At 32.5% G+C, this 130,705-nt stretch overlaps 8 protein-coding genes across 12 annotated transcripts; 3 read left to right on the top strand and 5 right to left on the bottom strand.

The window, feature by feature from the left end:
• Nucleotides 1-12,253: 12,253 nt before the first annotated feature.
• Nucleotides 12,254-17,558, bottom strand: LOC126769283 (uncharacterized). The gene is made up of 9 exons (XM_050487966.1): nt 17,441-17,558; nt 16,922-17,109; nt 15,955-16,118; nt 15,603-15,856; nt 15,312-15,408; nt 14,298-14,397; nt 13,620-13,727; nt 13,169-13,333; nt 12,254-12,304 (listed from the first exon to the last, which is right to left on the bottom strand). Exons 1-9 carry the CDS (start codon nt 17,556-17,558, stop codon nt 12,254-12,256), a joined length of 1,245 nt encoding a protein of 414 aa, XP_050343923.1.
• Nucleotides 17,559-19,291: 1,733 nt separating this feature from the next.
• Nucleotides 19,292-26,111, bottom strand: LOC126769285 (uncharacterized). The gene is made up of 9 exons (XM_050487968.1): nt 25,994-26,111; nt 25,591-25,778; nt 25,107-25,270; nt 24,416-24,669; nt 22,855-22,951; nt 21,961-22,060; nt 21,500-21,607; nt 20,604-20,768; nt 19,292-19,348 (listed from the first exon to the last, which is right to left on the bottom strand). The coding sequence occupies exons 1-9, from the start codon at nt 26,109-26,111 to the stop codon at nt 19,292-19,294; spliced, it is 1,251 nt and encodes a 416-aa protein (XP_050343925.1).
• An 11,231-nt stretch (nt 26,112-37,342) lies between these two features.
• On the bottom strand, nt 37,343-50,705 carry LOC126769270 (proton-associated sugar transporter A). Its single transcript, XM_050487943.1, has 10 exons — nt 50,686-50,705; nt 48,463-49,170; nt 47,459-47,721; nt 46,726-46,965; nt 44,107-44,208; nt 43,360-43,622; nt 42,673-42,882; nt 41,947-42,077; nt 39,479-39,653; nt 37,343-38,365 (listed from the first exon to the last, which is right to left on the bottom strand). The coding sequence occupies exons 2-10, from the start codon at nt 48,666-48,668 to the stop codon at nt 38,147-38,149; spliced, it is 1,809 nt and encodes a 602-aa protein (XP_050343900.1). The 5' UTR covers nt 48,669-49,170; nt 50,686-50,705; the 3' UTR covers nt 37,343-38,146.
• A 14,959-nt stretch (nt 50,706-65,664) lies between these two features.
• LOC126769273 (synaptic vesicle glycoprotein 2C-like) lies at nt 65,665-79,595 on the top strand. The gene is made up of 11 exons (XM_050487949.1): nt 65,665-65,852; nt 72,132-72,185; nt 72,904-73,065; nt 74,075-74,237; nt 74,903-75,024; nt 75,216-75,457; nt 75,573-75,778; nt 76,016-76,278; nt 76,946-77,105; nt 78,080-78,207; nt 79,219-79,595. The coding sequence occupies exons 1-11, from the start codon at nt 65,849-65,851 to the stop codon at nt 79,272-79,274; spliced, it is 1,560 nt and encodes a 519-aa protein (XP_050343906.1). The 5' UTR covers nt 65,665-65,848; the 3' UTR covers nt 79,275-79,595.
• A 118-nt stretch (nt 79,596-79,713) lies between these two features.
• Nucleotides 79,714-84,462, bottom strand: LOC126769295 (charged multivesicular body protein 5). The gene is made up of 5 exons (XM_050487986.1): nt 84,296-84,462; nt 84,064-84,215; nt 82,991-83,156; nt 82,506-82,629; nt 79,714-82,035 (listed from the first exon to the last, which is right to left on the bottom strand). Exons 1-5 carry the CDS (start codon nt 84,362-84,364, stop codon nt 81,866-81,868), a joined length of 681 nt encoding a protein of 226 aa, XP_050343943.1. The 5' UTR covers nt 84,365-84,462; the 3' UTR covers nt 79,714-81,865.
• Nucleotides 84,463-85,390: 928 nt separating this feature from the next.
• LOC126769289 (thiamin pyrophosphokinase 1) lies at nt 85,391-93,845 on the top strand. 2 transcript variants are annotated; one of them, XM_050487976.1, is made up of 7 exons: nt 85,391-85,545; nt 85,654-85,834; nt 86,349-86,515; nt 89,374-89,460; nt 89,947-90,226; nt 90,970-91,092; nt 91,961-93,845. In XM_050487976.1, exons 1-7 carry the CDS (start codon nt 85,519-85,521, stop codon nt 91,981-91,983), a joined length of 888 nt encoding a protein of 295 aa, XP_050343933.1. In that variant the 5' UTR covers nt 85,391-85,518; the 3' UTR covers nt 91,984-93,845. The 2 variants fall into 2 exon arrangements, with proteins under 2 accessions (XP_050343933.1, XP_050343934.1); XM_050487977.1 differs by having other exon boundaries at nt 85,393-85,545; nt 85,690-85,834.
• Nucleotides 93,846-96,526: 2,681 nt separating this feature from the next.
• LOC126769264 (V-type proton ATPase 116 kDa subunit a 1) lies at nt 96,527-116,734 on the top strand. Of its 2 annotated transcripts, none has more exons than XM_050487936.1 (15): nt 96,527-96,545; nt 107,664-107,809; nt 111,067-111,243; nt 111,408-111,568; nt 111,792-111,972; nt 112,121-112,297; nt 112,378-112,590; nt 112,699-112,849; nt 112,941-113,314; nt 113,411-113,520; nt 113,596-113,723; nt 113,805-114,028; nt 114,489-114,720; nt 115,144-115,315; nt 116,515-116,734. In XM_050487936.1, exons 2-15 carry the CDS (start codon nt 107,693-107,695, stop codon nt 116,609-116,611), a joined length of 2,514 nt encoding a protein of 837 aa, XP_050343893.1. In that variant the 5' UTR covers nt 96,527-96,545; nt 107,664-107,692; the 3' UTR covers nt 116,612-116,734. The 2 variants fall into 2 exon arrangements, with proteins under 2 accessions (XP_050343893.1, XP_050343892.1); XM_050487935.1 differs by lacking the exon at nt 96,527-96,545 and adding an exon at nt 96,679-96,821.
• A 350-nt stretch (nt 116,735-117,084) lies between these two features.
• LOC126769255 (tetratricopeptide repeat protein 21B-like) lies at nt 117,085-129,606 on the bottom strand. 3 transcript variants are annotated; one of them, XM_050487904.1, is made up of 13 exons: nt 129,401-129,606; nt 129,221-129,327; nt 126,780-128,832; nt 126,020-126,305; nt 125,668-125,861; nt 124,866-125,258; nt 124,149-124,253; nt 123,695-123,866; nt 120,420-120,588; nt 119,881-120,084; nt 119,300-119,398; nt 118,880-118,998; nt 117,085-117,643 (listed from the first exon to the last, which is right to left on the bottom strand). In XM_050487904.1, exons 3-13 carry the CDS (start codon nt 128,700-128,702, stop codon nt 117,405-117,407), a joined length of 3,903 nt encoding a protein of 1,300 aa, XP_050343861.1. In that variant the 5' UTR covers nt 128,703-128,832; nt 129,221-129,327; nt 129,401-129,606; the 3' UTR covers nt 117,085-117,404. The 3 variants fall into 3 exon arrangements, with proteins under 3 accessions (XP_050343861.1, XP_050343863.1, XP_050343864.1); XM_050487906.1 differs by having other exon boundaries at nt 129,221-129,324; XM_050487907.1 differs by having other exon boundaries at nt 129,450-129,606.
• Between the last annotated feature and the right edge of the window lie 1,099 nt (nt 129,607-130,705).

Raw genomic sequence — 130,705 nt, 5'->3', positions numbered from 1 at the left:
GAAAGTGGTATAGATGGTTAACCTTGTTAATTGTACCTGCTTCCAGTAAGCCCCTACACCACGACAAGGTGATACCACGGGGGTGATTATTATTATTATTATTATTGCCGCCACGCAATTTTATAAATACTCTATATAATATATTATGTGGTGGGTAGTTGCGCAAGCCCGTGCACGTTTTAATGTAATTATTATATATTTATTAATTGCATACCTTTGTCTATGGATAGCCCGCTGTAAGTCTAATCTTAGAAACATGTCGCTATGAAGTTATCGTAACTATGTATTCTCAATATCTTAGAAATGTAAAAAAGAAAAACAAATTTGCGGAATTCCTAATTTAATTTTTCTGAAATTAATTAAATCTGAAAAATAACATGTACTTAATCGATATCGAATTAATTACTAACATAAACATCTAATGAAATAATATAAATTAAGGTTAGGTTAGTAAACCTTAGGTTAGTAAACTTACCAAAATATCAAGTAAAAGACGTTAACTGCGAGATATTACTAGCAAATCTTTGCTTATGATATTGAAGTTTTTTTTTTTTTTCAGCCTTTTTCCGTCCACTGCTGGACGAAAGCCTCCCCCATAGAACGCCAACCATCCCGATCTTGGGCAGTCCGCATCCATCCCGAACCTGCCACCTTTTTTAAATCGTCGGCCCATCTTGTCACAGGGCATCCTACACTACGTTTGCCTAAGCGTGGTCTCTACTCCAACACGTGTCGGCTCCATCGGCCATCAATGCACCTGGAGACATGACCAGCCCACTTCCACTTCAGCGAGCTAATTCTAAGCGCGATGTCGGTGACTTTAGTTCTCTGGCGAATGTCCTCATTTCGGATTCTATCTGCCAGACAAACCCCAAGCATCGCGCGTTCCATTGCTCGCTGACCGACCCTAAATTGGTGGACCAGTCCTACGGTAAGTGTCCACGTTTCGGCACCGTAAGTCATTACAGGTAGGACGCACTGATTGAAGACCCTGGTCTTAAGCGACTGTGGGATCGACGATTCAAAAATATGACGTAACCTCCCGAATGCCGCCCAGCCCAAACGTATTCTTCTTTTAGCCTCCTTCTTAAAGTTGTGCCGACCGAGTTGTATAGTTTGGCCCAGGTAGATATATTCCTGCACAACTTCAAGTGGAGAGCCATTTACGACCACTGGTCTCGGGGATACATGACGGTTTGCCATAATTTTGGTCTTTTCAATGTTCATCCTGAGACCTACTTGTCTTGAAGAATCGCTCAGGCTGTTTAGCATCTCTTCCAAATCCTGCAGAGTCTCCGCCATGATGACAATGTCGTCGGCAAATCGCAGATGTGTAATGTGTTGGCCATTTATATTAATGCCGCGTCCGTTCCAATCGAGTGTCTTGAAGACGTCCTCCAATGCATTGGTAAAGAGTTTCGGTGATATTACATCTCCCTGTCTTACCCCGCGATGCAATTGGATTGGTCTTGTGCTCTGATCTTGTACTTGGACGGTCATGGTTGCGGCTTCGTACAAACACTTCACCACCTGGACATACCGACAGTCAATTAGGCATCTCTGCATGGATTCCAGAACAGCCCAGGTCTCGATGGTATCGAAGGCTTTTTCGTAGTCCACAAACGCTAGGCATAGAGGCTGATTATATTCCTTGGTCTTCTGTATTATTTGCCTTAGTGTGTGTATGTGGTCTACGGTACTGAAGCCTTTTCGAAACCCAGCCTGTTCTACGGGTTGGAAGTCATCGAATTTTCGGGCAAGACGATTCGTGATTACCCTCGAAAACAACTTGTAAACATAGCTTAAAAGTGAAATGGGGCGGTAGTTTTTCAGAAGAGCTTTATCGCCCTTCTTGAAAAACAGCACCACCACACTTCTGCTCCATGTCTTCGGTGTTATACCATTGTGGAGGACGGAATTAAAGATGTTAGCCAGCTCTCTCAGAACTGGTGTGTCTCCTGCTTTGAGAAGCTCTGAGGTAATTCCGTCATCTCCTGGAGCCTTGTTGTTTCCAAGTTGCCCGAGAGCAATCCTAATCTCGCCCAAATCGATGTCGCGAAGATCGTCTGATAGATGGCGTGTTAGTCTAGCTTGTGGGTCATCCGCACTGTGGGACTCAGGTGGAGGTACTCGTGATGAGTATAAATCGCCATAGTACTTTTCGACTTCAGCTAGAATCTCTGGTTTTGAGGTGACGGTTGTGCCTTGTATGGTTCTGAGTTTTGTCAGGTGACAACAGGAGGTATGTGACTTTGCAAGAACCTTTGAGCCCCTATTGAGTGCTATAGCATCTTCAATATTCCGGGTATTCGCTCGTCTTGTGTCACGCCTTATTAGTTTTTTAACCTTCCTGTTAAGTGCCTGACACTCAGATGGCTTCATGTTCTGCTGTTCTCGTCTCCTCGTCATCTCGTTCAGAGTTTCGCCTGAGAGCTTCGACTTACGTCCATTGCTCTTTTGTCGAAAGTAATTTTGGCCTACCTCGCGGATGACACGCACCAGACCATTGGTGGCGTCGTCAATGCCCTGCCTGGTTTCCAAAATGGCAAATCGGTTCTGTAGTTCCAGCTGGAAGCTTTCGCAACCAGCTTCGACCTGAGGCAGAGTTGGTCTAAGAGTCGACTTCATTAACCACGATCGTTCTATTTTAGTGTCAATATTCAAGGTGCCTCTTACCAGGCGGTGATCACTTCCAGTGTTTACCCTGTTGATCACGGAGACATCCCTAAATATTTGGCGCTTATTGGATAAAATGAAGTCGATCTCATTAATCGCCATGTTATCGGGGCTTCGCCAGGTCCACTTCCTTTGGGGCTTTTTCTGGAAAAATGAATTCATCAGAAATAATCGCTGAGCCTCGAGGAAGTTTACCAGCATTTGTCCCCGATGATTTCTGCGCCCATAGCCGAATTTTCCGACCCTCGATTCACCATCTTCTTGTACTCCCACTTTGGCATTGAAGTCACCCATAACAATTGTGTAGAAGGTATTGGTACGAGACATATCTTTCACTATGTCTTCGTACATGGCTTCGACCTCTTCGTCAGTGTATGTAGACGTTGGGGCATACACTTGTATAACCTTCAAGGCATACCTCTCGGTTATCTTTAAGACAAGGTATGCCACCCTCGCCGACACACTGCCAACCTCCACGACATTGCATCTGAGTGACTTGTGGATCAAAAAGCCGACGCCACCTTGGGATGGTTGGTGTCCTTCTCGGAAGTAGAGTAAGTGACCGGCATCTAGTGTCATCGTGTCCTCGCCCTATCGTCAGACTTCTGATAGACCTACTATATCCCAGTTAATACGACTTAACTCTACTTCCAATTCTATCAGATGTTCGTCCAGCCGCAGAGAGCGTCCATTATACGTGGCCAGAAACAGTCGCCGTTTGTGGTACCCTGCCGTAGCCCGGGGATTCTAAGCACCCCCCATCGCACCGTTACCATGGCCGGTACCGTGGCCAGGAATAGTGTGATTACCGGGAATTGGGGGCCGTGAATTTTTGTTGTCGCTCATAGAGGGGTTACTATAGCATAATGAAGTTACTATAGCATAATGCTTAGCATCCATTGCTATATATGTAAATACATAATAATTATTTAAAAATAAATAATTTATAATAAGAATTTATTTATAGACATTATATCGATTGCAGCATAGTAGATATGGACATCTGCATTTTTGTGAAAATGCTTTTTTTACGAAAATAAGTTTGTATTATTTTTAACCTATTAACCTTATCTACAAGTCTTTATTAAAGTTTTTTAATTTTTAAGTAATTAAAATTATCTGGACCGTAAATGAATACATCTACACTCGAATTTTAAAAAACGCTGCAGTAGAATCGGGCATTCGAATTTGTCCGCCTTTACTTCGGAGTATCCACAGATGATTAAAACGCAAACAATGACATCAGTCACTCTACTCTTGCGCATACGCGGTTAATTTATCGCACTTTTTTTTTTAAATTATTTTGTTTATAGTACTCTACATTTATGTATCTTTAAAATATTAGTTTCTATCAATATACCTACCATGATTTTTGCAAAAATATAAAACAGTAGCGTAGGAGAATCAACAGCAGTTGAAGACGCAGAATTTAAATAATAACTTAGTTTATTCGCACCTCATCGTTAACGTTTTGATCTTTTTTTTCCAATAGAAGTAGTTTGAAAGTGATAATAATTTTTGAGTTATAAGTTTTTTTTTTTAATTTTATACTTGGTAACTAATTAATTACTAATATTACAAAGCCAAAGAGTTTATTTGGTTGAACGCGCTAATCTCAAGAATTACGGGTTAAAATTAAAAATTATGCTAGTGTTGAATAGCCCATTTATCAAAGGTCAAAGGCCATATTTAACTTAAAGCTACAACGAAAGGAGCTAAGCATCAATAAAAAATATTGTAGAAACGGGAAAAATGTATTCTTTTTGAGAGCTTCCGTTGCGTGCGCTGCCTAAATAATTAAAGTTAAGCAACAATCACGTATGCCAGAATTATTTTTCTTAAAAGAAAAAAAAAGCGTCCACGATATCATGTGTATCATTTAAGGATGAGTTACTATAACCTTTTTTTATGGTTATCAGTTCTAAAATAATCCATTACATGTGTAGATTTACTTCTCATTGTTTTGTTAAATTTATAATGACTCGTTTTTTTAATAGTTAGTTAATTATAAGTACTTTTTTTTTAAATACAGATTTACTTTTCAGTTTCAAAATTATACAACATCTTATGAAGGTATCGTTTGCAGTCATAATAAATAAAGCACAGAGACAGACATTAAAATATGTCGGAATAGATTTAAGGGAATTCTGTTTTTCTCATGACCAATTGTATGTTTCCCTATCTAGATCTGGATGTGGCGAAAACCAATAAATACTAATATCCCACGAAAATGAAACTAAGAATGTTGTTATTACTGAAATACATAAGTCTGCTTTTAGTGATTTCTTTAAGTTATACATGGGTGGAACCGCGGGCACAGCTCGTTATCAAAAAAAAATACTCAACAGAGTGGTTAAAAATAGCCTGATATTCTGAAAATTTAAAGGCTGATTATACTTTTAAGAAACAGTGATATTCATATTTTTATCTGTATGTTAGCATTATACTTTAAAATATATTTAAAAAAAAAAAATTTTCTTTGATAGTTGATCTAAAGTATAATTTACTTAAAATAGTTTTGATTTTTTGTCCATATACAAAATTATATAATTACAACGAATAAATGGATATCATACAGATGTTTTCTTTTACGTTGAGGCTTAGACAAAGTAATAAAATACAACTACATTATTTCAGAAAAACAACGACATAGCGATAAAACCCGTTATACAATAAATTAAAAATGTTATTTTAAATCATCATGGAAAATTTCAAATTAATTGATACATAAATGTAGAAATGAATACTTTTTTTACTTAATGTGATCTCCTGAAAAATTGCTATTGTATAGATCTATTTTGCTGCCGTCGATATTATAGAAAAGAAACTAATTTATTCATATAATTATGTATAATTTAAGATTATTATAATTGTCTATGTTTGTATTTGTATAATATTCTCTTTTAAATTTCCATCCCTGTAATTAATTTAGGTAAGCATACGATCAAACCTGGTAACTTAGTTAACAACTTCGTCTTACGAGCGTGATAATAACATATATAATCATAATATTAGGTCCTTACATATGAAATTAGCGTTTTGTCGTACTGACAACTTTGATCTGAAATATCTCCTCTTTGGTTAAGAATTCCAAATTCATCTTCATTCATTATTACTTTCAAGTCTTATCAATATTAGTTTTAAATAGTTAAATCGTCAAATACAATAAATAATGTCAAACAGATGTTTCAGATGAGCCCTGTTTAGAGTACGTATGTCCCTTTGTCTATAATTTAATCTGCGTCAACCGGCCATACTGATAATATTAGGTCCTTACATATGAAATTAGCGTTTTATCGTACTGACCACTTTGATCTAAAATATCTCCTCTATTCCAAATTCAAATGTATAAATTAATTTGAGTTTTGGGAACAGTCATTCATTTGTATTTTCCTCATTATTTTTTTCTTTGGCATCGCTTATTAACGCACAATGGAAAACATGAAATATCGGTATATTTATTATCAGATTAGCATTTTTTCCGGAATTTGGACAACTTCTTACAAGGAAAAAAATTCAACTCCGATGCGGCAGTCCAAACCGCCTTCAAAGATTTTATTGATTCTTGCCCCCATGGTTTTTTTAGTAAAGGGATCAATGAACTACCTATGAGATGGCAAAAGTGCATATATAACAATGGTGTTACAAATAGATACAAAGTGTTTTTTGTTGGTAAAATAACTTTTGTGTGGGTTCCTACCCAAACAGACATTTTTATTTTGTTAACATTAACCACTGTAAAGTGGATAGGCTAATAGGGCAAAGTGAATAGACAGTTAAATAAGGAACAATTACTGAAGCATATAAGAAAAACATAGGTAAATAAAGGAGAGAATAATAAAAAATATAACTAATAAGTTATCAGTGCAGTTGTCACACAGAAATATGCCATTTCCCTCATAAGCCGTGCATTTCTCGTGAGTCTATTGCTTGCAGGAATTGCATTGGATACGATCATCAACCGGATATTTGTTAATTTCCATATAATCCTCTCCACAATAATAGCACGTAAACTTTTCATCAATTTCTTAGTCCTTATATCCTTTAGCTTGAATAATTTTAGTAATTTTAACATTTTTGTTCGTTTTAGCAATTTTGAGTCTTTTGGTCGTTTTAATCGTTTTGGTACTGTCAACATTTCGTAAATATTTTTCAATATTTTGGTACTTTTAACGAATTCAGCTTTTTGTTTTTCTTTTACAGGAGTGTAAATTCTACCTTTGAGTGTTAAATCACCAGCTTTTCCATTTTTATCGAAACTGTGGATATGAGAGATCATTCGAAAATCTTCTGGGGTTAATCATTGAAAATTTTACGAAAACGTCCGAGCTGAGCAGTTGAACACTCTTTTTTCCAATGCATTTACTGGTGGTAGAGCTTTGTTTACTGGTGGTAGGGCTTTGTCTACTGGTGGTAGGGCTTTGTGCAAGCTCGTCCGGGTAGGTACCACCCACTCATCAGATATTCTACCGCAAAACAGCAATACTTGATATTGTTGTATTCCGGTTTGAAGGGTGAGTGAGCCAGTGTAATTACAGGCACAAGGGACATAAAATCTTAGTTCCCAAGGTTGGTGACGCATTGGCTATAAGCGATGGTTGACATTTCTTACAATGCTAATGTCTAAGGGCGTTTGGTGACCACTTACCATCAGGTGGCCCATATGCTCGTCCACCTTCCTATTCTATAAAAAAAAAATATAGAGAGTAGAATAAAATATGCCATTTTTTCAGCAGTTTTTACAGGAATACCAGTTTTACGGCCCGCTATCGCAAGCATCATATTATCTTCACTCCTTAATCTGTCTTTTTCTTATATTTGTAAGCCATCTATAAGAATAAAAACTATTAATTAACAAGATAATTTCCTTTTTTTTAAATAGTATGCATGCAAAATTTCTGATCGATCGAAAACCGACAAATGGGTTGAATGTAACTAGCAAGATTTCAATACAGACCGACAGACAAAAAAATAAAAACTCACCGAAAATCACCTGTTGGGAAAGTGAATACGGTGTCCACTTTGCCCGTGCTCACTATGCCCAGCGGGTACTTGTTGAATTAAATTTTAGCCTAGGATTATAAATACGACTCCGGATTAATAACACTTTTTTCCGTTATAGTATATACGCTATTTATATATATTTCTATCTATTTAATAGATATCATTTATAAAAAATGGTATATCACATTTTGAAGCATGTTTTCTTTGCAAAAATTGTATTAGTATGTTTTAGAATTTTGGTATATTCATTTTGGTATATAATACAAGGAATGTTTCAGTGCTCCAAGTAAAATAATACATATCAACCTAAAAATAGGTGATATGTTCTCATTTTAGAGTTTACTTTGAAATACCGTTTCCGAGCACATGAATTTTCTTTAAGGTGTATTTCAATTAGATTGGAAAGAATAAAATATATTATGTACCTTGAGAATATATAAACGGTAAGTTTTTCGGTTAACTTGTTAACTAGTGAGAACGCTTTTTTTACAAACCTTTATTCAACTCTACCTGGTATATGAGAGTTAAATTTTGTCACTGAATTTTTTAACAAGTTTCGACCGACCAACTGAGTTGAAAGTTGGATCCAGTTTAGTCTGGTAACGATAATCTAAATATTGTATCTTTTTCTAAATTACAAATGTTATATGTATAACAATTTTCTTATAAAAGCTTTTATTAAACTTCGTTACCTTGATACATCAAACAGAAAGCTTTATATCGTAGATATAAATATTTTATCGCTTAAGTAAGTATGTAGATTATCTTAAGCTTATTTATTTTATTTTTGCAATTATAATATAATAATAAATATAAAAGTTAATCTTTAAAAGTTTAATCAGACTAATTGAGTTATTATATGTTTAAAACCATTTAAATTGTACCTTATTTAACTGGTAAGTTATGTTGGCCTTAAAAACAGACATATGTTAAGCAAGCAGTGAGATCACATATAAATAATTTACCACAGCTATAATCAAATTCGCATTAATTCACTTAAGAAGTCACATGGCCGTGAGGATCATCGTGTGATAATTTATTATCACATTAATCTCTTTCAATTACCTTGAACGCTCATGAAACGAAAGATTAACGTAATTTTTTTTTTTCTGGAATTTGTTACTTTTTTTTTAATTTTAAATAAGAAGGCAGATAGATGGTCAAATGGGTCACGTAGACATTCGCACTGTGAGCATTATTAACCATTCCTTACATCATCGATGTATCACTAACACATGGGAACTAAGATGATATGACCCTTGTACTTGTAATTACAATGACCCACTTGACATTCTATTTGGAGTACCGCAACACAAAGTAGAAGTAAAATATATATTGATTGTGTTTACTTAGTATTACTAGGTATACATATATGTTTTATAAAAAATATCCTTTAACAAACCATTCTTATTTCAAAAGGATACAAGTATATTTTCGAACGATGCGTCATTAAAATATTTTTGTCGTGATTATAAAATCTAATCAAGTATATCCTATTTCGAATACGTTTCTACATTCGTTCGGCCAGATTTCACATACTTGAACTATATTACTTTACTTTTGTTTCCCACTAATCCGAACTTATTATATTAATATATATATTAATATAATTTTGCTTTGTATCACCAGCGGAGTACCACAGAGGGAGGTAATTTTTATGGTTTAAATATCGTATATGTTTTTGGTAATGTTAACCTTAATATTAGTTCCCGAAAAAAACAATAATGTTTATATCGATCTTTTTATTTAAATTATTTCGACTTAAGAAACAAATATATAGGTACATACAAAATTGCGTCATATAAATAAATATAATATATTGTAAAATCTTAAAATAAACTATTTGTTTTTAATAATAACAAGTCAAACCCTCACGGAAGTTAAGATTTATTTTAAGAGCTTGGATATCCAATGAGTGTGTGACACATTCTCTTTCGAAATTATGGACATATGGTATCGATAATTTGTGCAAAACGAAGAATTGTTTATATTAAAAATATGCGATGCAAATTATATAATATATATAAGGAATTGTTATTGAGAACATAAAAATAAATATTTTTTATACTGGAAGACGATAAGAATTCGATTATTCAACCTATATTTATGGGGACTGAATTTATTTACCTAATATATATATATATATATATATATATATATATATATATATATATATATATATATAATATTGTAGACATTTATAGCATTAACAGTCCCTGAATGTCCCACTGCTGATACAAGCTCACTGTCACTGTCAAGCGTGAGATGAATTATAAACACAAATTGAGCACATGAAAATAAGTGGTGCCTGCCCGGGTTCGATCTCACGATGATCGGTTATGATTCCCGCGTTCTAACAACTGGGCCATCTCGACTTCTAAAGACCCTGACCCTGAAAAGATCCTATGAATTATTAATTTAAATATCTCTAACCAATAGTAAGCAAAGTAACTGACCTCTATTAACTTTTAGAGGAATCTAAAAGCACTTAGAATAATTAAATTGCTTGCAATTAATTTAATAACAAATTCAGTATGTACCGTTTGTAGCATAAGTGTGGTGTGAATGTGTTGTATATTTATTTCTGTCGAATATTTATAAAGATAATAAGCAGATGTGCAATGTAGCGGCATTTAAATGAAGATAGGATTATGTGCAGTCTTAAGCTTAGAAGATTTCGGAACTTAATGAGATTAAGACTAACTTGCTTAAATATCTATTTCGTGCTTAACACGAAAAGTTAAATGAAATAAAACGAAGCAATCAATAGTGGTAGTAGGTAAATGCTATAAGTAAAACAAAAAAAAACACAAAAAACGATAGCAGGATGATTTTGATTGGCATTAGTACAATGAATTTGGACTAGGGTACAATTGTATTTTGTAATTGAGAGGAGCAAACTCAAGTAGCGTGCTCCTCTCATTTACAAACGACAAAAGATTTGACCGAAGTACTCGTTATAAGCTGATTAAAATACTGGAGAATGCTAGCAAAATTTCATCTCTAAATCGCTATTCCGATTATTTAGTCTGTTGAAATAATTACTTGTTCAATTTATTAAGAACTGTTTTTTTCTTTGTTCATTTTGAGATAATAGTAATTCATAAACAATATTTGAGTACAATTAATAAATGTATAAGCAATAGCAATTTATTAATTATAATAACTTTCTTCTAAATATTAGAATTCAAAATGCATAATATATATGTACCTACTACGACTAATATATTTTATTGTTTAAGGAAGGCTTTTCATACTACAGGCAAGCTATTGTGCAAGCCCGTCTGGGTGGACTCATCTCTTATTTTACCACGAAACAGTAATAGTTAGTGTAATGTTAACCCTTTAATCGTGCCTTAACTCAAGTCGTAAGATCGGTATTACAAATTAAATAAAACATATTATATTTTTATATTCCAATATAATATTTTATTTTCCCGCGCTCCGCGATGTATGTCATCCGAAATGACAGATGCACAGATAATATAAGTATATTCATAGTATTAAATACTACAGTAACAGCCTGTTAATGTCCCACTGCTGGGCTAAGGCCTCCTCTCCCTTTTTGAGGAGAAGGTTTAGAGCTTATTCCACCACGCTGCTCCAATGCGGGTTGGTAGAATACACATGTGACATAATTTCAATGAAATTAGACACATGCAGGTTTCCTCACCATGTTTTCCTTCACCGTCAAGCACGAGATGAATTATAATCACAAATTAAGCACATGAAAAAAAATTAAAAGCCGAGATGGCCTAGTGGATAGAACGCGTGAATCTTAACCGATGATCGTGGGCTCAAACCCGGGTAAGCACCACTGAATTAAATACTAATTAATACATTACTGTAGATGTATGTACACTACAATTAGTATTATTACTTTTCAGTTTGATGGGTGTGTGAGCCAGTGTAACACAAGGGACATAACATCTTAGTTCCCAACGTAAGTAGCGCATTGGCGATGTAAGGGATGGTTAATATTTCATACGCCGCCAATGTAATTATAATTTCCTTTTTTATATTTTACCTTATTTTTATTGTTTAATAAGATGTCATAATGTTATTTTTAAAGCAAGAAACCCTGTAAATATAGGAATCGTAGAGAAGAGCGGATATCTGGAATATGAACAAAGGAGACTTACTTGAATATGAAATTGCTTATTTGTTATTTGTGTGTGTGTGTGTGTATATGTATAAATATTTTTATAATTGTATCTAATTCTATTTAGAGTAAAAAAAATAAAAATAATGACTACGTTATTTGTTTTTTTTTTCTTTAGGAACGACTTTTATTATTATGTTTTAAACATTTTATTATAATATGCTAAGTTGGTAAGGAGCGTTAATTAATTGAGCGTTAGTTAATTATTGATGTCAAACTATGAAATAAAATCATTTTTAATATTTTTATAATACATTTATAATTAACTTAATGCAAGGCAAGCATTATATTTAACAGCGAAGAAAATATGAATAAAAGCTTCATCATCATCAGCCTAAATCCAATGCTGGACGTAGATCTCTTCCAAGGTGCATTGAAGCAAGTAAAGCTAGAGTTTTTCAAAAATCATGTTTAACGAAGACGGAGAAGAATTGTCAGGGCGCTGTATGAAGTTTTCACCATCTAAAAAATAAAGAATAATCATTTTGTCGATGACTTTTTTAATTTTTTCTCAAAGCTTATAAATATACAAACCTTACCTCATATAATTAATAATATTGACTGGACAACTTATTTCAAAGAAAGGTCGATGAAGATGCGATTTGTGAGGGATTTGGACTTGACTTGATTTATTGATGACGTATGATTTTGTCTTTGTAAATTGTAATCTCATCCTCATCGCCCCTGATAGATATAAGTACGAGACAATTGAGCAAAACAAAAACCTCTTTATTCTTCTGCAGGGAGAGGTGGGGTCGCAGAAACATTTATTAATATTAAATATAAATAAAAACTTATTTATTTATTTTTTACAATATTGTCAGTATGACATGAAGAATTTCTAAAATTTTTATATTCAATAAAACATTATCTTGTATTGAGTTGCATAGTATAAATAATAGCGACGCTAAACGCTTTCTTGAGACAATTTATAGACAGTAGTAAAAGTTGCTAGCTCCCTTAACACTTTTTGAGATATTTAATGAAATAACTGTTACATAACTTTTTTTTATATAGTATAGGTAGGCGAACGTTCGTACGGGACAACTGATGGTAAGTAGTCACCTATGCTTATAGACATTGGCATTGTAAGAAATGTTAACTATCACGTACATCGTCAATGCGCCACTAAACGCCTGTGCTAAGATGTTATGTCCCTTGTGCCTGTAATTACACTGGCTTATTAACCCTTCAAACCGGAACCTAACAATATCAAGTACTGCTGTTTTGCGGTAGGATATCTGATGAGTGGGTGGTGCCTACCCAGACGAGCTTGCACAAAGCCGTACTACCAGAAAAGTGTGTCTAGTATACTGTTGTTCTTACATTGGTATACGCTTCCAAAGACAGTTCGTACATGCCTCCAGCGGACAATCCAGTGGGTTTTTGAGCACGAGCCATTATCAGTAAAATGGAGGTTCTCACTCCCGGCACCATCACAATACCATGCTCCCATCGCGAACAATATACTGCTTCACTTATACTTTCGCTCTAGATTATAAAACACGAAAAAATATGTTTAAAAACTTTCTTAAGTAATTTTAAAATTTTTCACAAAACAATAGTAATAAAGTTCGAAACTTTCAATATTTAAGTTTTAAGTACACAATGATTTATGATTTTAACAAAACCAGACTAGACCTCGCATTTCAAAATACATAATAAAATATTCCATAGTAATCAAATGTTTTATCCATATTGTATTCGTATCATGGATTCAATCTGATATTATATATTATCATAAATATATAAAATAATAATTAAAATATGATCGTACCTGAATTTTTATCTCTTCGCACCATCTACAAATTGTGTAAAGGACGAACATATTGTATCCGAGATAAAACAGACTCATAAGTCCTTTTGTCATATTCACGTTCACTGACTGAACAAAAATACAAAATATCATTTAAATTCCACACAATCAAATTTCAGCCGCAACGAAAATTAAAAATAAGCTGCGCTGAAGATGTTATATTGTATAAATATGTGTTCTAATACAAATTCATACTCTATTCTCTTAATCTCGTAATCAATGTGATGACATTTTGACACGGACTAAAGTTGCGTCATTATGCGCAGGACTAATAACTGCACGTGCTATTCGAGGCACGGGAAGGGACACTACCAACTTCAAACTTAACAACTAACTAACTTTTTTTGGATCGAACCCAAACAGAATACGAATACACAATAATACACAATACGAAGAACTTCTAAATTAAAATATTATTAACAAAACAAATGGGTTCCAATTATAAAAAAAAAAAAAACAAAAGTAACAAAAAGTAAAAACAAAAGCGGAAAAAAGTGCAATAACATATATTTACCTACTTAATATGTATGTATAATATGATAGTCATATAAGTTCTTTAAATAAACGTTCGGTCTATGTCACCATATTATTGTTATATTTTGTAAATAATAGGTCAATTAATAACCTCAGGAACCTTACCGTTGTAAGTTGAAAGCTTATGGAACACATAAGCGTTGTACTGGTCGCCAGCTGAATTAACATGGATAAACTCATTATATCGCGAAGTTTCAATGTATTCCTAAAATATGTAACAAAAATTAGTTGTTCATTACAAGTAGCAGCAGCTTGAACAAGTCTTTAACAAAATCCGAGTGCCATATGAAGCCGAAAGATATATTAATTTGTGTGACATTTAGTGAATTGGTCGTTAGTTGTAGAGGATAACGTTTAATGAATGTACATTAATTCATAAGTATGGAAGTCACAATTACACTCGTATACAACACTATTGGAAAGATTGTCAAGAGAGTGTTGGTTGTGAATAAGAAATATCGAGACAGATAGATATTGTATAGAAGCATTTGACAATAAATTGTTCCTTAAACAACCCAGATTTAAATCTAAATTGAATGTATTAGAATCAAAGTAGATATTACGTGTAGCATTCCAAATTATTCCAAGATTTAATTACAACTTTCTTTCTAGTATTAAAATAATGTTTTACTTTATATGATATATTATCACGCAATAAATACTCAATATATGATAACTACATATATACATGAAGGTCGAAAATTGACGTATTTATTTTAAAGTACATTTTCATTATGAAAGTATATCTATACAATGATAATGATACGTTCATAATGAAAATGTACTTTGTGCGATATGTATGTGCAAACAAAATATTATAATTATAGTATAAAAAAATGTATACATCGATGATTTTTTACTTTATATTCGTTATTATAAAAAGTCGGTCGTTAAAGTGAAGATGTATTGATAATGTCTAAGAAAAACATAGACCGTATAACGATGACAAATTAAAAGTTTTAGAAGTAGATACCACACAACCATTGATCATAAAATTGTACAGTTTTTTTTATTACGTACACTCTTTAGTACATGGTTTCCATGTAGTAGCAAGAATTAAGGATGGTGTTATTTTTCTTAAACTCAGACGCATATATAGCGTAAAAAATAAAAACTTACCGTAATATGAGTTTATGTTGATCTGCCAAATTACCTAATCTTCTCTTATACACTTGAGTAAATTCTTTATATAAATGTAAATTTTCCGTATCAATATCTAAAAAACGGTATATTTAAAATATTTTCATAAACTAAAAATAATATTCTTCTATTTATACTATAATATTAATTACGATAGCTAAATAACTTTGCGGTTATTAATTTTACTCAAATTAAAATAGTATATATATACATTTTAAATATTGCAACACTATTAAATTGATCGTTGAGTTAATTCATCAGTTAGCCTACCTTTAAAACATGATTGGCAATCAGTTAATATATTCTTGAAACAGTCGTTAAGTATTGAAAATTGACAAAGTATATACATTAAGTGAACTTGTACAGTGAGATCATTCGTCATAACAAAATAACTTATTAGGGAAAAAGCTATCATGGTAATGACATAAGTGATCGTGTATCGAACTGGTGTTTTAAAATCAAAAGGTAATCTAATGGACACCATCAAATTGTACTCCAGCTCGTCCATAAGAGGATAGATGTGCCTAGAAAATAATAATAACAAAATTATTTTGTTTTATATTTAAATATACAAATTTATTGGATACAAATTAATAATATTTAATAATTATAATTAACTTACCACACAACAACAGTGCAAGTCCCTATTCCCAACAGTAATTTAAGCCAGGCCTCGTTCCTCGCCTGCCAGGTTTCCAATATATTTTTCCTCCTTTCAGTCGACAAATCAAAATTCCCTGACTGCATAGAAGAAGCAAGACTTTTGAATACGTGTTTATTTGAAATCTAAAATTTAATCTCACTTGAAAATAATTAGTTATAAGACGTAAAAATACTCTTTTATGTGTACTTTACAAAGATGAAGTGCTGATACTGGCAAGAAATATATATAAAAAAACCCACAATATTTAATCAGTATAAATTAAATACTGCTAATTAATTACTACACAAGATCGAGCTGCTACTTAATAATAAAATAATTAATTTTATTGAAAAAGCCCGTATTTGGCTCACAAGCAGTATTAAACTTACGAAGAGGAAAGCTTGATATATTTTTCACTTTTTATATGATAATCAATAGCGACTGACACATTAAAAAATATCGTGTAGACTATTAAAATAAATTATCCTGTGACAATAATACCCATTTTCTTAAAGTTATCTCTTATAGTATTTCTTTTTGTCAGCAGCTTTACAGAACATGGGGTGTAAATACAAAAAAAAAAAAATTCTACATTGATATCAGTCGATTGACTAATATCAAATTATACCCTTCATTTGTCAACTGATGTTTTTAATTCAAGATTATTCCCAAGAAGAACAAGCGTCGCACGATGAGTACAGCACAGGAAGTATCCCGAATGCTATATAAACGAACTCGAAGCCTGAACTTATTGATGGTCAGATGTGTACTCAAAGTGCCAATTTGATACTGAGTTCGAATGCGTTATATCAACACAATCCCGCAGCCTCTCTGATCCATGCCAAAGACGGCCATCGTAGTGGTTTTAGTGGGTGCCAAACCTAGCAGTCTGTGAGTAAATGATCTTTTAGGAATATAATTAAAACCGTCTTTAAAGAATATTTACCAGCACTCTGTATTTGTAAAAAGCGCCCAATTGTATTAAGATAATGTTAATTCCATCTATAACTTCTTCAATATTCCAAGTAATACTGAAGAAGTTCCAGAATTCACAGCACACGAGCAACACCAACAGTGTCTTTACTGCAGTACTGTAGATCCAATATGCCACGCTGTAGTCAGAAGTCGAGAGGCCTAGAAAATATTTTTTTTTATATTATAGGCGAAAGGGCTAATGTGCCATATGATGGTAAGCGGTCAACGCTAATAGACAGTGGCGTTAATCTTATATCGCTTGTACTCCATCAACTTTGGGAACTAATGACATCTTCTAGAACAATACTAAGTATTGTTGTTTGGCGATAGATTTTGTAATGAGTTATTGTTCCACCCAGACGGGCTTGTACAAAGCCCTACCACAAAATGAATATTTTTTAATATTTAAATTAGGTAGATTTTAAATGATATCTACTCATGTATAAATTTTAAATAAAATGAACTGATCAATTAAAATGTATCTATCTACCGAAAATATATGTGACGCGATAAATTAATTCGTAAAATTTTAATTCGAGATTTCCACTTGCTGATTCTAAAGCATCAGTGTCTGTGATTTTTTTCCAAATTAAATTAAAAATCTTCATTTTTAGGTATTTCGCTTTATCTGTACTTTATCACACTGAAGTGACTGTATCACTTGTGCAATGTAATATATCCTACGAAAATTGATTTTAAATAGTCCATTGTTCGTTTCCATGTGTATCAAATTTCTCGTTACAAAATCTAATGAAATCATTTATTATATATTTGACTGAGGTCGTTTGGTACATTTTATTGTTATCATATATAATACAAGTTATCTATGATGTAGTTATGTATGATGTAGCCGAGAAGGCCCAGTGGTAAAAACGCGTGAATCTTCATGTGCTCAATTTGTGATTATAATTCATCTCGTACTATACAATGAAGGAAAACATCATGAGGGAACCTGCATGCTTCTAATTTCACCGCACCGCATTAAAGCAGCGTGGTAAATAAGCTCTATACTTTCTTCTCAAAATGGGAGAGGAGGCTTTAGTCCAGCAATGGGACATTTACAGGTTGTTACTGTTATTGTATATATGAAATGACAAATACTTTTCAAATTAAAGTATCATTACCTTTTTTTTCGGAAATTCTAACTATTTAAAACCCCACGCTATAAGAAATAGCACTCAATCCTTTCCACGCTAATCCTTGACATTCGAATTTCACCGGTTATGTTTAAATAAAAAAAAGTTAAATTGAAACAAAAAAATGTAATATTTCGTCATCGAAAATTTCAATCCATACTAATATTATAAAGAGGTAAAGCTTAAAGGTTGTAGGAGGTAATCTCTGGATCTACTTAACCGATTTTGAAAATTATTTTACCAATAGAAAGCCACATCTTTTGTGAGTGTCATAGGCTACATGTTAACCCGAAAAATGAAAAGACTTTTTCGTATCAGTGGGATTTGCAAAGTAAGTCGAAAAAAGGTCGAACGAATACATTTCTTACGAACGCTGCCTTAACGAGGAGAGATATATGATTGAGCTCTAGAGTCTAGTTTTAGAGCGCGATAATGCCTACAAAAAAGTTAACGACAGCATATGTCGAACTTGTATATGTTGTGAACAGTTTGTATTTTGGTTGCATAGTTTAAGAGAAAATTTAAAATATCAAAAACGTGAGACAATTTAATTAATGTTCTGGTAAAAATATTTACAGCCCAACGAAGTGGGCTCGGGTCAGCTACTATTTAATAATTTCGGTTTAAGAGTTTTTTTAAAAAGTGACATGCAATTTTTCGATGCCAATGGAAACAAATAATGAAACCACTGAAACCGTTATTAAATTTCAATCGTATTAATCATTCAAGGCGGTTTAACTCGTTTGGACAGTGCATGGTCATCATCATTATTCATTAAAGACCAGTGATTATTTTGCTATTCATCCGTGAGAACTGTTGCAGGCTTTCCAGTTTCAGAATCAAAATTCCATTGTATTTTAGTAAAACTTGAACCAAAATACTAGAAGTTTCCTTCTTCACTGGCCGTAAATAAATATTAGAATTTGTGTTTGTATTTTTATGAATATATTTTTTATTATTTAACATTCAAAAGATTCTATTTTGACTTGTATTTTTGCAAGCGGTATTGCATCGGATAAAACGTTTTAATTTACTAATTTAACAGGAGGGAATATCGGGTCGGGAATATTTTCTTAAAAAAACATTTGATTCTGTATACGAACATCATTAAACAATCTATCTGAAAATGAATATTAAAATATTGATATAATGGCTAATATTTTATTCATTACACATCCAAATTACAAATCGGTTTTCGATTAAAACTAATTCTGTTGAAATCTGCGCAAAACTGTAACAGCTGAATACGACGTCTTCACCAACTGTAAATAAAATATGTTTGTAGATGCGTTTTAACAAACTTATTATATATAACATATATATTTATTTATTTAGTAGAACTATCTTCATTTATTGTTGTCTCTAATCAAACTAAGAAAAGGTCAATACAAAACTACTGCATGTCTAAAAAGAATTCTTTCGTTAACGTGCTCAAGTAGCGAACAGAAAGAAAGTACGTACTTCAAGCTTCTAGAAGGTTCTATTTCATTTAGAAAAAATAAAATTGATTTTACTATTTCAGCTGGAAATATGTAACATAGAATTCTTATCTGATTTGTAATCTTATTTTGTAAGTATCTTATTTTGTAAATGTTTATTTAATATATCGAACAAATTATTGAAATTTATTATATCTTGTAAATATATTATTTATATTTATTCAAAATGCGTAATTTCATCACGTTTTCCTTATATAAGCGCGTTGAGTCTACATTCATCATTCGCACTGCAAAACTATGGAATGCTTTGCCTGAGTCCGTATTTCCTGATAGGTACAATGTTGGTGTCTTCAAATTCAGAGTAAACAGGCTTCTTATATGCAAGCGTGCTACATCTTAGACCGTGTCGATGCTTAACATCAGGCAAGTCAACGGTCAAACGCTGGCCTAATAATTGTAAAAAAAATAAAAAAAATATACCAATTGAAACCAATATGACTTTCGCCTTTATGAAATTCCTATTTATATAAGTTCTTATATTATGTATTCACTTTGTTCCTTAATTCGTTTTGAACAAGCTAATCGTCAAAAGGTAAAATAACTGATACGAAAAGTATATTTAGTTGACGCACACAAAATATATTACGACTCATAACCGGTTTCACTATAAAATTGCGGTTTCAAAAATTTTGACGTCATATATATTTTTAGCTTAATATTTATTCAGCATCTAAATACAATTTATCCGCTTGTTAAAGAGACAAGTAATTACGATAACTTTGTTCCCTGATAACTAGAATTATTTTAACTTTAATCAGATATTATAATAATACCGATTTTTAGTCAATAGATTATTTTGTCTTCGGCCACCAAGCTAAACCTCCTATCAGTCAGAAGGAAAAACAAACGGACTATTTATTAAGTAATTATATTATTTTTTCACTATCGAGAATTCCAAATTTTTTTATCAATAAATTATCCTGTCCGATAATAACCCAAGGAGGCAAGATAAAACATGCGTTTAAACGAACGACTCAATTAAATAAATTTTAGTTATATTATATGTGAGGATAAATACAGTGGTATATGAGGCGAGTGACAAATCGAACAAGCCTCCAGCGGTGAGGACGAGCGGCTTGCGAGCGCGAGTCGCGATGAGCAGCAAGCGCGCGCCCACCCCTCGCGTCGCCGTTAAGCCTCTCTCCCAACGCGAACAATAAACCGAATTAGCGATATTTTCACTCTGAAATAATATAATAATTGTATTATTTTTATAAAATAAAAATAAATATATCGTATTATTTAATAAATTCAACTCAACATTACCAAAGCATATTAAATATTTAAATATTCTGTATGTTTTCATATAATATGAGTATTTACATTTGCGTATTAAATAATTGCTAATATTTGGTATATATTTGAAGTTGTCCTGGCCCAATTTCGCTCCGTTCGGTCAGTCTCAAAGACATGCCAAGTACGCGGAAGATGTAATGATTTCCTCTTGCCGACATGACTGACCACGGTGACCATTCTCAACGGAGACTAGCAACTAGCCAACTGTGCATACGAGTATTATAGTGCATAAGTGCACTATCTAATCATTCACTACTATCCCATTGGACGGTAACAATACCACCGGATAGAATTCAGACGCTAGACAAAGGGCTTTACGTGCTCTACAAGTGTAAACACTGCCAACTGTCAGCCTCTAAGCTGCTATTGAGAATTTCTCGACATTAAGACCGAATAACGTATTGACTAGACATGAGACTTGAACCCAGGACATCGGATCCTGCTGCTATTTTCAAGAGCAACGAGGCAATTATTATGTAGACGTGTATGGTAGGCGTATGTTCACAATCCTACGGACCGACGGTTTCGATTCCGAGAACAAGTGCGGGACCAACAGCTAATATATAGACTTTAATATTTGTAAATTATTTTACTAATTTATGTATAACAAATCAATACCTGTAATTTGATTTCATCACACCACTTGCAGAAAATAGACAACTCGAAAAGGTTGTACATCAAATATAGGAGACTCATGAAAAACTTAACATTGCTCGCTCCGGCCGTCTGTAAATGACAACGATGGTTGTAATCGCTTTAGAAACAGGCGAAGAGTAAAATTAAAGTTCGAATAAAACCATTTCAATGGAATTCTATTTAAAGCGTACTCCTTTGATGAATAAATGGCTTTTTACAATATACTTGCGCAAAGTTGCGCAAACTTTTATATCTAGGCATTATTATTAGGTGGTTTTCATTTGATATTAAAATTAATATAATTATACTGAATTATCTCTGAATATATTAAATTGGTGCGAAAGGTGGATGGCAATTGCTTGATTGTAGCCTGTCGTGCTAAATAAAAAGATGAACATAGTGAAGGATATTCTGTAAAGAGGAATGTCAAGAAGTTTACTTACTCTTGTAGCTTGATAACTAACAAAGCATATAAGCATTGCACTCGCAACCAACTGTCCCAACATTGGCATACTTAACGAATGCTTCAGTTCCATCGTGTTCCTAAATACAAAAAATACTAAGGTAAGATCATAAGAGGAATTCTAAATAGTGTATTTTAGTGGATTTTCAACAAATCATTTATGAAATATTTCTATATTATTCATTTTCAATCTTCAACGATATTCAATTAGATTTAGCGGTCAAAATTAAATAAAGGATTAGCAATTTTGCTTAATGGGTGTAATGCAAAATTGATAATCTTTTCCTTTCTCAATAATTAATAGCTTAGTTTAAATATAATTTAACTTGCAGCGTGATAATTGATACTCAAAATTAGTCAACGGTGTGATGTTTTACCTTTCAACGCGCTCAACATAAATTAACTAGACTAGAATGTATTGTTCTAGTACTCTAAAAGGCTATCTTTGGTGAATAAATGGTTTTCGATCGCATTTGTTTTCATTCATCAAATAATCCTAACTAACATTATAAATGCAAAAATTACTTAATTTACTAGAGTAGAAAGTGTATTTGACCTCAAGCGATCATCGTGAAATTTTGCACACACGTTGTTAGGGGTACAAATAAAGAGATAGAGTACCTACCACATGACTAACAATATCTATGGGCTGTCACGAATGAATTTATCCATTAGAATACCCATTTGTATGTTTGCTTGAATATCGCTACTAAAAGTAATTGTCTTTACATAGAGGTTCGAAGCCTGATGACGAATGACGATGATACTGATGACGATATTTTCTTAATATTTATATTTAAAAATATTTTATTTTGCTACAAACTTTAAACTTCTACTTACTTTTATGTGATGATTTAAAAACAAAAATAATTACTTTAAAATAAGTTTGTGTTGCTCGACCAAATCGTTCAGTCTCTTTAAGAATTTCTTTCTAAATTGTTTTGTCCTAATTATATGTCTTTCATCAGTTTCTAAAAAAGAAATACTTATATATATATTGTAGATAGATATACAGAAAAATAAAAAATAAAAACAAATATCTTAATAAATATTCAAAAAGCAATAATCAATTGATATAAGGTGACAGACCCCAAATTTTAAAACTGCCCTATAATCAAGTCAATAAAATAAAACTAAAGTTAAATGCTACTAAACAACCTTTATTAGTATTAACTAAAAATATTTTTTTTACTTGAAATAAAAAAATAACTAACTTAAAAAGCAATAAAACGTGGCCGCCACGGGACAGTGATTCAGTGGATGTGAAATATCGAAATGATGGTTATTGACTAAATTTATAATCCCAATTAATAAATGTACAGAGTAGAGAGTGACGGCGGGATTGTATGTTGAAATAAAAGAGCATCATGTTGTTCGCCATCACGGCATACAAGTCGGTCGTACCCCCAAAGCGTACCAATTCCTCACCAAAACAAAAGTTTTTAGTTATACTTTTTTTATAGAATAGGAAGGCGGACGAGCATATGGGCCACATACCATAAGGGTCCGTTCACACAGACCGGCTCGGAGAGCATCGGCCTGCTTTTTTCTTTTCACACAGACCGGGTCGTATACGCTTGGAATTGGCCGGAGCGGAGCCGCCAACTATTTCACATCGACCGGCTGGAAGAGATCTGAAAGCGGGTGCGAGCGAGAAAGAGCACGCAAGCGGAGCCGGTCGGCTCCTTTTATTACTTCACACGAAGCGCGTTCAGGCATTTTTAATGACAAAAAAGGTGCAAATGCAAAAATAAACTTTACTACAATCACTCAAAACACTGTTTCCAACGTGATAAAAATCTGCTCTCCTCTCCGAGCCGGTCTGTGTGAACGGACCCTATGTGGTCACCAACGCCCATAGACATTGGCATTATAAGAAATGTTAACCATCGCTTACATCAATAATGAGCCACTAACCTTGGGAACTAATATGCTATGTCCCTTGTGCCTGTAATTACACTGGCTGGCACACACTCACCCTTCAAACCGGAACACAACAATACCAAGTACTCCTGTTTTGCGGTAGTATATCTGATGAGTGGGTGGTACCTACCCAGACAAGCTTGCACAAAGCTCTATCACCATATCATACGAAACGTTTTTATTTAAGTTTTATCTGTTTTGTTATTCGTAAAACCACTGTAACTTTTATAGGTTTTCCAAGTACAATTATTTTTTAATTAAAAAATAATCTCCATTAAAAAAACATTTGTCTGCTGGCAAATCACATTTTAGTGCTGAAAATTGGCAATAAGTGAACCAAGCAATAAAGTTATATATTATATTTTATTATTATACAACATATATATATATATATATATTGTTCAAACAGTTTATTAAGATTAACCCATATATATTAATATATTTCAAGAAAAAGTGAATAAAACTAAAGAATAAAATTGCAGTCGTAGCTAGGATAAAATAAAATTTCTTACTATTTTGGTCTCCAATGCAATCGTTGATAATGCCTTCAAAGCAATCTCCTAACACGGTATACTGACACAGCAGGTGCATCAAATGCGCCTGCTGTATAAGATCGTTGACCATAACGAACAGAGAGGTATAATTAAAAACTACGAACACTATAACATATACGATCGGGTAAAGAATCGGCGTTTGGTAATCAAAAGGAAAACGGGCTGACACCATTAGGTTGTAATCTATGTCGTCCACTAGAGGGTAAATGTGCCTGGAAATATAAAATAAATATTGTGTGAGTGCCAAGGTACCCACGAGAATTTGATATGTAAGCATGTGACCACGTGTACCGAATTCACACACACATTAACGCACTTACAATAACAAATTTTAAGCTTACTCATCTGACGCTCGAAGTCACAATTAGCTCCTAAAGCGTACCGAGCGCTAAGACTAAATTACATAGTACATGCAATAATAAAATGTTATTCTTAAAAATGTTTTTATTGCCTACTTAAATTCTCTAATTGTTTCAAATTACATCCAAGCAAGTAAACACGACAAACTGAGTTCGGAACACATAAATCTAAACCAAGGATGTTCAACTTTCCTTCAGGTGAGCAGGAGGACCTTGAGGAGTGCGGACCAACAACATAACACAAAGCATGCACTTTTTGTAAAAATATGAGTAAATATTGTAATACGTACCAAGCAGCCAAGGTACAAGAACCCAATAGAAGTAATAATTTTAAAAATCTCTCGTTTCTTTGAGACCAAAACCTAACCATTTCCTTTCGTCTCGGTGTTGAAGTATCAAAGTAAGGTGACTCCATAGCCGACGCGAGGTTTTTGTAAATTGTTTTATTTGTTCTCTGTAGGATATTTAATTATTTAAGAATGTTTAGAAGCAAAACCTTTATGAAAACAAAGGTGAGACAATAACTAGAACTAAAATAATTTCAGTTTTTTAGAAGAATTTATTCAGGTGATTTGGAAACGACAAAACCGAATAAGTTGCTATTGTACAATGTACATTCGGTGTACTATACTATTATTATTTTATTGATATTTATATTCTTCTGTATTCATTTAAAAGAATATTCTTCAATTTATATTTATTTATACTCCTGTATTTAATTTAAACAATTAATTATTTATACAATACTGTTTATTAATAAAAATGAACACTTGCCATATTTTGATATCTATAGAGAGCAATAAAATGCATGAGAGTGGCATTGACATTGTCAATGAAGCCATCTAAGCTAGTCGATTTGGTAACAAGATGCCAAACCTCACAACTTATCAGAAAGCCGATAGCTAACTTCAGGGCCCCACTATATATGCGATACATTAAGGTATTGTCCAAAAGAGCCATACCTGGTAAAACCAAACATATCTTGTATATACTAAAACTCTAATTTGTAACAAAAGATTGTCAAATGATTTTGATTACCATATCAATCATAATATTTTTATTGTAAAAGTCGAAAACTAATATGATTTTAGAAGATTTATTTACCGTTTACATACATCGTAAACATAACTTAAGACTCATATTTCATTAACGCTAAAATCGAATACCAAAATATTACCTGCAAAATACGTAACACGATAGACTGATTCGAAAAACATAGTCTCTAATTTCCCGCTCGACTTTTCCAATGCTTTACATTGAGTTGACTTTGTCCACAAACGATGAAAAAAATCCATCTTTTCAGCAAATGTAGGGAAAAGGTTGTTTAAAGTAAGCTTTGCAAATAAAGCGCTTCTATTTATCCTTTGAAAACTTACCGATTGTATGTTACTTTGTTTCCATTGCACGTTTTAAATATTTTATTGCATATGTCAATTATTAATGTTTCACATAAAATGGTACGTTTTTGGATAAATTTAACTTAAGATAATTCACTAAGCAGCAACGTAGATATTATATCGTGTTATTAATTCATACTTATTATCACACAATACTATTACTATTCTAAACGAGCGCATTGACCCAAAAAAAGTTAATTCAAATCGTGTTGTTCCTAAACATAGTGCGTTGAACTAGCATGGACCTTAGCATTAAAATATATAAAAAAAAACAATATTTAACAATGGAAACAGAATAATAGAAATATTTAGTACCGCACGTTCCGTACACGTAATTATAAGGCGGTTGATTAAATACAAATCTGTTTGATGTGTCCACATTAAACTCCTATAGCCGGCTCCCGATCGGTAAGTAAACAGAATGATTGATTACTTAATAGTTTAAATGCTTTGAGCTTACTAGAATAGTAATAATCTCTTCATGTTATATTCTCAAACTACAATATTAGCAAATTCTATTTAAACGATAATAATAATATATTATAATGTAATTACATCACGATTCCCGTATCTCATATGTTATTATTTTATGTCAAAATTTTGTTGTTTTTTTTTTATTATTTACATTAAATATATATACATTAAACTGCAACTCCTTTGAATCGCAATTCAGATTATCTGGACAAAAAATGAAACCCACATGTCGCCAGTAGTAGTAATGAGACGAGGTTTTATATTCTGTGTTCAAGTTTCATTATAGACTATTTTTTTTGCATTATCTACTACTAATTATAAGATAGTACGATTATATACTTCTTCGTCGCCTTCTTCCGGTGGCAGCGGTGGTTCCGTTACTGGACGTTTACCCACTAATCAATCACTAATCGACTTATACTCCGTCTAGAGTTAGAGATGAAAAAATTTAGAAATTTACCAAAACGATTCGAAAGTACGGCTTATTCAATCGATCCAAAAAAAGTATGATTAAATCCTCGTGACCAACTACTGCCCCGATAATAATTCTCAATACAGACCAATCATATACACAGGATCCGAACCGATGGGACGACACGACTTCTCGTGAGAGAGTTTCTTACTTTTAGTTCTATCTACAGCCTTGTAAGCCTTAGATGAATGATTCAGTTTCAAAATTTTACTTGTTCATTATCACATGATGATAATGATCCACTTCAAGTCAAAGCGCTTTAAATAAGAAGGCAATACAATAGGACCGTTAAATATATCTGAGAAGATAAAAACCACATATAAGAGGTAATTAAATAATCACAAAAGTATTTATTTATTTATCTAATATTTAGAATTAAATAAAAAAATATGTATTAAGTAAGATAGGCTGATTTAATATGAAGTGGTGCTTATCATAATTAGGTGCACTATTGCATTATTATATTTAGGTGTACTATGAATATTTGTGATAGAATAATGTTTTAATTGTGCGTTTCTGTACCCCAGCGGTCTACAGGTTGCGGTGTGCAAAGTGTACATCTCTGAAGGTTAGTTGGTTAGTTAGCAGCCGACCGGCAGATTATCCCCTAGCTGCGACACTGGCCACAGCCAGTAAACTTATAATAAAAAAAATCTCTAGATATCTCAGTACCTTTCCTATTTCGTATTAACTAATACAGATCTTATTTTGCGCTCGTTTAAAAACAAATCATAACTTCTGCTATCAAAGTAAATAATGTTTAAAAAGAAACACAAAGAACAACAACCATACAGATATTTATAATTACATATAAATAGACAAATATTATACGGACGGCCTGACAAATATTATACGGATATTATATGAAAGATATACATTATTGTTGCATTGTTGCTGTTATTGGGCTACTAACTTCATAAAATGAAGCAAAGTAGGTCTTGGTTCATATCACCTTAACACTTTTGACATACCTATTAACTTTACACCATCCATGGTACAAAAATTTCTCTTAAGGTATTGAACATCTTAGTAAAAATAAATCTTGTTATATTTATTGTATGGGTTTTGAGATTTAATTTACTAGTAATTATGTTGTATTCAGTAAAAAAGCATTTGTCATATTAAAACTGTACATATCGGTGTTTGGTAACATTTTTAATTAAAATTATTTGAATATTAATATTTCCAAACCAACCACACAGATCCTTAATAAGTATCTATAAAAACGATCCACCCTAGTAATATCGATATCATATTAGTGAACATCACTATTTTGCATAAAGTCAATATCGAACTAAGTGTGGAATAAAACCGGATCTGCTTACTACATACGTATGTATTTCATTTTTATTGAATCTGTTTGATGCTTAGCCACATATTCCGTTGGAAATTTTATCTTATATTCTTCGATATAAAATTTAACGTTTAGAAATGTTTTTAATATTTTACAAAGTTTTATGACTATATCGAGTTAAATATAATTCTTAAATAGAACAAAAATATATAACTAAGAGTAAGTAAGCATTTCAATATGACACACAACAAGCAAACAGTCGATTAAATATGACTAAAAATATTTTAAATAATTTTGAAAGAATCATCTGAAAAGAAATTGTCAGATAGATTGAAATTGAATTGAAAACGTCAATGTCACTCTCATGCATTTCATTATTCTATATAGTTTTAAAACTTATAAATGTCCATTTTTATTAATGAACGTTAATTAGTATATTTTGTTTTTTCTTCTCTCTAGTTTATTTAGAATAGTACGTTAGATACCAGAAAAAATAAGGAAATTTATTCAATTTAAATTCAAAGCAAATCGGTACCACATGTCGAAATTTCAATAACGAAAGACGACAAGTTGAACAGTTCGTGATGTTTGAACGCTCCCGAAATAAACATGGGACGGTTTCGATTCTCGTAGTTATAAGCCGATGAGGAAACGATGGAATGTAAACATTTCAGGCAAATATTGCGCATTTAATGCTCTTATAAACGCCTACTAGTTTTGACGCTCTAGACTACAGTTAAAATACAGTTATATATTATAACACTCGAGACAGTGTGGTATATAATAATTAATATAAACATTGTTTGGGTGTGAATGATTAGGTGTGAAAATGTGAAACGGGTGTTTATTTGAATTGTAATTTATCTCTTTCTTTAAGTATGAATTTACAAAAGAAAAATAGTATATGTAGTATATCAGTTGTCTGGTTTCCATCGTACAAGCTCTGCTTAGTTTTGGATCAGATGGCCGTGTGTGAAAAATGTCCCAGGATATTATTATTATTATAATTGATGAGCTCAGCAAAACAGGTGTAGGCTGTTCGATAGATAGTACAATTATAAACAACCTCAGTTACGCGGATGACATGGTTTTGCTGAGTCCCTCAATTAGCGGACTTAGAAAATTGCTTACTGTATGTGAGTCCTATGCTGTGTCACATGGGCTTGTATACAATGAAAAGAAAAGTGAGCTTTTGATTTTTAAGGGTCGATATAGCATATCAGATAATATCCCTGCTGTGACTCTAAACGTAACACAACTCCAAAGAGTTAAGAGCTTTAAATACGTGGGTCACATAGTCACCGAGGATTTATCTGACGATGCTGACATGGAGAGAGAGCGTAGGGCCTTGGCGGTACGATGCGGTATGTTTTTTTTTTTTTTTTATATTCGCCGGGAGGGCAAATGACTCTACTCCACCTGATGGTAAGTGGTAGTAGAGTCCAAATGCGACGACGGCCAGTACAGACGGGAAAAACGTTCTGCACTAGCCGCCTTCACCTTGCCGGCCCGCAAGATGCCTCTTCACGCCTCGTTTGAAGGAACCCGGGTTGTAAGAGGAGGGGAACACGTGAGCTGGTAAGGAATTCCATTTTTTGGAAAAACTACAACAAAGAAAGGAGTTGCCAAATTTCTTTGTTCGCGATGGAATTGATGTCACAGTTAGGCGGTGACATCGAGAACCAGCTCGCGTGGACTTAAGAAGGAAGGGGGAAGCTTGAATTAGAGAGAATAATTCCTCAGAGCACTCGCCGTGATACAGTCGATAGAAAGCGCTCAGTACTGCTATCTCACGACGCAATTGTAAAGGTTCAAGGACGTTTGTGACCTTTACGTCGCCAATAATGCGTACGGCACGTCGCTGCAACCGGTCCAAGGCCTCAAGTAGGTACTTAGCGGAGCCATCCCAAAGGTGCGAGCAATATTCCACGCAAGACCGTACCTGTGTTTTGTACAGCAGGCACAGTTGTTGTGGCGTGAAAAAGCGCCGCACCTTGTTCAGAACTCCGAGTTTCCGTGAAGCTGTTTTTATAACAGCCTCGATGTAATCCCTTGGACTAAGGTCGCAGCGAACGTCAATCCCCAGCATGGCGATTTTGCTTTGCATCACTAGCGGAGTACCACAGAGGGAGGGAAGAGGGGAAAATGTTAACTTTTTCGCCGTGAGAGCGCATACCTGTGTTTTTTTGGCATTAAACTCAACAAGATTATCAGAGCCCCATTTGGCGATGAGCTCTAACGTCCTATCGAGTTCAATGACAAGATCCTTCCGTCTCTCCTCAATTTCCGCTCGCCCAGCCACTGCGCGTCCGTGGTATCCACCATGCACTGTACTATCGTCTGCATAGCAATGTATGTTCCCAAGAGAGAGCATATCATTGATATGCAAAAGAAAGAGCGTGGGAGATAGCACAGATCCCTGGAGGACCCCAGCATTCACTACATAAAATTGTGAAGCGCAACCATCAACTAAAACACGAAGGCTACGCTTGTGTAGAAAGCTGGCAATCCAGGTGCATAGCTGAGCAGGCAGACCATATGCCGGCAGCTTGGAGAGAAGACTTCTGTGCCAGACCCTGTCTGACGATCATTAATTAGACAGTGATCTTCTAGGTAATGGATCAGTTGGTTGTTTAAAATCCGTTCCATCACCTTACAAAGTACTGAGGTGATAGCTATTGGCCGATAATTTGCCGGGTCAGACCGATCCCCTTTTTTGGGAACCGCTTGCACATTAGCTCTTCTCCAAGCCTCCGGCACACTTCCCGAAGAGAGAGAAAGTTGGAACAGGCGCGTTAACACAGGAGACAGATCCGCTGCGCACTTCTTCAGCACTATGGCTGGTATTCCATCGGGACCGCTAGCTTTCCGTACATCAAGTGATTGCAGCTCCGCACGCACATCACGTTGCCTGATTTTAATGTCAGGCATCGTATGGCCACATGCAGGTATTGTAGGTGGCAGTGCACTACAATCATCGATGACGGAATTGTCGGCAAAGAGTTTAGCCAGGAGATCAGCTTGCTCTTGCGGACTGTGAGCTAGCGATCCGTCCGGATTTCTGAGCGGTGGCAGCGAAGGTTGGCAGAAATTGTTTTGCACAGACTTTATCAGACGCCAGAAGCTACGGGAGCCCCTAGGATGCGAAACAAGGTCATGACCAATCTGTACAATGCGCTGTGCATCCGCTCTCGTGTATGCCTTTCTACAGGACTTGGAATTTTTATTATAGTTTGCTTTCAGTGAGTCAATGTTAGATGCCCCGCTAATGCAGCCGTTGATCCACTTGCGATATGCCGCCTGCTTAGCTGATACAGCATCGGCACATTCACGAGTGAACCAACGGTTACGCGTACTCCTACTGACGAGATCTGAGCTAGGAATGTAGTATTCCATTCCCAGCATGATCTCGCCAGCAACAGCAGCGGCACTAGCTGTCGGGTCATTCCCACTGAAGCAACGTTCCTTCCAAGGGACCGACGCATAGTAATCGCGCATACCGTCCCAATCCGCCGACTTATAGTGCCAAACGCGACGTTTGCATACCGCTAGTGGCGGCAGCTTGGCCTGTGGCACTCTGGTAGAAATAAGGCTGTGATCCGAAGAGCCAAGAGGAGCCTGAACCACAACCTGATATTCCACCGGGTGAGAAGTCAGCAGAAGGTCCAGTAGAGAAGGTGCTTGCCCATCAATGTCTAGGATCCTGGTGGGCTGATCAACCAGTTAGCTCGCAGGTTTGCACGTTGTACGAATGACGTAAAAATTACTCTTTTTAAAGCGTACTGTCAAAACCTATACACGTGCAGCTTGTGGCTAAAGTATACGCAGAGGGCCTTCAACGCGCTGCGCGTACAGTATAACGATGCATTCAGGATACTGTTGGGATTGCCGCGCTTTTGTAGTGCATCGCTGATGTTTGCTGAAGCCCGTGTGGATGACTTCTATGCCATCATTAGAAAGAGAGCAGCGTCTATAATGGCTAGGAGGCGCGGAGTTTCTAACGGTATCCTGAATACATTGATGCTGAAAATGGATAATCCTTTTGTTAAACATTGGGGGAAACTTCATGTATCAACTCGTTGTTTTAGACCCCTTATGTATGCTAAATAATAGTTAATATATCTACTAACATAGTTTTCAAGCTTGTAACTAACACTATGGATATTTATCTGTAAATAACATTTATTATTATTATTGTTATTATTATATTTTATCATCGATGCTTAGTCTCCATGCGGGGTTTCAAAATGTGCGGGGTTGCTTTTTCCGATGTAATTTCCTATTCGGTGAGTCAATAAAATGTAAGAAAACTGCATTTCCGCAGGATGAAACTTGTAAACTAGATTTACTGCTCTCCCAAATGTAATAAAAATGGTTTTAAGACTTTTAAAAGTTGAAAGTTGAGCTATACGTTCAATTTCTAAAGACTGCGTTACTTTAAAACTTGAATAGTAGTTAAAGTTTAATTAAAAAGCAAATCAAAAGATATGATATTATATCACAAGATGATAAAACTCAGAGAATACAGGAATTGCCTTCAGAGTATGTATTTATTATGAAATATTTCATTAGTTATCAACAAAAACGAAAAACACTCCTCTGGAATTCTTACACTGTACACACATAATATAATTCCTTATTATATTTTTAATGTAATTATGTAATATAATGGATAGGCAAGAGCCAAATACCAATAGTTTTTATTTTATCGTAATCTAATATTAGTCATAGACTTGTAAGTAAATTATTTTATATAAAACACATAAAATGCTTATTTAACTTACCTGAGTTGGTTTTTCTATAACAGAGTACGCTAGGAGATCATTTCACACGACGTTCAAATGATAAATCGTTACAGTAAAAAACACGTTGCAACTGTCAGAGCATTGCCCATTTATTATCTTCTTTACAGAGATCTGGAGCAGGATAATAATTTGCTCTGTAAAAAGAGTAAGGTAACAAAGATATAAATACTTAACATTGGATGTGCATGAACCTGTCTGTTTGTCCTGAGTCTGGGTGTAATTATCTATATAAGTATGTATTTACAAAAGAAAAATAGTATATGTAGTATATCAGTTGTCTGGTGTCCAGGCAGTCGCTGAAACCGACAATGGTTGTCGGTGACTTTAACGCAAAATCATGTGCCTGGGGAAACCCTGCCACGAATCCACGAGGGAGAGCCGTCCAGGTTTGGGCCTTACTCTTCAGCCTGCCTCTACTTAACAGGGGGCAGGTGAACACCTGTGTGTGGCAGCAGGGAGGGTCCGTGGTGGACCTATCGTTCGCCACCCCTATCGCAGCACGCAGAGTAAGGAACTGGAGGGTAGAGGTGGAGGTGGAAAATCTGTCGGACCATAGATACATCCACAGGGATCGGTTCTCGGCCCAATCCTGTGGAACGTGGGCTTGGGCTCCCAATGGGCTCCAATGGGCTTTGACTGGCTCCTGCGGGCACACATCCTTCCCAGAATGGGGGTGCTGTGCTACGCGGACGACATTCTCATCACGGCTACGAGACGTACCTTTCAGGAGGCGGCCCGCCTGGCTGAGGTCGGAGCGTCGCTCACGGTGGATCGGATCAAAATGCTGGGCTTGAGGGTCTCTTTAACAAAAATGGAGGCCCTCCTATTCCACGGTCCACGTCGGGGTCCCCTTCGAGGGGCGTCCTCTGGACGGTTATTAAGGTGCAGGCCCAGACGAGGTATCTGGGCCTGATTCTGGATAAAAGATGGAGCTTCGGGCAGTATTTTGTCCAAAGCTCATCAACGCTGCTGCCACCTTGGGCTGCCTTCTACCCAACGTAGGAGGGCCGGAAACGCCTTGCCGGTGTTTATACGTGGTGTAGTGCGTTCCATGGCGCTGTACGGTGCACCCATCTGCGTGGACGCTCTCGCCACTCGTAACAAGGCTCTTCTTTGGAGACCACAGAGTCAGTAGCGGTGAGAGCGATACGTGGTTATGGACGGCAGCGACATTTCTCGCGAGTGATCCGCCCTGGTAACTCCAGGCAGAGGTGCTTGCGTAAGTGGACCGGTTCCGGGTGGAAGCGAGGTTGAGCGGTGACCGTCCAGGATTAAAGGAGGTGGAGCGATTCACTGTCAAAAAAAAGGGTGCACACAGTGCGTCAAGTTATATATATATGTCATACTTTTGACAATACACTTAGGAAACACATGCAGATGTCCTTCGATCCTAGACTTGCTCAAAATAAGCCTAGAGCTGCTCGAGTTTGCAAGACTGCATTGCGCGTATCTCTTTGATAGGTCAACAATATGTCTACCTAAGTTAAGTGTTCTATAATAGAATAAATAAAGAGATAAATATTTATTCACTTAACTTTCTTCAATGTAAAATAAACTAACTGGCTTCTTAACTTAAGTTTTAATCTGATGTACCTTTGCTTATCCTTTTCCTTCCACAAAACAATAATTATATATTATATGTTTATTATATTTGAAATCAATTTCCTTTATTGTTATTTTAATTATTAAATTTATTGATTCTTATTATTTACAATAAATATTATTTTATTTCTTTTTTTTTATAGAATAGGACGGCGGACGAGAATATGGCCCACCTGATGGTAAGTCGTCACCAAACGCCCTTAGACATTGGCATTGTAAGAAATTTCAACCATCGCTTACATAGCCAATGCGCCACCAACCTTGGGAACTAAGATTTTATGTCCCTTGTGCCTGTAATTACATTGGCTCACTCACCCTTCAAACCGGAACACAACAATAACAGGTACTGCTGTTTTGCGGTAGAATATCTGATGAGTGCCCTACCACCATGTGAATTTCATGAATTATGTAACTTATTAAATTAAATACAAAACACAAACAGTAATATGAGATTTTTTATTTACACTATATAATAATTATTATCGTTCACATTTTGTTTCTGATCTAATATGATGGTTTTTTAATAAAAAAAAAATATATTATTATTATATCAATTCAGGAAAACTGCCGGTGAAAGCTCGTTTCATAGGTGAGAATAGAAATTGGAATTCTGACACGATATCCAAATGTGAAATTCAGCGGTTGGGATTAAACTAAACAAATAACAACAATTAACAATTCCTCAGAACATTTCCCGTGAATCCAACATCTTCATCACGCAGAACCATAGGATCGAGCCGGTCGGAAAGAGCTTGATCGTTGACAATAATAGCCGTTCTCCGTTGGAAAAAGCTGGTAATGGGGAGCAGAGGTGAGATGAGAGCAGTAATCCATGTTCTGCAGCTCCATGTTGAACTTGTTCTTAAACTCATTTTCATTTAAAAAGATAGATTTACTTTTTTTAGTTATTACTTTGTTTATATTTTCTTATATTAAATCTTTATAAACGGAAGAATTTTAAGGGAAGATGAAATAAATCTATAATATTTGATGATAAACTCCACACAAGTAATAAACTTTGCTGTCCCTCATATCCTTAAAATATTCCAAGGAACACTTTAGAAATTCTGAACGTTCTTAAGCTTTTAACGTATATTAAGTCATTTCCTTTCCTGACGTCGGTAAACTCGAAGTTGAACGGTAGTTTTACCGTCATAACTGAGTCTAACTTAATTTAAATAAAACACCTGCGCTTAACTAAGATTCATTAACGTAAATGTCGTTTACATTAACAATTTATTTCCCGCAAACGTAAATTTATGAAATTGTTTATCGCAGATTTTTTTATTAATTATTTCGTTTTCAGTAAAACAGTTTTTAATGATGTATAGTTTATTTTATTGTGATCAAAATCTATAAACTAATAAGAAGCGACAAGGGAATCAAAATTGTCGTTATGGAAGTTTCGAATGACATTTTTCTTTCTTATATATTATTTCTTATATATTATGTTAAAATATTAAATAGTAGATTATTTTTGGTAATATGAATTTATAAATGATAGATTTAATTGAATATGTTAAATTTCATATTTTATCATAATCACTAAATATATTTAATTTTTTCAAATTTGTAAGACTTAATTATTTAATAAAACATTCATTTTTATCTTCTTAATATCCAACAACAGAAAAATGTGTCACATATTGAAAAACTCATACATAAATAATATTCGATATAACTAACGCCATCGATAGATTATATTATTTCAAACCGACTTGTACAATTTATAAGCCAAGTAACATCAAAATAATAAATCAGTGTTGCCATTTAAAATATACAAGATTTTTAACAAAATACTTTTTCTTTCTTCAATTTTATTATACCAACTGGTTTTTCTTACATTTTGTACAAATCGCATTGAATTATGTCATAATATATTAAATGACAATATTTAGATTACATACCTATTATAAACTTATTCTAAAACTTTAGATAAATTTTTATTCTTTATATGAGGCAATATTGTTCATAAATAAAATCGATATTCTAAAACGACTTAAACATTATTGTAAAACTTAATTTTAGATTTTTTTTTCCTTGTAAATTAAATTACGAACATTGCTTATTTTGTTTGAAAACACATAATAAACGAATTAAAATATTTGCTTGTGCTCACATCGATATATCTTACTGTTGATGAGAAATTAGATTTACTAAATATGATTATAGTAATAGTTTATTCTAATATTTTGTATCAATTTATATATAATGCTGTTTTTCGTAATAGTATTTCTTAATTGGAATAGAGAAATTTTTTAATCAATCAGCATTAAGCGCTCCCACCGGCTTTATTACGCTGTCCGATGTCATCAGCACAGCGCTAATTAATTTAAAGAATTTTTAAAAAATTGTGTATGTACGAAGTTTATTTTTAATAAAACAATTTGTCATTCATTTGTTATCTCATTGCACATTTAGTAAATAATATATTATAAATATGCGATTATTCATAATTTAATATTATTTCATTTATGTAATTTAACAGTAAATATAGTATCTGTATGTAATATGCTGTTATGGAATTCACCATGAATTTATTATCTAAAATATTTTTAAACCATAAAAAGTAAAAATCCTACACATAAAAAGCCTACAATACAAAATAATTTGTATGTGTAGAACTATTCGGTTAGAAAAAACTCAAACTCGCTGCAGAACATTCTTGAAATGTCAGAAAGTGATAAGCGATATCGACTATAATATTCATAAACTTTAAAGGATACATGCTTTAAAATACCGTAGCACCGCAAGCCGGATTTTAACATTTCACGAATGGGATATGTAGCGTTTGACAGAACACCGCTGTTCTTGTCAGATTGCTTTAGACATATTACCTACTCTAAATGCTGTCAGGATAATTTTATAATCATATTCGAAAATAATAATACGCTAATTTATTGTAATTATAATTATACATAGTTAAATGAATCCATATAGTTTAATGAAAGTGTTTAATGAAAGTTTAATGAAGTGTTATCTAAACTCTATCCTTAATAGTTTAATGGATTTATTTTATGATGTTGCTATAACGAACATTTTGTTTTAAATCCGAAGTCAATTCTTTATATCTTAACTAATATTAACATTTTTACTCAATAAAATTATTAATACATATGGCAAACGTCTACAAAATCCATCAACGTTTGTTTAATACAATAATGTTATAAGCAGTTCACAACAATCCAATATCTTATATTATGTACTTTATACCAGAAACAACATTAACTTGCTGAAAATAACAACTAAATTCATCAATACTCGCAAGTCATACCGTATTCTGTGCTTAAAGATCAAGATATGTTATCTTAGTTGCAGTGAAAGCAGCTGCTCCAGCAAGCGTTGCAGCAACAGCAACTACTGCTGCCGTGGAGCCAGTGATCTTTACAGCGAATCCCATGATCACCGATATACACAATTGAGCTACAAACACACAGCTGCTGACCACCGCCACATCGGTGCCGATACCACGTTCCTGTTCACTACCACCACCCTCGCTGTCCCACTGGAATGATATAATATAATAATACAATACCATTTATCAATCTATATATTTTTGTTCAAAACGTACACATTTTACAGCATATAACGGTGTTGCGTACGGTGATAAAGTTTAACTGTGTGGGGACCGACCATGGTACAATAATAATGGTTTAGGTGCCATCAATCGATTATTATTATAATCTCCTTACAATAAAAATGCACTGTGATTCATTTGATTGCATTGTGATTGGGAATTCATAATATTATTAAAATACAAGCCCACTCTCTAAGATAGATTATGCAAACGTGCTCCCGTAATATAAATACAATATGTTAGAAAAGTAACACATAACATTATATCATATCATACAATATGACTACTTTGATTATTTAACTGTACTTTATAATGTAACGTATGTAAATTAAATATATACATAAGAAGTGTGTACACTCCCGTGCCTCGGAAAGCAGGTAAAGTCGTTGGTCCAGTGCCTGAACTCTTTCCGGTCGTGTCGGATTGCCGTCCCATCGGATTATGAGAGTTAGGCAATAGAGTGCACTTGTGTTTGTACACACACTTGTGCACGATAATATTTCCTGCATAGTTGGCTAGTCTCTCTTGAGATTGGCCGCCGTGTATGTGTTTAAGATTAATTGCAGTTTTCCGTTATATAGATAACTGGATATGGATGGAATAAGCTCCAAACCTTCTCCTCAAAAAGTGGAGAGGAGGCCTTTAGCCCAGCAGTGGGACATTCACAGGCTGTTACGGATACGGTTATATAGATAATAGTGTGTGCCGTACTTATGAACTTTGTTTAGCTGGTTATTTGTTAAACAATATTGTGTCTTCTTTCGAATGTTAAATCAATAGTGACAGAAAGAGCTACATCAGTGATTAACTAAGCAGTTGTTAAGCAAAGTTTATAAGTAAAACGATAAAGTTGCAGACAATTAACAATATAAATATATTAACGTACATGTAAAAAAATAAGATTTATCTTAATTTATTTTAAATAATTATCTATCACAATTGACTCTTAGGCTTAAAACAAATTAGTAAAGAACTTGATGAAGGCTAGAATTTAAATTTTCATCATGGGTTTCACTTCGCTAATAATCAGCTAAAACTTACCATTCCGGTTGCGTGATAATGTGCGACCAGTAAATATGGCATGGTGAATAGGGTCGAGTACATTATTCCAGCAGTCCAGCTGAAGAGCAGCACAGCCGCACGAGCTCGGAGAATACACAGCATAAGCATGCCACAGCTGTACGTACACAATCCACCTACATATACTTTCTTGGCACTGAAAAAAAAAACTTAAACGAATGTAGTTTTCTTTTATAATAACTTACGGTAGTTAATTGTATATTATTATAATTATAATATTTTTGTTAGGATAAGGGTATTATAATTCATACTTATTATCTATATTTTGAAACCTTATTAAAGTGTCAGCTTCTAAAATACATCAGATTTATTTTTTTACAGGTACCATAGAAAATAAAAATATAATATCGAATCCTGTAATCAAAATTAGCGGAGGATGCCCTTCTGTTAGGTGAAATGACGATATATGCAAATGTGGCTGGCAATGAATGAAAGTTGAGGGCTGAAGATCGAGCTCGGTGGCGTGCCATTGGAGAGGACAATGTTCAGCAGTGGACGAGAAAGGGATGATGATGATGATTAATTAAAGTTTTGAACACCAAAGCTAGAATAAAGCTACAGTATCTTAACTTTACAAACAAACAATCTGTTTTGTTATATTAGTCTTTTATTACAGTAGTGACAGCCTGTAAATGTCCCACTGCTGAGCTAAGGCCTCCTTTATTTGAAGAGAAGGTTTTGGAGCTTATTCCACCACGCTGCTCCAATGCGGGTTTGTGGAATACAAATGTGACAGAATTTCAGTGAAATTAGACACATGCAGGTTTCCTCACGATGTTTTCCTTCACCGTCAAGCACGAGATGAATTATAACACAAATTAAACACATGAAAATTCGGTGGTGCTTGCCCGGGTTCGAAACCACGATCATCGAAAAAGATTCCCACGTTCTTACTACTGGGCCATCTTGGCTTATATTATTACAGTATTTTATTATTAGTATGAAATCGTTATAAACTATATGAACTTAGAATAGGTATGATAATAGTATGTCAGATAATCAACCTTAAGTACATAACGTGAAGCTATATAGCATATTTAAAATTTCTAAATGGACTTATAAGGCATAATATCATTTTTCGGAAAGGTCTGATTTCTGATACAAGAGTGTTGCCACTCCAACGTTATAACATTTAATATAGTTATATTATTATAGGGTATTAAATTTTGAGGTCATATTTAAGTCTGGAAGCCTTTCAAGTGCTGACTCGTTGAAAGTCAAGGGCTGTCTGATCTAATGAGATAATAAGTAGGAAGGATCGATTCAGTCAAGTTGAAGGGTAAGATATATAAATACCACTTTTCTTCAGTATCAAGTACATGTTATATATGTACATATATACTTAAGGTGACTTCCTATATATTTTTTATTTGATTATAAATTATTGAGAAAGAAAACTATAGTCAGAGTTTAATATACCAAAATATTGGATGCAAATTGAGTATTATTTGTTGTGCTTGTGTATTTAGTACAGCGTTTCTCGATTTCTTATGATAAATCAAATGAAATATACACTTATTAATCTATTATGTATATAACAACACAATGAAAAAATATAATCTATGTAATAACTGACAAAATGCTAAACCTAATATACATGAAACTAATATAAGAAGATGCAGCACGTTTTGAAGAACGTTTTAGTATCCACATCAAATTATTATTTAAGTAGTTGCGCTTCGCAATTCCACACGCTTTAAATTTCGACTATTGACGTCACAAGCGTGAGTTTAATTGTATTTTTATCAATAAAATAATTATGTCCCAATTAAATTTAGAACGCTATGTTATTTAGTTAAATTTTCATATGTAGGTACACGATAATTTGAATGTACTTAAATAGTAACTGCTTCGTAAAGAAGTGCTCAGCCAAAGTGGACTTAGGACATGACCTCTGGATAAAGTTTACAAAGATCGATTCTTATTTAAAACAGTCTGATCTAGATTCTAACTGGCTCGATTGTTAATTTAATGATAGGTGGTGTTATTGTCTCATATTTGCTAATTGTACCCAGCTAGACTTTCTTCGGTACAAAATGAAAAGCATGTGAATGTACCACTGCTGGGAAAAGGTCTCTTCTCCCTTTTAAGGGGGAGGAGGATGAAGGTTTTTGGTTTTATTCCACCATACTGCTCCAATGACGGTTAATAGATACATATAGCAGAATTATAGTGAAATAAAGTATATACAGGTTTCATTAGGATGTTTTCCTTCACCGCCGAGCAACAACGTACAAAAGCACGTGAAAATTCAAAAGTGTTATCTATGTTTGAATCCACGATCATCGGTTAAGATTCACGCGGTCTAACCTCTGGGTCATCTCGGCCTTAAGAAAATAAAATATTACTTATTTCGACAATAAAATGTTTGATTGACAATTTATTTTTATTTATTTAAAGCAAATTCATTGTAAATTATTTTTACTTACCCTAACATTTTTATGAGCTTTTCAATTACAGTAGAGTAGCAAGCGCAAGACAGCGAATACATAGCCATACCCCAACATCCGAAACGAACACCCGCTTCGTAATTTATACGGCTTTCGCTTCCCACGGGTGCCTGCAATTAAAATATAGCAATTTCAATTTTACAATATTGCTCTCAATTTTTTAAGGGCGTATAAAATAAAAATATAACATTAAATATCATTTTAACAGAAAATGTATTTTGAAATTTTAACAGCAATTTATTTTTAAGTAATACTGTACTATAGTAAGATAAAAACGCACATTGACCTATTTTGTAAATTGATGAATCAGTAGAGATAATCCAAAGACAACACGTATGAAGCCATTCATCACTAATCCTTAATGTAATTATCTGTGTTTACTAAAACTGAATCATCATTTTGAATGAAATGTGTGCTGACAAGTCGTAAAACTATCACACTATTAGGAAATATTTAAATATGAGCATATATATGTTATAGTAAAAAGTCTAAAAAGTAATTTTAGTATTAAGTTTACATAGAACACATTAGGTGCAAAGAAAATTATTTTATATCTTACTAAGTAAAGGACATCGTCTATATAAAGTTCACCCTAAAATCACATGACATGAAAATTTTAATAACAGATTCAAAATTGGACGCATATTTTTAGGAGAAATTCACTCTTTAGAATTAATTAAAAACAATAAGCTGAATAATACTCACAGCTGGATTTCCACCGAAAACAGATTCACCGACGAAATCAGTGAAATAGAGCGAGTAGCACACATGAGCCATCCAGCAAAATAGATTAGTTAGGCACACAACACGCAATGACTTAGGCATTAATATAATAGACTTCAGATAGTGCTTCAGAGAAAGTGGCTCCCCTGTGTGACCCTCCACTGGGATTTTGATCGTTATATTTCCATTATTCTTAAAAAAGTATTTTTTTTGTATCAGAAAGCTAATCATTTGTTCATCATTATACATATTTGTTAGTCAGTTTGCAGATTATAAACATAAATTATATAAAACATGTTACTTATATGTACATTGTACAAGTAAGTACAGCAAAATACATACATGTGTGCAATACAAAAAGATCGTATGCAACTAATATTATTTTACTAAAAATGATTTTTTTTATCTAAAACTAATTTAAACCAATATAAAAAATAAACCCTCCGTCCGTCCAGAGCTTATTAAGAAATGTAAAATTGAGATGACGAAGATTAAATGAGTTCCCATTTAACTTTCATTAAAAAAACCATCTAAAATTTTCCGAGCAAATATTTATATTATAGAAAAAACGTAAAGAAAATCTAGTAACTTATTGAGATATTTAAATAAAACCTATTTTCATGGTCTTTCGATTAATTCTGCTCTATTAAAATTATTTCTCACACTTACTTGTTCATCTTCGGGTACATCAGATTTATTTAAAGATCCATACGAAGTAGTCTCTTTCTTCAGCCCATTCCTTTCAACATTCTCATCGTCTTGGAAACGTTCCTCAAATTGATCTTTATCATTTAATTTTTTGTAATCATCACTTTCACCAATCTCATTCAATGGTATTTCTTTAAAACTCGTTATTGTGGCCGTAACGCATACAATGAAAATTATTGTAATAAGGAAAAATACGGCTCTAACGTGGCCCCCAAATAATTCTCCTAGAAACATTCAAAATCGCTGTCAATATAACATATATTTAGAACGCAATAATGATATCGTTACATGTGCCTAATTAAAAAACTACCCTCGTCTTAAAAAGAATTTACTCTGACTTGAAAAAAACTGGCGAAAGAAACTCAGAGGTATTTTTTTTCAACCTTACAATACAATTAATAACTCAATTTGTACTGGAGGCGAACATTTCATCTCTAACGCAATGAACGTTAATTATCATCTAAAAAGTCGTTACTTTTGTAATATCTTCCACATGAGTCGTCATTTTTTTTCAACTTTTAAAAATAATGTCTTCTGGGATACTGTTTTTAAAGCATCCATTATTTTACAAAAAGTTACTATCCTTGTGTAATCGAGTAGCAGAAGTTACAAAATTTATGTACATATATATTTTATAACAGCATTAAAATAGTAGTTTTAAAACATATCGTCATAAGTACTAGTTATTAAAAATAGAACTCGACTTACCTAAGGAAGTTTCATCCCAATTTATTCCTCCAAGGGCATAGCCCATAAATCCACCTAAGCCAGCCATGACAGTAAAAGTACTCAGTCCTTTAGCATGATCCTCTGTAAAATCATAAAGTGTAACATATTATAAAAAACCTTTTTAAGGAATTAGGTATCAAATTTCTTTTGAAGTTAATTTTATATTTACTAAAAATGATTTTTTTTTATGTAAAACTAATTTAAACCAATATAAAAAAATAAACCCTCCGTCCGTCCAGAGCTTATTAAGAAACGTAAAATTGAGATAACGAAGATTAAATGAGTTCCAGTTTAACTTTCATTAAAAAAACCATCTAAAATTTTCCGATCAAATATTTATATTATAGAAAAAACGTAAAGAAAATCTAGTAACTTATTGAGATATATAAATAAAACCTATTTTCATGGTCTTTCGATTAATTCATCAACTTACATATAATACATATATAGTAACAAAAAGTAATGTAGCCTGTAAATATCCCTACTGAGCTAAAAGCTCCTCTCCTATTGAAGAGAAGATTCAATGCGGATTGATTCACATATGGCAGATTTGATACAATATTTTTTTCCGCATCGAGTATGAATTATAAAGCAACTAAGCAAATAAAAAAAATACAATGGTGCTAGCTCGGATTTTATTAGGAATATGTCAAATCTTAAAAAAGTACAAAATTGTCTGTGGTTTCATCACAAAATATTTCATAACAGTATGGACAGTCGTTATAAGGCTACGTGTGAGTAACTATGTCAGTTAACTTAATGAAAATTAATACGTAAATAGTTTATAGTTAAATAAGCCAAAACATCCATCCATTACTGGGCCATCCAGGCTCTCACACATTAAATACTTGGGTAAAAATATAATAATATATTGAAACTACTTATAATTCGCAAAAATCATGACCCAAATTTAGATATTAAAATGACCGTAAAATTTCGTCCTACTATTTTTATCTTTTTAAATATTTGCTCTTAGCAATGTATAAACACTTCTGAAATTTAAAAATTAATGTAAACAGTTGTAAAAATGTTCATCTTATCGTTGTGACAACTGCTACTTTATTTAATGTCATAAATGTATAAATAGTTGTGTTTACATATCGAGTATTACTGTTTGGCAGTAGAATATCTAAGTGGGTGGTACCTACCCAGACAGGCTTGCATAAAGGCCAAGTAATTAATGTGGGTCAATTTTTTTTTTATGAAAGCTTATTGATAAAATCGTTACAATGTTCTTCAAGATACATTCAGGCTAAACGAAATTTGATACTGATTGATTTTTATGGTTTCATATGCAACATTATACGGCAACATAAATTTACTTTCTTTGGTACTATTTGATATGCAATAAATACTTTTTTTAAATAACTTTATTTAACTTTACTTATTTCGGTCAAATTTAAAAACTATTTTGTAAACTAGTATCACTTAACCGCTTAAGCTGAATACATTGGAAACTTATATGTGAAATGGGTTTTACATATAAGTTACTACAAATGTTCAAAATTATTGACATTAAAAAACTATTTCATGTACAGTTTTTTTTTCACAAATCAAATCAAATTATATTTTATTCAAGTAGGCTTTTGATTTGTCAAAAGTGCTATGAGATGACAATTCGTTTTATAAGGCTAATATAATTTGACCACCTTAATACGCATAATTAAACAGTAATATTATATTAATAAATCTATTTTATGCTAAATAGGAGCAGTTAAAATAATTAAATGAGATGAGGCTTCATTTGATCACTCGTATTTTTATTGATTTTAATATTTACCTCATTTTTTTATTTTTTTTTATTCGGCATTTGTTGTATTTGATACATCATGGAAAAATGTCGTTAGTTAGAACACAGAAAATTGTTGCGTTTAGAAAGGAAAGGCTACATAGGTATAAATATGTAAGGTTAAGATAAAATCAATCACAGTGAGAGTACAAGATAAAAATGACTCTTTTTAAGTATATTTTATATCCAACGTATCTTGACGAACAAAATGATTGTCACATGTTCTGACGTCTCATCGAACAAATATTTAATTAAATTAAACTGTCGTATCTAATAAAGTAGGTGAAGAACATTCAATTTAAATAGTAAAATTTTAAATAAATGATTGCATGCATTAATTTTTATTTCGTTGACAATTGTATAATTGATTTATTTTACAAATATATAAACAAATATATTATATTTTTTTGGCGAACAAACATTAGTTAAGAAGAAATTATAACACATCTTTTTTTTTCTAAATCTCAATCTAGAAAAAGATTATTCTTATTTTTTTTAAATGTTGAAAACAATTCCAGTCGTAGAGTTATTTTTAAATTGATTTGTATGAAAATCTAGACGTCACTTATCTCTGATATAATCGCAACATGATATTTCTTGATAAATCACAAGTGTTCTATTTTAGTACAAAACCAAACGACAATTATACGAGTATGCTTCGAACGAGATAAATTCTACTTAACTGCGTTCTATATAATTCACGTTTATGAGAGCATTGAGTTTAGGAATAATATAACAAATAACTGGGTTATCAGAAAATCAGCAATTTACACAGAAGCCTAAAGTAATAGTGTTTAAATATTACTAACCTGGAACTGTCACATCAAGGAGATAAGCTCTGGCGGGACTTTGGCACGCATCAGCGTCGAAATCCAAAAGAACTGTACCAAGTACTGTGAAGAGTACACCCCAAGGATGGTGGTTGTTACTTTGAACCTCAAGAGCAGAGCTCCTCGGCCCTAGAGCTGAAGGAACAACAGTCCTGTTCGCAGTGCCTTCATCTCCTAAAGCGTAACCTATATCTTCTCCGTTGGGAACTAAAATGAGTCCTGAAGATCACGAAATATTTTAAAATCTATCTAAATTTATTTTAAAAAATGAGGATATGATTAGGACTATACATAAAATTAGTTTTTAACTTTAAACTTTATTATTTATTATATATTTAAATGCGAAAGTAACTCTGTCTGTTACGCTTTCACGGCTAAACCACAAACCCGATTTTGACAAATTTGGTATAAAGAAAGCTTGAATCCCGAAGAAGAACGTAGATAGATAAAATAATGTTATTGTTTGCATAAAAACTTGTTACTGAAATTTGTCGTAATTTCAAAACAATTCCTATTTATATTATAAAAATATTTTTGTTCATAGATATGTGAAATATTTTATAATTTTCTACTTCATCAATATATTGAATAAATTAACAATGAACTTATCGCAAAATTATAATAACTTTAAATGAAAGTCATATAATTATAACATATAACCCTACTATCTATTTGAATTATATTAAAAAAAAAAACATTGTCAAACCCTTACCTAGTAAAACTCCGATCGACATTAAAACAATAAAAGGCCTCCGTCTGCCATATTTCGATGGGCACCTGTCGCTGAGGGAACCCAGCAATGGAGTCATAAAAAAACCAATCAGTGGCGATAGAGCCCAAACCAAGGTCATTTGTTGATGCGGAACTCCAATTTGGAGTAGGGTCGGTGATACAAATGCGGTTTCGCCAGCATATGAAAATTCTATGCCCATCACAGCTGCTGATATTCTCATCAGTTCGAGTCTGTTTTTTCTCCTGTTACAAAAGAAATAGATTTGATAAACACTACTTACTTACAAAGTTATTAGCTCACTCATATAAAATTGTAAGTACCTAATTAAAAAACAATAAAAGTATACATTATTGAATATTAAAGTATTCATACGACGACGACGAGCCGGTTGGCGTGGTTGGTAGAACACTTGCCTTTCACGCCGAAGGTTATGGGTTCGATTCCCACCCAGGACAGACATTTGTGTGCATGAACATGTATGTTTGTCCTGAGTCTGGGTGTAATTATCTATATAAGTATGTATTTAAAAAAAAAAAGTAGTATATGTAGTATATCAGTTGTCTGGTTTCCATAGCACAAGCTTTGTAGAAGCTTAATTTGGGATCAGATGGCCGTGTGTGAAAAATGTCCCAGGATATTATTATTATTATTATAGTACAGTGTTTTCGAAGTGATTAATAAAAAATTAGATTACGAAGTGTGTCCTTAATTTATGTGATATTTTGTTGTTTTTCTCTTGTCCGTCTCGTTACGACCTCGTGACCGGTATAATAATAATTTGAAGCCTAGCATTTAGTGCTTCACATTAAATTTCAAATTCAAACTAAGAGAATACACACAACACTATAACTCAAACCATAAGGATTCGATATCGACCTTATGACTATTAGAGCCGAATACAATTATAATAACCGATCAGACATTATCTTTATAAATATCTCTAAATATATAGTTAATGAAGAAATTATTAATAAAATTCTTACCTAAACAAGTCACTGTATTCGTCTTCGCGCACAACTCGTTCAGGAGGCTCGTCAGAAGATGGTATAGCATAGAGGGCTTCTCTAACCGCCTCTTTAACTCCCTGGGGATGTTCCTCTTTCCATTGAGCCCATCGTTCCTTGCACTTGTCTCTTGTCGAATGCAAGCGACCCGTCACTCCTTGGTATTCATTCAATTTATCAGCCATATTATTTCTTTAAAGTTTTTGTATTATTTCGTTCACGTAACACGAATTCAATTATAAACTCTTCATAATTCTTTGAGTTACTTAGAAATTCAGATTATTACGTATTAAGACTTAATTCTTAGAAATATTAGAATATATAAATCAAAGTTTATTTAGTCTGACTTTTATTCTGTTATCATCACAAATGTTGAAACGTCAATTAAAATGAAAATTCCCGAGCTCAGCAATATCATCTCCTGTAATTGGAATCTTATTCACCGCTTTTGAATTGAATTTTAGTTTTTAAATGTTTGCTTAGATATTACAAAGCACTAATACTTAGTAAGTTTTTAACTTTTGATAAAAAAAATCATATGTGGAATATGTAATGAGAGAAGTTGTTAGCGCCGAAGTCACCAGTTAGACTAGTCGAGTTCGGATATCGGAAGGGGACTGAAGCGCGCGCGCCGCCCTCGTTCACGGCCGCCCGCCCAGCGCCGCCCAGCTACATTGTCAAATCAAACTGGAAGAGACATACATTAACAAACACAACTTTTATTAAATAACTTAGATTTATAACTATTATGATTTGATTTTAAAAAAGAGAGTCGACACAAAACAATTTAATATAATTAAGTGAACCACAGCAGTGCGGACAATATATTTTTAAGATTTAGAGATGTATGTACATATTATGTCAATAAAAAATGACTATAACCTATATACAAACGATAACAGTGAAAAACAACTAAGACTATTACGGTTAGTTCAAAACAAAATTATGATACCATCCAAGAATGAACTCGAGAGCCCTACAGCTCACTTTTATCTTCACCGCAAAAAACACTGAAAATTGCTCTCATGTACCACGCCCACGTCTGTCAATCATTATTTAAGACACAAAAGTGCCGAAAAAATGTTCAACCATTTTTGATTATATGGCATGTATTATATATATTTACAAATGTGTATTAAAATAAACCAATAGTACTTATAAATAATTTATATACGAGTATATATGAGATGTCGAGATTTTGACATATCTCTACATAATTTTTTTTCTGCCTATAAAAAGGCAAATCTCAATGCTATGTTTATATTAAGTAGACAAATAGTATTATAAAGTTTTTATAACTGCAATTTTAACACATACATTGCAAGCTCTAAATGTTCGCGATGTATGTTACATATTTAATAAATTGTAATTATATAATGAGAGCCGAGATGGCCCAGTGGTAAGAACATGTGAATCTTAACCGATGATCGTGGGTTCAAACCCGGGCAAGCACCACTGAATTTTCATGTGCTTAATTTGTGATTACAATTCATCTCGTGCTTTACGGTGAAGGAAAACATCGTGAGGAAACCTGCATGTGTCTAATTTCACTGAAATTCTGCCACATGTGTATTCCACCAACCCGTATTGGAGCAGCGTGGTGGAATAAGCTCCAAACCTTCTCTTCAAAAAGAGGAGAGGAGGCCTTTAGCCCAGCAGTGGGACATTCACAGGCTGTTACAGTTACAGTTACAATTATATAATGGCGTACATTACTACTCGGTAGCGATGGCGTTCATTGAATTTGTCACATTCTTGAATCGCGCTGTCTACTTTCTGCTTGTATATTTTTGATGACTTTTTAGTAACGTGTGCTTTATTGCTCTTCTTATATATTATTTATCATTGGAAACTCTATTAGTTTATGTAATTGATATTTTTTTGCTAGTTCTGCGCTTTGTGTTAATTAAAGTAATAACATAATTATTTACATTAAAGCCTTAAATAAAAACAAATAAAAATTAAAAGTAGTTTTTATAAATTGTGACCGCGTGGATGGCAAGAATGCTAGCAGCATTTCTCCTTTGAATAACAATTCCGATTCTCTGGGCGAAAATTGAACCACCTGTGCTATCATCAGTTGAGGCAATAAAACGAGATGTAATATTTTTGATGAAAGTTTTTGCACTATTACTTAAAGGTCCATTTCAATTGCAAACGGAACAAAAATATAATTTGGAATAAGAGACGAATATTTGTAACCTTTGTTTGCTTCAGCTTTTTCCGCAGCGGCTTCAGTTGCGTCCCACAGTAGGTGTACCCAGTGTCAACCAGTGTCAGTCCATAATGACTCTTGCATTTTTTGTAACATTTAATTTATTTATTGCTTCTTAAAATTTAAATTAATTAAATATAATATTATATAAAATAAACAACAAAGACACTTCTAAATATAAATAGATCTGTGGCGTTTGCTTCGCGGATTACGCTTATTGCATCCCACGGGGCGAAAGATTGTTTTCCTAGAGGTCCTATATAAATAAACTGATTGTTTCGTCTTATTGCTTTCATTCTTACTTTCATAGAATGTGCAGTAAATCTGACAAATGAAAATATATTGAAACAGTTTATCGTGTCGATTTACAAAGTAAACGCCATTTGATACTAAAATAGGAGTATACGACCAACAACAACAACAACAACGACAACATTTGTAAAATGTTTAAAATATATTTCAAAAATAAAAGAATAGAGTTTCAATACTGCAAAGGTGCACAAGTCGCAGGTTCGATCCTAATCCCTTTGGTTATTCCCATTCTTAACACAAGCTTTACGCTATATTTAAAAATAGCCATTGGTAATATTCTTTAAAATAATAATTCAAAAATAAATAATGTACATTGCCAAGTTGAAGACGATTTACATAGTTCCTAGAATTTCCTTTTCCAATTATAGATAAATATATTTGTGATTCGTAACTTATTTTAACTGCATGTATTTAAAAATATATTTAAAAAGTAAACGGTAGGCATAGTTGCTTAAATGTTTAAGATATGCATATTTTTTGCGAATCCAAAACTAAATTGACAATTCGTTTCAATGCTAAACCACAGATTATTTCGACATGTGATATGCATATCATAGCTTAGATAATAATATTATTTTTTGTAAAATGAAAATATTATATCATTGTTTTTATATTATCGATTTAAAATATATATATATATATTTTAGTATAAATAGAAAGGCAAACTGGAAAATTGGAATTCTGATGCTAGGTAGTCATATTCGCAAATAATGTGCGTAACATTATTATTATTAATTATTAACAGCCTGTAAATGTCCCACTGCTGGGCTAAGGCCTCCTCTCCCTTTTTGAGGAGAAGGTTTGGAGCTTATTCCACCACGCTGCTCAAACACACAATTTGCTCAAATTTCATATCAATTAAGATTAAAGTTTAGATCAGTACGATTTAATGTCGAAATAATAATGTGATGGTAATTAAAGTCATACGTCACTGCATTTTCTAGTTACAGCGCTTCAAACTTGTAAAAATAAAAAAGAGTACTAAATTTTTCGCCCATGTCAAGAAAATCCACGAGGCAGACGTCCGGCGTTGAAACTGTATTATCGCGGGAGGTAGTTTTAAAAATGTAAAAAATAAGCTCTACTAAGTCAGTTTCTCATTGGCCTAGTAGAACGGAATCGAATGACGTACCAATCGATTCGTCATGATTTCCGGAATAAATTTCCGGAATCGGCAGACATTTTGCTCACTGCTTCTAAGCTGTACAGACAAAATTTCTGTCAATTACATTACAACACCAGCGTATTGATGGAAACCAAGTAAAGCCATTGGTCCTCTGCCTGAACTCTATCCGGTCATGTCGGATTTGTGGTCGAATTGTGAGAGTCAGGAAAAAGAGAACGCATATAATATGTTTGAGCATACATTATAGTATGTCTTGAACTAAAAACATATAGACACGGCGCTAAATTATTCGCAATGCATAAATTATTATTATTATAATATGCATTCATATTTTAAGTGAAAATTTTATAACAAAATATTTTTTTCTCTATATTGCACAAGGATTATATTACATAAGCAACTTGTCTACCTAATTTTATTAGCATGCTAATTTGAATAAGAAAAATCTGAACATACAAGCGTTTGTATTCATAATACCTGTTAATAGGATTACATTTTATTATTTTTATAATAATCTGTTAAGTTTATTTTAAAATAAATCAACGAACTTTATAACCGAATAGTATAGAAGGATATACGACAAAGTATTCTTGCAGAATATTTAAACAAAAACATATTATTTTTCTTTGATTAAACTGAACCACATATCTAATTAAAAAGAACCAGTACTTCAATAATTGTTCGTTCATTTTATTCTAGAAAATTACAATTATTTTAAAACTCATTTCTAAGCAACCAAAGGCTCTTTCAATATACATTTATATAATGCACATATTATTTACGAGTTATAAATTACAAGATACTATTTGCATTAAGATTTATTGTTTAAATTTGAATTGTATTAATTACAATGGTGATAGAAAACAAGGCTGGCTTCAGCACGAAGCCGCTACCCCTCGTGACGAGACAAAATAAAACAACTCATTTGAATGCCTTTTAAACATACGATAATTAAACCGTGAAGAGGAACTGAGTCTCGCTACTGATTGATTAAAATACATAAAATTAACGTCTTTTACGTCTTTCTATTCTTAAATGATTCATTTTACAAAAGATATATATAAATTATTTATTCTTTGAAAAACTGTAATTTTTACTTGTATTTGCATCGTTTCCATTCTAACATATTATATTATTTGATCGCAGGTGTTTTAATGATAGCAAATGATTGTAGACTGTCTTTTAGCTAAAATATAAAACAAGTTTTTTTATATAATAGGTAGACGGACGAGCATATAGGCAACCTAATGGTAAGTGGTCACCAACGCCCATAGACATTGGAATTTTAAGAAATGTTAACCACCGCTTATATCACCAATGCGTCACCAGCCTTGGAAAGTAAGATATTATGTTCCTTGTGCCTGTAATTACACTGGCTCACTCACCCTTCAAGCCGAAACACAACAATACCAAGTACTGCTGTTTTGCGGTAGAATATCTTAGTGGAGTGGCATCGGAGTGGGCGGTACCTACCCTGACGAGCTTGTGCAATTGTACCCCATTTTTTTCACCAATCATCTTGTAATGAGTAACAATTGTCATCTACCTTTTCTGAAGTACAATTCAAAAGATACATTGGTTGATGATTTTTTTAAATAATTTTAAAACTATGTATCGCATTTTCTTTTCAACAACAAAGCATATTAAAATCGTGTTACAAAACATTTGGATTAAAAAGTAAGAAAGATTTTCAATGATCACAGTATATTTATTAAATCAGCATAAATATTTTCATATTATGCTGATTCAACCCTTTCGCGTTTTTCATTTTAGATAATCAATTAATTTAGAATTTTATATCAAGACTTTATCTATATCGCGTTATTATTACTATACATTTATTTATTACACGTAAAAAATGGGTTTAAATTATATAGATATTTTTTATAAATATATTTTATATTCAGTTATGCCACCTGCCTCTTAATTTGTTTATATAGGTACTATATTGATCTTTCCACTTAGGTTGTCGAGTAGAAATTTATTAAACGCTTAAAATATACTGAAATCAACAATAAAGCATTTTACTATTATAATTTTATGAGAGAAATCAGATTTTGAATGTGGGAATTCCGATGTAGTCAAAATTTCACGGGCTCCGTGACCTTGGTCGTTAAATTTGAACAATTCCACGGCTCCTCATCTTTGGCCTCGCGAATCAATCAACCGCTGACAACTAACATCTCGACAACAAACTGATAACAGCAAGAGCGGTCGCTTATCAAAGCAGAGTGCGCTGTTAGTTCCAAAATTTTTAGTTAATATGTATTAATAATGTATTGTACATTATTAATACATATTTCGTATTATATGTATTAAATTTAATTGCTTACGTATACCATATTCGATATAAAACCGTAACAGCCTGTGAATGTCCCACTGCTGGGCTAAGGCCTCCTCTCCTTTTTATTCAGGAGAAGGTTTGGAGCTTATTCCACCACGCTGCTCCAATGCGGGTTGGTGGAATACACATGTGGCAGAATTTCAGAGAAATTTGACAAATGCAGGTTTCCTAACGATGCTTTCCTTCATCGTCAAGCACGAGATAAATTATAAACACAAATTATTTAAGGTAACTTTAAATCGTGTATAGTAAGTTCTGATTATGTTAAAATTTTGACAGCTGGCCGATAATTAGTAATGTATAAATAGAAGCGCCATCCCATGCAATATCAATACAATAATGAATATTATAAAATGTACATATTCCATTGGCAAATAAATAAGCTATCATGTCTTGCCGCAGAAATACTTAATCGTAACTGTAACACAGCCATATATATTCCTATTGTTTTCCGAGAATTACATTTGATTTGCTTTTCTTAAATATCCAAACAGAACCTTATCCATTTAAGAACAATATGACATTGTTTGACGAAAGATTTAATAGTTGATAAACTTCCTGCTTGCATATAAATATTTATCTCAGGTAAATACTATCTCTTTGAAAAAATAAATCATTTAGTTTAACCATTATAAATTTTACAATTATTTATTAAGATTTATTATATTGTTTAATAATTAATTGTAAATATTATTCGCTTATTTTAGTTGTTGTGTTTTATTAAATTGATCTTAACAATTAAATAATCCATCCACAATCAACATTAAATGATCCATTTTTCCATCGTAACGGCAAACAACTAAAAATTTTCATTAATATAAGAATGAGCGTGTAAATGTCTCACTGCTGGCCTAAAGCCTACTATCCTTTTTAATGAAAGGCTTAGAGCTTTTTCCACCACGCTGCTCTAATGTATGTTGGAGAAAACCTGGTTATGTATTTTTTTACCACTGAGTATGTATTTAATAATTAGAGCCAGATTATAATATTTTATACAACGACCTGAAATTATATATAATATCATCTTAAAATAAATATTATACACATAATAACTAAAATATAATAAAAGCACATCTACTAAATATTGGCATATATTCATGTTCAACGTTGATAGACGGCTTCAAAGTAGTTAAGCGTGTGTTAATAGGATCGCTAGGTCCTAGGGCTTCATCAGACGCGGATGAACTAGACTTTGTACGTCACACTTACCTAACTATAACGGTTAATTTAAATGTTATTCTCTAATTATTTGCCATCAAGCTTTGCTTGAAGTTTTTTTTTAATTATTAAAACATAGATACAAGGAGTGTCAATTATTGTTTACAGTCCACACACACACTTCATGGGCATATACTACCCGTTATTCGTAGCCTTCTGATCCGTAGGTAGCAATAAGATTTTCCATTAACAAAACCTATCGTTACATAAGGTTTGTCAATTGATGTCAATATTTCAATTATTCGATTGATAAATTAATTATATTATCTAAAGATATTTGACGAAAACAAAACACGGAAAAAGAAACTTCAATCCAATGATTAGGAGCAGTGTTTCTAGTGTTCGCAACATCGATTTCAAGTCATTACAAAAAAAATTACACTATATTTGTTTTCCAATATGATATATATACAATTATTGCCAACGATTTTGAAGCTCTTATTTATTGTTTCTTTGCCCACAGAATTAAAAAAAAACTCGACTGCACTGATCTACCTCTATCGTGTCTTCTCCATTCAACGCGTCACTGGCGAAATCCGCGCTCTGTTGACACAACTTCAAACCATATTCGTAAAAATTGAATTGAATTAAAAAAGTATTCTACCTATACATAATATATTCCAAAGGCAGAATAAAGATAAACAAGCTCTAGATTTACTTATGCCATATGATTTGCTCTGCTATATTATTCAATACATTTAGTGCTTGATTAATATTTCATTATTTATAGATCAAAAATCCACTTAATTTTCCATTCAAAATTTTTATAATAACTATTCAAGTTTTCTTAGTGAAGTCTGATGTACGATTTCATGACAATTCAAGATAAATATTGTTTGTTTATATTTACGCCTATTGACATTGGACTCGGCTATAAGATTGTCAGTCAACCCATTCCTAAAAAAAATTAAAGTATATTTACGAGTGAATAATTAGCTCCGGTGGACTACCTGATGGTAGTCCGAAAACAGAATTATAATAACAATAATAACCTTAATTACATTAAACTAAATAAAAAGTAAGGAAATTAATCAACAGGAAATAAAAACGGATGTAAACGAGAATATCTGTGTTGGAAGACATTGAGTTATTTCATCGATACTTCATACCCTTCCCTTATATGGTGAATCGAGTGTCGCGTTACCGACAAAATGAAGATAAATAACTAATAAAGTAATAAGCTCTTTCATACGTTACCTATATTAATAACAGGTACCTACCGATTTTACTCAATTTTTTCTAGAATTTTTCTTAATTTATAAGGATTAATGCCGCAGATACTTTTACCAAATATACAATTAATAAATTTATAGTTTATGAGAAACAACTTTATACAATTATGATAAAAATGTGTAATATTTTTTTCCTTTTTCCGTTAAATTTATTTACATAAGCATTAATAATAATGTCCTCCAGACCGATTTCGGCCAATCTCAAGAGAGGTTAGTCAACTATGCAGGAGATATTACAGTGCACAAGTATGTGCGCAAACACTAACTCTCATAATCCGATGGGACGGCAATCCAACACGACCGGAAAGAGTTTAGGCGCAGGACCAACGGCTTTACGTGCTTTCCGAGGCACGGAAGTTTACACACTTCCAACGTCCAGCCTCCGGGCTGCTACTGAGATTTTTCTGACAGAAAAACCCAATAACTTTTTATTGGCCCGACCTGGGAATTGAACCCTGAACCTCCGGGTCTGCGGACTTACATCAAGCCACTAGACCAACGAGGCAGTCACATAAAAATTATTGCCAATTTATGAATTAAGAATAGGTACTGTACCAATCATGACCGCGTAAAACGAATAGGTATGTGTATTTAGTTATTGTAAAATAGTATCACTAAATTTGTTGTAAGTTCTTGTTGCTAGAGTCTACATTCTGAACCAGATCTAACCAGTACAAACTCGTTTGGACAAGTTAAATAAAAAAAATGTTTTTTCATAAAATATAGCCACATGAAATTGTAGCAATATCGGCCTGTTGCTTTGAAATATTCTGATTCTTTCTGTAAAAAATCAACCACGCCTCTAATCAACACTAGAGATAATTAAACGAAGTGGAAAAATTCTTTGAATATTTTTTTTCATAAATAACCCTAAATCTTTCTGATGTTTCAATTACGGCACAATGTTATTTGTAATACGAAATGTTTATTATTTAGGCTTCATTAAACTACATTTATAAAATGGAACGAAAATTAAATTTACAATTGAAACAGATAATGATCATAGCAAAAATATTTTGCATTACATTCATAGACATAATCGTATTTCATAAACTGTAAATTAAAATATTTAAATATCATATCATGGATTTTTTTAATATATTGCACGATTAAATTTTACACCTTTCATCTTTGAAATGTATAAAAAAAAAACAAATTTTAAACAATTTCCATAATATACAAAAAAATTTTTTGCACTATAACTTAACAAGGACAAGAATCCTGACCAATGTCAAATGATTCTAATGTTTAATATTGAACCGTCGACTATAATCTCATATGTTTAACCTTTAAAGGCCTAAAGCAAAATACTTATAACGTTATGATGTCGACACTAGCGATTAATAGAGACAATAGGCAATTATTCCTTACAAGGCCAATTATGGTCTTGGCGAGCTCGCACCAATCCTAAAATTAAAAACATCGTCTGATAAAAACAATAATCCATATATGAATACTTACGTCAATATTATTAGTATTTTTTAATGAAAATTATATTACTTGAAAGGTGCTATATACAATAAAAATAAGAAATGGCCGAATTACGACCACAGACGATGATGAACTCTAGAAGACAACAAACGCGGTGATGCGACGAGACGTGATTCGACGCGACGCGACTCGAAAATATCAAGTCCTTATATGTATTTATGGCCTAAGTTGTCAACTTAATTAATTTGCGACGAAACGCGACGCAGTATAACATATATAAATGATGAAATTCTTCAAATTTAATTCGCTTCAAATATATGATTTTTGTCGTTTCTCTACTTAGCTAAGTATTGAAAATATAATTCTTTGAGTAACAAAGCAGTATACTTCCCCTCTGTCAAAACAATAATGAATTGAGATCACTCACGGACGTCTACAGAATATGACACATGTCGCATGAAGTTTTGGTTGCATTGCGTCGCGTCGCTTCGTGTCGCTACTTGTCGCATCCCGTCTCTCATCTTAGACATCGGGTTACACGACCAGAATTTAAACCCAAGTCATCCTAATCTATAACCTTACAAGCTAGACTAACGAGACAGTTTAATAAATATAGATACGTACATTATATCTATGTTTGTTTTGACTCAAGAATAAGAATCGAACTTACTACATCTGACACAAATCATGATGTAGTTTGCGATAAACGATTGTCGAGCAACAAATGAAAATGTTATTTTTCGATAAGAAGTTGATAGTTTAAGTATTTATGTACATACATATTTCAGTATCAAGTTAGTTCATAATGTTTTAAGTACCCAATAACACTTACTCAATATTTAAAACGAATTCAACTAGTATTTCCAAATTTATAATATTAAGTCATGTTACGTATCACAGGGAATTTATAATGATTATATAGCAATAACGTAATGTATTAATTTTTAAGGTTTAGAAATTATACTACTCTATAACTGCAAATATTGTAATTAGTAAACAATGCGCTAGAAAAACTTTTTGTACTAAGAAATATTTTTCCGAATCAATTTATAAGAATTTGAAATATATTTTTAATTAAGCGTAAATAAGCAGCCAGTGTTTTATAAGTCTTCACAAATATGATACATATGTTCATTCATTCCTTTACTTTACTCTCTCTTCCAAAACTAATCTGTTTAATCAATAACATCTCTATCAAGTGCTTAAATATTTAACATACATATGATGGAATTTTATTTCGTAACATGCAAAGAGGTCGAGGTCTAAACTGTTGTTTCCTTTAAGGTTTTTATTATTCCAGTCGCGGTGAGGGTGACCCTCCGTTATTACGTGTCATGTTTATTACCAATTTTACACCTTCACATAAACAGAGTAGTATTACCGATACGAAATTGAAAATTTAAATAAAATCAAAACAGTAATCAAGTAGTCTTTTACGTAGCAGAGGTCTTTTCCGCTCTTAAAAAGGTTCGAAAAACATTCCACTACGCATTTTCAGTGTTGCATACACATGTGGCAGTATTTTATTAATAATTAATCAATAATAATAATTATAATTAGGTTATTAATGATGATATCCTCCTCCATGATTTTAGAAACGGCAGCCATTGTCAAAACACTGCCAAATGGGCGGGACATAAAATTGTACACAAGTTGTGAGCAAACACAGGTGCACGCTCCATTCCCTCAAGCGATTCGATGGGACGGCAAATCTGATCACGACAGGAAAGAGTTCAGATGCAGGACCAACGTCTTTACCTGCTTTCCGGGAGTGTAAGCATGCCAATTACCAGATTCCATGTTCCTACTAAAAATTTCTCATATACTATATAACATACTATTTAAAACCGCGGTTTCGACCCAGGCCATCAGGATCTCATGCCACATAGACCACGACGCAATCAAATTAACTTATTTTTATTAAATAATGAAGAATAAATATTTTCAGCTAAATATATTAATTTCATGTATTTATGCGTTTGAATCAAAAAACATATATTATCATTATTAGGTATGTTTGTGTGAATACAATTTTATTTGCATTGTAAGCCGCGTCTGTCACAGTTTATCTTATTTTATCGCTTAACTATTTAACGTCACGAGGTTAGTGAAATATTAAAAATTATATAAAACAATATGCACATTTGTAGAACCGAGGTGCCCAGTAGCTAGATCATCTGAAACTTAACCGAAGATTGCGGGTTCAAGTTCAGACATCTTTTTTTTGCGTAATTAAATAATTACATCATTATGTGCGTAATTACATAATTATATCCGTAATTCATCTTCAGCAAACCTGCATGAGTCGGATGAAAATCTGATACATCAGTGTTCACCAACCCGCATTGGAGCAATATGGTTGAATACGCTACAAATAATCTCCTCAAGAAAGGAGGCCTTTGACTAACAGTCTCTAATTTACTAACTATTAATTTAGTTTATTTTTTATAAACGATATGAAGTAAAAATGTAAAACTAATAATATTTTACTATGCAATACATTCTTCTTTATTCAATACAAAGACATTTTCTTTATTTAAAATAATGAGTCAATAATTCATTACGTACATCCTTCAATTCCTACATGTATTAATAATAAGTTATATGCAAGTTATATGCAAGTTGTGTTTACCTGAATGATTTATTTTCATTTCGCGCGAGTTAAGGACGCCGATTGTTATATTCATAGTATGTCGAAATTGATCACAAAGGACGCGGTAGCGTTCGTTTTGCATACAAATACACGGTATTAATCTAATAGCGACCAAATTGTATTTCGATCCAATAGTAAGATACGAAATGATGAAAATTTATATGCAATTTCTATCAACGAAACGGTTTACAATATCTTGGGGGAAATACGCTTCATATTTTCTTAAAATTAAATTCAAACGCTTATTACGCAAGTGTGACCAATTTTTTATCTGATCTTAATGAGAATTCATTTTCACGATTTTCTGTGTTTTCTAAATAAAAAATACTTAACATAACTGCAAAAAGGACTTGAGTCTTTTCGAAGCATAGATTTAAGTTTACAAAAACCCCGAATACTATTATTCGTTACGCAAATAATCTTTCAATAATAAACGAACCATGCTAACAATTACTATAGATGTTTAATATTTTAACTAAAAATGTTAATGTGCTGTATTTTGTACTGAGAAATATGAATATAGAAATTATTTCAGTCATTCATTAGAAAATATGCATTTATTTAATAGATTGGGTTCATTTAAAAATATGTTGACTTTTACAACTATTTACCTACGACCAAGAATCTGTTATATGCTACTGTTACATAAGATCAACCTGACTGAAACTATATTACAAAATTACTTTTTTATCATATGATTATTATTTTAATTTATATTTGTCTTCTGTTTCATCGACTTGGTCAAAGTGAATGTCAACTCGCATCGGAGCAGCGTGGTGGAATAAGCTCCAAACCTTCTCCTCAAAAAGGGAGAGGAGGCCTTAGCCCAGCAGTGGGACATTTACAGGCTGTTACTGTTACTGTTCTGTTTCATTCATTTACATTCTGTCTCTTTCTGTTCCATTGTCTCAACTAATCTTCAAAACTATTGAAATACATTTGACGTAATATTCTGGCAGGTAGGATATGATAAAGATTTTGAGCCGTGGAATGAAAATATTAATAACTCCTACTTTTTATATATACTTTACTTTATTTATATATACTTTTTTTACTTAATTTTAGATAAAGACGCGGGCTATCAATAACATAATCAATTCGATTTCATTGTTATAAATTAATTTAAACTTTTCCTTAAACTAAAATGCAATATAAAATTATTCGCGTTCGTTACACCATTAAAACTTCATAAGGTGCTAATGGTTTTCCTGTATAGCCCTAACTACCTATATCTAAACAAGGTAGCTAGGCGCACTTGACCGACGTAAAGCCTTGCGTGCCCCCGAGTCGTGTCGTACATTTACGACGCATTTTCGATTATACAATTTTAAAAAGACGCAAACGCGTATAATTTTATTTAAGCTTTCTTGTACGGCAAAATTAAATTACACGAAAAATGGTTCTCTAAAAACCAATCTCAAAACGCACTCGGTAAGGTTGTTAGTAGGTGCGGTGCGCGAATAATATAAAAAATAATAATAATATATTATTAAAACATTATTCAATGCTATCATGCGAATAATTTAAAATACCTATATGTAATAAATTGTTTATACATAGTAAATTGTGATAATCGGCTGATATTTTATTAAGATAGAAATGTTGTAGAATTTAAGTAATTTAATTTAAAAAAAAATATCTCAAAGGTCTGTATTGGTTGTATTTCTTTAATAAATATTTTCATTAATACGAAATTCTCAGTTTTATTTTATCAATGAATTAAGGATTTAAAAATCTTGAAACGTTATTTCATGTAAAATTTAAGATTGCTATTCAAAATATAGAATATATATTAAAATTAAATAAAATAGCAATAACGACGGTGATGTGAAGATTCCTTTACAATTCACAACAATATATAACAAAACCAAATGCATCATGATGCCCCTATAATTACGTATATAGCTTATTATGCGAAATAGATATTATTTTTATGAATACAGGCCGTGATCAGAGGTCATAATATGCGTTTATGTTAGCTGATAGTTTCAAGGCTTAGGCATGTCTATAGGGGTAACAGGATTATAAAAGATTATAAATAGCTCTTTATTTTTCTTTGTCTGAAAAAATATTTAAGTGTCGTTTTATATGACTCAAACTTCCATATATTTTATTATGAACTATTTAGTAGGAAAATAATAGTAGATAAAATTACTTTTCTAACGCAATAATTAAGACACGTGGTTGCTAGCGATAACTAGTTTATTTCGGTTTTAGTCACTGTGTATTACAAATTACACTACACACACTACTACAAACGCAAAAATGTTTCCAAGCTGATTTATCTGTATTATTATGTTCCGATTTGAAGGGTCAATAAGCCAGTGTATAGGAACAAGGGACATAACATCTTAGTTCCCAAGGTGTTCGGCGCATTAACTGTGTACTCTTAAATGGTTAATATTTCTTATAGTGTATATATCTATGGGTGTTGGTACTGGGACCACCAACCCAGTCTATTAAGATAATTCGTTAGTGTTGGCTAGCATTCGACAAAATTTGTCGTCTTCACGTGCACTATACCGAAAGATTTGACTAAGATTATCTTCGACCGTCTTCTGCCATACGTTGCCGAAACTTGGACCTAAGTGTCCAAATTTCGGCAACGGTACTACGGTTTTAAGTAAGAGGTACTAATCCACAAGTACAAGTCAAGCAGCTCAGCGCTATGAATGCTCAGCACTATGAAGTGAACTTTGTTAGCAGTTCCCCTTAAACCATTGAGACTCACTAAAATTTTTCCAAAGGATTGATAGACGTTGTAGAAGCTTGGTGTTGAAGAAGATCAGCAAAAGTAGCCTCTAATGGCACTATATATGAAGTCCCTCTAAATGGTCCGATGACCTTAAGATGTTTTCGAAGTTAAGCTAGATGCGGTACGCGGAACACTTGTTGCTTTGCTAATGTAGTTATACTATTTAGTGAATTAAATTTACAAGCAGGTATTATTTAACATTTCATGTCGCATAGAAACACGAAAAAGAAACATTACATATATGGTATTATAGTGATATCATATATTAGGCAAAATTTCATACTAGTCTATGAAATTCTAAATTACCTAATTTCCGGCCTTTCCTTGTTAAAAAATAAAAAATCCGAAAGCATTTCATATTTGCAAATTAAACAGGAAATATTTACAAAAATACAAAAGCAAGCAAATTAAACAAATTGTTTCTTCTTAAAATTTAGTTATAATACCATGGTTGATACAAATATTTATTCAAATTTATTAAGCTCAGAGGGACAACAAATCGCCTTATTCCGATGTTCATTAGACTTGGCCACCGCTTTTACTGATTTTTTCCCAAGAGACGTATTCGGTCTGAAATATGCGGATTATTAAAACAACAAAAGCATTTTAAAATAATTGAGACGGAAAATAAATTGTTATCATATACTTACAAAGTAACTAATTAGCCAATTAATAAATTTGCAGTTGCAATTGAAATACGGTTTTCATATACAGAGATATTTGTATTCGCACAATGCTGAGAACTTCATGAATTACATTAATTAAAGTGTACATCTGTCATGTTACGAGATGATACGACACTGTTATGTGCTGTTATATATCGTAGCCAGTACATAATGTTGTGTAATTTTGGTATTATGTGTGTAGTTTAGGTACGTAGTGAAATTATCCATAATTTAATAACTTCCGACGCATTACACAATACTCCTTTGCGTTTAGGGTTCGCAATTGGAAAAGAGTAAGCATTAGCTATATTTAGACAATTTAAAAATGTATTTTCAATGTGACCTTGAAAGAAAATTCATTTTAATAAGTTTGATTATTTACATTAATAAAAACAAGACAGCGTGGAATGGTGAAAAGAATACTGACAGCGTTTTCGCGTTAAATCGCAAATACGATTCTGTGGGTGATCAATAAATTGAAAACCAGATCTACTGTTACTGGTGGAGGTAATCCTGCATTTTCCGCCGTGACTCCGTCCCTTAAAATTGTTTCCCTGATATGAAATAGGCCAGCTTGGCAGTTCAGCTTCCCACTATATTATCCGTTTCCTTTTCCGAGGATACAGTACATTATGTCTTTTACAATATTAAGTGATTCCAGAGGGGCCCAATAAAGACTAGGAACGTCTATGGTTACAACAACGCTATAGATGGTTAACTGAAGAAACACGGAACAGGTAAGGATCGAGACGAGTACCTTTCGTCCCTTGGTTGATTATAAATATTTTAGATTATATTTAGGATCTTTTGAATAACTCTTTAAATATTTGATGTCAATGTGTTCCAGAGAAAATTCATAATATTCTAGCAATTTCTTGTCACTTTGTACACCTAGAATCGTTCCATTTTCCTTTTCCAGTAGGATTATCGCAAAGCTACTTAAACAATAACCTTCGATCTAATAAAATCGTGCAATCAAATGCTTATTGTTTATATAATAATTAAGACGTATCAAACACAGCTATGGTAGCCTTTATCGTATACCACGAAATTAAAAGCAATTAGATACAGAGCTTGAAGACGACGCGTCGATCTTACATAACGATTATAACAAGCGGGATCGCGGCCTAGAAGTCATACAAGGAGATTGATCGCGGTCACCGTCTAGATAACGTGAGATGAGCGATCGACCGGCCTTATCGTTATCAGCATGGAAGGAATCTTCAGTAGGAGCCGGTAGCGAGTCGACATTCGCATAGAAGCCTCAGCAGGCGACACGCGAGATCCTTGACGCTCTTGCCCACGCGCAGTTGTTGCACCGTGAGAGTGACGATGCAACACCGGTAGGCGGTACAACGTGATAAGTTATTAACCGGACATTTTTATTTAATAGTGAAGTGAATACTGTTTAAACATGGGTAAGTTTATACTATATTATTATTTAAGTGATAAAATTACATTTAATATATAATATTTAATCTATAAGTTTCAAGTTTTCTTCGAATTTACTTTTTTATAGAAAAGAAAAACATTTCATTGTTTTCTTATTTAATTGTTAAATAATTAAAATAATGTGTTATAGAATGTATGTATATATTAAATATTTCGTCTTCGTCTAGTTTGAACGATAATTCCCATCGTTTTTATGCAATATGAAAAACCAAGTTCAGCAGGTTTAACCGCGCACAAAGACCACGAACACACACAATAACCACGAAACATTTACTTGTTACGATAATCGAAAGCCACACGGTTGTCACTCAGGACTAATGACAATATAACTTATTTAAAAGATTCAAATTTAATATTCATATTGTTTTACTAAATTTGTAGCAGACAGTCACAGACTAAATATGAATGACTTAAAAAATTAAAGACATCAACTGAACGCCTGCCAATACTAATGAATATTTTTTTATTTTTTATTTGTAAACAATATTTAAAACATTCAATTCGAACTAAGTTTATTTCAAAGTATGTTCTATATATTCCATAAGAAACTTAAATTTTAATTTTAATAAAATCATAATAAATTAAAACATTTATTATAATTAAAAATCATAACACTACATATTTATTTCACTTGATTGAAAATTGTAAAAAAGCTTAGTTAGGATTTTCAATAAAACAATATCTGCACTTAATACACTTAATAAATATATATTAATGAATATTCGAGAAACGGAAATTTACTACAATAATTGGAAATAAATGTTTTTTTTTTTGTTACCTGAGACCTGAATAGATAACTTATCAAATTATAACAGTAAATTTGAATTACAAAAAAGATACTTCTTACAATTATGTAACACCAAGTATACCGACTCCACAAAGTCAATGAATTTAGCGGAGTATATTATAAGAAACAGGCCGAGAATGTCCAATGCTAGGCAAAACAACGCCTTCTCTTAATAAGATCGTTTGTTTGTTTTTAGAATTGTATATTCTTTAGTTAAATCTCGCTGACATTTTGCAAATCATTAAATTTAAAATGTATATAAAGGAAAACCATTAATAGAGGCACCATTTTCGGTGCAAAAAAAAATATGAGGAAAGGTCGTTAATTTTCATACAGGATAATCATGTATTGTACATTTAACTCTTGTATATATGGAACTAAAATATAATATTGTGTCATATAATAGTGTAATGTTTTAAGAAGAATGGGCATAGTCCTCTCAGTAAGTCCGACGTGTCCTACGAAAAAAACGATCTAAAATTATTGAATCCATATTTATCAATTACATTTTATTTAATCGCTACCCACATATGGAAAAAGAAATATATATTAGTAAACTTTACCTTTTTCTTTTATTAAACAAATGTGGGCACACTGGGCAAATGGGCAACCTGATGATAAGTGGTCCTCACCGCCTAGACAATGGCTCTGTAAAAATATTCCTTACATCAACAATGCGTACTAAGATGTTATGTCCCTTTCGCCTGAAGTTTCACAGGCTCACTCACCCTTCCAACCAGAACACAACAATACTAAGTATAGAATATATGGTGAATTGCTGGTATCTACCCGATTTCGCCGGCAACTGCAAAAACTAATACTTTTCAACTTGAAATTATTAAACAAATGATTTATTTTTTCCTTACCTGTATCCATGGTAATTTATGTGGGTATAACTACCAGTGTAGTATTATATGATGTGTGGTATAATGTAACTTTAAACAATAAATTCATTATAAAAATATCCAAAGAGTCGTCTTTAAATATTTGAGATTCAAACTTAAATTGTACGTACGATTTTATGCTTTAGTAGAAGTTATTTAAACTTGCCTAATTTATAGCGAACGTTAATTTGTGTGTGAGTGATTAAACTATTAGTCTAAATTCCATACATATATATGTATATTCTATATACATGTTATTTTATACACGAGGATTATATAGATATACAAAATAGAAGGCGAAGGAGTAACAGACTCAAAAAATAATTTAATATAATAAAAGGATAAAATCACTAATGGCGTTAACTAGACCATGTGACGAGTAAATGGTATACTCGTAAAATATTCGAATTTCTTGTCAAATTTCTTACTTTATAAAGCATTCACTATCTCAATAATCACAATATAATATTTTGTGTAAGAAAAAATTAATATATATTGTTATACAATTCTTATTATTAGAAATAAATAACTACAAATTAAACGAATCCACTGAAATCGCAAATAATAACATGAAAAGAATGAGGCAATTTCAATAAACATTTATTTTATCTCTCGTAGATCTAGTTGGAAACATATTATCTTAGATAAAGTCGGAGGTGAAAGATTTGAGGATTGACGAAAGATTTTGACAAATAATTGCGATGTGGTAGATATTTAAGCAACTAATATAGCTGATATAGTCTTGTATGGAAGAAAGTATTTTAAATAATAAAACCAATAATAATATAAATGTCTTTTACAAGAGTTGCAATGAATATTCTGTAACTACTGGATTTTCGGCGTATCAGCCTTTTTTTTTGTATTCGGCCGAATACTGAATATTGAAAAACTAATTGGCCGAAGACCTAAGGCCGAAGGCCGAAGACTACTTAAAAAAAGAAGTAAAATATGAGAAAACACAATAAATTAATCACATAACTTTTATTATTGCTGAACATATACTGCTAGTTTTGGAAAACGCAATTTGTCTCTTTATGTGTCTAAAATCAATAGAAAACCACACGTGATTTTTTTAAAAGGTCAGAAGCAAGTAGTTCTGATTAAATAAACGCTAACAAAATTCACTTTATACTTATTATATGCAAACCACTGATTTTGAGCGAACAATAAAGCTCTCAGTCCACTAGGTAGTACCTACACACACACATATTCGGTGATTGTATTCTATAATTAGTCAACGTACTACAGAGTATTTTGTGTTCACTCCCGTGCCTCGGAAAGCACGTAAAGCCGTTGGTCCTGCGCCTGAACTCTTTCCGATCGTGTCGGATTGCCGTCCCATCGGATTATGAAAGTTAGGGAATAGAGAGTGCACCTGTGTTTGCGCACACACTTGTGCACTATAATATCTCCTGCGCAGTTGGCTAATCTCTCTTGAGATTGGCAGCCATGGCCGAAATCGGTCTGGAGGACATTATTATTATTATGCAAACCAAACAATTTACTTTTCGAATTTATCGTAAATTTAAATTGTAGACTTGAAAATTTAATTATTATTTGAGTGCTTTTAGTAATAATAACAGAATTTGAATGAAATGAAATGAGTCGTTATGGTGCTGAAAAATCATCATTTTCGCATTATTTGCATATTGTGAGGCAATTCATACATTAATGCAGGCCTAATATTTGCCTATTAAGCCACGCCAGTCGACGAATATCTGGTCAGAAGTCATAAGTTAACATAAGTTATTTCGCGATCTGATGTTTCTTATGGCACAATTTTAACATTAAATAATATCCGTCGCGGGCGTCACGTAAGCAAATCACATAGAAATTTAAGTACTTATATTGATTTACAATTAATACAGCATCTCACGAAAACTCAACCTTGACGCACTCACAATGCCATAAAATGACCGTGTCATTGTCATATATATTTGCCGCTATAAAGCTATGTGCACACACGATAACGTCCCAATGTTTAGACATGTCAACGCGTAATTTATTTACGAGCGTAAAACCTTTCATCTCGTTTTATAAAATTGATTATTTAAAAGACTTTTCCAGTTAATAATGCTACTAGTGTAGGTACTATGATAAGATAACATCGTGATGTTAATTCAGCGCAATAATGTGATTGCCTAGTCTTGTTTTATCTAAATAATACAAAATTAAAAGAAAAGTTAATATGTATATTTTATTCAATTGACAATAATACACATTTTTTAAATTATTAATATAATCAGAACCATTACTTTTATTTCAATGAGTTCAACATAGTAACAAAATAAAAAGTAACAGCCTAAAAATGGCCCACTGCTGGGGTAAAGCCTCTCCTCCTTATGAGGAGAAGGTTTGGAGTTTGTTCTCCAATGCGGGTTTGTGCATACAAAATAGCATCTCACACGCTAGACACCTGCATAGGCTTTCTTACAACGATTTCCTTAACCTCTGAGCATGAAAAAAATAATTATAAATGTAGTAATAATTCAGCAGTGTTTGTCGAATTTGGAAATTTGAACCCACGATCTTTGGTTAAGTTTGACATCTGACGACGATTGATCCATTTTACCATCGCTATTGTATATGATTAGTATACTCTTACATCTTCTACAATGTCTTGATATACGCTGTTTCGTCATAATTTAAACGTGCTTGTCGAACACTGTTAACATTGTACAATCATTACAACAAATAAAACCATCAAAGGCGGTTTAAAAGTCTTTTGATATTAACAAAACAAATTCTGCTACGCGTTAGTAATACGTATAGATTGTGAAAGATTGATTGCTCTTATATAGCATAGCTTAGTACTAAGCCTCGCAATGTTTTACAATTTAAAAGACACAATAACAATTCAATTTCTAAACCATATTTATCGCTGTAGACAGGCGGCTGATAAGATGATCTTCAAATTCAGAGTACTCTTGATAATCTTCGATATCAAATCAAAAGTATCTTTATAGATATCTCTGCCACATTTGATTTTATATTTAACCATACTTTTAGTTTATAATTAATATTGGAACTATTTAAATAAACTGCTCTTGTCATAAATGTTTAAAAAAAACTATACAGACTGTTTGTATTTTTTATTTTTAATATATAATTTTTAGGTTATTTATACTTTTGTGTTATTGATATATTTTATTTTATATAACTATAATAATATAAAGTTGAAGAGTTTGTTTTATCAAGATAACCTCAGGATGTACTAGGCGGGTGCGAATTCGTTGCAATATAAAGATTATAGACCACATTATCATAATATCCTAGTTTCGACCTTCACGGACGGTGCAGTAATGCGGATGAAACCGCGTAGAGCATTTAGCGTATTTTTTAATGCTATGTATTTATGTTTATTCGTATTCTATGCATTGACATTTTGCTCATCCGATTGATGTGAAACTTTTTAAATTTGTTTCTACTAATAAAGTTAATTTTTCTGCCACGGTAAGTGTCAAGAACGACATAATATTGCCCGCAACAAAATTATATATTTTCGTATCTTCTATTCGTAAAATTTCTTATTCTACTTTAATCGGATAGGTAGTAGTCATTTTGGCCTTCAATTCTCTTTTCAATTCTTTTATACTCATTTTGGCCTTCAATTATTTTGTTACGTCCTTTGTTTAAAAATAAAAAAATGGATCCTTAATTTAAAATAAAATTAAAAAGGATATAAATTCAATAAAATTAGTCTAATATGGTCGAAATCAAAATCACTCTGCTAACTCTCGAGATCATGTTAAGTGATAAATGCTTGCAGTGATCAAATCGATCTCCATTTTGATTCCCTCACAAAGATGAAATCAACTTATACTGGCTTATTTTAATTTGATTAGCAAAACAACAACTTGTATAAATCACTTTTTCAGATATTTATGTTGTACATTTTTTCTTGTCTCGGATATTCTTTTATTTTTGTCATTAAGTTTAAGTTTATCTATATTCTGTGTTGCATGAATTTGCTATAGCTAATTTTTTCTTTTTTATATTAAATTACAAATAGTGTTTACCTATAATTAGTTGTTACGCTATTCTATGTTTTTTTAATGTGTATTAAGTGTTATTTTTAGTGTATACAACTGCTGGTAAACCTTAATAAATAAATGAGCAAATTCTTTTTTAACCATTTTTTCATTTCCCTCAATATAATGAATACACCAAATCTATAATCACAGATTATATTTTTATACAAATAGATTTTAAGGAATAAAATTTAAATATTTTTTTTACAAAAAATACAGATAATAATGTATGTAGGTAGAAACGAATGAGGTCAGATATTTGATATTATTGCAATGAAGGTATTTCACAACAATGAACATTCGAAAATTATTAACAATGAACATTCGAATTTATTAATTGTATTTTATTTAAAATGTAATATTTTAAATGTGATTGTTATTCAAAATATATTGTAAGAATGACTATAGAAGCCCACCTCACAGTGACAAGGCGTATTAGACCCGTGTTATCAGTTAAGTTAATACTAAACAAATAAAACTATTATTAGATGATATATGATTACGTACATTTGTGGTGTATTCATGCACTTATTCATTTTACAGGTTTAGACTTTTTAGAACATGGAGCGGACTTCGAAGCCGCGATTTCGGCAACCGGTAAGTTTACCAAACAATTTCATTTTTAAATTAAAGAAAAATAATCTTAAAATGAATTAAGTTATTTTTAATACATTAAAATACCTGAATAGTAGAATGAATATTTTTAAAAAGGACCATTTGGCTATATACATATAACCGTTATACAATGTACCAACATTGTACAACGGTTTACGCTAACAATAAGCAAGTGATGATTAAGTGTAAGTTTTTCCAAACTATTTTACATAAATCACTATGAAGTCGATTTTTTCCTTAATAATAATAATAAAAACATAAATAGAATTTTAATGGCATTAGTTAGTAATGATACTAATATATAATATATGATTTTAAGAGTTATTTAAGTATTCAAATTACAAATACTGTTATTATTTCACAAGTACTACTATATACTTGAAGGCTTATTTATTACATGAAATATTCTCCTTTCTTGCTTACACCTACGTTGGATTTGGTAAGTAAAAAACAGAATTAAGTAAATCTCTAGTTGTTTTTTACTTTATGCTTAGAAAAATGTAAAAATCATAATGTTTTCAACGGTTATATTGAAATTACCAACACATTTCATATTATATTTACAAAAATACTCAGATTTTTAATTTGAAAAAAACTTGTAATATTTGAAAAAAACGATTCTTGTGCTAAATGTTGCATTATGCACACTAGTTAGTCTGACTACTGAAATTAAAGTCAACTTAACGTTAATTCTTTTCAGGTTTCGGCCGCTTCCACTTCTGCCTACTGGCAGTCACGGGATTGATTTACGCCAACACGGCTATCGGAATTACAATCGTATCATTCGTGCTACCTGCCGCGACATGCGACTTTCGTATGTCTTCTGCTGATAAGGGCTGGCTCACAGCCGCACCTATGTTAGGTAAGATACAGTTAATTACTGAACAAAACTCATTAGTTCTCCTTACCAAAATTCGGCCACGTTGAATAATATAAAAGACAATCAAATACAGCTGCACTCTCTAATCCCCTTTGGATTTGGACTAAGATTGAAATACTATACGACCAGGGAGATCTCTCCCATATGCAGAGCCAATTGTTTTACATACTAACCAAATCATGCGACTAAAACACTCAACTTATTAAATTTAACTCAATACTCAAAGTCAGACCTATCGATCGATACAAATTGTGCAATTCTTAATGCTTTGTACAATTGTAAGTAGAATTAATCTACAAATGTTAACCCAGTAATAAATAAACTGATTATGCTATAAACAATAACAACAATTTAACCAGTTTCAACAAGAATCTAATCAAATTTCCGGGAAATTATTTTGATAACCAATTGAGTTAATGACAAGTGTTATTCTTAAAGTACCAATTGACTCATGTTGAGTATGCGTGTGCCAGTTTACTAATTAAATATATTAATTATTCTTCTATTAGTTATGTTTTTGTTATATGCCGACACTTAAACACATTGGTTATTATTGCTATATATATATATATATATATATATGTATATATATATATATATTTATATGACTGCCTTGTTGATCTAGTGGCTAGATGTAAGGCTGCAAACCTGGAGGTCCTGGGTTCAAATCCCAGGTCGAAAATTCTCAATAGCAGCCCAGAGTCAGGATGTTGGAAGTGTGTACATTAACTTGCCTCGGAAAGCACGTAAAGCCGTTGTTCCTGCACCTGAGCTATTTCCGCTCGTGTCGGATTGCCGTCCTATCGGATTATGAGAGTTAGGGAATAGAGAGTGCACCTGTGCTAGCGCACACACTTGTGCACTATTGGCTAATCTCTCTTTAGATTGACCGCCGTGGCCGAAATCGGTCCATTATATATAATGGTCTGACATCAATTTCGATACATAATATATTATTTCATTTTATTTCATCACCAATTACTTATTGTAGGTATGGTAATTGGTTCATACTTTTGGGGTTGTCTGGCCGACACTAAAGGGCGGAAGGTGGTGCTAGTATCTACACTACTGCTCGACGGATTTATCGGCATTGCCTCTTCGTTCGTACAAATTCTACCCATCTTCATGGCATGTAGATTTGTCAACGGATTTGCGTAAGTACTTTCTATAACATAGAAATTATAAGTAGACAAAATTAAAAACGTCAAATAAATGTTTTTATTAAACCGTTCGTGTTTGACAAAGTTTTTTTCACCTGGTGCATGTGGTTTATGTATTTTCAAATTTATGATGACATCATAATGTCATATCCCATTATTCAAATTCAATGTTTTTAACCAAATTTCAATAACATATGGTTTTGAAAGTTTATTGACCTACACTCATAAGTATTTATTTTTCGCTTCAATTATTTACACGAATTAGAAAAAATTACAGTATTCCGTCTTATGTTTTAATTGGACTAAGTACTCGGTTGTTACTGGCCATATTTTTTGCTCTTATTATAATAAAATAATACTTAAGTGGCTCATGATATATTTTAATTGCATTGTATATTTTATGGTGTGAGAACCTTAAACCATACGTAAAGTAATTTTTATTATATCCTCATACGTTACCAGCTTCAGATAATAATCACTCATGTGTAGGTATACACATACAAATAATTTAGAACTATAAATTCAAAGATGATGAATTTAAAACTACACATCTTTATAATTAATTGGCGCCCCTCGTCTATGCAGAATAACTTATACGCGGTACATCATTTTTAGGAAGTACACAAAAATTAATTAATTATATATTTGAAACATTACAGAGTCGCAGGCGCTATGGGTATCTGTTTCCCATACCTTGGTGAATTCCAACAGACCAAATATAGAGAGAAAATCCTATGTTGGATGGAAATGTTCTGGACCCTTGGTGTCATCTTATTACCACGTGAGTTTTCAGTGTAAAACAATACACACAAAATAAAGCCTAATTCTTATGTAATCTATATTAATAACATTATTTGGTCTTGAAATTTATTAGATTAAATCCGCTAAGTATTAAAAAATGAATTATACACATACATAAACATTTATTAAATAATATTGATATTAGAAATGTAATGGTGATTTCTTTTACAGTGATTGCATGGGGTATTATCCCCATCCAGGGCATTCGTATCGAAAATGGAAGCTTCTCTTATGACTCGTGGAACTGGTTCGTGGCGGCCTGCGGCGTGCCGTCCCTCATGCTGGGCTTCTGGCTTTTCTCGTTCCCTGAAAGTCCTAAGTTCATGATGGAGTGCGGCGACTACGATGATGCCCTCGCATGCCTCAAGAGCATCTACAAACAGAATACCGGAGACGATCCTGATAACTACCCTGTAAGTGTTGTAGTTATTTTGAAATAATTGGATACGCTAACATTTTTTTGATTTCGTTTTAGAGATATATGTATATTGTAAGGCATAAAATAAAAAATGATTTTATTTTTAACAGATCAAGAGTCTAAAAGAAAAAGTTCGAACTATATCCGTGGCATCGCAGAGCTCTCAGAAATCAGTACGAAGCTTGAGCATGCGTAAGCCCAAGGACCTGAAACGACTATTTAGCGAAATCTGGACCCAAACCAAGGCTCTGTGCCGACCTCCCTACCTCAAATACACAATACTCACTTGTCTCATCCAGTTTGGCTTAACTACAAGGTGCGAATAATGATATTTATAAAATTTTGTTATAAAAGGTCAAAGATACTAATAAATCTACTCTCAGTAGTTGAATAGACCACGGGGTCGTTAAAGCCGCATTTTAAGCACTTTTAAAAATAAAACCAAATATTTTATTATATATTTATATACTTTTTAAAAAGTACTTTTTTTCTGTGCATTCGAGATAACTACCAATTCGTCTATGGCTTAACTGAATTTTATTACCATTCGCAGCTACTACACTCTCATGATTTGGTTCCCTGAACTGTTCAACCGCTACGAAGAATTCGAGCACCGCTTCCCGAACACCTCTGCGTCAGTGTGTGACGTATCCGGCATCGTCGTGAAGGACGAGACTAGCACCGACCCCTTCGACTGCGAGAAGATCATAGACCAGAGCGTGTACACGCACACGTTGATTGTGGGTCTTGCTTGTATTCCAACTTCCTTGTGGTTGCCACTTTGCGTGCACAAGCTTGGAGCTAAATTCTTCCTCAGTAAGTATTATCATCGTGTTACTGATTCAAAGTAACCCAGTAACTGAATTAAATAGACTCTTTTCTTTTATATAAGGTTTAATAAAAGGAGTACAAAACAAAATTCAAAGTAATCGAATCAGCTATAAAATTAAAACGTTACGTTTCACGTATTTAAAATGAAACAGAATCTTTAAGTTTGACTAAGTAAAATTTATTTAGTCACGCGTACCTGAATTTTTTTATTTGTACTTTTTTTGGCTATTGATAAGTAATAATAATAATAATATATTATTGTTATCCAATACATACATATTTTAAAAAGTAACCCTGATTCCTGAACTGGTGTTACCCGTGCGTCAGAAGTCAGTTCCTTCCCATTCAATTATTAAAAAGTATTACAAAGGGTCTTATTACTAATTATTGTAAGTTAATCCAAACCGTGTGTGCGTGAGTGTGTAAATGTGTGTGTGTGTGTGTGTGCTATAATTGAGTGTGTGATGTAGATGTTCATTTATGAGGTAGTTAATAGATTCTCAACGTCTTCATAATTAAGTTGTTTATAGTAAGTAAGTAAACTGTCTGCCTTGATATTAAATAAAAAACTTTTTTTTTATTTAAATGACAACTTGATTCCCAAGTTACCTTAGTTTTGTTCTTATAGTAATAATATTTTCTTTCTTTACAGTTTTCTCACTGAGTTTTGCCGGTCTCGTAACCGTCGGCCTATACTTCGTGCAGAACTCAACTCAGAACTTGATATTGTCGTGCATCTTCGAGGCCCTAACCTCGCTCGCCATCAGTCTTGTGTTCTGCGTGCTTGTCGATCTGTTCCCAACGAATCTTAGGTGAGTAATTATTTATCATGTACTAATATAAACAACGAGAGTTATATAACAACGAGAGTAAAATAAAAAGATGATAATATGTCTTAAACATTTTAGTTTAATGAAGTGTTAGCACAACCAAACATGGCTGCGATCGTACCAGGGACATTTTTTGTCGTTGCTGCCTCGCTGGTCTAATGCCTATAAGGCCACAGATCGCGAGGTCCTTGGTTCAAACCTCGGGTCGTGCCATTAAGCTATTGGGGTTTTATTGTCAAGAAATTCTTAACAGTAGCCCTGAGTTGTTGAAGCCAAATTTCTAATAAGCTTTAAGAAGCTTAAAGAAGCTTCTTAATAAATCTTAATTATTAAAACTATGCAAGTTTTTTAGTTGTGGTAAAAAAATTATTTTAAGTAGTAAGAAAAGGGTAAAAAGACGTGCATTGCCTAAAGGCCCCGACATGCCTAATCCGGCACTGATTGGTTTATTCTATCAAAGGGTTCACATAGGTGAACCCATTGATAGAATAAATGTTTTTACTTGTGGTAGAGCTTTGTGCAAGCTCGTCTGGGTAGGTACCACCCACTCATCAGATATTCTACCGCAAAACAGCAATACTTGGTATTGTTGTGTTCCGGTTTGAAGGGTGAGTGAGCCAGTATAATTACAGGCATAAGGAACATAACATCTTAGTTCCCAAGGTTGGTGGCGCATTGGTGATGTAAGCGATGGATAACATTTCTTACAATGCCAATGTCTATGGGCGTTGGTGACCACTTACCATCAGGTGGCCCATATGTTCGTCCGCCATATTCTAAAAAAAAGAAAGAAAAAAATATCGAATTATTGCTACTATTAGCACAGTGGAACACGGGTGTACTAAAGCGAAAAAAAGGAACATTACACCTACAATATTATAAAAAAAATACATATATTGCCTATAAAGACCAGGCTAAGATGTTCTTTCATTTTTAACACTAAATTATACTTTCAGAGTAATGGCTGCCGCACTTTCACTGACAGCCGGTCGAGGCGGTGGTCTCATAGGCAACTTGTCCTTCGGATATCTGATCGACATAAACTGTGTCATACCCATCGTCGTATTTTCAGCATTCCTGTTTAGTAAGTACACGTTTGAAATTACCATTTTTGTACCAGTTTCTATAACTACCTATCTACTAGCTTCAGTAATCATATCCAGAACCGGTGCCAAATATTTTTATTTATGTTAGATGCCATGTTTATTTGACTGTAACTTTTGTACATTTTATCTAACTATTTAAATTAAGTTAGACAAAAAACTCTGTAATAATATTTAAAAACAAAAAACGAGTGTGTTATATTAATATGTATATTTTGTGCATAACTTTCGTGAATATAAAGTTAAGTACTTAAGTTACGAAACTTCAAACATTATCAATGTTTGAAGGAAGTCAATAGTATAAAAACACACATATCTTCTAAACTTTTCCTAGCTACTGTTTAGTTAAACATTGATTTATCTCTTTCTGGCATTATGGATTTAACATTCGATAGAAGAAGACAGAATTATTTAACTAATCACCCACTAAATGTAATAAGGATTTTACATGACCTACACATAATAACGTTAACACTAGTACAAAACCTTCTCCTCAAAAAGAGGAGAGGAGGCCTTTAGCCCAGCAGTGGGACATTCACAGGCTGTTACGGTACTAGTACAAAATTTCGTTATGTACTTTTCAGCAGAGCATAAAAGCGATGTACTTCCTCGTTTTATTAATATGATATTATTATGAAGCCACTGCTGTTCCCTTGGTAACTAATAGTTAACTCAAATCATCAACAGCCTTACTTATAGACGTTATTTAACGGAGTTATACAAGCACTGATTTCTCTCTTTCTATTCTTAATTCTAATCATAATTGATTTGTCATTCGATGGAAGAAAACACTTTCTGCATTAATTTACAAACTACCTTATCAACGTTTGTAGGCAAAGTCGTAAATTTAAAAAAAAGAAAATACTGTAAGATACGACTTTTTGAAGTTTTAAATTGGACATTAAATAGTGGTGTACATACGACCTTTTCCAGTGACAGTAGCGATAAGTAATAATTAACGGCTATGGCTTAATATTTTATTATCTTTCCAGTTGCTGCCATTCTCTGCATCTTCTTGCCAAAGACAGGACAAGAGGCGCTCGACTAATACCAAGTGTTTACTCAGAACTAGATAGTACAATTAGACTGTCATGTAGAGATCACAAGTGGGTGTACATAATAAGATGTAAATATGTGGACTAAGTATTCTAATTTATTGTCCGTAGTATGTACGCGTCGAGGATGACGTCACGTCCGTTACCTCTTACCGTTACCATTTACTGTGATTCAGTATTCAGATATGTATTATGTATTGAAAGTAAGATTGAGCAGTATTTTAGAGTTGACTGTGTAATATAATGTCCTTAAATTATTATTATTGTTATTAAAGGTTAATTTTCTTTCCTTAATAAAATGTTTTATTTATCGACTTGGGTTTTTAAATTTATATAGTTTTGTATAAATTAGCTAAAATATGACGACGATTGTTAAAGATGTTGAAAGCCGCGTGAACCAATAGAGTTATATCTATTACGATAAAAACTTTTTATACAGACCCTTACGAATCCGGAACGGATCTGTAGGTCAGTCCGTAAAAATAAATATAGACGATTTTTTTGTAACTAATTTTATTACAAATAATGAATAGATTACATTTACATAGCATGATAGTTAAAGCAACGATACTTAAATAAACGTAATAATTTTTAATTAATAACAATATTAGAATCAGCTTACCAAAATTATTACTTAATAAAATATATTAATAATAACGAGAATATGTAGTTCCAAATTTCGACGAAAAAAAAGTTTTTACCGTAAAGTCTACATTGTCTATATTCTACGTCACATGTTCGCTATTGGTTTGCAATTGATGCTCAATTTCTTATATTATTTTGGAATCTATTATAAACATTTCAATTATGTAATTCTTCTCGATTTTACAACCATCGTTTGATAAATACAAGGATAATAATCTAATTTTTTGTTTATATTATTATTAATTAATTAAAATAATAATTCAATATGCAAGCGATATCGAACATTATTTGAACAAACCAATTAATACGTGACGTTCGCGCTACACTTTACGGTAAGAAAAACAAGTGTTATTTTACATAAAATATGAGTTAATTTTAATTAAATTGTTTATTCTAAATGGTAAGTATTTGTGGTCTATTCAATTAAGAGTTACATTCATATTATCAGGGCCAGATAAAGACATTATAGACATTCTATAGCAATGGAATCGTCGGGGCCCATTAGGTTTAATACGGACAGCAAATTTCAATTTATTTTGGTCTTGCCACTAATAAATTAATCGGTGTGAAATCCCGTCTAAAAAAAAGTAATACTTTGATATATTAACCGACAGCTCCGAGGTAGAGGTTCACTGGTGTTAGGGCTTTGTGCAAGCACCGCAAAACAGCAATAATTGGTATTGTTGTGTTCCGGTTTGAAGGGTAGGTAAGTGTGCCACTGTAATTACAGGCACAAGGGACATAACATCTTAGTTCCCAAGGTTGGTGGCGGATTGGCGATGTGATCGATGGTTAACATTTCTTACAATGCTTATGTCTATAAGCGTTGGTGACCACTTACCATTAAGTGGCCCATATGCTAACTTCGCCCTAACTAATCAATAAAAAAAAGAAAAGATTGTCTACATGGGACTGCATACTAACAAGGGTAATGTTTAGACTAAAATAAAGTTACCATTGGGAAAACATAACACCTTGAAACCTGTTGCAGTGGAGCATCAGTACGAGTGTCACTCATATTAACGCCGACAATGTGAAAGTGGAAGGGCGACTTCGTGACTGCATAAATTTATAAGATATACACCTTAAAAGGAATATTGTGAATTGATACGCGACGTCTGTGATACTGGTTAATATATAATCCAATACCAACTAAACTACAGCCAACAACAGATCTACAATACCAATGAGATCACGATCAATCTCTTTATATCAATTAAATTTTGCTATTATTAATAATTATTACTGATATTTACAAATATTGTGGTACCTTAACAATAATTTTAATGTCATATTTTAATTGTGGCATGATAATAGCCTTAGTTTATAGTAGCGGCTTACTCGGTAGTCGGTATTATAAAAGTAGAGTAGTAGTATTAATTAATATAACTGAAATTTGAACAGACCTTTACAGTAAATCTTATATAACATTATAGTTTTTAAATACTATCTTTATTCGTTCCTTTTTCGATTATTTGGATTTTTTAAAATATAATGGAAGGTTTTTAATTGGTTTGACTATGGTAAGTAACATTACAGCCTATAGACAAAGACATCGCAAAAAATATATATATTTGCGATCCTTCTAGTGCCTATAGCAAAATATTCCATAATTAATTATTAAATTGTCGCAATATAAGGCCATAGTGAATTTTATATATTAACAACTGGTGCTTTCTGGTTATATGCATCTAAGTATGAAAAATCGACCCTTTATTTTATCTAACAGTAAATTTTTTAAACTTCTATACACTTTACAAAAACATAAACCGAGTAAAATAATCAAGCTGAAGCCATATTTATAACCGAATTAAAAGGTTTTCATATTCTCCTAGTTAAAAAAAAAAAATTAAGTGTTACTACAAAATAAAATTCGCTGCAATAAAGCTTACATATCACCGTTAAAAAAAATGGCGACGCATATTGTTAACAACAACTATCAGCGTGAGGTTTGAGCGGCATTTGGTACTTGGGGCAAACCAAATTCGTCGACGGGAACGCCATCTTTGTTTCTTAAGCTGTCCGCGCCGGGCTCCTTGTCGGGAGCCGCCGGGGCTTTCACGACGTCATCTAAATAGGATGTATCGTCGTCCAGTGCTATTTCGTCACCTAGAATAATATTATACATGTTACAGAAAACAATTAAACACCATATATAACCATTTGCCATCTATTGTTAATCAATTCGCGAACTTAATGCTTGGAAACTGATATTTTTTCTGATCATAATTATTTTCTTAATATCTCTTGAATTTGAACATACATACTTCAAACCAGAGATCCTGGTATCTGCAAACCTGGCATATATGCCAGCCACTATACAAATGAGTCAGTTATATATATATGGACATATGAACTTGCAGGTAAAAAGTAATGTACAATGTATATAATATTTTATCGCTAACGGTCAGATTATCTATCTTTTAATGAGAGTTGCATTGCCATGATTTCGTAAACAAGGTGCAAGATAGATTAAGCAAGGACAAGGTAGAAGAGATGATCATTGTTGAAACCCAGAATAATAAATAAATATGTATTGGGAAAGTTTAAAGTGGACTACAGATATATAAAATATTTACCCAAAGCATCAAGTTCAGCTGCTAATTCATCATCATCAATTTCAGGCATGCCATATTGACGCCCGAGAGCTTCTTGTACCTCATCTGCTTGCTCGAGCATATCAGCTAGGTCATCATTAACATCCTGGAACATAAAAAAGTTGTCATAATTACTATAAACCATTAAGTAATCGTCGGTGCGTTGTTAATGAAAAGTTTAATATATATGAAAAAGCATTTAAATATATGCATAATGCACATTGACAGTTGACAGACTTTACTATATGTATAAGTGCTCACATAGAGGAGAATCAATGTGTATCTAAAAACCTGCTATATAGGGTTTTAAATGAGGCCATCAGTCATTAATATAAATAAGATACTGAAGAGTGATTCAAGTTGATCCAATCATCTGAATTTTATTCCATTAAATAGAATGCAATACACATGTCATGTCATGACCTTTTTAATTATTATTTTAAAGAAGTTATTAAAAATTCACATACCTCAATTTCATCAATATTAATTTTCTTAAACTCTTTCTTCATAGATGATACCCCATCTTTCATAGCAGCTATTGTGGTGTGTGTGTCTTTCAAAGTCTGTGTAGCATAATTTGCCTGTTCCATGTTAAAAGATTGAGCTCGCAAATTTTCAAGTTGCTGCTCATACCTAGAATTACAAAATCATAAATGTTACCTATTAATTACATACTGTAAATATATATACTAAAAATTACATTAAAACATAATATACTTAAAGATACGACACATCACTTAATAAATATACAAAAATAAAGTTGAGTATCAAGTTGCAAATTAATTATCAAAAATTATTGAATCATAGTTATTCTTAATATTCTGAAGAACAATTTTATTAATTATTTTATTGCATTGCTATTTATAAAGAATTAAACTTTTATATTGCCACACACTAAACAAATATTGGCTATTTAAATTTCACAAATGTGTGTCAATAGTAGCTAGCTCAGTATAGTTGAGTTGGAAAAGATCACTGGTGGTCAGCTGGTCCCTTTACTTCGGAATTTATGAAACAAAATCAATGACCAAATTATTACACAAACAATAGCGGATAAATGTGTATTGAAATTTTAAATGTGAAATGTGTATTTAGAAAGAAAATATTAAAATACCTCAAAAGAGATGAGTAAGTATTAATTTGAAATGAATATTAAAGATACTACCACACAAAAATGGTTCATCGCTTCACTAGATAGCTACCATATCAATGATCAAAAAAAAACAGAGTTATATCAACCATTTTTTTTTAAATATATAAGCTAGCGTTTGACTGTTATCACACCTGATGGAAAGTGATGATATAGTCTAAGATAGAGCACGCTTGCCTAGAAGATGCCTATTCACTCTTGACAGACTACAGACTTGAAGGTACCCATATTGTAGGTGGTGGGAAAAACGGAGGTCGGGAGGGTATTCCAGATCTTGGAGGTGCGTATCAGAAACGTTTTTATCCCTGAATCAGTTACTAACTCCAACCCAACTATTCTGATATGCTAACATATAATAATATTTGGTTTAATAATATTATAGTTACATACATTTTTTTCTGTTTCAATACTCTCATAGCCTTTTGTTTTACAGAGTTTTTGGCAGGTCCTTCTCTCATTTTAGCCATCTGCTCCTTATACTTTCTTAACTCAGTATCCAATTTTTGAACTTTTTGCTCTATATTATCAGCTCGACTATCGACCTGTAATGTTAGTTTCATTATTGCATAGTAGATGAATCATTCATTTGAAAACACATTAAATACTTAAAAATAATGCTTACATTGCTAATACAATCATTAATACTTGGGCCTGGAGTTTTTGGTTTTCCTCTTCCAAATAATCTATTCATTTTGATTTCTTTACAATATTCTTACACGATAGAAAATTATTTATTTCGAAATTAAGAATAGTATCACAATCACAAGTCACAACAAATTTGACGTTACAATTTACAAAGTAGTAAACATAGATTAAAACACCCACAATATTATTTAATAAAAATGCATAAATAATTATGTAATTTAATTTCTTCAAATTTTACAAGATTAAATTAGGTAAAACGCTTTCATCGATTCAGAATGTTTATTTTAAAAAGAAGAACCAGCGAGTAACTTAATATGTTACATTATTTATAACAGTACAGTAACAGCCTGTTAATGTCCCACTGCTGGGCTAAGGCCTCCTCTCCCTTTTGAGGAGAAGGTTTGGAGCTTATTCCACTACGCTGCTCCAATGCGGGTTGGTAGAATACACATGTGGCAGAATTTCAATGAAATTAGACACATGCAGGTTTCCTCACGATGTTTTCCTTCACCGTTAAGCACGAGATGAATTATAAACACAAATTAAGCACATGAAAATTCAGTGGTGCTTGCCCGGGTTTGAACCCACGATCATCGGTTAAGATTCACGCGTTCTTACCACTAGGCCATCTCGGCTTACTTATAATTATAATATCACATTATTTATAATTTTAACATATTAAGTAACTTTAATTCTATTTTATATTGTGCGTTATGTTACACTGTTGTACATTGGTTACGGATTACAAATACATTCAAATTTTGTTTATTTATGGTTATGTTGTACAGTTGTGATTATTATGGAGGGACGTCCAGGTATAAAGCAGCAAGCTTACAAAGCGCTCATTGGCAGCACTGCACTGAGCGTAGTGGTTGTGTGCTCTGTGGTGATTAGTGTCATAATGGCAGTACTCGCTGTCAAGTGTCAAGTCGCAACTTCACAAGTGAGTGACAATTTCATTTAAATTTTAACTTTGAGGATAACTAACCAAGTAGAATAAAATACTAACCGCTTTGTTAGTTACATTAAATTATAAAGGCGTTTTACTTAAAATAATTATTATAATTTTATTTTGGAATTACTTAAAAAAATCTTGGATACGTTATCAGTTTTATTTTGAGTTTTATCTATCCTTGAGAAATTTTTACTATTAAAAAAACGATTTAATTGAATAATATTGAACATCATTAAAGAAATTAAATGGAAACTAACAACATTATGAAGATGGTTTGTACTTATTCTTTTTAAATAAAAGAATAGAATATTGATCATTCAAATAATAACTGACAAGTTCTTTCTTCTACTTACATGATAGCATCTTACTAATATTTGTAGGTGCAAAAATTATTAAATGTCTTCTATGTACAACAGAAGGCGGCAAGCAGTGTTACCAAGTGTTGGAAATGGAACATTAGTGAATTTACTGACAATCAAGTTAATTATAAATATGCAGTACTTGTACTTAATAGGAAAATATCTCAGAAAAAAGACTTTATAAAGAAAATATGGAATAATGGTAAGATTTATTTGTGAGTCGTTAATTGAAATTGAACATAATCATAGATATAAAAAAAAAACAAAGAAATGTGATTCACACACTCATTTTATGTAAAAATAACCTCAAGATTTTAAAAGTAACACATATATTTTTTAATTATTAATAAACAATTAATACACTAATTATAGATATTTTCTATTAAAAAAAAACACAAAGATTAGACCTTAGTCTGATAACAATTATAATAACTTATTATCAAGACCAATTATAATAACATATTATCAATTATAATAACTTATTATCAATATATAAATATACAGGTAGCTAAATTATTACAACAACCAAGATACATAGATAGTTTAACTGTAGCCTGAATTTTTCAAATTTAAAAAATGGTTCATTGCATATATGGCTTTATACATATATTTTCCTTGTACCAACTCATTATTAAATTCCTTAAAAAAGTTATATAAAGAAAATACATTTATAGTCTATTAAAAATAATTAAAAACGTTATTGTTTTGTTTTATAGCAACTGTAAGAATAGCAGTAGATGGAGGAATGATACACTGGGAGAAATTTGTAAATAATTTACCTGTAAATGACCAGAAGACCATGAAACTACCTGACCTGATTACAGGAGATTTCGACTCAATAACTGAGGATGTACTAGAAAAATATAAAAAGAAAGGTTGTAAGGTGAACATTTAAAATAATAACAATTATATTAAGCATTAAGATTAATACAATTTTTGAATATTAAATAATTAATAATTTTAAAAAGTGCAATTTTTACCTATAATCAAACTTTATTATAGGTAGGTAGATGATTAAATTATCCCTTGATAGTAAGTGGTCACCCACATCCATAGATATTAGCACTGTTAGAAATATAGAATTTATGAGAAGTGCACAGATGTATAGAAAAGACATAAGGGTACTTAATACTCTACATATACTGTTACAGCCAAGATGGCCCAGTAGTAAAAATGCGTGAATCTTAACCAATGATCGCGGGTTCTAACCCGGGCAAGCACCACTGAATTTTCATGTGCTTAATTTGTGATTATAATTCGTCTTGTGCTATAAGATGAAGAAAAACATTGTGAGGAAACCTGCATGTGTCTAATTTCACTGAAATTCTGCCACATGTGTATTCCACCAACTCGCATTGGAGCTACATGGGGGAATAAGCTCCATACCTTCTCAAAAAAAAAGTGAGAGGAGGCCTTAGCCCAGCAGTGGGCTTTAACAGGCTGTTACTGTACTGTATACTGTTACAAATAAATGTCTTTAAATTTTATTAAATATTGATGCATATAATATGTAAGTTAGAAGTCAGTGAAAAAATACTTTTCCAAAAAGGATTTAAGCACTAAAATTACGTCTATATATTATAGCACTAACATTATCCTATTATATATTATTTATTTATGTATCTAGATTTATATAAATATAGGTCAAGAACTTCAGCAATTTAAATCTATTAACAAAGTACACAAAACATGTCTTAAAGAACATGTATATAACAAAAGTCCTATGTAGCAAAACTTGCAACTTTTCAAACATCTGTGTATATTATATTATATATTCTTGAGACTAAATGCTAATTGAAATACTTATAGTTTTTAATTGACAGTGGAAAATCACACAATTAATAGTTATCATTTAAATCATTTTGTTTCATAGCAAAAAAAAAAATTTTTTTTTTTTCAATGTGAAGCATATAACTCTAAAAGAAAAAAGGATTTACTTAAAATTTATAAGAAAAAACGCATTAGGCATGCACAGAGAAGTTATAGCTATAAGTTACCACAAATACATGGCAAGTTCTCTTGGCACGATATTGTATCATAATATTAGTTCATCTTTTAATAGTATAATACCAACTTTCGCATCTGTGTGTTTGTTTGCTTACTTTTTCCAAACTACTGGATATAAATGGATAATTTTAAATTAATAGAGTAATTGATTATTTATTTAAAAAGATTATATATTTTCTAATCAAGTTATTAATATTCTTGCTTGTAGCTTCAATTACTGTTGCACAAAAAATAATTTTAAAATGTATTTTAGGTTTTTTTTTTATAGTAGAGGTTGGCGGACGAGCATATGGGCCGCCGGATGGTAAGTGGGCACCAACGCCCATAGACATTGGCATTGTAAGAAATGTTAACCATTGCTTACATCGCCAATGCGCCACCAATCTTGGCAACTATGATGTTATGTCCCTTGTGCCTGTAATTACACTGGCTCACTCACCCTTCAAACCGGAACACAACAATAACAAGTACTGCTGTTTTGCGGTGGAATATCTGATGAGTGGGTGGTACCTACCCAGACGGGCTTGCACAAAGCCCTACCACCAGGTTGCTATTAACAAATAAATATATTAATAAAATTTACGATTACTGTATAGATTGAAAAAGCCGAGATGGCCTAGTGGTAAGAAAGCGTGAATCTTAACCGATGATCGTGGGTTCAAACCCGGGCAAGCACCACTGAATTTTCATGTGCTTAATTTGTGATTATAATTCATCTCGTGCTTTACGGTGAAGGAAAACATCGTGAGGAAACCTGCATGTGTCTAATTTTACTGAAATTCTGCCACACGTGAATTCTACCAACCCGCATTGGAGCAGCGTGGTGGAATAAGCTCCAAACCTTCTCCTCAAAAAGAGGAGAGGAGGCCTTTAGTCCAGCAGTGGGACATTCACAGGCTGTTACGGTTACGGTATAGATTGAAAATTAGATGTATGTCTAAATACAAGTTTTGCGTTGTTCGACATTTGCTAGACGCTAGTAATAATATGGAGTAAATTTTTTTCAAATATTTATTGAATATGTACAGTCAAGAATTTTATATGATTATTGTAGAATCGTTTATCAATAATCGTAAAGGTCATTTGATTAGGTATTTATATTTAAAAATTGTATACTGTATTTAAAAATTGATAACAAAAGTCAAAAGAGGTATAAATTGTTTATAATTGACGCGTTATCGCTAAATCGCGGCATACAGTTGCCATTTTTGCTTTTGCTTAAACTTTTACGGCGATACTTATTTATAGACGTTATTTTGCGGGAGTTTAGTTAAACACTGGTTTCCATCTTTTTATCATAATTGATTGGACATTCGAAAAAAGGAAACACAGTATTTTTTTTTTCACGCTGCAAAATTGCATTACGTGTTTCTCCCTGGGTATGGGCCCCGAACATCGAAATACCTACAAAAAAACCAACAGTACCCTTTCCGTTTTAACCGAGGAGCGCCACGGGATTGCTTGTGCATCCTACTGTGACGTTCTGACGGCCGGCCCACCTATGCAGGCCTCCTATTCTAGGCGGGTTTACCAGGGTACTGAGAACCCTCCTAGTCCCGACCTATTGCGGCGGAGGGAGAAGGTGCGCATAGCGCCTTTTTCTTCTCCCTGGAGACATAGCATTGTTTAACTAATTATCCCCTAAACAATATCTATAAGTAAAGCTATGTAATTTATTAATTATCATTTACAGTATGAGGTGTATTTTATTTATATAATGAAAATGAATTTCAGACTATTCACACACCAGACCAGGATCACACGGATTTTACGAAGGCCTTAAAAGAATTGAACAACTACTGTATAGACAATGTAATTCAGGTTAGCTAACATATATATATATCTAACAAATATAGCAATAATTTTTATAAAATATTTTTTTTTTTTTATGTGAGAAATATTACTAGGTACTAAGATGTTATGTCCCTCGTATCTGTAGTTAAGTTTTTTTTTTTAATAAAAAAACATTACTGCATCGAATTTAATTAGGCATACGCGATTACACAACTGATTAAGTTTATTTACCGGCATAGAATACTTTTAATAAATACCAATTAACTTAGATATTTATGTCATAAATACGGATGAAACTGCAAAGCGCTGCTACTTACATATATAAAATTATATACCTTCGCTGAAAATCGCTGCATGTTCTGATATAATTTTTATGTATTAGTTAAGCGGTTATTTCAGTAAGGCATTAAAAAAACGTGAGTTTATAAGTATATACTATATTATAATATCGGAGTTGTGTGTTTTCGTACGCTAGTTATATTTTTTGTTGTATGGAAGGCTATATTTCAACAGATGGATCACGTTATTGCGATAGCTCAAAGCTCGGGAAGAATAGATCAAATTCTAGGTAACATTCAAACGTTACATTTAGTCGGGGAGGAGAGCTTGCTGCGACCAGAGACCAAAATGTATATAATGTCTGATGATTCTCTAACATGGCTCCTAAATCCGGGAGATCATATCATTGAAATACCAGAAGAAAGCAGACGATTTAAAGGTTGTTGGTGCGCGTTGATACCAGTGGGCGAAGTCTGTGAAAGTGTTACCACAAATGGACTAAAATGGAACTTAGGTAATATATTTTGTCACAGAGTTATCCGGAAAAGATCCTACTCGCACGTATCCTTGTGTCGTTCTGTCAATAATCTAAAAACAATATATATTAGGATTAATGATTTTGACATATTCCTAACAGTTAACTAATGTAACATTATTGAAACACAGCTTGGCTCGCCTTAATTCTTTAGTGGCTCTCCCCACTCTTCATATTTGTGCTGCATAGTTAGAATCTGTAATAATTATAACGGTGTGCGCTTAACTTCGAATTCAATTTTTTTCGGTGTGAATGAGGCCTATAGCCGAGATGGCCCAGTGGTAAGAACGCGTAAATCTTAACCGATGATCGTGGGTTCAAACCCGGGCAAGCACAACTGAATTTTCATGTGCTTAATTTGTGATTATAATTCATCTCGTGCTTTACGGTGAAGGAAAACATCGTGAGGAAACCTGCATGTGTCTAATTTCACTGAAATTCTGCCACATGTGTATTCCACCAACCCGCATTGGAGCAGCGTGCAGCATTGTGAAACATTATCTAGCTTTATATTTTGTATAATAATGTATTGTTTTTAGGAACTGTAAATATAGTATTTTATCAATTGTAATATTCATTAAAAGAGAAAATAAAGTACGTAGTCTATTTAATCAATTTAGCAGCTAACTAGAGGATCTACGATTGAGCCAATTAATGTAAAAATGATTGATTTTATCACAGAATGCCTAAAATTAATTGATTAATCAATGTTAATTTTTTAGACAAACAGCAGTTGAAATTCGGCCGATTAGTGAGCACGTCAAACACATTCGATGGGTCCGAACAAGTGAAAATCAAATGCAGCCACACACTCCTTTGGGCAATGGAAGTACCTAGTTTGACAAGTAAGTAGACACATAATACATCCATGCAGATATAATATACCTTAAGTATTTCAAATCAGATCAGGTGATCAGAGACAATTATTTTGAACATCATTATAGACAAAACGCCGATCTTACAAATTTATTTACTCTGTGGTTAAAACATAATGGGAGAACTGGGATTTAAAGAAAATGTTTACCATTTGTTTTATATATTGTACATAGACCTGGCCGGCGGCTTCATGTATTTATCAAAAATCTTTTGTTGTTGATATTTCTGACCTTGTTTTTAAAAGTAATATAAATATAAAAAAACATTCAAAATAGACATTGCATGTGTTGGGTTCTGAATGTTGATTGTACTTTCAAAAATCTTACTAAATATTATGTATAATGGCGTATATTACGGTAACAATAGATGGCGTTGATTGAATGTGTATTGGTGGTAGAGCTTTGTGCAAGCTCGTCTGGGTAGGTACCACCCACTCATCAGATATTCTACCGCAAAACAGCAGTACTTGGTATTGTTGTGTTTCGGTTTGAAGGGTGATTACAGTGTAATTACAGGCACATGAGACATAACATCTTGGTTCACAAGGTTGATGGCGCATTGGTACATCACCAAGCGCTGGTTAACATTTCTTACAATGCCAATGTCTATGGGCGTTGGTGACCACTTACCATCAGGTGGCCCATATGCTCGTCCGCCTTCTATAAAAAAAAAGTCACATTTCTGAATCTAGACAATTATCATATCTGTTATATTATATATATATTATGGAAGTTATTATTAGTTGTGAAAAAATTCGAAATATTATATTATTTCGACGCAAAGAACTTATTTCTCCGCGAATCCTGTAACTGCTAATTGTTTGCGTTTCTGTTTCAGACGTACATTCTGATTTGGAATAATAATTGTAAGTGTATTGTAGACATGATGAGTTTATTGAAGTCAATATATATATTTGTATATAAAAATGTATATATATACAAATGTACATATAAGTGTGAATCAAAACCCTGACCAAAAGTTGTTGAAGCAATTAGTTTTAATTTTTTGTTAAATTATTATCAATGGTTATTTTTGAAATTTAATTGGATGTGAATTTTTCTATTGATTATCTTTTTAAAGAAAAATATTTCTTACACCAAATACAACCTCTACTTCTTTTTGGTCGGCCTAAGTTTGTATAAGCAAGCCTTTTATATGTAATAAACATTAATATTTATTGATTACATTCTAAATATTATTTTCATTCATAAATTCAGTTTAAATAATTCGAATTAATCAAATAAAATGTTTTCAAATCAATTTCAATTTGGAAGTTTATAAACAATGTCAATATCTCTTAAAGTTTAATTCCTACTTATTGTTGATCATATTAGTTATAACAGTAAATGTTCCTTTTGTCTAAAGGAACATTTACCCAGCCTAGCCCAGCCCAGCTAAAATTGTCCCACTGCTGAGGAAAGGCCTTAAGATTTGGTAGATTTACACGACTGTGGCAAACTTCATCGGACACATGCAAGTTTACTCGTGATGTTTATTTTGACGTCGAACATGAGATAAATTTTAAACAAAATTAAGCACTTGAAATTCAATGTTTCTTGTCCAGATTTGTACACATGTACTTTGGACTTCTTCGTTTAAATTCAGTGCAGAATCTTTTCTTCTCTTCTTTGCTCTGCTAATAAAATAAGTTTAAAAAAAACGACAGATGTGCTTAAATATAATAATAATATAAACTTGCCCAGTTGGTACCGACACCGAATCAGGCTTATACAAAATGTCCTATCTACCTCTGTATAATTATTATTATAAAGTGGTTGTGTTGTTTATTTATTCAATAAGATGTAAACCTTAGTTAATAATTTTTAGGCACAAAATATGGTTTATATAATACAAATGGTACATTAAAATGTATACTATTTGCTGTGACTTAAAATGAAATGTATTCTTTTTTTATAAAAAGTTTCATCCATTATTGGATAGCATAAAAATATTACTTAATTGTGGACATTTAGTCAAACATTATCTATTATTGTAATTTTTTTTTTCGTAAAATTTCTCATAAGTCTCGTGGGGGTTCTAGTTATTAATATATTTAAATCGTATTATAATACAGATTTCATGAAAAATTCCTGAATATATAAATATATGTAGGATGAATTACTCATCTTTTATTTTCATTGTTTAAAGATTTTTTATATGTTATGTCGGTATTTGTGATTAATTTCTCAGAAATTATTATTATACCATGACTTAAGGTATACATATATTATTAAAATAAAAAAAAAATTAAAGTGCTTTTTAATAATATAAGTTTGAAACAGAATTTTGAAGAAGATAATTTTAACTAGAGATTTTGATATCGGCGGTTGTGTTTAATAGGTTAAGCGTCGCCATAGTAATAGTAGATAGGGTAGTTGGGGATGCTTGGTGCTGATACATAGTGTGTAGGTTAGACAGAATGACAATATATTTAGGTTCATAAAAACGAGATACAAATTTACACGTTTAAAACCAAAATAGGGATTACCTATCAATAGTACTGAAGCCTTTTCCTTATACTTCAAGGCTGACGGTTTTGCCTTGAAGTCTTGAAAAATAAGTCTAGATTGATTTTTTAAAACATCAGTACTTACTATTAACAGGTCAAATGTCTCCATTGTTTTAGCAACCTCTTGATGGTTCTCAATGTATATAATTATACAGGTTATACTAGGTAATCCTAGGTATTATTATTCATCATAAAATAATAGAACTGTTGACATTTTTATTAAACTTTGGCAAAAAATATTGTTGTTTTTATTATTGCTTTAACTCTAATTAATAGATGATTAGCTATTTGTTGAAAGTTTAAGAACTAAAACGTGTGAATGTATGTGTTATTAGTTAATTACCAGAAATTAATATGTTGAGCTGGTTGGAGTGGTTGGTAGATACTTGCCTTTAACGATGAAGGCAGGACAGACATTTGTGTGCATGAACATGTCTATTTGTTCGGAGTCTAGGTGTAATTATCTATATAAGTATGTATTTACAAAAGAAAAGTGGTATATTAGTTGTCTGGTTTCCATAGTACACTCATACACTCTGCTTAAATTGGGATCAGATGGCCGTGTGCTATGTCCCAGAATATTATTATTAGAATATTATTTATCTTCTAATTAGAATAGATTAAATTATCAAGAAATTCGTAGTCGTAACTGATATTTTAAAATCCGACCACCAAAGTAAACTCAATGACCTAAGTACATATTATATTCAAGTTAGTGATTCCTGGCCGTTAATTGTAATGCATCGAGCTGGTACTTAGCAAAAACCTAAAAGTGGTCGCAGGCTGCAGTAGTTCAAGTATATACGAATCTGATCCTTGTACAGCGTGAGAACAATTCTGGCGTTAAGGACCTTGGACCTTGTTCAGGGCACCAAGTTTTTGGCTCATGCCGAAATTGAGATTGGATGTCAAACCCCAATAACTCAATCTGGCCGCTACTCAAAACGTAAAACTAATACATTTAAATCTTCACTAACTCAACAATATCTATCGGCAGCTGTGAGCTGTGGCACTGCCGGCTATGGCCTCCTCCCCCGTTTTGAGGAGAAGGTTTTGGAGCTTATTCCACCACAGTGTTTCAATGCGGGTTGGTGGAATACACATGTGGCAGAATTTCAGTGAAATTAGACACATGCAGGTTTCCTCACGATGTTTTCCTTCACCGTCAAGCACGAGATGAATTATAATCACAAATTAAGCACATGAAAATTCAGTGGTGCACGCCCGGGTTTGAACCCACAATCATCGGTTAAGATTCACGCGTTCTTAACACTGGGCCATCTCGGCTTTTGTTTTTATATATGTTAAGTCTAGCGCTATGATAATGAAATTTGCCGATTCGACCCAGTGCAATTCTGTAAGAACTCACCTCATCACTCATCCGTGAAATGTTGGCAACCGACTTAGGATATTATATACGTTCAACGTCACATATCACTTTGGTTTCGGTATCGGAGTTTCGGGTTTATTCTTACAGAATAGCCCTTCTGGCCCCGTGATATCACTCCTAACACAAAAATAAAATGCTAAAATAAAGCGTAAAATAGACATGTACAGACAATAATTACCTTAAAACAGCTATAGATAGATATTCTCATTTAAAAGACGAAGCTAACATAATCTTATTATATAAGTACCAGACCGTTAAAATCCCTCGGCTGAGCATTGATGACGTAGGTTGCTGGATAATTAGATATGTTTGTACTAAAGATATATGTATCTGTGTATGAATGTACACACATATCGCACTAAAAAGGTCGTATATGATAAAATAACGTAATTTATAGGTGAGTTTAAAAAAAAATTACACCTATTTATAGATTTAATTTTTTTTTTGTAAAATATTAAAAAAATAACCTTCTAGGTTTCTATGTTAAATAATATATATCTTCACTTTTAAAGCATCAGCATTCCTATATAAAAAAACAATAATAGGTACAATAGAGATATAATAGTAAAAATAATTCATCTAACTTGTGCAGGTTTCCTCATGATAACCTTTGATATCGTCTAATGCTAATAGAATTATAAACAAATGAAGTACTTAAAAATCAGCAGTCCTTGTCTGGATTTACCCTCTACCTTCGAATAAGGATCGTGTGTTCGTCATATAATGTGAAAAAATATATTCCGGTATGTCACGCATTCCGAGGTATGCACCAACTACTTTAAATCGTACTTAATGTTTGGTTTTAACCCTCAGTCTGATAAGCTAGCCACTAAAACAACAAAGCATTAGGCAGTCCCGTCACGTCCTTTAAGGAAATTCAATTGACGGTTTATATCAACCAATCTTATATCAAACTAGTTTCCACTCCTGATAAAACCTACCTGAAGCTTTTTTACACAAAAAAAAAAAATTGTGATGATTGTGATTATAATTCATCTCGTGCTTTACGGTGAAGGAAAACATCGTGAGGAAACCTGCATGTGTTTAATTTCACTGAAATTCTGCCACATGTGTATTCTACCAACCCGCATAGGAGCAGCGTGGTGGAATAAGCTCCAAACCTTCTCCTCAAAAAGAGGAGAGGAGGCATTTAGCCCAGCAGTGGGACATTCACAGGCTGTTACGGAAGCTTTTTTAAGGTAAAACGGAAATAAAAAACATTACTAATTATTAAAGTCATATAAATTACGACAGTGAAGTAAGTAGTACATAACCTAAAATGATTTTATTACCAAGTAAAAGCGTAGAATGCACGGTAATATCGACCCAGCAATGTACGCTCTTGTTTACACAATCGGTCCTCGAGGTCACGGAGGCTGCGCAGGAGTTACACAGTGTTACCAACCTAAGCGCTCGATCACGAGATATATCACTATCTTCCTTATCAGCTGATGTCTACTTGCCAATAGATGAAACACGATTCTTCGTGTGGTTCAACTGCAAAACCTTCGTCAATCAGAAATGTAAGTAATATTACAGAAATTAATCAATCTTACGTTAAAAATTGGTTTTGAAATTTATTTTGACGGAAACAGATCTTATTAAAATAAATAGAAAACGTTTTGAATTGAGAGAATGAATAAGAAAATTAATGTAATGATCACATCATGAAGTTACTGACTCGGTCACATGCTCGGGGGCACCAACATCAGCGACAATTTTATTCAGTTTGTTCTCGCGCGACCGTCGCGCTGAACGTGTGCTGTGATCTTATTCTGGCGCTCAAAACACGATAACTGGTGCGTTAAAATTTTCATATTAATAATGATAATAATCACTTTAATAATATAAATAATTTCCTAACGCTTGAATATTGATTCAAATAATATAATATTATGGATTTCATTGTAATTAACCATATGAGCTAATATGTGAATTCTTGTTTCCTATCAGTTGACTTAATGCTTTCTATCGTGAATTATTTTTTGTTATTTTTGAAATTGTACGAATATATTTCCTTTAGTTTATTTTATATAGAAATTTTGTTTTATAAATTTACCTGAATGTTAATTGTGATATTTTTCTTATTATAACAATGCTGCACTTACAGTGTTAGTAAATTATAAAGCTAATGAATAACATTAGCATTATGACAACGTTATCGTTTCATGTTTAAAAATATCTATTTTTTTCATTATCATTCTTAGCTATGGTTTTGAATTTAAAATATATAAATTACTTTTTAGCTTATTTTTTTCGTGTATAATTTATTAAAATATTTGCAAATTGAATAGTTTCATAATAATATCTAAATGAGTTGACGACCTTCTAGCGCAGTTGCAGAGAACCTGTCTTTTATACCAGTTGTAACGGCTTCAATTCTCGTGACAGATATTTATGTTGGCAATACGTGTATAAATTTTGGTCTGTCTATTGTTCTTGATGATCACCCTAATAGGCCCCAAATGGCATTAGCTGTTGTTCTAACCGTCTATTTAACTTTAGGCAGGAGAAATATCCTAATCTAAAGACTTAAATTCGCCTTAAAAGGGATACGGAGGTCCGATGTATGACTAATAACCTGTCAAAACGATTAACCTGTCAATTTGAATTGTAAAAACGAGGGGAGTGTTACGAATTTAAAAGTTATGTAACAACATATTTTAAACCAACCAGAATAACAGTTTGTGTTTATACTTTATGTAGCTTAGTATGGTATTTCAATGAAATGTAAAAAGCTGAACTTCAAATAAAAATTAACTTACTATAATTCTTATATATTTGTATGATCATGTTAAGTGCTCATTACATTGTTACGTACAGAAATCGTGATCGAAACAAATTATTTAATCACGATGCGTAATAGCTATGACGTTAAACTAAACCAAATCCTTCTTATATATATTAAAAAATAGGTTTTAATGAAAGACAGAATAATAAGACCTTTTTCAATGTTACAAATTTAATATACTTAAAATAAAACACGTGCCATTTTTTGCCTTTTTGATTGTTCTTTTGAATGATTTAATTCCAGAGATAAAAAGTTCTTAAGTACGTTAATTAACCGTCGATTCATATTTGCATATCTCTAGTTGCTACAGACGTTTCATACATTTTCGTCGAAAGAAAGATCTGGAAAATAGTACTGTAACAGTTTTTTCCCTAATGAGAATTTGTACGATAGCAACAGATAGTTAATATCATCAAATTTATCTCAAATGAAAAAGGTAATTCATCTTCATGTCATGTTATCTGACATTACTTCAAAATGTATCGTTGAAGATAGATAAGTTTTATCGCCAGAGGAGCAGCACGTTTACCGTAATAACGAAGTTTATTTAAGACATTCTTATCGATAAACTGAGATTAAGTTACATAAGGGCATTTTAAAATAGATTAAACTAACCACTGGTAGTACAAAATATCTTTTAATTGTAAGAAAAATCAACTTATGTTTACTGACTTTATCAACGTATGTTTACTGTATCAATTACAAGGCTGCCATTTTTTATTTCACTCGATAATAACTTTTTGTAAAAGCCCGGCAAAAATGCCTATCCTTTTTACAAATATAATAACATCTTAAGTTCGGTCATATTACGTCGATTATCAACATGAACATGCGATTCCAGTTGAAAAAAAAATTTTTTTCGAAATATAAAGTAATTAATAATTATTATTCTAATATGTATGTAATACTACTAATCATCATTTGCTCATATTATTGTACCAAAACTCCGTAGTGCTATGTCAGATTCACAAGATAAAATAATTCTATGATAACTTACAACTAAAAGGTAAAGGGCTTACTAATTTAATGGACTTAATAATTACGGGCGCAATATCAACCAGTGGAGGTAAAAGCTAGACGATACAAAAGCTTATTTGGTTTCTTTTTTTTAAATTGTGTATTGCTGGCCCTACTGGCCCTACTGGCCTTGATAGCTTCACCGGTTGTGTGGCCGCTTACAGATACTGATCGTGAGTCGAGAAAAGGACATAATTATTTGATTTCATATGACATAACATAGGTATATATCTTAAATTTCATAGTTGCGAATTGTGAATAAAAATAAATGCTTATTCTTCTTACAATGCCAAGTTTAAGCACAAGACACAAGAAACCATTGAGGTACTATAAGGATGTGATTTGCATATATGCCTACTGTGAATGGAAGGTGATTAAACAAACTATGTATGCCAATTGTGATTGGTTGTGTTTCTATTTACAGTTCGTAATCGTAAATTATTCCAGTTGATTTTATACTGAAGCGGTTAAAAATGTTACATAATTTACACGGATTGAATATTGAAATATTTCAGTCAGTTTCCCTTATAATCCTTAAAATTTAAAATAATCTGTAATGTACTTGATTGATGATGACCTAATATTCATGATATATTGATAGTCTTTATATAACTAGGCATTACGTAATCACATCATGCTAAATTGTACTATAGCCACAAATCATTTAATTCGAACATAGCCTTAGGCATATTTTATTTTAACAAACTATATTAAGAAATGTTGCAAGATATGTCAAACATCGAAACAAGCTTTTTAATGTTATTTATTTTAATGTAAAACTTGCATTCGACGGAATCATATAGTTTCGTATCGTATAAAAAAAAGATACCCTTTTAGGATAATCCTCTGATTTGCTTGTCCGTATATACAATAACAGCCTGTAAATGTCCCACTGCTGGGCTAAGGCCTCCTCTCCCTTTTTGAGAAGAAGGTTTGGAGCTTATTCCACCACGCTGCTCCAATGCGGGTTGGTGGAATACACATGTGACAGAATTTCGATGAAATTAGACACATGCAGGTTTCCTCACGATGTTTTCCTTCACCGAAAAGCACGAGATGAATTATAAACAGAAATTAAGCACATGAAAATTCAGTGGTGCTTGCCCGGGTTTGAACCCACGTTCATCGGTTAAGATTCACGCGTTCTTACCACTAGGCCATCTCGACTTCTGTCCGTATGTCACAACATATTTTACGAACCATCAGGCTGTCTGTACACATACATTTTCGGTAAGTCAATCTCGTATGGTACATCAGTATTCTTTAATTAATGAATTTTAAAAACACGATTAGAAAAAAATTCAAGATTCACATGTGGCATATCAAATATGCCTATTTAGGACTTTACTCATTTTTCTTTTCTTATTTTCTTTCACGCGATACCGACCCAAAATGACCGGTTTTCATACTATATAATATGTAATCTGAAGCTTACAATAACACTGGTTTTACAATCTCTATTATTTTTAATAAAAAATATGAAACACAATGAAATCAAACATACAGTAAGTATGACCTAATGTTATATAGTACCTTTAACGGTTGGATGGTGCTTAGACATTTGATCCTACTTATGTTACAGCTACTTGTATTTTTTATCTTTTTTTAGAACGTAAGATACAAACCAATAATAATTGTTACGAGACTTTTTACGTAAAAAATAAAAAAAAGCCAAAAAATTACACTTACTTTCACCAATATTCATTTTTAATTAATTTTATCATTCAAATAAATTAAAACAGTTATTATTCTTACTTAATAACAAAATTATTTACTTAATAACGTTAACATAATTTTATTACTGTTTTTAATTGCGTTTGTAAAATGTAGTGACATTTTGTGCTAAAAGAAAAGCCACTGTAATTAAATGATTCTAAAGTGCATGGCATTTTAAAGATACCTTTTCCTATTTACGTCGGCAATGCAATTATCGATTAAAGGCACGGCGGCGAACAGCTGTGACTAATGTTCAAAACAAATATTTAGCTAAGGCTAAAATGATAATTAGACATTCTTTACACGACTTATTTCGCGGAGTACAATTTTTCTTCGATGACTTTAATGTGAGCCGTTCACAGGTATCAAATGCATTAATTTTATTATATTTTATTTGTCAGCAAGTCATATTATGTAACTCGCATTATAACATTTCATATCGCTTGCAATTCACAGCATGTTAGCTTAACAATTAGTAATTTTACAATGTTTACACTATCGCCGTATGTTCTATATCACTGCATAGCTGTATTCATATTACACATATTGTATAAGGTATATTTAGAATACATTCGAACAGTAATATATTAAACATAGTTTGTTATAGAGCTAGGAAAAGGTGAAAGTCCCAACACAAAGCTAAATAAAAGTAATAGACTATGACACATAAAATAAATTATTCCGAAACAATATATATATATATATATATATATATATATATATATATATATATATATATATATATATAATGCTGATATGATATTGTATATATTCACGATGATATTCACGATGATGACATTCACGATGATCGTGTTGAAAACATCGAACGTTAGCACTGAATTTTACTTAAAATCTATTTTTGAAAGTAGTTGTACTCTATATAAACGAATCCATATCCCATTAAAACATAAACTTAAAAGTAAGAAAAAAATCAGACAATTTCCTATAAATAAATGTTATAATGTTGACAATTATTGTTCGTAGATTATTTTTGTATAAGTTATTTTTTAATGAGCTTTCTGTAAATAAGTGTCAGCTATACCCGATTGCAACTCCATTGTTTCATGTGTTATACGCACACTAATATATTATAATCTATATAGGTTGCTATTATTATCGCGATACTTTTGATCTAAAGAATGCTGCTGTTAAATCTAAATAATTTATTATATTATATATTTTAGTAAGGTCAATATAAATCTTCATAAATGGCGAGTAAGGATAAACGAAAACGTTATAACTTTACCATGACAAACAACAAATTTGAACAAGTAAGATTGTAAACTTTTTTGACATAACCCGTGCTCAAAACCCAGAACCTAGGAAACTTCAGCCTTATGCTACTCACTAAACAGGCAGTTAAAAAATATACTTACATGTATTGATATTTTTTATTCTATAAGTCAATAAACGTATTTATTTTAAGAGAATTATATTAAGTCCTTGTAGGACTATTCTGTAAGAACAAAATCGAAACTCACTGCAGAAAATGGTCGTCAAAACATTTCAAAAATACACCCACTAAAATAGTATATCAACATAAGTCGGTTGTCAACATTTCGAGGATAAGTAATAAAAAAGAGTTTTACAGAATGGAACTGCTGTTGATTTGGAAATACGGAACCTTCAAACGGTATGATTTGTGATAAATCAGTTTAGGTAAAGTACAGCCGAGTTACCATTGGACTATTAATATGCCGTCATCGTTTAATACCTAACGGCCTGCCGACTATATTTAGTGAGTTTACAAGTAAACACCATTTGTTTATCGAAAGCTTTGTTCATCGTTATTATAACTTGCTCACTATTTTAACATATCTATAGCATATTTTATATTTATAACAATTATTTATTTTGAGTTTCATTGTCAAAGATTCTGTGAAGTTGCGATAATTTTCTTTCAATAGATTTTTTTTTATATCTAGCTGATTAAATTTAAGCAACAGAATGGAACGAATATCCACTCAGTAAAAAAGTCTCTTTCCTATAAACAAATCAGTGTAAAGTAAAGGTCACAATATCGGAAGAGGGAAAACGAAATACCGGAAACACGCTCATGGCGACCTTCATGGAACATATATGTATGACTTTTAATATAATATGTCACAATATCGGTAACGGTATCACACCGTTATCGTTTATTTTTGCTTATTTATAAATATACAAATTGTTATTTATAAAAGATATAGATGTGTCTCAAAGACGTTTTTGTACCCCTTTTTAGAACCTATGGTTTAGTTGTACATTCATTTTATAGAACTAGCTCTAATAAGTCATGCAAACCCCCTAAAAACACCATTTATGTATACAAATCATCAAAATTACCTACTAAATTAAAATAATTGTATCACATTGTTGAGCATTCTGGAAGAATAAACCTAAATTATGGTTATAACCTCTTGAAAATCTAACGAGACGTCAGCATTGTTATATGTTATTTAAAAAAGAAAAGATAAACTCCTACTTCTGGTAGTTATATTTTAGAAAGGTTAAAATAGATTATTTAAAAAAAAAAAGTTCGAAATATTTTTCATTAGATATTGCCTGCAATATTTAAATTCAATCGATAATTGCGGCTATTTTATTTATACATATGTGTGTAAATAGTTTTATGAATAAAACACGTTAGTAGAGAACTTATAATTATTTTCTGTCTTGCTATGCGATTCAGAGTTATTATCGTAACTCTATGCCTTGAAACTAACAATGTGTAATAAATAAAAATAAAACGTAGATATAATTGCTACTGTATTTATTTCCACCAATGAATATAGTTATTTTCTAGACTGCCCGATTCATAGACAATAGTATATACTACTTCAGGTAAATCGTATTTGTTAAAGATATTTGTATTCTTTTTGTATGAGTTTTGAAGGCTATTTTTTTTCCAATTACACTAAAAACATAACAATGATTTTTTGTTTACGTGATTTGGAATTTAAATGAGTTTCCTTTGCCTCCAAGACCAGTTCCATGATGACATTTAAACATTGTCTTTGAACGTCACTAATTACTTCACTCACTGTTACATTGTTAATAATGTTAATCTTGTATTTTAAAGAGTATAATAAAATTTAACAGGTTCGCATTATTTTGGCGTGATTATTCATACTATGAAAACAGTTCATACATAAACCAGACTACTTTGTTTCTCGTCAAAATTCTGTCTGTAAATAACTTGCCGACTTATAAATCGTTAGCTTTAATAGATGCAAGGAAATTTATCCTGTGAGATGTTTATTTTAAGAGCTTAAATCGCATCCGGCACCAATTTATAGATACCACGAACAATGTTTCGAAATTCTTACACGCATCATCGTGCTTCGAATACCTTTAACTAATTGTACCCAAAGGCAAAACAATGTTGTTAAAATATTGAATCTATACAACAGATATTATTTACTGTACTGGTACTAAGGACAAATTCTACTAACAAATTGTCAATTTATCGCAATCGAATCGAAACGTAATTTCTGACGTTTGATCGCTTCATCCATTTGAGGATTGATCGAAGTTAGATCGGGAACGAACGTAACCATTATAAATTAGCAGAAATTTCCCCAAGTTATGATTCAACTGAGGTCTATTTTCGTGAGAAATTGAATCGAAAAAGTATAGCAATCGCAAAATAGCAGAATTAAGATTGTATAGTGACCAAGAGGGTCACTATACAATCTTACTTAGAAGCATAATATATATATTTTTTTAAATATTTAATCGTGATAAATATGTAAGTTTAAGATAAGTAATAAGTTTTTTTTTTAAATTATAAATACTCAGTCGTTCATCGCTAACTTTGGGTCTTCCAAACTTGCAAAAAGTAAATTGCTATTTATTTATTCATATTATTTATCATCTTTGCAAAGGGACATTTATTTCAATGCATTTCTGATTACTGTCCGAAAATCATAATAAACCTTGATATTCGTTGACTCTAATATTATCAACAAAAAAATGTCGCAAAAACGTTGCCATTGGCCTTCTACTGGTCATGAAATAATTCCTGCTTCAATGGGTACATAGGCGTAATAATCGTACAAGAGCCGCAAAAAATATATTGTTCGCTGTTGCGTTTCATTACGACGATTTTTTTTTCCGCCGGAAGTTTTAAGCATCATAATGAATGAATTATATGTAATTAGGCTATTAAAATGTATCTTCTTTCATGATAAAATATTTTCGTAACAAAACTTTGTTAATATACTGAATAATTACTGCAAAATTTTAATGAATAATACTATGCATTTAAAAAAAAACCATTTAAACGAGAAATTACGATACCCATAATGGTAATCTCTTTATACTTAATATGTTTAGTGCTATTTAGTACTTTTAATATACGTCAATGAGCATATAATACACTAGAAATACTTTTGTGTTGTGTGTTCGGGGAACGTAATAATCCAAAATTATACGCAGGCAAATTAGCATATCGAATGTCGTTACGATTCCAACACATTTGCTTCTTTATTTGTTGTTTTTCTTACAATTATTTTTAAGCCTCGAATTTCAATACAAAAATTAAGTAACAAGATATTTTACTTGGAATTTAAATAATTAATAAAATTAGTCTACCATTCCATATCGATACTATTGCTATGTTCCGGTACGAATAGTGAGTGAGCCGGTGTATTTTTGTTGATTATGTATTATTTTTTACTGTCGAATACTTTTAGGGTATTTTAAATTAATTTAAGGTATACCAAAAATTCAACCAGTTATCTGAAAATTGGATTTAAATGCCTGTTTGACTTAATCCTTTCTATCTGTCTAATTTGGCACATTGATTGATTGATTGATTCGAATTACTTATTATTGAATATATTATTGATTAAAATGCGGAGACATCTATTATTAGAATATTACATTAAATAATATATTAAATCCCCTAAAACACATTTACATTAGCTTAATATAACTATACCATTTACTGGTGGTAGGGCTTTGTGCAAGCTCGTCTGGGTAGGTACCACCTACTCATCAGATATTCTACCGCAAAACAGCAATACTTGATATTGTTGTGTTCCGGTTTGAAGGGTGAGTGAGCCAGTGTAATTACAGGCACAAGGGACATAAAATCTTAGTTCCCAAGGTTGGTGGCGCATTGGATATGTAAGCGATGGTTGACATTTCTTACAATGCCAATGTCTAAGAGCGTTGGTGACCACTTACCATCAGGTGGCCCATATGCTCGTCCGCCTTCCTATTCTATAAAAAAAAAAAAAACCATATAATTGAATCTTATCTATATATATAGAGATAATATTTGATTTTTATATGTGTGTTGTAGAGGATAAACTGATTTTATTTTTTAAAAAAAATAGAGGTCCCTACGAAAATTGCGGTTATATAAACCGAGGTTCAACCTGGACGAAGTCGGGGCGGGGGAAACTAGTAGAAAATATAGTTATATATATAATAGTGTTATGTGCCATGTCCATCTTAAACCTATGAGAAAGTTTGAATAAAATCTTCTGGATTAATATCCAGAGAAAACGAAATTAGCTGTGCTCTTTAAAATAATAAGATTACCCGATGAGAGTCTTTCACCGATTCTTCTTGATAGTTTGTAATTTGAAAATCAATAAGAAAGTCTAATGCTTCTATGATGCTTAAGGATTTTGATTTAATGAAATAATTAAGACTTGAGGATGGTATTATTTAAAAATCGAAATGAATCGATTTAAGACATCGTTAACGTGACGTTGCTCAGCCGTCAGCCCTCAGTAACAATTGATCGTAACGATAACAATAACTGAAGCAATCATTTCTAACCTTGTCATGTAGAAAGGTGATCCACTTGATACAATCATGCCCCCATTCCGGTGGTATAGTAAAGATTCTTGAAACAATTATTACTAGATTTAATATTGTTTATACAAGGTCAATTATACGATGATTCATTATTAGTATTTTAATAGGTTTACGCCTACTTAAGGACATACGTCCTTTTAGTATTAGTGCAAAAACTTTAATAAAACCTATAACAACCTCTCCTAATGTCTCCCCTGGCGACAGGGTTGGTTTTGGTTAAGAAGGAATGCTGCTAGCATTCTACCATTTAGGTCGTCATTTGTAAAACAGCTATTTTCCAGTACATATATTTATTTAGGTCCTCATTGTATATAAGTATAAAAACAATTGAAGACTCGTGTTATAAACATGCTTTCATATACATTAATTAATCTTACATGACGCATGACGATTTTTGTAAGACCCAATCGTTCACTCGCACTTATTATATCAAGCTTATTATATCGCACTTATTATATCAAGCTTTTTAAAGTTCTTTCAAATGAACCTTTATATCAGTTGCATTTATTTATTCTTAATGTATCTTTTATTTTAATAATCTGTGGTAATTAAATAGTTTTGTGTCGCGACCATAAAACAAACATCTCACGTGCCTGTAATTATGCCGACATACAATATAGTTTCGCATTATTTTTTAAATCCGGAACAATTATCTCTCGAATCAACTCAAACGTTTACATGTGTAGCGATGCTTAAGATTATATTATTACGGTTCCGCAGTTTAAAAACGGAAATCCTATAATATAAAATTCCGTTCATTTAGGGTTTACACACACGGTCTGAATGTCAGCTGCAAAATTGCAGCTTTTAAACAGTTTTAGTGTGGTTGACATAATTTTACGGCTATTGGTTTTATAGTAACAGCTTAGCTTAAATTAGTATTTTATTTGAATTAAATGAATTTCGTCGTCGAATGTGTATTTATGCTGCGCTCATTGTTAGTATTTAATAATTATTAGTTAATTGTTTGATATAAAACTGGCATTTCGGACAGCTCCGGCTACCATGATAATTTAATTACATATTATAATATTTTCGATTTTCCTGTAAATAATACGATTACCTGAAACAATCACAACATGTATTAATTTATAAGTTAGAAACTTTTCGATGGGATCAATAAATTAAAAAGCAAATTACAATATTTTTCGTCAAAAAAATTCTTAGAAAATATACAATTCTAATAAAAAAGCCGCCTTTTCACTGGATGTACGGAATTTTAAAGATAAGCTTAGATGTGTGTATTTCGCTTTATATAATTTGAAATTGTAATATGTTTAAGGAATGAATTATATCTTTTCAGAAGAAAAAGGGGCAGTATAGACCACCAAGATGGGGGCAATGTTCCGGAGCGAAGAGATGGCGCTCTGCCAGCTCTTCATACAACCAGAGGCGGCGTACACGTCCGTCTCCGAGCTCGGTGAAGCTGGCACCGTGCAGTTTAGAGATGTAAGTTTATTTTATTCGCTCTTCATATCATGTTGTTATAAAGTAGGTGAATAAGCAATATGCTTATTAAGCATCGCATACATGAAAATGTATATCTCTCTTTCTCTTTCCTCTACGTCATAATTTATCGCCGAAATGAAATCGCCGCCTAAGTTTCACTTTAAAAATATTTGTATAATTATACCAAAGTACCAAAATTAAGAGATAGTAATGATAATTTCACACTCAGATTCTCAACTCGAAACTTTCGCGATGTAAATTATGCTTTTCATATATTATATTCTATAATATAACCTATTCGGTTTTAGCCGCGATCATGTTCAACCGCGATCAACCTGTTTTATTTTGCATGAGCTTGTGACCACAACAGATGCAATTGCAATGCTGTCGTACATCGGGCCTAACAAAAAAGTATGATTGCGTCTAAAACTGGAATATAACATATAAAATATCAATTATTATTTTTTACTTTCTTACAAAAATAAATATTTTTTTCAAATAAATAAATATTAATATTAGAATTTATTAGGGTATTTTCTTAAAATATAAAAAAAAAGTTCCATTTATAATAATAAGTATATATTTTTTATAATAAAATAAAAATAGCTTCGATGGAGCGCAAAGACAAATAGATTTCTAGAGTATAATATTTTTACAATATTTCTCTTTTATAAAAATATTGATTATTATTTAAAAGCATGTAGACGCTGTGGCTATCATGGTATGTAAATAGTCATAACATTCGTAACAGTTTACTTGTAAGTACTTAAGTGCCTACTTGTTCTTGTTCAAAGACATGTTGAAACAAACGCATCTTAGCAAATCGATTGTTTTGTTAGTCCCAATTCTAAAGATATGACCCAAATGACTTTAGTTTTTATTCATAACTATAACCTATTACTTTAAATGATTTTACTTTATAGGTAATCAGTATGGCATTGGTTTTATTGTGTTATTTAAAAACATTTTGACCTTACCACGATATTAGTATGTTCCTATAGATATTTAAATAGTATGAATTGTGCTGTAAAATCAATTACATATCTGTACCATACTAGCATGTTATTGCGAAATATTACGTAAATAGTTCTACTTTTACATAGATATGTCGCTATTCAGAAAAAACGTTTATAGCTTTCAGAGAAGTCACCTTCTGATATGTTATGTTCGTTCTGAATGTTTCTAAAACGTTAGTCAGTCATATTGACTAATTTGGCTTGAATATAAATGATCATTGGTCGCCTATTACGTCATACTTTACTGCCATCGACCAATGAGCTTTAAAATTAAAGCCGAATTAATTAATCATTCTTTAATCAGAATTTCAGAAACGGGAGATTAACGTTTAAATTTAATGTAATAATTACGACTCATTTACCCATGAAAGTAAGTCCTTTATAAAATATATGATAAAATAACAGTAAAAAAGGATTAGCCATTTATTATTGTTAATAAAAATACCTTCCTTACTTACTTTACAAAACACTTTAATTATCGAAGATATTTTATAGTTTATATTAAATTATTTTAATAAATAAATAATATAAATAGATGTGATATGAAAATCGGATTAAAATACCTTTCATTTTTTGAATATTATTTACTAATTAAAGTACCATCATAAAACGACAACTGGTAGTCACAAAATTGCAAATAGAAGTCAACCTTGCCAGTTGCCTTCGGGACTCAGCCGAACTTGCTACTAGTTTACCTTTAGTTTTTCGTGACTGATCGATCAAGTTCACGTAATTTGGAACGCAGTTAACATTAAAATAATAATTGTATGTGTTAGTTTCACGAATAAAAAATAAAATATATTACTTTTTACATAAAACGAATTATAATAACCTCCATATTATAGGTTTGTTTATTATGTACTTACTTATGTGAGACTTCGAAATATCACAATAAATAGAAAAAAAAGAAAAGGCGTGTTAAGTGAAGCAAAATATAGGAATTATATATTTAACTTTATTAATTAAACCATTTCATTAGATTAAGATTAGGTACATGAATATTAATGGAATACATTTACACACACAATAAAACACTAAAATTAAATTAAAAAAATTCAATCAAGGCGCATACATATAGACATTTATGGCATTTTCATTTATAATGTCGTACTTTCTATTAACATATACATTGTATTATTAGATTCATAAAATATATAGCTAGATGTCACAGTTAAATTCTAACGTAAACCAACGTTACTAAATAGCCAGGTCACATAGACTTGTACGTTAAATATAAGTATATAATATAGTGATAAGAAATTATTCAAATAAACATTTACGTATATCGTGACTAGCCTACTTTCTTTAATATAATTATTATTGAAATTTATTAAAAAAAGATATAATAAATCAGTCACAAAATTCTTAAACTCATAATTCTAAATATAAGAGCAATGAAGGTTTATACGTTTTGCCGTCGGCTGGCTTGCCTTGTACTAATATTTATAAGCACATCCCACCGCGTGGTTTAAAAGCAGTCAAGTTGTTGACCCTGGACAAACGGGATCCACTGGACCGAGCAAAAATGCAACGTAAATGATCAAACAAATTCCTCCGCGGTAAAAGCGACGCGCGAACGAAATGCATCCAGCTAATGCAGATTTCTTGTTTTTAGAATAAACAGGTTTAATTGGAATAAATTAATGTATTTTTATTTGTTACACTTGCAAGTGTTGGGTGTTAATTAATAATATTAAAAAATGTTTATTAATAATTGAATTTATTTGTTTTTCCTAAGTCTCAATGTAAAATTAAAAATATTTTAATATACTTAACAGTAAATATATTATTAATAATAAAAACGCATCTTGTACCTAACAAGATGAAAAAATACTTATTTTAAACGTAAAGTATTTAACGAATACTTTTGTAAAATTAAGTATATGTTACCGTATCTCCACCAACTGGTAATTAAGCTCAATGTATAATAATTTCGATGTTTAAAAAATTGGTATTCATACCAATTAGAATCAATTGAAATGAATGTTGAAACTGTCAAAGTTCCCTACACAAAAACTACGAGTGAAATGAATCAGAAATGGTATGTGCATTTTAAAATAAAGCATAATCGAACTATATTTTATTCAAGTTGGCATATACAAGCACTTTTGAACGACATCTTATAGGATAAATTAAACGAAAAGCTACCACAGACAATACAAATTTAACTAATTAAATGTCATTTATTTTCATTAAAAAAATGTACTTAGTGTAGATAATAAATATTGTTTTTTATTTCAGTTAAATCCCGACGTAAATGCGTTTCAACGCAAGTTCGTCAACGAGGTGCGTCGCTGCGATGAAATGGAACGTAAATTGCGGTACATCGAGGCGGAGGTGCACAAGGACAAGGTGCACGTTCCAGCTGTCAAGGACATGCCGCGAGCACCTAATCCTCGGGAGATCATTGATCTTGAGGTGAAAATCTATATACATTATATATAAATAAATATTGACATGAAATGTTCGTAGAGTTTTCGATTACGCAAAAAGGCAAGCATATGTTAGCTAGCCCAATAACAGACAAAAAACATACTTTTTAACACTTGTTATAATTTATTAAAAAAATATTTTGTTTTTAGGCGCACTTGGAAAAGACAGAAAACGAAATTCTTGAATTGTCGCACAATGCCATCAATTTGAAGCAGAATTACTTAGAGTTGACCGAACTTAAACATGTTTTGGAAAAGACCGAAGCTTTCTTCGCTGCTCAAGAAGAAATCGGAATAGATTCGCTTACAAAGTAAGAATCGAGACTGTCAAAAAGGACATATATATTTTTTATTTTATAAATAAATAAACACACATGGCTGAATGGTACCTGATAATAGATCGGTCCGCCACCGGTCTCTGACATTGGTACTAAATGTAATATCAACCATTATTTATATATCCAGACGGTTTTACATAAGAATTGCCCTCAAGTTTATATATTTCTGATAAAGAAAACATGGTACTTTCGACAGATCACTGATATCCGACGAGACCGGCCAGCAAGCTGCCACGCGCGGGCGGCTCGGCTTCGTGGCGGGCGTGGTGCAGCGCGAGCGCGTGCCGGCCTTCGAGCGCATGTTGTGGCGCATCTCCAGGGGCAACGTGTTCCTCCGCCGCGCTGAACTCGACAAGCCCCTTGAAGATCCCAACACGGTGGGTTGATACGATGAGCATTATGTTTTTCTTCCTAGAACTAGAAATGGGTTTGGAATTTTTTTTTTTAATTCTTATACTTTTTTGGTTAATTAACTGTTTTGTAGACTCAGTTTGGTTAATATATTTTTATTTAATAATATTTTAGGGCAATGAAATTTACAAGACAGTGTTCGTGGCGTTCTTCCAAGGTGAACAACTCAAGTCACGCATCAAGAAAGTGTGCTCTGGTTTCCACGCATCATTATATCCTTGCCCACCATCCAATGCGGAACGATTGGATATGGTGAAAGGAGTTAGAACTCGTCTCGAAGATCTTAACATGGTAAGCTATTTAAAATATACTCTTGTTATTATTTTTTGGAAGCTTAAACAACAAATTACAGTCTAATTATACAACGATAGGTGCTGAACCAAACTCGTGATCACAGACAGCGCGTACTTGTCAGTGTCGCCAAAGAACTGGGCAGCTGGTCGATCATGGTGCGCAAGATGAAAGCAATCTACCACACATTGAACTTGTTTAACATGGACGTCACCAAGAAGTGTCTTATTGGTGAATGTTGGGTGCCGACTGCTGATCTACCCAACGTTCAAAAGGCTCTAGCTGATGGATCCGTAAGAACATCTTGTTCAATGCCTTGTCAATTCAAAAGCAGCTGTTAGTATGTCTAATTTTCCATATATTTTGCTGTAAATTATCTAATGAAATTTCTAAAATTACAGAACGCCTGTGGTAGTTCAATTCCATCTTTCCTGAACTGTATCGAAAGCGACGAAGAGCCGCCAACATTTAACCGCACCAACCGATTCACGCGTGGTTTCCAGAACCTTATCGACGCATACGGTGTGGCCTCTTACAGGGAATGTAACCCAGGTACGGAGATATATCTTAATATTGGTGTTCCCATTTTATTACGTGTTAACAAATATTATATTGTGCATAATGGTTTTCTATTTTCTTCCAGCACTTTACACTATAATTACTTTCCCGTTCCTCTTTGCCGTGATGTTCGGAGATTTGGGCCATGGTTTGATCATGGCTTTGTTCGGTGCATGGATGGTAATTAAAGAAGTTTCGCTCGCCGCAAAAAAATCTAACAACGAAATTTGGAACATTTTCTTCGCTGGTCGCTACATTATTTTACTCATGGGCTGCTTCTCAATGTACACCGGTCTCGTTTACAACGATATATTTTCGAAGTCGATGAACATTTTCGGTACCTCTTGGATTGTCCCGTATGATAACGAAACGCTTGAAGCAAATGCCGCTTTATCTCTGGATCCTAAAGATTCATACATTGATACTCCATATTTTATTGGTATTGATCCTATCTGGCAGGTAAGTTTATAAAAAAGGAATTAAATTAAATAGGAATGTAAGTTTGATACATATTCATATCTTAAATGTAATAAATTTTAATATTGTATCTTTCAGACTGCTGAAAACAAAATTATTTTCTTGAACTCTTACAAAATGAAACTCTCAATTATCTTCGGCGTCGCTCACATGATTTTCGGTGTTTGCATGAGTGTCGTTAACTACAAGTAAGTTGTTACAACTTTTTTTCTTCCAACTTATATGAATATAAGTTGGAAGTATAACTTTCTCATTTCCAACAGTTTCTTCAAGCGTCGCTACTCCATCTTCCTCGAGTTTATCCCACAAGTAGTATTCTTGTGTCTCCTCTTCGCGTACATGGTATTCATGATGTTCTACAAATGGGTTTCTTACAGCACTTTCTCAGAAGGTTAGATATGAAAAACCTTTTAACTTTAGTAGTGACATAAAAACGTTAATAAAAAATAATAGTAATTTTAAATGTTCACAGATATAGCCTATACTCAAGGATGTGCACCTTCCGTCCTCATCCTTTTCATCAACATGATGTTGTTCTCGAGTAATGAGCCCGAGGGTGGCTGCAAGGAGTTCATGTTTGAAGGGCAAGGCAGCATTCAACGTGTGTTTGTGCTAGTCGGCCTCTGCTGCATACCTGTCATGTTGTTTGGCAAACCCCTGTACATACTGCTTAGTAAGAAGAAAACACAAGCTAAGGTTTGAAAACTTTCTTATTTTATCTAATAATATAAAATATCTTACAAATAAATATAAACTCGTTGATCTAAAAGAACTTGCAAAATACTTAGAACCGTGTTATATTAATTTCTCAAATTCATAAGATTAAAAAATAAGCATTAACTTCCTCCAAGCCTGCAACCCCATACTCTTGTAGCCCATGCGGCTGCCGGCATCATTACAATATTAATATAGATTTGGTTTGCTACCGACTTTTACACATGCTATCCATATAATATAAACAATTTTATTACATACACAGACTTTGTAAAATCATTTTAAAGCAAACACTAAACACGTATAAAATTACACTTTACTAGACAAGAAAAGATATAAAAAAAATTAAACACAATTCAACGAAACTAACAAAAGAGACAACTAAAGATCGTACAAGTGCAATTACTAGCTTAAATACAATAAGTATTAAACATTGTTGCAGCCTGAACAATCTAACGGAAACGTGAACCAGGGCATTGAGATGCAGGAACAAACCGATATCAGCGCACAGCCGAAGCCTGAAGCTAAATCGTCCAGTGGCCACGACCACGAGGACGAACCGTTCAGCGAAATTATGATCCACCAAGCCATCCACACCATTGAATACGTGTTGAGTACCATCTCACACACAGCTTCATACCTACGATTGTGGGCTCTGTCGCTTGCTCACGCTGGTAAATACTACACTTCTATTATGTAAATTCCATTTATGTATTTCTGTGTAAATCTGTCGACTTAGCAAAAAAATAATAGACTTCTAGCAACGTACTAAGTGAACCCAATAAACTTGAAAAAAATCTCTGTTTGGTTAAAAAGAAAAATGGTACAATTTAATTTTAATTGTTATGGACCCTCAAAGGGTAACTCGTGTGCCTTGAGTGAGTCTTATTTATTTATTTTTATATTCGCCGGGAGGGCAAATGACTACTCCACCTGATGGTAAGTGGTAGTAGAGTCCAAACGCGACGACGTCTCTTTCTAGTTGTGCAATGTAAATTAAATAACGAGAAAAACATGATACTGATTACATTACCAATTAACTGACTAAACGATAGGTTAATTTGTAATATTTGCGTCCGACTTTTGTTTACCAACAGAATTATCCGAAGTACTGTGGAGCATGGTGCTGAAGTTCGGCCTGCAGGACCACAACTACATAGGCGCCATCAAGCTGTATGTGGCGTTCTTATTCTGGTCGCTCTTTACACTCGCCATCTTGGTTATGATGGAGGGACTCTCAGCCTTCTTACACACACTGCGTTTGCACTGGTACGTAAAATTTATTACCTGACACAGTATTATGACAATTATATATATGAATAACTTGGCCTACCAGGGCTTTGTGCAAGCTCGTCTGCGTAGATACCACCCCTTGATCATATATTCCACCGATAAACTGCAATACTGCACAATTGTTGTGTTCCAGTTTGAAAGAAGCCTCAGCCACTTTTAACAAGCACAAGAGTCATAACAACTTAGTTCCCTGAGTTGGTAGCGCACAGACGATGTAAGAGATAGTTAATATTTCTTAAAGTGCCAAGTCTTTGGGCAATGGTGACCACTTTTTATCCGGTGACCCATCTGCCAATCCGCATACTATATAAAATAAAAGATAATCTTATTTTCATTAAGAGTTCATTATGTGCGAAATCTTTAGAAAGTCATCTCTATGATTGCGATGTTTTGTTAATATAAATTAAATTCTGAACACAATCTCTTTGTTGATTAATGAGAGTGAGATTACGTACACAAGGGTATACATACACAAGGGTAAGGGTACACAAGGCGCTACACTTTACGGTAAGAAAAACAAGTGTTATTTTACATAAAATATGAGTTAATTTTAATTAAATTGTTTATTCTAAATGGTAAGTATTTGTGGTCTATTCAAATAAGAGTTACATTCATATTATCAGGGCCAGATAAAGACATTATAGACATTCTATAGCAATGGAATCGTCGGGGTCCATTAGGTTTAATACCGACAGCAAATTTCAATTTATTTTGGTCTTGCCACTAATAAATTAATCGGTGTGAAATCCCGTCTAAAAAAAAGTAATACTTTGATATATTAAGCGACAGCTCCGAGGTAGAGGTTCACTGGTGTTAGGGCTTTGTGCAAGCACCGCAAAACAGCAATAATTGGTATTGTTGTGTTCCGGTTTGAAGGGTAAGTGTGCCACTGTAATTACAGGCACAAGGGACATAACATCTTAGTTCCCAAGGTTGGTGGCGTATCGGCGTCAGGTGGCCCATATGCTCGTCCGCCGTCCTATTCTATATAAAAAAAAGAGTTAGAATGTAAGAGTTTCTTTCTCTCATTTTCTCATAGAGACTAGAGGGTATTTGTGACACTTGTGCTTTACTTTAATGTTTTCTATGTCGATGGCTAGTTTCTAAGATTCACGCAGTGGTCGAAATTCGCTCAGGAAATAACTGTTATTAATTTGATCTGTTTTTGTTTTTAGGGTGGAGTTCATGAGCAAATTCTATTCTGGTCTGGGCTACATCTTCCAGCCATTCTGCTTTAAGACGATCCTCGAACAAGAGGACAGCGATGATTAAATTTAAAATAAATCATTTTCAATCAAATATAGTTTAGATTGCTACAGTATTCGCATATCTTTTGTATGCAAATAGGTGCAAAGGTCACAATGCATAGATGTTGAATAAAGTATTTTTGCGTTACATTTGACTTTTTATTTAACACTAGTTACCCGTCCTGACTTCGCACGGGTAGAATAAGTGTATACATAGAACGTTTATATTGAAGGACAAATATACAAAGAAAACCTTATTTTTTGTCTAGGAACCTTCTCGGGCAAACGCAAACAACTCACCAATGTTTCATCACATTTGGATTGAATGGTTTAGGAACGTATAAAGAACAAATATGCAAAAAATATTTTCTATTGATATACAAATAAGAATCAATATAATAATTTACTCAACTTTCATACATTGACATACATTTAAATAAAAATCTATCTTTCTATCTACTTTAAAATAAAAAAGGTTTTATATTTAATTGTATTTATTTAAAAAAAAACTGGTATGTGTAATTATACTTACAAATAAATTGCTAGGGTTTTTAAACAATATTTATATTATCACGGAACAATATTTTAATCTGTCATAACATACAACAATAAGAATGAATTACAATAAGACGTTAACAACCGCGTTTTGTAAACATAAAAACAAGTATCTTTACTCGTATTAAGCCAAACTCCATTTAAAAAAAAACTGCGCCTTTATTTTCTCACATTTATTTTTGCAAAATTGAACGTTTTTTGAAATGACATTCGTAGTGTTTATTTGAAAACGATATTACCATTTCAGATAGGAAATAAAAAAATTAAGTCCTCAAATTTGTCTTAGCCTTTTCCAGAATCTCTTTCTTTATTTTCGGATAGTCTGGATGAATCTTTAAAATTTGTCTGCAAACGACAATACATTCGGGGTATTTCTTTAATTTCAAGTATGAATAGGCCAATTTGTAACCAACTGTTAAATCACTTTTGCCTGAATACACCCAAGCTTTGTCGTAGTTATATGCTGCTATTTTATAGTTTTGTTCCTTTTCTGCTAATGAACCTGTTGAAGAATACATTCATTGATTGAAAACACCTTTTGACCTACTCGTATTCCGTTTACGAAAAATAGTCGTTAAAAATAGCGCTAAAGATATTGTGGACTTTATATTATATTACAATGGTATACAGAGTAAAAATGAACAAAGCTCAGATTTACATATTAATAATAATAATATCCTGGGACATTTTTCACACCGTAACAGTCTGTGAATGTCCCACTGCTGAGCTAAAGGCCTCCTCTCCTCTTTTTGAGGAGAAGGTTTGGAGCTTATTCCACCACGCTGCTCCAATGCGGGTTGGTGGAATACACATGTGGCAGAATTTCAGTGAAATTAGACACATGCAGGTTTCCTCACGATGTTTTCCTTCACCGTAAAGCACGAGATGAATTATAATCACAAATTAAGCACATGAAAATTCAGTGGTGCTTGCCCGGGTTTGAACCCACGATTATCGGTTAAGATTCACATGTTCTTACCACTGGGCCATCTCGGCTATCACTGTTATAGACCGGATATCACTGTTATAGATAAACTAAATAAAACTTTTTGGTCCGTGATCATTAATTTACCGGTATATACCGAGATTTTTAAAATTAAACAACAAAATAATAATAATAATATCCTGGGACACTTTTCACACACGGCCATCTGATCCCAAATTAAGCTTGTACAGAGCTTGTGCTATAGAAACCAGACAACTGATATACTACATATAATACTTTTCTTTTGTAAATACATACTTATATAGATAATTACACCCAGACTCAGGACAAACATTCATGTTCATGCACACAAATGTCTGTCCTGGGTGGGAATCGAACCCACAACCTTCGGCGTGAAAGGCAAGTGTTCTACCAACCACGCCAACCGCCTCGTCATCGTCGTGCGATTTGCTAATAGCTCTGCTGTGTTATGCACGAAAAACAGTTATTGATTGAAATATCTTTATTTAAAGTACAACAAGAATAGTGTTATATTTTTATCACTTCGCCGACAGCAACAATATAATTATGGCTTTACGTATATACAAATGTTAATTCAAAATAGCTATTATACAAATAATGACCACTATTCTACTTTGTATTTCTACTTTGTCGGAATTCCGATCCTCTGGGCGAAAAATACACCAACCCTCCTGCCACCATAGATTATGCAAGATATCGGCCAATGATATAGCATCAATTCAATGTCATAGACTATATGTAAGTACGATAAGTATGACTAAAATACATTACCCAAATATTGATAAGCGGTTGCACAGGAATTGTTGTGATTTATAATTTTTGTTAGAATCTCTTTAGCAGCATCGGTCCGACCTGAACTTATTTGATTATCGGCAACTTCTAACCAGCATCTAAAACGTTTTCATTTTGTCGTTAACAATGAAGTTTCAACTATACTAAGCATTTGTCTAGCATGTAATACAGGTTACATAATTATTTACGAATATTATGAACGTAACAATAACGAAAGAAAATCTGTTTGTGTGTACGTAACATACATGTTACGCTCTTGCGGCTAAACCGCTGAACCGGTTTGATGAAATTTGCCATAAAGTAAGCTTGAATTTAGGAAGAACAAAGGCTACTTTATTATATGTCAACTCACTCCCACTAACATGCAGGCAGAACTAGTAATAATTAAAACCAAAATACCTCTCCAAACCATCCGCCTTTTCCGGCGTCCATGGGATAGATGATATAGTTCTTTTCAGAATGTTTTTTGCTCGAGTTGGTTGTTTCAGAATATTGTACCTTTAATTATTTAAATAAACATTAAACAAATGAGTTTTAATAAATTATAATCATCGTTTGCAGCATGTACTTTAATAATATATGTACTTTAATAATAAGGTTTATATTTACAGAAAATATTTAATTATTTGCTAATATATCCAAAGTTATTTTTAAAGCTTCTATTGAATTTGTAGTGCTGTTTAATTTTAAGTATAAAACATGTTATTTGTATAACACTAATTATTATTGATAATTAAAATAGCATCCGCTTGACTATATAAGTGAAAAAGCACAGTCATTTATCATCATAAATAGAGGTTACGTAGCTATTTACTACAAAATACAGAACTAAAAATTTCAGATAGTACAAAAAAATCTAGTCAATTTTACGGAAAATGTTTTGTCAAAATTCATAAAATAAATGTTATTGTTTATAATGTCAGTAATAAAGTCCTGCGAGGTTATTAGAATTTTATAAAAGTTCACACTTTAATACTTACGCATTAGCGATAGCTAGAATGAGGTACGGGTCATCTTGGTATACGTCTTCAGTTGCTAGCGGCAAGATTTCCTGCAACACTCGTTCGGCCTGCGATTTCTGTTTGGTGGCCAGTTGCAGGAGCGCCTGTAACGCTTTACGCTCTGCGGGCGCCACCTCGGATAGTAACTTCTCTGCAGTTCTCAGAGCGAGGAGACGAGTATCCCTTATAGATTTAATTTCAATTAGAACATATAATGCTTAAATGTCCCGTTATACTAGTGGCTGACTTATAGGGGTGCAGTTCCCAAAACTAAGGACTAGGAGAATGATTAAATAGAGTGCACATATACTTGAGAAACGCCGCCGTTGTCAGAAATGAGTTCAGCAGAATGCGGCTACCTGGCTATAACATACTTCACCCAAACGCTCGCACTAGTGTATGTACTCACGAGTCGTCGGCGGGCGCGGCGGGCGCGGGCTGCGCCAGACACAGCAGCGCCATGCGTCTCGCGGCCGCGTGTCCCCAGCGCGGCGCGTTCAGCTGGTGTATGTACTCACGAGTCGTCGGCGGGCGCGGCGGGCGCGGGCTGCGCCAGACACAGCAGCGCCATGCGTCTCGCGGCCGCGTGTCCCCAGCGCGCCGCGCGCCGCGCCGCGTTCAGCTGGCGCAGCGCCGCGTTCGCGCGCCCCCCCAGCGACGCCTGCACGCCCGCGCAGTACGAGTAGCCTGCGGACACGACGGGGGCCTCAGTAACATTACGCTGGCGGAGGACCGACTCACCAGAATCATTTTTGGTGAGTTGGGACTTCTAGCCCGTCAGCTGCGTCAGTTAGCCAGTGAACCATAAAAATTAGGAAGATGTAAATTTAAAAAAATATATATTTATTTTTTACTAAAATAATCTATAAATTATTATAATAACACGTGTGAAAAAATTATGACTATATCATGTAAACTTTTTTTTTATACACAAATCAATTTAGGCGCTCTCGTATAATTTCTGCTCCGTCCGAGTTTTGACTGTGACGTCACTTCGCCCAATCGTTATTGCGGGCGACTCTTTTGCAATACGCGCGTTGATAATTTCGTATTTATTCTATCCCTCTTTGTGATTTGACGCCCCACATACGTTCTTTCACTTATAATAATATTAGAACGATTACTAATATATTATTTTATGCTAAAATAAGAGCAGTATTTTCACGTAGACTAAGAAATAATCAACCAAAAGTTGATCTTATGATTGTGATCTTTCACAAATCATGCGAAACATATATATATATATATATATATATATAACAATAAAGTATTTTTATTTATTTATTATATTAGTGAGCTTATTATTATTGTTTATTTTATTAACTTTTTTAATGCAGATTGATCATAACTGTGATTGGCAATAAGTTCGAACTCTCCATGTGCTCACTGTTCACTATTGCTTTCCGCTTTCGGCAGAAGGTAATCGATACAGAATATAATATACATTTCCTAAATTTTAATTTTACATAACAATTCGGGGCGCGAGGGGCATGTTATTGTAAATTTGCTTGTGATGAAAGTGCAAATAAAATTAACAATCTCGAATGTGAAGGATGCAGACATACTACGGTATAGAGTCACATAGCGACGTTAGGAGCCTACTTGTAATGAAATACAAAAATACTGATACTGGAAGTAGCCTTTTTTATGTAAAAGGGGGGCAAACAAGCAAGACGCTCACCTGATGGAAAATGATTACCACTGTCCAAGGACACTGGCACTTGCAGGTGCGTTGCCGGCCTTTATAAGAAATCATAATAGTAACAACCTGTGAATGTCTGCTGGGCCTGCTGGGCTAAGGCCTCCTCTCTCTTTTTGAGGAGAAGGTTTGAGGCTTATTCCACCACGCTGCTCCAATGCGGGTTAGTGAAATACACATGGGGCAGAATTTCAGTGAAATTAGACACATGCAGGTTTTGTCACGATGTTGTCCTTCACCGTCAAACACGAGATGAATTATAATCTCAAATTAAGCAGTATATGGTTCCGCAGATTGCCTGTGCGAGGCAAGAAATGCTTTAAAAATAGAGTTGTAATGGTGGATTTCCAGACATCGAGATGGTAGGATGAAATTTAGATGTGATGTCCGGAGGTGAAATACAGCGCTTGAGATTAATCTAAACATTTTCTCAAGAGCATTCCCCGTAAAAGATGCGATAGAAGATGCAAAGTGCCATCTCTCCCGCCCAGATATGAGAGCAGTACTCTCTGAATCTCTGAGCTGAATTTTCACCTTGTGTGTGAAGTACTGTCGTATCTTGTTGAGGAAACAAGCTTTTAGAGGTTAATTTGGCTTCACCTTCCAATATACCGCGGAACCTGATACTGGATTTAGCAGCGAGGTGGTATTCTCAAAATGAGGGGGATATGACAAAAGGTGACATTTTAGAAGTCATAGTGTCAAACTTGTGTCGTATTGGGGTTGATTTGTATTTAACTTGGTTGGCCCCAATCTCAGACTTTGGTTAATAAGCACTTGTGATTTCAGTCAAAAGTTTATACTCATCGACGTGTTAGTGTGCTGTCATCTGCCAACATTGAATGTTGTTAATAATTTGCACATATCTGTCTGAGTCTAAGAGGCCATCTCTTGGCTCATCCAAGGGTCCTCTTAGACAACTGCTTCAGTCCATCGGTCAAGTAAACTAGAAGATCACCGGTGGTAGCTTTACATTTAATTCAATAATGTAACATGGTGATTCAAAAGCGCCATTATAAGCCTATTTGAATAAAGAAATATTTGATTTCATTTGTATCATACGTATTATATTAGACTACGTATTTGACTTTCAAGTAAACATAATATGGTAAAAATCAATTTCAATGGGTCACAGTCATTAAGGATTTTTTCAACTAATACTATTGGCAATACGGCGTTATTCACAAATCATCTTCAAAATTAACAATAAACTTTAAATTGAAATGCATTTTTCATCACACAAACTCTTATGACAAAACTAATGGTATTCAACGTATCACGCCTATTATTACATACATTCTGAATTTGGTTTATATTAAATGAATACCTATAATAATAAAAATTAAATGTTTGACCCTCAAACTAAAAACTTATAAATACGACAAATTATACTACTAATGTACTTACATTAAAATGGTCATCACGAAAATATCTACTTGTTTTGTAGTGTATAATAAATATATGATTTTTTTTATACTAACCGAAATATAAAAAAAGTCAAGAATAACGCGAAATTACAGCCGAAATTGTTTGTATGGGTGAGCGAGCGACGTTGGACGATGTGACGTCACGCGTCGATCGGTCGCTCCGGAAAAGAATTTAAGAACTCGTAAGTTTAAAAAATTGTAAAAAAAATATTTTTACAGATATCGTAATAAAATATCGCCAGTATTTTTTATATTTTAAATATGATTTTTTGAGATCATAAAAAATAAGCGCATTATACTTATTGCCAAATGCTAAACTTCATCCCTAATGTACCTATAACACAAATTCTTAATTTTTACGGGATTAACTAATCCGTAGTTACATCTCGTAAAACTCTCACTCTTCAACGAAGACTTCCTGTGTTAACGTTTAGTTTTCATTGCGTTGCCTACGTACAGCTAGATAATTAAAGATTATGGGCATTTTACTTTTGATTATTTTATGCAATTACGGTGTAAAAATGACTTATATTTCTTAAAAATTAATTGTGCATATACATTGCAAAGACAACTATTTACTATCAGGGGCTTTCAAACTAGCTTGTCCTACAATATAAATACTAAACTATATAATACAAATGTCAATCAGCCTTGTGGATTCACTCACCAGGATCATCTCGGTTTCCCAACGAGTTCTTAGCCGCTTCCATCGCCGGTTCTACTTCATCCAACTTCCCCCGTCTCCACTGGACCTCTATAAGTTGAGCAAGCGCCTCCCAGCTCGTTGGCTTCACTGACAGGATCTGTTCTAGGTGACGTTGAGCTGTTTCTAAATCAACCTGTTAATTTTTATAAAAAAAATGTCAGTAGGGTTATATATCCCACACCATGTGGTCAGAGATCCTTTATTCAATATAGAAGAATTACACTTACTTTCTGATGGTCAAATTAACAACTAACACTGGTTCGAAAATACCGGAAACTCAACGAGTTTTTAATAAAATTATCACATGAAAACCCTAACCATTTATATTCATCAGTATTCAAGCCTCACGATTTACAGCTTCACGAGCTAGACAATATATCAAGGATGATTAGAAAGAACAATATGACATTGTTACCTTACGAAAAGCCAAATCCGCCATCATAACAGCTGCTGATTCATTATTAGGGTCTGTGTTTAACAGCACAGCACAAGTCTGTTCACATTTTTCAGGATTGTTCATCTAAAACAACTCATTTAGTAAATACAAATAATAAACATGTAGGGTCTTATTTAAAAATATTTAAGGTTGTTTTATTAAATACTGATTCTTCTCTTTCTGTCATCGTTGATTTCACATTCGAAAGAAAGAGACAGCGTTGTTTAACCATCACATCATCTAAACATCATTTATATACAAAGCCAAACAAGTAATGTTCAACGATTATTAAATAACGGTAAACGACACAAGTGACATTTTAAAATGTCATTTTTTTATTTAAAATTATATCTATGAAGTTCAATTTAATTATTTGAATCCAATATGTTTAAGATAATAAGATAATTAATATTCTAATTTCTACTGAACTAATTTCGACCATAGCGGCCAATTTTAAACACTAGCTGTCTACAGGTGCACTCTGTTACTGAGTTTTTTTTGACCGAAAAAGCTAATAAAATATTATTGGCTCGACCAGTTATTCGAACCCGGTTCCTTGCGGTTAGTTTTAAAAGTTAGCCACAGAACTAATAAGAAGTGAAATAAAGAAAATATTTTTCTAACTAACACCAGGTTCATAGGTGGTCTTTCAATTAAAGGCTTCCTGTTTTTAATATGTCACTTAGAATAACTTACCTGTGCGTATAACTTAGCCAATGCCAACAGAGTGTTCGGATCTCTCGGCAAATGCATCAACGCTACCGAATATAGATTAGCCGCGACCGCAGGCTCCCTAGCAGACTTCTCTTTCGCCAACAAACAGAGAATTGATGATAATTGCTTCTTCTCTTCATCCAAATCTCTTCTCGAATCTATTTCTATTCTTTTCAGGACCGCCATTTGTAAATCTTTCGCTTCTGAGAGAATCAGGTTTGTATTTCCTGCTGTAGGATTTTTAAGATCACGGTTTTTAGCTTGAGTCAGGAGCAGGCGAATGCGTCTTTTCAAAGTTGCTATGTCTTTCTCTTTGTTATATAACTGGTTTAATTCAGATGATATCGTTAAATCGACTTTATCGTACTGCTTTAGCTAAGAAAATAAATAATATTATATATAATTTATTTATAAACAAAATATAATATTCGTTAAAATGTCAGATGCAGGATTTGACAATTGGAAATATTCAAGGATTGCTGAAGTATGTAATTGTAGTTTGGATCCTTGTCTAGAAAATACTTTACAGCGGTGTGATATTATTGGGCTTCACTTTTCAAACTTTAAAATAAAGTTTAATATTTCTTACAATGCCAGTGTCTATGAGTGATGGTGACCACTTACCATCAGGTGGCCCATTTGCCCATCATTTTTTAAATAGAATAGGTGGCTATTCTATTTAAAAAATGCTTTTCATTAACAAGCTTTATTAAAATAATATATATCATCTGATCTATCATTATTTTTATAATAAAAAAATTTATAATAGAATTGTTTTATTTACCTTGATGAGAAGTTCTAAATATTCAAATTTAAGTTCATCATCGTTCAACAGTTTGATGGCATTTTCATAGTGTTGTGTTGCTTTATCATATTCGTGCATTTTCACTAAAGCTAGTCCCAACTTTTTTATCAAATTAATGTCTTTAGGATTACCTTTGAGTGCTGTTTCATACGATTCAGCTGCTTGAACAGGTTCTAAAATTATAACATATATACATTATATGTTATAAATAGACTTAATTAAAAAAAAATTTAAACATGATAAGTCATGCCAGTCTGCTAAACTATATAAAATAAAAAAGAGATTCAGATGTAACAATCGTGCAAAGATAATATAATTAGTTAGTACTTACCATGGATCGACATAAAAGAATCACCCATCATGCTATGAGCATCTGCCATTGGGTGGTTGCTAACAATGTCCTTGAAACAAGATGTGAACATGGCTCTATCGTTTTTCTCTTTTAGATAAATGTGTGCCATTTTACTGTGAGCTTGGAAGTAGTAAGGTTGTTCTGGTTTCACTTCATTGAGAATGTCAATTGCATTATCAACATCACCTTTTTTTAAAGCTAAGTCTGAACGAGCTATTAATAAACGACTCTCTTCTGATGTATATGAAATTTCTTGTATTGCTTCCTAAAATTGATAAATTCATTGTACACTAGCTATGTACTGAGGTTATATAGTGTAACAATCCTACGGAAAACCTAGTTATATTTACGGAAGCGAAAAACACTATACTATTCCAGGGGATTTGGAAATATTGTTAGTTATTTTTGTGATTATAATTACCTACATATATACAAGTATCTAAATTAGCGGTAAGCAAATATGTACATAAACTTTAATTTATTACATAAACTAAAATGTGATAGACTCAATCGATTTTAATTAAATAAAGACTAAAGCATTGTATATTACCTAGAATTAATTATTTATATTTATAATTTTTACCCATTTTGAAGATTTTCCCAGACAGACAGATAGACCAAAATAAAAATAATAATTGGTTTATCTATGATAACATTTATTTTTAAACCACAGACAAATACTTAATTTTTAACTAATTTTATAGATGTATAGATCCAGTTATTTGACTTAAATTATTACCTGCATGGTTTTCCCCGCTTCACCAAGTTGTCCTAAAGTTGTTTGTAATTCAATTATTTGCAAATATAAAGTAGCTTTATCAATTATATTTAGATCCGATTCATGTTGCCTGTTTATACTATTTTTCCCGTTTAATATCTGCAGACTTGTATTAAAGCTTGACAATGCTTCTTGCAATTCATTCATATTCATCAAAATAATACCATTAAGGAAATGGTACATAGCACTATCTCGAATTTTAAAATTATAGCTAAGACACATTTCTAAGCTCTGTGCTGCTTTTACGAAAGCACCATTTTGTATGTATATTTGAGCTATTAATATTTGACTTCCTGCATGTGTATTTTCAAGGTCAACAATTTGCTGAGCCAAGATTTGGGCTTCACTGGAATAACCGAATAAGAATTTAAGCTTTGCCAGTTCATACAATGCTGTTATTAATCCAGGACATGATTTGCATATTGTAGTCAAAAATCTTATGCAATCGGTCACTAAGGCATTGTTTCCTTCTTGAGAATAAAGTAAATAGCCAACTATGACGAAAGGTTTTTTAGGTAAATGTTTCTTGTATTCTTTATAAGCCTCTAAAAGAAAATCTGGATCGAGATTTTTTATGTACATTAAACCATATGGATAGCTATCAGCCAGTGTCATTTGAGCATCTATTGCTTTATTTAAAAAGTTAACAGCATTCGGATTCTTAACATTTAATTGTGCTGATAGCAAATATAAAATCGGAAACTTTTGCATCCCTTGCATTTCATACAAAAGCTCAATTTGTTGAGCAATTTGGTCAGTTGGACCATTTTCAAACATTTGACATATTGTTAATCCACATAAAGCAGCTATAGAATTGCTATCAATTTTACTAGCTGCTTTAAAAAAATTTAAGGAATCCTTATATTTACCTTGTAGAATACATTGATAGCCAATTTCACTTAAGTAATCAACATTGTTTGAATACATTTCTGAAGCACATTGAGCAAATCGGTATACTTGAGAAAGTACTGTACTAGATCTTCCACAGACTCTAGAAAATATCTGTGCTGTATTGTAAAATTGAAAGCCATTATTGGGTTCTTCATTCTCTAGGAGAGTAAAGAATTTGTTTAGCTGGTCAACTGCCTCAATATAGTCTGAATTTTTGCAGAGTGCAAGAAATATTTTTATTTTTAATGCTTCAATATTAGCAGGTTCTAAAGATAGAACTCTCTCCAGAGCATCATATACCGCATCCCATTTCTGAGCGGCAAATTCGTTTTTTAATTTTTCAATTATTGGTACCACTTGGCCAGGATTGTTAACTATAAGTTTGTCTAGCAATAGATTAGATGCATCATAATCTCTTGTAAAATATTTAAATTTTGCCAAACCTAAAGGAGCTTCAACACTCTTATCACTTTTTTGTACTGCTAACTCTAGGCAGTCTGAAATCGAAGTTTGAATGTCTCCAATATTTAGGTACATATCATTCCAACCTTTTAAAATTATTGTTTCCAAGTTATTAGCATCTTTTCTTAGTGATTTATTTATATATTCAGATGCCTTTTCATGTTTCTCAGCGAGTGATAAAAATAAACCTGCGTAATAGAATGATGGACCACTTGCTAATTTTCGTTCTTCTTTCAATTTAGATTCTAGGTTATACAAATCATCTCTATCGGAACTATTGAGCATTTTGTAACTGTAAATAAGGGCCATTACAATGGCAAACTGTAAATCTTTATTTGATTGTAATGGTGTTAACTCATTTATACCCTGTTGTACTTGTCCTTCCAAAATATTAGATAATCCATGATAAAATAAAAATTCTGTATTATCACCATATTGCAATGAAGCTTCCCTGGCAATTTTTTTAGCTTTTCCATAACATTTTTCACGTAAATAATAATGTATGTTACATCTATACCACATTACATCCATTGTATTAATCTAAATCTAGTTTTACTTGAAGGTTTGTGAATTTGTCTAAGTTATCTTCATAAAACTTAGCAAGAAAGTGACATTTGCATATTACATTCAAGGTGTTGTCCAATGCATAGCTAAAAACATGCTGTTGACAAATAAATTATCAAAATTTAATATTTTATATGCATGAAAACAGAATAGGTAATTATATGCTACATATAATTACCTATTCTGCTATAGTAGACCTATGACACACTTTATAAGTGGATAGTAAATACATCCCTTTCACTGTATATGTTTTGTTTGAAAAGTATGTTACAAATTAATTACGTTTCATTTATTTTTTGTGCTTATGGGTATTTTATGACCAATTTATATAGATTATATAAGTTATTGTAAAAAGTTTTAACTTGAAATATAAAATTTACAAAAAAAAAAACATCAGAAGAAATCGAATCCATAGGAAATTTATTGAGTATTTCATAATCAAAATGTTTTAATTAATCATATTTATCATTTAACATAAAACACACCTGAGCTAATAGTTTTCCAACGCCTTTTCCTTGGAATTCTTTGGGCACATTTGTGTGGATAAATGTTATTTGACCGTCTTTTTTATCATAACTAACCGTTGCTTCTGCTGTAAATTATTACACGATTTTAAATATATAATCAAAATTTTATGTAATGACGAAATAATTGTCAACTTTTACCGCTTTGTAAAGTCACAACAAACTGTTGCTTAGCAGCATTATTGACTACCTTCAACGCTCGCGTCGAGAAGGCTCTTGCTCGAGTTATCATTCCAGACATGGAATTATTTAAGTCAAAAATTCACTGTAACAAATAAAATAGAATCCGATGGCTGCTATAATTATAATGCGCACTTCGTAGAGAACATAACCCATAAAATATAGGCTATAAACTATTTTGTTTGTTGTCACACTTTGACAGATTACAGACTGTTCTATTGACATTATTTTGACTTTGACAAAATAATGAAAATGTAAATTTCTGTCTACGAATGAAAATAAAATGGTAAATAATTTATTACGTGACATTGGCAGATTATTTTGCGCCTAAATATCGTAGATACAAGTCAGAAGAGGAAAAAAATAAATAAAATAAAATTAGCTCAAGAGAAAATCAGTGAATAATGAACTGTCCTTTCTTCACCGGACACCGCGCCTAAATCCATAAAAAGGTTAGTTTATTTGTAGACTTTCGATTTCGAGAATTTCGATTCAAATGAAAAATGGAAATGCTTCTGATATTCCTGCCAGGCAGTGCCGGTCCTGGTCCTTGAGAATCAGCGAGATTGTTTTTCAGCGCCCTATGGTCAACGCTTTCACTTCACATAAAATGCATATCAGTTAATGGTATTCAAATAATAATTACTATATTAACAAAAATCAAACAACGCTTATGTACCCCTGGAAATAGTTTTTGACATTTTTGCGCACAGTACCACTTGGCGCCTAGAGAGATCGTTCCTCTCGCTCCTATCCAGAGCTGTTGCTGATTCCTACCATCACTCAATGCAGTCATAAATCATTAAATTTATAAAGTAGGTAAATAATTTAAATTGCTTGTATATATTTGTTCAAGTCCTTATTTAAAATAATTCTTTCAACTTAAATATGTCATACCTACATATAACGAACAAATATTGAAGTTGAAATAAAGAAAAGTTTAATGAAAAAATTACTACTCACTACTATTACTACTGTGTGTTGTTCTTACTTATATTTAACTAAGGTTTATAATTGATCAAATAAACACATTTAATGTTGCAGGCTCGAAAAATTATAACAAAATTTTTTTTTTTTTAGTTTGAGGTTTCAGAAATATAAGTGTTACATAATGTATTTATGTTTTCATTATACTAAAACTAACACTATTAGGTACCGATTACTCTTTGAAGTGACTTTTTCAATTCGAAATTCATAATAATAAATACTACATTAAAAAACCATCCATCGAATCAAATCAATTATGTAAACTAAATAAATAATTAA

This window comes from Nymphalis io, chromosome 6, assembly GCF_905147045.1.
Source record: "Nymphalis io chromosome 6, ilAglIoxx1.1, whole genome shotgun sequence".
Lineage (NCBI taxonomy): Eukaryota > Metazoa > Arthropoda > Insecta > Lepidoptera > Nymphalidae > Nymphalis > Nymphalis io.
This window is presented reverse-complemented; position numbering and strand designations above follow the sequence as displayed.

What these genes read in the sequence shown, in the direction of transcription:
- LOC126769283 (XM_050487966.1), bottom strand. Translation starts at nt 17,558, where the DNA reads ATGAAGATTTTTAATTTAATTTGGAAAAAAATCACAGACACTGATGCT. An exon ending in TCGCGTCACATATATTTTCG is followed by an intron (nt 17,110 to 17,440) that starts GTAGATAGATAC and finishes AATATTTTCTAG; the next exon opens with GCCTCTCGACTTCTGACTAC. An exon ending in TAAGCTTTCAACTTACAACG is followed by an intron (nt 13,728 to 14,297) that starts GTAAGGTTCCTG and finishes ATTTTTGTTCAG; the next exon opens with TCAGTGAACGTGAATATGAC.
- LOC126769285 (XM_050487968.1), bottom strand. Translation starts at nt 26,111, where the DNA reads ATGGATTTTTTTCATCGTTTGTGGACAAAGTCAACTCAATGTAAAGCA. An exon ending in TTGCATTGGAGACCAAAATA is followed by an intron (nt 22,952 to 24,415) that starts GTAAGAAATTTT and finishes TTTCTTTTTTAG; the next exon opens with AAACTGATGAAAGACATATA. An exon ending in TTAGTTATCAAGCTACAAGA is followed by an intron (nt 21,608 to 21,960) that starts GTAAGTAAACTT and finishes TGTCATTTACAG; the next exon opens with ACGGCCGGAGCGAGCAATGT.
- LOC126769270 (XM_050487943.1), bottom strand. Translation starts at nt 48,668, where the DNA reads ATGGCTGATAAATTGAATGAATACCAAGGAGTGACGGGTCGCTTGCAT. An exon ending in GAATACAGTGACTTGTTTAG is followed by an intron (nt 47,722 to 48,462) that starts GTAAGAATTTTA and finishes CTTTTGTAACAG; the next exon opens with GAGAAAAAACAGACTCGAAC. An exon ending in AAGCTCATAAAAATGTTAGG is followed by an intron (nt 39,654 to 41,946) that starts GTAAGTAAAAAT and finishes TTTTTTTTTCAG; the next exon opens with TGCCAAGAAAGTATATGTAG.
- LOC126769273 (XM_050487949.1), top strand. An exon ending in CACAGCCGCACCTATGTTAG is followed by an intron (nt 73,066 to 74,074) that starts GTAAGATACAGT and finishes TACTTATTGTAG; the next exon opens with GTATGGTAATTGGTTCATAC. An exon ending in ATTTTCAGCATTCCTGTTTA is followed by an intron (nt 78,208 to 79,218) that starts GTAAGTACACGT and finishes TTATCTTTCCAG; the next exon opens with TTGCTGCCATTCTCTGCATC.
- LOC126769295 (XM_050487986.1), bottom strand. Translation starts at nt 84,364, where the DNA reads ATGAATAGATTATTTGGAAGAGGAAAACCAAAAACTCCAGGCCCAAGT. An exon ending in GTATTGAAACAGAAAAAAAT is followed by an intron (nt 83,157 to 84,063) that starts GTATGTAACTAT and finishes TTGTAATTCTAG; the next exon opens with GTATGAGCAGCAACTTGAAA. An exon ending in AGCTGAACTTGATGCTTTGG is followed by an intron (nt 82,036 to 82,505) that starts GTAAATATTTTA and finishes ATATTATTCTAG; the next exon opens with GTGACGAAATAGCACTGGAC.
- LOC126769289 (XM_050487976.1), top strand. Translation starts at nt 85,519, where the DNA reads ATGGAAACTAACAACATTATGAAGATG. An exon ending in GTATAGACAATGTAATTCAG is followed by an intron (nt 89,461 to 89,946) that starts GTTAGCTAACAT and finishes ATATTTCAACAG; the next exon opens with ATGGATCACGTTATTGCGAT. An exon ending in GGAAGTACCTAGTTTGACAA is followed by an intron (nt 91,093 to 91,960) that starts GTAAGTAGACAC and finishes TTTCTGTTTCAG; the next exon opens with ACGTACATTCTGATTTGGAA.
- LOC126769264 (XM_050487936.1), top strand. Translation starts at nt 107,693, where the DNA reads ATGGGGGCAATGTTCCGGAGCGAAGAGATGGCGCTCTGCCAGCTCTTC. An exon ending in GTCTCGAAGATCTTAACATG is followed by an intron (nt 112,298 to 112,377) that starts GTAAGCTATTTA and finishes ATACAACGATAG; the next exon opens with GTGCTGAACCAAACTCGTGA. An exon ending in AGAAGAAAACACAAGCTAAG is followed by an intron (nt 114,029 to 114,488) that starts GTTTGAAAACTT and finishes ACATTGTTGCAG; the next exon opens with CCTGAACAATCTAACGGAAA.
- LOC126769255 (XM_050487904.1), bottom strand. Translation starts at nt 128,702, where the DNA reads ATGGATGTAATGTGGTATAGATGTAACATACATTATTATTTACGTGAA. An exon ending in GCCGCGCCCGCCGACGACTC is followed by an intron (nt 120,085 to 120,419) that starts GTGAGTACATAC and finishes TAAATCTATAAG; the next exon opens with GGATACTCGTCTCCTCGCTC. An exon ending in AACCGCTTATCAATATTTGG is followed by an intron (nt 117,644 to 118,879) that starts GTAATGTATTTT and finishes ATTCTTCAACAG; the next exon opens with GTTCATTAGCAGAAAAGGAA.